Below are 144,179 nucleotides of genomic sequence, written 5' to 3'. Positions count from 1 at the left end.
CACTCTCGTAAGATTCGTAGTTTTTTTGTTTTTTTTTTAGCTACATGGTAATGTTATATTGATAGCATATATTTGATCATATCTTATTTCTGTATTATAACCACAACAAAAAAATGAAGAGTCCGTGTGTTGTTTTCAAGATATAAGCCATTGAAAATTTGGCGGGAAATAACTCTCTCTAGATTTTTCGTACTTTTAATATTGGCACCTTTTTTCTTTCAAAAACTATGAAAAAATAATATGGATTTTATAAGAGTTTCAAATATGGATTATTAATCTATATGTAATGAAATAATTAAAAGAAAAGTAGGGGTTAGCGGGCAAAACTTTTAATGGCACCTCACGGATAAAACCAGATGATTCCGAGTATCTGTCAAAATTAAAAAAAAACAAGTGGAGCGAACATCCTTTAGACACAGATATACCGTATCGGTTCTAACTTTGCAAAAAATAAATCGTTATGATTACCGTAAAACTTGAAGTATTTTTTGTGTTTGCAATATAGCCCTTTTAATGAACCCCGTATGTACGAGCGTAACGTATCATATGAAATATGTAAACGCTATACAATGAAGCACATGGTATATTATTGGTGAGAAACGAAAAGCTGACAATCGAGAGTTAAAATCATCACGTGTGGTGTAGATTGTAATTTTAAGTCGTCTATCTCTGTCACTATCGTGCAACAGATCCTGATATGAAGCAGACATTCTAGTTAGGGTAGTATCCTTAACCTCAAGTTCACTGGGATATATCATACAACACCGATGACAAATTGCTAAACTGCATACTTAGGCGGTGTTCAAAAACGGAGCGGAGGTACATAGTGGTTAATTTAACATGACAGACAACAATAAAAAAACATATTACACAGAATAAAACAAAGGTCTAAAAAATTAGTTCTAAAAGTCACATTATGGAGATTTCAAAATTGAAGCCTACTAGTATTCAAATCAAACTTTGAAATAGGTCTCTCTCACTCTCGTAAGATTCGTAGTTATTTTTTGTTTTGTTTTTTAGCTACATGGTAATGTTATATTGATAGCATATATTTGATCATATCTTATTTCTGTATTATATTTATTCAAAAATTGGTTATACTGAATGTATAACCTAGAATGCTAAGTGTTTATTGGGATATGGGTGTTTCCATGTCAGTTGTCCTTCCTGGATATATTTTTATATTCAGTTGCGTGTAGCGTTAAAAATTTACTCCCATGAGCTTCTTTTTATATTCAAAATCTAATACTGGCAACAGTAGTTTATCAGAATGTTTCTATCGTATAATCCACTAGGAAGTACACCCCAGAGTGTATTTACATTTCTACGATAGAAACCATCCCAATTAATGTTCTCCATCTTGAAGCCTAAAATAGTAATTACATCAACTGCAACGTAAAGTCTTACATTTATGTTAATATCAACTGTTCATATGTAAAATGGTCAATATTGTCTTAAAGAGGGGCGAAAGATACCAGAGGGACAGTCAAACTCATAGATCAAAAACAAACTGACAACGCCATGACTAAAAATAAAAAGACAAACAGACAAACAATAGTACACAAGACACAACATAGAAAACTAAAGACTAAGCAACACGAACCCCACCAAAAACCGGGGGTGATCTCAGATGCTCCGGAAGGGTAAGCAGATCGTGCTCCACATGTTGCACCCGTCGTCTAAGATGATATAGACATTTTTATTATGACACTGTGTAATTTATAAGACACGTTTAATGTTTTTAACATGAAATTCTTGGAAAATTTATTTACTTTATATTGCATTTCGTTTTATACATACCTGTGTCAAAGGAGGTCATATGTGCAAGACTTTACCTTTATCTGGTATTCACTTTATTTAGAATCAAAATCCGTAGAAAATATCAATTTTGGTTAAAGACCTGGTTTTGTCATTTGTGCTTTAACTGATAATTTAAAACTAAAATGTACCATCCAAATGTCGCCCATAAAAAGTATGTTAAATTTATCTATTATACTGAGTATGATCAAAGTTAATATATATATATATTTACATATGCCTGGTGGACAGGATATTCCTTGTCTTAGAATACAGTAGTTTCTTCCTGGCCAATGTTGAGTTCCGGTTATATCATGTTTGTCTTTGCTACAATAATGAAAAACTATATGTAGTCCAAAGGAACCTGTTAGTCAAAACATTTTAAACTGTTAAATAAATCAAACATCTCGACATGTCGCAGTAATCAGGTAATTCCAAAGCTATATTTAGATATTGCATTTTTTCAGTATCTTTTTTTTTCACTGAAACAATGTTTTAAATTTAAGTTGAAAATAATCTGCATATTCCTGATAATATTCAATAGCTAATACCGTAGAAATCATGTCCATGTGTAATAAAGTAAGCATTTCTTCTGTCTTCATTATCTTGCTCTCTTCATCCTCCTTTCCAACCAGGCGGGAATCCTGTTTTCGGTTTGACTAGTGTACACGTTCCTTTTGGCCATTAAACTAATTAATGCACAAAACTATGTAAATATTGATACCTTATCGACGTCCTATAATTTGGATAAAAAAAAATAAAACATAACTTTTTTTGTTTTAGATTGAATTAATTCATAATGTGCAATTCAACAAGACTCCTTTACAAAATTAAAACTTGATAATACATGTTAATTCTGTATGATTGTGGTTATCGGTGTTTGTATAAGTTTTAATTCTTAGAGCATCTTTTTTATATTTTACATTTACTAAAAACACATATGATAAATTATTAGACAAAACCATTTATTTTCATTTTTGCACAAGTATTTGACTAATTTCTAGATTACATGTTGTTCTTCAAATACAATAGAAAAATACTTTGTATTTATTGAATTTATTTCCATGAAGTAGGTTTCGGTATATTTTATTTTAAACAAAGATGATGATCAATGTCAGTGTAGACATAATACTTTAGCAATGAATACTATGGTCGAGGGGCTGAAATGATTAAAGACAAACTATCTATTACTACTACAACAGTCGAGATTCATTTTAGCTATTCAACAAACATAGATACGCTAGATAGACTTGCAAAAAAATATCATTTATTTGCTTGCCGTATTAAAGATGAAATACTAAATCAAGCCGCTGACATTTTATTGTTTCCATCTTATTTCTGCCTTGAATTTTCGAATTGCAAAATATAGATCATGACATTACTATGTAATAGCAACAATAGTTTGTTTACATTAAGACAACATAGTCTCTTTAAATTATCAAGACTGTTATAAATATACATGTGTCCATGCATTTACCCTATTTAACACTTATCAAACTCAACATACTTATTTTGAACAGTGAATGCTATTCAATTTGCCCGAGAACTTTTTCATATACTGTAATTAATGACCACCGAAAAAGTGTTATGTTTTCCTTCATCATTATTGTTTTTATTATTTACAATTTAAGAAATGATATAAGCAGGAAGACATACATATAGGGGGAAATAAAGGCAACAGTAGTATACCGCTGTTCGAAATTCATTAATCGATTGAGAAAAAAACAAATCCGGGTTACAAACTAAAACTGAGGGAAACACATCAAATATAAGAGGAGAACAATGGCATAACAGAAACACAACACTAAAATGTAACACACACAGAAACAAACTATAATATAACAATGGCCATTTTCCTGACTTGGTACAGGACATTTGAAGAAAAAATGGTGGGTTGAACCTGGTTTTGTGGCTAGCCAAACCTTCCGCTTTTATGGCAATGTTAAATATAACATTAAAATGACAAGATTACATGACAGGACTACAGTACAAATAAATAGGAGAACATACAGGACAGAGACACACACAAATAATAGCTATCAAAAGGTACCAGGCTTATAATTTAATACGCCAGACGCGCGTTTCGTCTACATAAGACCCATCAGTGACGCTCAGATCAAAAAGTTAGAAAGCCAAAACAAGTACAAAGTTGAAGAGCATTGAGAACCAAAAGTTCCAAAAAATTGTGCCAAATGCGGCTAAGGCTATATGCCTGGGATAAGAAAATCTTTAGTATTTAGAATAATTCATACTTTTGCAAACAGTAATTTAAAAAAATGACTATATAATAGATATACATGTTAACACCGAAGTGGTGACTAACTACAAAATAAAAACGAATACGTAAAACAACCTAAATCAACACATAAAAAAGGCACAGCCGAACAACGTATTATATGTTAGCCGAAGAGATCGACGCACAATGTGACGTCACATATAAATTTCTATAAATTTCCCAAAAATAGGATAAAATTTCAAAATAAGTTTGTAATACTGATATAACATGTATTAATAACAATAAAAATTACAATACTTATTAATATACAATTGTGGTAGTAATTAGATAATTAATTGTATTATCAAGCTATGTCGGTATTTCTTCTAAATCAAACTGTAAACCAAATACATCGTATGAATTTAGTTGACCCAAACTAAATTCTTATAAATGAACTGGGTGGTTAATTATCTTTACCGTAACACACGAATAGAACAGAAAAAATAAGATTTACAACTACAAACGATAAGACATTTGACAAAATCCGATGAGAATAACAAATATAACATCAAAACTAAATACATGGATATTGGATAGAAAAATACCATAAAACGTCTTATAGCAATGCGAATTCACACTCGGCAAAACAGTCACAATCGGGAATAAGTCACGTTCGGTACTTAAAAGATCAGACGTCGTAATGGCAAACCACAATCTAACACGTGGTAAAAATGTCCATTGTTAGTTTGGACAAAGACACATCGTATGAATCAACTAATTCGTGATGGTGTCCATAAAATTTACGGAGTCTCATTTTTTATTTGTCCTCCTCATAACTTTGTTGGAGCAGTTTCTGCGTTAGGAGCACACTCCTGTATATGAAGTCCGTATAGTGTGAACATGCACGAGCATAACGTATCAACTGAGATATGTAAACACCATACGAAGGGGCAGCGGGTATGTTACTGCTGAGAAATGGGAAGTTGAAATCGTCCCGTTTATCATAGATTTTTGTGTGAGGTCGTCCATCTGTGTCAATATTGAGGAAAAGATCAAGATATGAAGCAGTCCTTCTAGTATCAGTAGTATCCTTAATTTCAAGTTCTCTGGGATATATGAGATGTAAGTATTGGCTGAAATATGGGTTATTCAATGATAGAACATCATCAATATATCTGAAAGTAAATTTAAAGAATTTCGCAAGGTGCTTTTTCTTTTTGTCTTTTAGAAGGTTCTGAATGATTTTCTTCATACGAGTACAAAAACAAATCTGCCAGTAGTGGTGCACAATTAGTACCCATTGGAATACCGACTGTCTGTTGAAATATCAATCCTCCAAACTCGACAAATATATTGTCGGCCAAAAAGTCCAGCATTTTGATAATATCATCTTCAGTATATTTTCTGGTAGATTCAGTTTGGTTCTTCACAAAATATGAATTATTGTAACCCAAAACAAGAAACTTGTATCTACGTTTCCCATTTTTATAGAACAAGCTCTGTTTAATGAGATGGTGAAGTCGATCTTTCAACTGAGCATGGGCAATAGTAGTGTAAAGCGTAGAAAAATCAAAAGTCTTTATGTTGCTGCAAATTTGCAAAGATTGTGATCGAAGATTAAGCAGTAGATCTTTCCAATTTTTGAAAACCCACATCTGGTTAACACCACTGGTAGAATATATCTCATCACAATTTTTTTGAAGCCCATCTTTAACTGTAGAAAGAATAGTAGTAAACAGACTTAATTCGGAAAAAAGTTTTATAAGAATCAAGCCAACCAAAAAAATTAATATCATGAAGTTCAACTCTTCTTACTTTTATCCAAGTTTATTTGACAAAACAAAAATGTGGGTAAAAGAATTCTCACTCATTTGCAGTTGTACAATTTCTCTCTGCAAAAATGAAAACGATTTTTGATATCACTCTTGTGTATTCTATTCTGGTATAGACTTTTAAAAATCGAATATAATACAAAATCAACATTTAACTAAAATTCATTAACATTAATATTCATTGATACAATATATACATTTTTATACAATGATATCTTGTATAAATTATAAAAATCATTGTGACCTACCGAATTAGACTATTTATCCCTATTTGTGACATTTTTACATATATATTGTTGTTTGTTTTGTTCACACATCGTTGTCAATATAATGGAATTTGATGCGACTGTCATACAAGTGAGAGGTTTAGCTAGCTTTAAAACCAGGTTCAATCCACCATTTTCTACATAAGAAAATGCTTGTACCAAGTCAGGAATATGACAGTTGGTATCCATTCGTTTGATGTGTTTGAACTTTTGATTTTGCCATTTGATTGGGGACTTTCCTTTTTGAATTTTCCTCGGAGTTCAGTATTTTTGTGATTTTACTTTTTGATCCTATAATTATCATGTAAATTGTTTCCGTGAAAATAAATTCATTGTGAATGAAAAATGATATGAAAACAAAAAATGTACGTCTTACTTGAACTATACAGGTATCAAACTGCCGACTGTGATGTCATTATAATATCTTTATCCAATAAAAGTCAAGTATCACTCAGACTTCCTGCTTTTTACATGCATTAAGCAGTCTGTTTACCAAATGCATATTACTATTTTTTTCATTTTCTAATGACATTAAATCGCTTATCTTTATTGCTTGAAGCAAGACATCAATTTCATTTTTATTTTTCTGCATTGCTATTCTAGAAATGTGTTCTGCGCATTGCATATGCTCGTGTCTTGCTTTTAGATGAAATCTTATATAAAGTACAACTAACGGTAATAGAGTTAAGGAAAGAATGATTTCATATCAGCAGGTTATGAACTTGGAGACTGCTTTCGGTATTTGTGAACATCCTTCTTGTTTTTGTTCTCTATTTTTTTCTCATTATTAGGGTTAAGGATTTCCTGTTCTAATTTATTGTGTTTTCATTTACGAAAATATATTAGTCAAATGATCGCGAGGTGAGGGTTAATATCCTTAAAAGTCAGTGAACGTTTTTGTTGTATGGTTATTTTAGTTTTGGCGGCTGATATTTGGTAGTTATTTTTTGTATTAATTCACAACTTTATAGCTATGAATTTGAGCAGTTGAAATATATCTTATTAATTTGTTGTTGGGTAGTTACGGTATTGAAAATTATGCTACCTACATTGTTATATAGCAAATAGAATGTACAATAACTCTTTTTTTTAAATAATCCCAAAAATTGACAATTGCAAAAAAAAACATTTTAGTTAAACAGTTTTGTAACTTTATTTCAAATTGAATAAAAATATTGACCATCCAAGGCAAGTGTGAAGAACAGTTTTGTTTTTATTTGGTCTTGTTTAAATTTGATGTTTAAGTAAACGTTGTTCTCCGTTTTGTATTTACATTTAACATTTTAAAAAAGTTATTCTTAACTTGTTTATTACATGATCATTAAAACTACAGTCCCAATGATGATAGTACATGAATCAGTAATACTCTATGCAAAGCACAAAAATGTCGTCATCCACCTCAAAAGCTAACCAAACCTTTAAATAGACTTATTCAGATAAAGTTACGATACTGTTGTCAGGTCATTAAAGATGGCAGTTTTGGAATTAATATTGATTCACTCATAGGGTCTTTGCCTTGGAAATAAACACATTTATTCTAAAACCCGTTGATGTCATGATACGGGTTATGATCTTCTCGTATATTTTATGATGGTATGATACTAAACCCCTTACGGAAGGGATTGTGCTTGATTTTCATATGATGCAGACATAATCTTTCTATCAGTGTAATTGAGGTCTGGAGCTGGCATGTCAATAACTGCTAGTAGTCCTTTGTTAATTTATGTTGATTATTGTCATTTTGCTAAGTTTCTTCTGTTACCTATTCTAACATCGGACTCTGACTTCTTTTGAACTGAATTTACTGCGCGTATTACTATGTAAAATTGAGAATGGAAATGGGGAATGTGTCAAAGAGACAACAACCCGACCACAGAACAGACAACAGCAGAAGGCCACCAACAGGTCTTCAATGCAGCGAGAAATTCCCGCACCCGGAGGCGTCCTTCAGCTGGCCCCTAAACAAATATATATACTAGTTCAGTGATAATGAACGCCATACTAAACTCCAAATTGTACACAAGAAACTAAAATTAAAAATAATACAAGACTAACAAAGGCTAGAGGCTCCTGACTTGGGACAGGCGCAAAAATGCGGCGGGGTTAAACATGTTTATGAGATCTCAACCCTCCCCCTATACCTCTAGCCAATGTAGAAAAGTAAACGCATAACAATACGCACATTAAAATTCAGTTCAAGAGAAGTCCGAGTCTGATGTCAGAAGATGTAACCAAAGAAAATAAACAAAATGACATTAATACATAAATAACAACAGACTACTAGCAGTTAACTGACATGCCAGCTCCAGACTTCAATTAAACTGATTGAAAGATTATGTCTTCATCATATGAATATCAGGCACAATCCTTCCCGTTAGGGGTTTAGTATCATACCATCATAACATATATGAGAAGAACATAACCCGTGTCATGCCAACAACTGGTTTTTAAATAAATGTGTTTAGTGCCGATGCAAAGACCTTATAAGTGAATCAATATTAACGCCAAAATATGCAATCTTTAATGACCTGACAACAGTATCGTAACTATATCCCTTCTTAATAAGTCTATTTAAAGGTTTTGTTAGTTTCAGAGGTGAATACTGACATTTTGTTTATTCTACATTGGCTAGAGGTATAGGGGGAGGGTTGCGATCTCACAAAACATGTTTAACCCGGCCTTTGTTAGTATTGTATTATTTTTTTTTAATTTTGGTTCATTTATATGTTTTGGAGTTTAGTGTGACGTCCATTTTCGCTGAACTTGTATAGATTATTGTTGAGGGGCAAGCTGAAGCCCGCTTCCAGGTGCGTGATTTTCTCGCTCTGTCGAAGACCTATTTGTGGCCATGGGCTGTTTTCTGCATTTTGTTCGGGATGCTATCTCTTTGAAGCATTCCCCGTTTCAATTCTCAATTTTAAAAACAAGTTGCAACAAATTTCAATATTTGATAATACTGAATACTAGCTATATAGTATACATGTATGTTTCGAACTTTAAAAAGTTCAATGTTTAATTACATTTTTGCGATGTATTAAAACATGATCAGACAATTTATGTCGCTACAATATCATCCATCTGGAGAAATTACGACGGACTATACGGATATTTCCGTTTATTTGAAGATGTAAATGTTTTGATTAATATGTTGTACATTCATACGATGAGTGAAATTAACGGGGTGTATTTATCGAAATGTTGTTATTTTAGTTTGACAACACAACATGCCAACGTGACTGGCAAATATTCCGTTCTTTCATTTAGTAGACATTGTTATAGTGGCTTTTATGATTTGGCAGATTGTTATGAATCATAACATATTGAACACGTAGTTACATATTAATGACGACCATAACACGATATCTTCATGGTTTTACTGTGTTGTTTCTATATAAGGAAATGCATGTTCCAAAACAGGAATATGACAGTTGTTTTCCATTCGTTTGATGTATTTGAGCTTTTGATTTTGCCATTTGATAAAGGACTTTCCGTTTTGAATTTTCCTTGGAGTTCGGTATTTTTATTATTATACTTTTTTCAATGCTGTTTCATTAGCATATATCCTGCATCGCCATATCGTCTTGGTACATTTTTGGCTTGCGTTTTATTCGTTTTCAGATTTTTTGGTTAGATATACAAGACATTAAACACAATAATGGGTAATATGACTGTTTTAAACAAACATTTTGACACCCTTTTAAGTACTTTGCTATACAACTATGTTTATAATAAAACTTTATTTTTTGGTCTCCGAACGCGTTATTTATATGTAAAAAACAGAATATCAGTAGTTTTTTTAGCAAAAATTAGAACATGAAATAAGTTTGCATCTTATGGCCATACTCTATTTTTATTCACACCATATAAACTAACTACAACTGTATGCATGTTATGTTATGTAACAAAGATAAAAATTGAAGCCTTAATGCCATATGGATAACTTTCGAAAAACCTATCCCAGTTGCCAACTACAGTTACAATGAACATGTGAAGTGATGGGAAAGCATCCAGGTAGACCCTAAATGCATGAGTGATCATATATTCACCAACTGGTCAATGTTTTGTCAATTTTACAATCTGGTTGGACAATAGGTAAAGGTAAACAGCAACACCTATTATCAAGTCACAGTAAGAAGAGACGAATTAAGTTAAAAAAACAAAAGCTGATGGAATCGCATGATCTGCAATAGGAGCGAGAAAGCATCTCCTGTTTCACATGCATCACCGCCATGGAAATCCATACTCAGTGAAAATATCACAATCGACAATAGGACAAATAAGTAAAAGTTCAGATCAAACGACTTACAAATGTAACGGGTATCTGAATTAAGACGGCACAAAAAAATGTCGCTAGTGAGTTCAGACACCGAGATATCGTATCGGTCGACCAAATGGTGATGGTGACCGTAAATTTTAAGTAGAGCTTGTTTCAGTCTTTCTTCCTCATATGCTGCTTCGACATATTTTTTTTTTTGTACAAGCACACCCCTGTTAATGAAGTTTGTATATTGTGAACTTATACGACCGTTACATATTAACTGATATATGTATACACCATACAATGGAGCACAATATACGTTATTTTGGTAAAATGTGAATTTAACATTTAGAAAATTAGATTATAGTGTGAAGTTGTCTATCTGTGCTAATATCGAGGAAAAGATCAAGATATGAAACAGACCTTTTACTTTGGGAAATAACCTTAATCTCAAGTCCAATAAGTTATACTATACCCAAAAACAACATAAAAAAATATCAGCTCATTTATTTCATAATGATTCTAGTTATATAAAAACAAATAGTTATTTCTTATAAAGTTAAACAGCTGTCTTGTTAAAAGGAATTCTTACTTAAGTTAGTTAGAGACAACATGAATATTTTTATTTAAAAGTCTGTTTACAAAAAAAATTAAAGAAAAATTATATCGTAAATTATTTGCTCTAGTTTACTCGTGTCAATTGGTTGCCTTTCTACGACTTTTATTTTCTTTTCATTTATATGATTCACATCCTCCGTTTAATCTGCGCAGAAGTCAATGCTTAGAAATTGGACAAATTGTTAACAGCAAATTTCTTGAAAACTTTTGTAAAATTTTTTTTTTTCAAAGATTAACCTTCAATGCATTGGTTATATTTTGGGGGTGCGTCTGTCCTTTCTACAAACAAAAACAAAACCAAAATTCAAAACAAGAATGACAAGTGTTTTAAATGCACTGAACATAATAAAAATATTAAAAAAGGGTATTATAAAAGATATAAGTATATAATATTTTATACTGTATAAAGAGTTACATATCAGTGATAATAACAGTAGTAGAGCCTGTTGTTTCTTCCTCCATCATTCAGTGGGTGACTTCCACTGACGCTGTTTTTGTTATTTTTGTCCTCGTCATCTGATTTGACGATCTCCTCTCTAACAACCATCCCCTGTACCTGTTGGCATGGTGATTTGAAGCGTAATAAATAGAACGGTTTACTTCTTGGAAGAATAACCTCAGTTCTGTATGATTCGTCAGATCTGTAAATAATGTAAACAATGGAATAAGTCAGGATAACCATATTACATTTTAGAGATTTCAGAATTGAAACAATACACAAGTCAAAACTCTCTCTCTCTCTCTCTCTCTCTCTCTCTCTCTCTCTCTCTCTCTCTCTCGATCAATGTGGGGGCTAGAATATTAAGTGTGCGCTAATTGGGGTATGCGTATTTCTATGTGAATTGTCCGTCCTGGATATATCTTTTTATCGGCATGTGTAGCGTTAAACGTTTACTCTTAGGTGCTTTAATTTATATTCAAAATGTAATACCTGCAACAGTAGTTTATGAGAGTGTTTCTCCCATAGATTCCACTTGGAAGTACACCCCCGAATCCATTTTTATTTCTACTATCTTCATCATCCCAATGAATACTTCCCATCTTGAAGCCTAAAATAGTAATTACATCAACAGCAACATAAAGTCTTATAACTATGTTAATAATGATCATAACTTGACATTAAAGGTCCATTTACTATATATCGCATGGCTTTTTTTGCATCACAGGAGACCACTTGTTTAAGAAGTTACTTTATTTATGGTATTCCCTTTATTGAAAATCAAATTATATAGATGTTTCGGAGATTCAAATAATAAAGAATCACAATAACAGAAATTCCAAAACAATCATATATAAACTTTGGTGAAAGATAATTTGATAATTATGATATACAAGGTATAATTCAAAGACGTATGAAACAAATTTCTTGTAATTCTAATGTTATCGAAATATTTGAACTAATGCATGCATATATACTGAACTAAGTCCTGTAGGCCCGTTTTTTTAAATATGTATTATGAATCAAATAATATTTCATTCCTTGATTGTTGAACGCAAGCTAATTAACATTCGAGTTTGTTGCCGAAGTGAACTGGATCGTGACATCAACACAGAGCATATGAAGCACGTGACAAATAAGTGAATTGATAGAGTCATGATATTTTTTTATATTTTCCATGCGTTCCAATTTGTTAAATAAACTTCTGCTAACATTTGTTAAATAATTTGTTGTATCAAATTTGTTCTTTAAGAATCAGTTATTACTATTTACGTTCCAGTGCGTGTTTTTTTCCCTCAAGCTTGCGCTGTGCGCCAGCCAAAGTTATTACGAGAGGTCTCGTAGTTAAGGTCACAGCATATAGACAATTTTCGGTGAATTAGTGTATGGGAAGACAATAATTCAATAGCAGTACATTTATGAAAAAATTTTGATAATAAAAGGATTTTCTTTTACAAGAGAGTTCACGTACGTTTGTTTTATAGTATATATATCATATTAAACTTCTCTTTCAAATTTGAAGTTTGATATAGCTTTAGATGTTGCCCGTTAAAATGCATATGTTTATACATATCTATTTTTACTCAGTATGCTCACGGTAAATATATACATATACCTGGTGGACAGGATATTCCTTGTCTTAGAATACAGTAGTTTCCTCTTGGCCAATGTTGAGTTCCAGATATAGCATGTTCGTCTTTGGTGCAATAATGAAAAACCATATTTCGTCCAAAGGATCCTTTTGTTTGGGAAAACAAGTTTTATTTATTAGTTGTAATAGGCTTTGCACTAGCTTTCAGTAACTACGTGTAATATTATTTCGGTGCTGTTAGTCTTGTATGTTTTATGATTTAAGTTCATTTGTATGTTTTGGAGTTTAGTGTGACATCCATTTTCATTGAACTAGTACACATTTTTGTTGAAGGGCAAGCTGAAGCCCGTCTCCGGGTGCGGGATTTTCTCACTGTGTTAAAGACCAATTGGTGGCCTTGGGCTGTTTTCTGCTCTTTGGTCGGGTTGGTGTCTCTTTGACACATTCCCTATTTCAATTCTCAATTTTATTTGTGTCTATTGCTTTAATGTTTTTATGATTGTTGTTTTTAGCCTCGTACCAATCCTTAGAGTTAAACCAATTTCAACTGATTTTGACAGTTTGTTCTTATGTTGTGCTGTAACACCATTGTTCCAGGTTAGGGGTAGGGTTGAGCGCTCAAAAAAATGTTTAACCACGCTTAATTATTTATGTGGATGTCACAGGTCAGGAACATGTAGTTCAGTGGTTGTCGTTTGTTCACGTCTATCATATTTGTGTTTCGTAAATTGTTTTGTTGTAAACTAGCCCGTTTTTCAATTAAATTGTTTCACATTCATGTCGAGGCTTCTGATGGCCGAGTATACCGCATGAGCTTTTCATTGTTGAAGGCCGTACGGTTGCCTATAATTGATTACATCCACTTCATTTAAACTTTTGTAGAGAGTTGTCTCATTGGCAATCATCGCATATATTCTCATTTTTATACTGTTGATTAAAACATTTATTTTGTTGAATAAATTAAATATGTCGACATGTTGCAGTTATGGACTACTTTTAAAGCTGTAGTTAGGTGTATACCGATTGCATTTTATTTTATTGTAATTTGTTTTTATACTGAAACACTGTTTTTAATTTAAGTTCATATTCATAATAAGATGTTATAGCTATTACCAAAGAAATGATGTCCATATGTAATGAAGTTAGCATTTCTACTGTCTTCGTTATCTTGTTTACGCCATCCTTCCTTCCAACCAGCCGGGCATCCTGCTTTTGGTTTGACTAGTGTATAGGTACCTTTTGGCCATTGTACTAAATGATTAACAAAATTAAGTTAGTATTTGGTACCTTATTGATATCCTCTAATATTGATTAAAAAAATTAACGTTTTTTTTAACTAAATCATATTATTCAATTCAACAAGATTCCTTTACAAAAAATCGAATTTGAAAAGGCATTTAAATTCTATAAAACTATGGTGTTCAGTGTTTGTACGAGTTTCAAACTTTCTTTGTGCATCTTTTATTATATTTTACATTTTCTATAAACATATATAGCACATTAATAGATAAAACCTTTTATGTTCATTTTGCACAAGCATTTGACTTAATTTTAGGACAAACATTGTTGTTTAGGTACAATAGAAAAATATTTTAACTAATTTCCATAAATTAGGTTTTGGTATATTTTAATATAGTTACCAGCGTATGTAGATGAAACGATGAAGATCAACGTCAAGATGGACAGCATCTTTTAGCAATGAATACTTGTGTCGAGGAGCTGTATTGATTAAAAACAAGCTAACTATTACTACTACAACTATCGAGATTCCTTTTAGCAATTAAAAACGTTTTGGCATCAGCAAACATTCTGTATGTGCCAGTTCCCATTCAGGAGCATGTAATTCGTTTGTTGATGTTTATCGTATTTTTTTTACGTTTATTGTTTTGTACATGAATCAGGCCGTTGGATTTTTGTTTTCGTTTGAATTGTTTTACATCTGTCATTTGTGGGGCCTCATATACCCTGTTATGCGGTATCGGTTTTGCTCATTTTGAAGGTCATACTGTGACCTATAGTTGTTTTTTTCTATGTTATTTGGTCTCTGTTGGAGAGTTGTCTCTTGGCAATCATGCCACTTCTTCTTATTTTTTTATATTAACATAAATACGCTAGGTAAACGTGCAAAACATACAATGTAATTCATAAATTGCTTGCTTGATTATACGTCTTCTATTGATGATACAACATAAAATCAAGCCAATGGAATTGTCGTTATTTCCATCTTATTTGCTTGATTGTTTTAATTGCAAGATATGGCTCATACCAGAACCACATAATTGTAAAACTCGTTGTTCACATTAAGACAACATGGTCTCTTTAAATTATCAAGACTGTTATAAATAAATATATGTCCATGCATTTACCTGATTAAACACTTATCCGACTCCACATGATCATTGTGAACAGTGAATATGCTATATAAATGACGCGAGAACGTGTTTCTACCTCAAGGTAACAGGTACGTAAATGGATGATCTCGCGGGATTTTGTGAATTTTGAATAAAACTACAGCATGAGGAACTGCACGTGAACATCGAAAAAATTATATTTATAATTTTTATACTTTGTGAGATAAAACAAATAGAATATTCGGAAAATAGTGATACAAATGTATATATAAAGGCAATAGTAGTATACCGCTGTTCAATAGTCATAAATCGATTTTACTGAAACAAATCCGGGTCACAAACCAAATCTGAGGGAAACACATCAACTAACGGAAACAAAACGGAACAACAGAAACACTGAACTGCTACAAAAACAAACGCCAACATACATGAAAACGGACTATGTGATAACAATTGCCATATTCCTGACCTGGTACAGGAAATTTTAAGACAAAATGGTGGGTTGAACCTGGTTTTATGGCTAGCCATACCTCCCGCTTATATAGCAATGTTAAAAATACCGCTAAAATGATAACATTACGTGACAGGAACAAAGTACAAATAAATGCAAGAACACACGTTAATATCGTAAAAAAGTTAAGCAATTTTGACTTGATATTAACTTTTCTGATTATCCTGTTATACGAATTTTCTTTACAATTGATATGTTATTGCTACTGACATTTCCATTTTTGATATAAAATTCATAGGGGTCACCGAATTTGTTTTATGAGTATGAACAATTGAATCGTATTTACAGCGTGGAAAAAATCGCTGAAGGGCAAACATAATCGTGACAGCGTGGCAAGAAATGTTAGTTTTCGACGTTTTTAGATATTATAGAGACACTTGAATGATTTATGAAGCAAAAACGAATTCGGTGACCCCTTATAACTTTCATATCAATAAAACTGATTTTTAGTGGCAATAACATATAAATTTTAAAGAAAATTCGTAGAAACGTTTTTGAGAAAAGGCAATTTAGAGTCAAATTTTCAATACTGTTTTCGATATTTACGTGCATCCTTTACGTTTGTAATTCTTTCTGTAGAATATTCAATTTGCTATATATCCGAAAGTATAAAAGTTACTTATATATTTTTTCGATATTGATATGCAGTTATACAAATTCAAATTGCTTGAAAAATTTCATAAAAATCTGTGAAATTACCCATCATTGTACCTGCTACTTTGGTTAATAACAACCGAATACGGTTTTTTATTTTCCTTCGTCATTATTTTCATTATTTACAATTTAAGAAATTGTATGAGTAGTAATAGATATATGAAGATGTACAATGAATTAATTCGTGAAAAAGATGATAAAATTCACGTCAAAGAAACAATTGATACCATGAAGTTCTACTAATCTAAATTTTATCCATGTTTATTTGAAATTTTTTTTTTTTTTAAAGTTTTACTCTATAAATATGCGAAAAGAGTCCCATTGTAGATGTAAGCACTATAATATCATATGATCCTGTAATTATTACGTCGACTATTTCCATGAAAATAAATTCATTGTGTATGAAGAATGATATAGAAAAAAAAAGAAAGGTACGTCTTACTTGCAAACAGGTATCAATCTGCCGACTGATATGTCGTTATAATATCTGAAATATATGTTTGATTTCTTTATCCAATAGAATTCAAGTATCACTTTGACTTCCTGCTGTTTACATGAATTAAACAATTTGTTTACCAACTTCATATTATTATTTAATCAGTGTGTCAGCACCGTATAAAAAAAATTAAAAAAAAGATCAAGGATCAACTTTATTTTAATAACACAAAATCGCTTATCTTTATAGCTAGAGGCAAGACAACAATTTCTATCTGTTTTCCTGCAATTATTCTAGAATTAGTTCTGCATGTTGTAAATCATAATGTCTACATATACTGTTGCTTTAAGATAATATGTTGTACAACTAACATTAATTGAGTGAAGGACAGCATGATTTCATATCAGCAGGTTATGCCTTTTGAGCTTGCTTTCGATATTTGTGAACATTCTACTTGTCTATTTGTTCTCTAATTTATCTTTATTAAGGTAAAGTATTTTCTGTTCTGATTTCTATTGTGTTTTCTTTTACGGAAATGTATTGGTCAAATGATGACGATTAACAGGTGAGGAATAAGATCCTTCTTATTTGGTTTATGTTTTTGTTATGTAATGATTTGAGTTTTGGCAGCTAATAATTGATAGTTTTATTTTTCATTTATTCACCACTACATAGCTTTACAACAGAGCAGTTAAGATTTCTTTTATTTATTTGTGCCGTTAGGTAGTTATATATAGTAGCGATATTGAAAATTATGCTACATTTTTATATAACAAATAGCATGTACATGTACTACTTTCAAACATTATCCTAAAAATTGACGATACCAAAAACTCCATTGTAATTAAAAAGCTATGTTATTTGATCTGAAATCAAATAAAAATATTTAGTATCTAAGGCTCTGTTTTTATTAGGCTTTGTTTACGTTTGGTGTTAAAGATACGGTGTTTACCGTTTTTTTATAATGTATTAAACATATTCAAGTCCAATAAGTTAATGTATTTATTAACAATTAGAAGCAGAAGGGTTAACTTTGTTGTTATACGGGAAACATATGTTCATGTGTACTATAAAATTGTTATAATTTTTGCATTACAATAAGTTCCCTTAGTAAAGTAAAGATTTAATAGTTTCTTTTTATGATAGCACGGACTGGTCATTCGCAGTAACAGTTTACATTGAAAATAAGTTTTCATATTTTGACTATTCGAAGCTCAGTCTTAATGCAGTGATGTTTCTTTGTGAAATTTTCGTATTACTTTTTAAATTATTGTAACGCATAACGTTTTTTTTTCTGTAGATCTTAACAGAACATTATAAAAATTTTATTTTATAGATAGATATGAATTCTATTTATTTTATTGTTTCTTTGTAGATATCTTTGTAAGACATGTATGATGCAACGGTTTCAGTCTGTGTTTGCAAAGTGATTTTAAGACAGTTTTGTTTGTTAGATTAAAATAAAACTTTGCTGCACTCGCTTCAGCGAGCAGTTTCCAATAGATATGTGTTTTAGTGTTTGTTCATAAATACTTTATTCTAGGCAACTAATAAGAAAATTAAGCTTGTCTTGTATATTACATGATAATTACAGTGCCAACGTTAACTAAAAGATATTATTTTAAAATAAGTTGAAACAAAATTCATTTCAATAACTTATCATACTGAATAATTTTTTAAATTTTAAAAAGTTCAACATACTAATTATACTTTTGCGATGTATAAAAACATAAACCGACAAATGTTGTCGCTACAACATCATCCATCCGGAGAAATTACGGTAGGCGATACGGATATCCGTTCATTTGAAGATGTAAATGTTTTGATTTATTTGTTGATTTTGTTCACGCATGAGATGAGTGTAATTGACGGGTTTTATCTATCAAAACGTAATTATTCATCTTTTATCAGTAGAATAATCTGGGTCATAGACGACCTTGGTTTATGTTTCCCTGATCCGTCCTTATATCTACTCCCATTGCATCAATAAATGTATAATTGATTTACAGAATCATTACTTTCAATGGGTAACTACACGTGTGCAACCAGTAGAACATGTCTTCTAGCCCTTCTGGGATACATGTGTTCATTTCTTGTTTTATTTTGCATTATATTTCAGTGCTATTGTCAAACTCTGTGTTGTCTTTATCGGTGATAGTCATATTCTCTTTCATCCTGCAAACAAATCCACTTTCATTTCAATTTTTCACAATCAATCAGTTTTAAGGGGTAAGAAACGTTTACTTAGCTAAACACAGGTTTGTATGGTGTTTGTGTTCATCAGCCTTTGGTTTCCCCCGTAGTATTTTGAGAAACTATTTGTCTTTTCGTCGTTTTCTGTTTGGTCATGGTGTTTCCTGTTTTATTCGACTGATGGTTGTTTATGGTTCCCTTAGTATATTTGCCCTTGATATATTTTCTTCTAAATCTATTAATTTTTAATTGATCTGTGTTGAAGAAGAGCTTGCACATTTAAAGGACACCGTCTAATAGCATGACAGCATGATATATTGAACACACACTTGTTTATTAATGAAGACCATAAGATGGTATCTATATGATTTTACTGTGTTGTTTGAAAGTTATCTCAATAGCATCTATCCTATATTTTCACATCGTTTTGATACCTTTTTTGTTTTGCATTTTATTAATTTTAAATTTTTAGTTAGACGTACAAGACATTATACACAGTAAAAATTAAAAGGCATGTATGAAAACGCATTTTGACACACTTTTATAAACTTATCCATACATCTATGCTACCAAAAAAAAACTCGATTCTTTGGTCTGCCAAAGCGCTACATTTTGTATTTATATTAAGAAAAAGTAATATCCTTCTAGATGTTACGTTTACAAGTATTTTTATTCTATTCTCTATTTGGGTTGTATATAATATTATAAAGTTCCAGATGTTATCATGTACGTTTTGATAAATAGTAAATCATGAGACAGTTTTCGTTTCCCTTTCACTTTAATAAATGACATGGTCTTGAATAGCTGTCCATCCACATCCCCTCAATAAGATAATATTATTGTGTCGATCTATGTATCTTTTTAACATAAAGAGATGTTAAATAATAATATCTTTATTTTCAAAAGTTAATTTTTAGCTTTTTATACCAATTAGAACTTTACACAGGATCGTTTTCTATATAGAAAGATAGACAAGAGGTTGGAAATCTTAGAGGAATATTCAAACTCATAAGTCGAGGACACACTGAAAATGTTATGCCATTAAACTAAAAACGACCAAAAGACAAATAACAGTCTATAAAACACAACATAACAAACAAAAAATTGAGGGAATAGCACTAACACCAATAGAATCGAGACCGGTTGCGTCGACGTCGAAAAGGTAAGCATCTGTTTTTCACACATCACCGTCATGCAAATCCACAATTATTTTAAATGTCACAATCGGCAATAGGACACACTCGGTAAAATTACACATCAGACGACTAAACGAGCATCTAAATGAAGACTGCGAAATCATTTTTCTAGTTAATTGATAGATTGCTTGATTGTTGGTTGCTTAACGTCTAGTGGCAAATATTTCATGCATGTTCAGGATTACGCCAGTAACTTGAGATACTGATATATCGTATCGGTCGACCAATTCGTTATGGGAAAACTTATGCAGTGTAAATTTTAGTCTTTCTGCGTCATAACACTATTGGAGTAGTTATTGTGTAAAGGAGCACTTCCTGTTAATAAAGTTCGAATATTGTGGAAAACTTACACGACCGCAACGTATTAAAACTGAGATATGTAAACGCCAGACGATAGAGTTTAAGGTACGTTCCTACTGAGAAATGTGAAGTTGACATTAAGAAAGTTAGGTTATTGTGTGAAGTCGTGGTATTGTTGAGGAAAAGATCATGATATGAAGCAGACATTCTACTGTTGGTAATATCCTTAATCTCAAGTTCACTTGATTATATGAGATATAATCACTCGTTGGAAATTGGTCTGTTGAGTGTCAGAATTTCATCTATCTACATATATAATAGTTAATATATCTTTTTTTAATTGCAATGCTGCTTTTTTCTGTTTGTCTTTAGAACGTTTTGTTGACCTTCTGCTTCATATGAGTACAAAATAAAGTCGACTAGTAGTGGGGCACAACTGGTACAAAATTGAATACCGACTATCTGGGATCTATTGTGGTTCTTCACAGAGTAAGATTTCATTCATGATCTAAAACAAGGAATTTGTTTCTATGATTCCTGTTTTTGTAGAAATAACTATAACGAGATGATGAAGTCAAAATTTCAATTTAGCATGAATAATAGTAGTGTAAAGCGTAGAAAAATCACAGGTTTTGATATAATGAGAATTTTAACTGTACTATTTACATTTGTTCTAATTTATTAAAGAAAAGAACTGTTTAATACAAAACACCCAAAACTTTTCTATAATACGCTTGCAGAAAACTCAAGTACTCAATCTCGGTTTTTCTTCCGAAAAAAAAAACATTTTAAAAAGGAAGACAATTGTAAAATGTTTAAGTATTAATCCCTTTTCAGTTATTTCTACGGAGAAGAATTTTAGATATAAACATTTTATTTGAATCATTTTAATCAGTATAAAAACTATTGAAATCAAGACTAACAACTATCAAGGTTCCTTTGTTTTTGACGGAATCTTTCAATGTTCTATTTTTTTTTAGCAAAAACTTTCTTTGCATTTTGCATTCGAGAGGTAAACAAATATTCAACCCAATTGAATAATAATATTTATCGTTTTAGAAAAGTTAGATTTCATTTACTGTCAGTGTCGGATATATGATGAAAGAAGTTATGTCTTGAACAATTTACGTCTTAAACAACGTAATAAACAAATAGATGGTCTACAGTCCTTTTTTTATGTCAAAACATTGTGGCCTAGGGAAATTCTATTTACTCAATATAAACTCGTACTATGCGAATTTCCATTTTGATTAGTCACATGCTACATGAACTGTAGCACAAAGATGTGTTTCGTCTGTGTGTAACTTTGATAGTAGAAAAAAATATTGAAAATTTAATTGACAATTCTTAATCCCGAATATTATCAGTCGTTATATTTCGCCGATCTCCGACTGATCTATGATTGCTACATTAACGCCTGCATGCTTACATAGTCAGAACGCGACAGAGCCACAAGGATAATAGTTAGGCTGAAAGGTAACCAGAGTTATCTCAAACAGAAGCGGTACAAAATATGTTTCTACGCGACAAAATACTGCATAATCTTGGAAGTGAAAGTAATCCATGATTAGTTCAATCAGGGCAAACAGCTTGCTATTGCTAGTATATGATATATGAATTGAGTTGTCTGTAAGGTGCATGATTCAACTGTCTACGATTCGCTCAAAACTTCAAACGTAATTGATTTCAATTAAAATATACCATACAATATATCAATTTCTTATTATAGTACTTTAAAGACCTAAAATGACATTGTCATGACGCTTATACATGTATGACTGTCCCCTGTGGTAACGTTATCGTTCGCTACCTCTGGACACTTGTTATAAATAAAGGCAACAGTAGTATACCGCTATTCGAAATTCATAAATCGATTGAGAAAAAAACAAAACCGGGATACAAACTAAATCTGAGGTAAACACATCAAATATAAGAGGTAAACAACGACACAACAGAAACACAACAATTAAATGCAACATACACAGAAACGAACTATAATATAACAATTGCCATTTTCCTGACTTGATACAGGACATTTTAAGAAAAAATGGTGGGTTGAACCTGGTTTTGTGGCTAAAATTTAGTCCCTTATGTAACTTCCAGTCACTTTATTTAAATCTGGTACCTTGGGTTACCCATGTCCCTATATTGAAGTCTGGTCTGTTGGGCTGCCTCTTGTTAATTTATTGAAACATGCTCAATTGAGTTGCCTCTTGTGACAATTTTGAAACTTGCATATTTAGGGAAACCTTTTATCATTTAATTGAGATCCGCTCTTTGGGTTGCATCTGATAACTTTGATGATAGCTTCACATAGAGTTTCTTGGGTTACCGCTTGTTACTCTATGGTAACCATTGTTTAACTGTGGTCCCCTCAATAAAATATGTTCAATTTTGGATATTTTTTGGTCCATTTTATTGAAATCTGCTCTCTGGGCTTGTCTGTCTTTAATCTAATGAAGTATTGTCCTTTTTTAAGATGTTTTAGTCATTGATGAATTATCATTTTCTGACTTGATGGATTCCTAATGTTTTAATTCCATCAATTAAATTATAAACAGATACTGATTTTGGTTACCTTTATTCAACATATACAGATACTGACTGGTTACTTCTTCTCATCTTACACAAATGCTGACTTTAATTATATGTTCTACTTAGCCAAACTAAACCGAACATCAAATAGTTATCAAGTCAAACACTTGTTTAAAGGAATAGCTCACAAGTATATATGCAGCAAAGTTTTATTTTATTGAATAAACAAAAATTATTAAATGTCCATCAAAAAACATTTGGACTTAGAATATCTACAAAAACAGAAAAAATTATCATGTAAGAACATGTAATTATTAAATAGGTATGAAAAACAAATATGGGTCGATGCCACTGCTGGTGGACGTTTCCTCCCCGAGGGTATCACCAGCCCAGTAGTCAGCACTTCTGTGTTGACATGAATATCAATTATATGGTCATTTTTATAAACTTCCTGTTACAAAACTTTGAATTTTTCGAAAACCTAAGGATTTTCTTATCCCAGGATAGATTACCTTAGCCGTATTTGGCACAACATTTTGGAATTTTGGGTCCTCAATGCTCTTCAACTTTGTACTTGTTTGGCTTTATAACTATTTTGATCTGAGCGTCACTGATGAGTCTTATGTAGACGAAATTTCTATGGTGTGCACATCCCTTCGAATTTCGGTAATGCATAACATGAATACACTTAGATTTTTATATTCTTAATTGTTTTAAAATTCGATAAACAACTGTTGCCTGTCCCTGATTTAGCTGTTTCATATTCTATGTACATCTTGAAATGGATAGTAAAGGTTGTTAAAGATATAAGTATTAAGGATGTTCACCTCTGAGGAGCCAAAAATTTCTAGAATTAAACTTTTTTTCTTAACCTGATTTTTGGGTTTATATGACTGTAAAAAAGTAATTGGTGAAGAAAAAATCATATGGTGGTGCACTTCTTTTTTTTTGCTACGGCCCTTTGAAAGTACCCAATTTTGATGATTATCCCATTTTTCACCAGTTTTTGCCTATTTTTAGGCTATTATCGTGAAAAAAATCACAGTTCTACAATTAAACTTTTTTTCATACTTTCAATAAAGATGAAGTGGACCAATCTGAATAAATTAAACTTAAAAAAAACTATAGGTAGGTGTTAATATAAGAAAGTTTTATCATATTTTGATGCTTTTTCGTGTCAAATTTACCATGCTGTCAATTTTGTAAATTCATGATTTTTCTCTTTTTTAAGAACAAAATGCATATTATTTCAACTTCTTTGTTATAAATGATTGAAAAAATACATATCTTAGAAATTTGAAAAGAAAAAAGTGATATGGGATGTACAAGTTTCTGGTAAAATCATTTCTTGTACCTCTCACCCATTTTCTCAAAAAATTGGCTAAAAAGAGTGACTTGATTGGTAATAAAATTTTTAAAAAAGTTTATTACTCAGAAACTACTTATTGTAAATACACAATTTTTTCACAAAGTTCAGTTTGATTATGATATTTATTAAATTCATTGCTATTTTTCACTTGTATCACATGTTTTGGAAATAATTCCAGAACGAGATTTCAACGAGACTGAAACGTCAGAAGAATACATCCTTAAGACAATTAAGTTGACTTTAATTTACATAATTGTGGAATTTCAGTTTTCAAGTTTCAAAACCCCCAGCTGCATCTGCATATGGATTATATATTTTTCTATGTTGTAATACAATATTCTGGGCCTCAGTTTCAAACCATAATTTCAGTGACAGAAGGAGCCACAGAGCAGGCATTGAAGGAAAGGTTATTAACTGTCCAGTAAAAATAATATCGTCTTAAATTTACAGACGTAATGATAATTATGGAATAATTCTGCATAAACTTATCATAGATACCAGGATTACAATTTTGTACACCAGAAGCGCGTTTCATCTACAAAAGACTCATCAGTCACGCTCGAATCAAAAACGTTCAAAGATGACATTTTTTTGAGTCGTAGCTACAATTTCTATCTGATTTACCTTTTCATAACATCATCAAATGTAAATGATATACGGACATGATTCTTGCTAAGGGCAATAAGTTGGTGCCACTTTTGTAAAAGGAACTGCTCATCATTTGGTGAAGCCTCAGATAATCCCACATTTTTGAAAGGTTCGTTTTACTTCATTTTAATTTTCTGTAAATTGTTTTGTGAACTGCCTTAATTGTTTTTTGTTTTGTTTTTTTTTTTTGTTTTTTTTTTTGTCCGTTTGTTTCTTTTGCCGAGGAATGGGCCACGGTGGCGGATTGGTTTAAGTAATTCAACAATTATATCACTAGCCTGTTAACACTGAGGTTGTGAGTTTCAACCACGTACGTGGTATGTGCGTTCTGTCAAAGGTCAGTTGTTCTCTCCGGGCACTCCGGCTTTTTCAAACAATAACAGCTGACCGATATAGCCAGTAGGACTGAAAGTGGCGTTAAACACCAATCAAGCAATCAATCAATCAATTATTTTGCCAAGGATGTTTCTGTCTTCTGTACCCCTATTTTTTGACATTTTTTAACTATTATGTATGTTTGTTTTTCTCACACATTGTTGTCCATATAATGCAATTGTATGCGCCTGTCATATAAGTGAGAGGTTTAGCTAGCGAAAAAAACCAGGTTTAATCCATCATTTGCTACGTAAGGAAATGCCTGTACCAAGTTAGGAATATTCCTTGGTGTTCGGTATTTTTGTTATTTTACTTTTTTCTTCGACTTACTTTTGTTTTTTTTCTTCTTTCTTTTAAAGGCAGAGTAATCAAATATTAAAAAGAAATGTTTACTGATTTGCCGCTCTCAAAGTTTATTTTCAAGGTAAGGTTTATTTTTAGATATTACTAGACTAACAATTTTCTGTTGATAAAAAATAAAGAGATGTGAAAATAACTGCCAATGCAACAAGTATCACCTGAGGACAGATGACGTGACTGTAAGCATATATAGGTAACTGTGCGGCTTGATTAATGAACTAAAATCCTTATCATGATATAGTCACCTATAATGAGAGGCAACAGATACCAAAGAAACATTCAAACTCATGAGTTGAAAATTAACTGACAACGACAATTTGGGAAAAGGAGGACAGGATTGTGGTAACGACAATTGGAACATATAAAAGAGGGACGAAAGATAGCAGAGGGACAGTCAAACTCATAGATCGAAAACAAACTGACAATGCCATGGCCAAAAATAAAAAGACAAACAGACAAATAATAGTACAGATGACACAACATAGAAAACCAAAGACTAAGCAACACGAACCCAACCAAAAATTTGGGGTGATCTCAAGTGCTCCGTAAGGGTAAGCAGATCCTGCTCCACATGTGGCACCCGTCGTGTTGCTTATGTTATTACAAGTCCGGTAAATAGTTTAATTCGGTAAGTCACATTCGTGAAAAGGGAGGGTATTGTAGTTACAACATAAGGAACATATCCGATATCATATCCGTCGTCATCTGTGAAACAAATATTCCATGACGGTCAACCAAGTCGTGATGGCGTCCGTAAAAATTTACAAAGAGATGATTTCAATTTCACTACTAAAAACTCTTAATTCAATTGCTTCCTTGTGAGCAGCAACCCTCTATCACGGAAATCATGATAGAAAACGCAAGTCGTGGCCCTGGAATATCGTATCAACTGGGAGATATATACTCCGTATGCAGGCGCTGCTGGAATGTTGTTACATAGAAATTGAAAGGTAACAATTGGAAAGCTGAAATCATCTCTTGTCGGAAGTTTTGTTCTCAATCGACTTTCATAGACAACTGTCTGATGTAAGTCAATATATGAGGTAGACTTATTTGTATCTGTAGTATCCTTTATATCATAACGTTCGATTGGATAGGTGCGATTAACAAAGTATCTAAACTTGGAATAACGTAGTGAGAGGACATCATCTTTGAAGTGAAGTTTAAGGATATGAAAGGCTTCAACATGACAAAATCTAATTCAAACGAGAAAACCGACAGCCTGATTTGTTTTAAGACAATTTTACAAAACATATATATATATAACAGATACAAACGACAGCCAATTAATCAAATGCTTCCTACTTCAAACAGGCACATGCAGAATGTTGCTGGGTTGACACGTTTTTTAGAGCGTATTCATTTCCTAAACATCAGACACTTGTATAGCATCACAAAAAAAGAACAAACTGTGAATGGCTTAACACAACATATTGGTTCAAAACACAAAACCAACTAACAATAAAAACAAAAGACAAAAGGTACAAATCTAAGAGAACTTGCAATAAATAAATACTATTGTTAAAGTCAATTAATAACTACAGGATAAAACATTACGTCCCAGAATGTATCAATAAATGCATAAACAACGGATTTGGCGTACATAAACAGTCTTGGAAAAACATGCCAGTGTGCAATGCCAAAGTATAACAAGAGGCATTACTTCGAATAATCTGTTTTTATTTTGGATTATATTAATGTTATGTAAATCAGAACTTAGGAGGGAAAAACTTTATTGATATTTGGTACGGTACCTAGAGTGAACTACGTTAATTTATATATTATTCTATCATAGTCTAGACACAAAAAATTAATAACAGCATTTTTATTTCATAAGAATATCATTTATGTAAAAATCAATATAAATTATTCTTGTATCATTTTCAAACAGAATGAACTATGTAAAACATTATAAAACGCAATCGTTGTTGTACTTAAAATAAGTCAAAGATACCAAGTAAAAATAAGTCTCCAAAAGTCATAAAAACAGATAGAACACAAAATTACTAAATGACAAAAAGATAGCCAACAGAAAATAAAATACAATACAAAACGTAAAGTTTGGAAACATTAACCTTACAAAAACCTAGATAAATTAATATGTCTCAGTACTAGCACCAATCTCGTTTTGCATTTAATATTAGCATCCAGTCATTTGTGGCATCCGGTTTAAGTCATGGATCACGACATGGAACTGAAAATAATCATGGTAGTATGCGATACATATATTCCATAATATGGAAATAGCGACCGCAAAACTTTAAAAGAACATCTGGACATTTGCTACAAAAACAGATACTTGGTTCTTAAGCTTTTTTGTTTAAAGTACAGATACCATAAACGTTTTTATAGGGGAAATGGTTGATAAGATTATGATAACATTTATTGTACATTATTTATTGTACATTATTCAGATGTCAATGTTGTGTCATCTGTACTATTATTTGTCTGTTTGTCTTTTTATTTTTGGCCATGGCGTTGTCAGTTTGTTTTCGATATATGAGTTTGACTGTCCCTCTGGTATCTTTCGTCCCTCTTTTGCCTTAGTTTTACGTGCAAACGGGTTGTCATTTTACTAACGTTTATTTACTTTTTATATACTAGTATATATATCTTGCCCAATGTATCGCCGAGATGTCAATGTTGGAAAATTTAAAATTGAGAATAATCAAATATGTACATTTTGACTGATTTTTATCGGCAGACTGCTTATTCAACCTTGAATGTTAAGGTTATTCTTTTGCAACTTAATCATGTTTATTTGTTTCTCATTATTGAAAATTAAAAAGAACATTTAATAAATTATATGCGTCCGAAGCCTCAACAGTCCATGTCAACGTAAATTCCGAAAACCGAATAAGACCAGTGAACTGCCTTGTAGTAAATAACAAAAAATTTAAACAAAATACAGGAAGACACAGTCCAGAGTGTTCAATCTAAATGCAATGAAAATAAAAAAAGAAATACTCTAAATAGATAAACTAGAAGTAAATAAAGACTAAATTCTAAAAAATGTTATACTATGTTCAGTGATATAAATCAGTAATAATAGCAGTAGAAGAGCTTGTTGTTTCTGTTTCCACCATTTAGTGGGTGACTTCCACTGTTACTGTTTTTGTTGTTATTATCCTCGTCATCTGATTTGACGGTCTCCTGTCTAACAACCATCCCCTTTACCTGTTGGCATGGTGATGATGTAAAGCGTAATAAATAGAATGGTGTACCAGTTGGAAGAAGAATCTTAGTGCTGTATGGTCCATCAGATCTGTAAATAATGGAATAGGTCATAATGATTATATAAAACTTTGCAGATATAAGAATTTCATAATGACACATGTAAAATAATTAAACATCCCTTTCTTCCTCTCGTGAGACTTCGCAGCTGTTACCTTATCTTTATTTTGAAACATATGATTCTTTTGTGTTTGGTAATCTCTATTGGTTTTATTCACAAAATGGATAGACTCTGTCGATATAAAAGACTTGAATATTTAGCGCTTTCCGCATATTAAGTGTCGTATGCTGGTATTCTTACAAGTTTTCCGCCCTGGTTATATTGATTTATCGCTTTCATGTAAAGTTGAAAAAGTATTTAAAAAAATACCGAACTCCAAGGTAAATTCAAAAAAAGGATAAGTCCATAAAAACTGACAAAATCAAACATTATCAACTAACAGAACGAATGAAAAACAACCGTCATATTGCACGTTAATTTACATTTTTACCCAATCAGATTTATTTAATTTTCAAAATATAATACCTGCAACAGTAGTTTATGAGAGTATCTTTGTCATAGGTTCCACTAGGTAGTACACCGTCCTTGTCGTTGCTATTATTCTTATCTTCGTCATCCCAATAAATACTTCCTGTCTGAAAACCTAATAAAAGTAATTTCCACACATAATCTTCCAACTTTCTTACATGCAACTGGTCTTTTTGATCTTAGATAACATTAACAGTGTTATCATACTGTTATTATGTCATGAAAAATAAAAATTAATGAAAATAATCAGCACTTTTAATTATCTGTAATAATAGGTCCTCGAAAATTCATTGACTGCATGTCATATTTTCGATTTTTCGATTTTTTTATGACTGAGTCAAATAAGAACATGTTTCACAAAATTTATCTTTATCGGTATTCACATTTTTTAATTCAATTACATAGAATGTTTTGGATATTCAAAAGAAAAAGACATTGAAAATAAGTCAACAACAAATCTAGGTCTTCCTACCTTGAAATAGCTGCAATTGTTGATCTTAATTAATTATAAATTATACTTTATCATTTTTCGATCTTTGGTGTCTTATTGATAATTTGCAATCAAAATATAACATTAAAATGTTGCACATACAAATTAAAAGTATTTTTATTTTTATCAACTTTTACTGAGTATTCTTAAGGTTTAATATATACCTGGTGGACAGGATATTCCTTGTCTTAGAATACAGTAATCTCCACTTGGCCAACCTTGAGTTCCGGATATTGTTTGTTGGTCTTTGGTACAATAATAAAATTCCATGTTCGATCCAAAGGTACCTGTTAGTCAAACACATTGTTTTGTTAGACATAAATCAAACATGTAAAAATGTTGCAGTAATCGGGTAATTACGGAGTTATATTTAAAGTTATACTGATTGAATGGTTTTTAATTATAAGTATCTTGTTTTTAAACACTGATACAATGATCTGAATTTAATTCGAAAATAATCTGGAGTGCATAAGTTTAATAACTAATACCGTAGAAATGATGTCCATTTGTAATTTCGTTACTATTGTTTTTGTCTTCATTATCTTGTTTTCTCCATCCTTCATGCCACCCAGAGGGACATCCTGCTTTCGATTTGACTAGTGTATAGCTCCCTGCTGGCCATTGTACTGAATAATTTAAAAAAAACTAATTAAGCTTTGATAACTGATTGGTCCTCAAAAATTGTTTAAAAAATTAAACAAACATGTTTGAGATAGCTTGACAATACCGGTGTATCTTTAATACGATTGTTGTTTTATGAGTTTATTTAAGGATAAAACCTGTTTTGAGTATTTTCCATAATATTTTACATTTACTACAAAAAGATATAATGAAATTATAGATAATACGTTTAATATTCATTATGCAAAAGTATCGTACATTTTAAAAAGACGTTGTTGTTTACGATCCTGAAAATGATAATAATAATTTGCAAAAAGTATGTGCTTTCTATTTCATTTAAGTTACCAGCATATGCAGATGAAACTATGAGGATCGTTGTCAATATGGCCAGCATGTTTACGCAATGCATACCAGTATCGAGGAGCTGTAATGATTAAAGACACATTAAATATTTCTGTTATTGCAAAATATCTACAGCTGTAGCAATAAAACTTAATAAATTGCATAGCAACATTACCACATATTTGCAACAATAACTGCTTCCATTTGGACCACGGGATTTTTTCGCTGTGTTGAAGACCAATTGGTGGCCTTCGGCTGTTTTCTGGTCTTTGGTCGGGTTGTTGTCTTTTTGACACATTCCCCGTTTCCATTCTCATTTGTATTCCATTTGGACAATGTTTTCTTTAAATAATAATACATTTTGTTCTATCTATACCGTCCCTACCTGATTTAACCCTTACCTAATGAGAGAATGTGTCCATGTCTTCATTAATGACAAACAAAATGGTTCTTCATTTCCTTCTAGATTATTTTCTTTCTTACTTTTTTTCAATCTTAGAAATGATATCAGTAATAACAGGCATATGTAAGCAACAAGTACTTAATTCAAGAAATGTGTTATAAAATGGAATTGAAAAAAGAAATAATATCCTGTATCCCAAAAATTCTCATGCTAAACCGATTTTATTTAGTGAAAACAACATTCAGGGTAAACAAATTTCACTTACTAACAAATTGGAAAATTCATCAAAAAGTCCCAATGCAAACGTAGTTTCTATTTTTTCATCCTCTACGAATGCTGAAACATTTTTTTCTGAAATTTTTCAGTAATGATCTAATCTGGCATCAGCTTACATCGAATATTACTCTCAGTTACTAATTAACTACCACTCGTTGCAAAAACAAGGATATTTTATTTTGCAAAATATTTTTAAAATTTTCGACTTATAGTATAATATAATGATCCTATAAAAATCATATTAACTGTTTCTATAAACTTCTAAAAAAATACTATTATGAGGAAAAGAAAATACGTATTTCAAAGCCATTAAATTTAAAAGTAACATAGTCTTACTTACTACTTACGGTTATCAATCTGTCGACTGTGATGTGATTATCAAAACTGTTGAAATATATACGAGCTTTATCCAATAGAATTTAAGTACCCCAAGGCCTTAAACGTCCTACTTTTTAAAGGCATTTAACAATTTTTATTTTTAAGGACATAACACGATTTTTGTGATTATTATTAGCAAAATAACAAAACATTAAAAGATGACGAGTGATCAAATCTATTTAAATACACAAATTAAAATATCAATAAAGCGAGACGAAAATTCATTTTTGTTTTTTCTGCGTTGAAATACTAGATTTTGTTCTCGAAATTGCACATGACCATGTCTTCTTATCACATTGCTTTCAGATGAAATCTTATATGAGGTACAGCTAATGATAAAAAAAAATAAAGGACAGTTTGCGGTCAAATCAGCAGGTAATGAACCATCATATTGCTTTCAGTATTTAAGAACATTTTACCTGTCTTTATTTCGTGATTAACAGGTGAGGATTGAAATTCCAATGACTTAGTTTAACGCCTTCAACTTGAATGATGTAAAAATCCAAACCTCATACTCATACATATAAACTGTACATTTATAAATTTTTGCGATTTCTTTATAATTTGCGAAAATTCAACGGAAACGGTTCCAAAAAACAAACTCGTATATCAATTTTCATATAATGTTTTGTATTCTGCATTTCCTGAAATTGCAAAATATATCATTAACGGTATCATTTGTATTGACCAGATGCGCACTTCGACAACAAATGTCTATTCAGTGATGCACAAGGCTTAAATATTTGAAAATCGAAAATCTATGGAAAAGAGCAGACAAACCAAAAAGACCAAAAGTAAAGCCACACCCGTACAAAGAATTAGAACTATGAAATAGGGAGATACATTACTTAATTTAAATGATTTCGAACTTTTGTAACAGCTAATTTAAATAGAAAAATATTCGTATTTTCATGCCAGTATCGAAGAACCGGCAACTGAGCTGGTGAGTCCTGAGGGGACTTGCAGTCCCCCACCAGAGGTTTCGACCCAATTGGTACTAATAGTTAATAAGTGTTCGGTCACAAAGCTAAGTCTATGCACAAATTTCTGAAGTTACAGTAGTCCCATCATATACTCCACGGAAGAGGAGGTTTTATAAACAACAAGTATTTCCTTGTCTTTTTTCGGTATTAACATAAAAAAAAGCACGATTGAAATATCCCGTCTTAATATTGTATACCCACACTTCACACAAATACTTATAAATAACGAAAAATACACGGGTCCTCTAGATGTTCGACTAAACATGTTATTAAGTTCTTACTACCTTTCTTTAAACAGTAAAAGATGGCCTTCAGAAATATTGTGTCAATCAGATGTGGATTCTTATAAATTTTAAAGATCTACTCCAAATTTTTACAGTTTTGTTGTAATATCAAAACTTTTGATATTTCTACTCTCTACATGACTATTTCCCGTGCACAATGGCAAGTTCGACTAAGTCGTCTCATAAAATAGTCTTTCTATAAAGAGGTTAATCGTAGATACCAATATTTTGATTTCTACCATGAAAAAACTTCTTTGGAAAAATATACACTGATTCAAACAACAGATACACCGAAAATTATATGAAAAAAGAGAGGCGAAAGATACCAAAGGGACATTCAAACTCATAAGTCGAAAATAAACTGACAGCGTCATGGCTAAAAAAAGAAAAAGACCAACAGGCAAACAGACAAACAGACAAACAGACAAACAATAGTACACAAAACACAACACAGAAAACTAAAGACTGAGCATCACGAACCCCACCTAAACTGGGGGTGATCTCAGGTGCTCCGGAAGGGTAAGTAGATCCTGCTCCACATGTGTCACCTGTCGCGAAAATGCTTGACTTTTTGAACGACAACATATTTGTTGAGCTTGGTGCATTCATCTTTTAACAGGCATGGGTATTCAAAACTAGAAGGTCTGTTTGATATGATGATCTTTTCCACGATAATGAAACAAAAGAAAAATTCAAATTTGAATTTATTCACCAGGTGATGATTTCAATTTTCCAATTACCTCCATTGAAGGTGAAAACTTAAAATAAATAGAACTCTTTTCTAGATCATCCTATGCGAGTTTTTTTTTTTTTTTTGTATATTTTATAAAAGTACAATTTGATGGTGAATTATCAAGGTAACTTAAAGTATATTCAATAGTATACTAAAATTGGAGAAAGGCAAGTACCAGGGACGATTCTGTTTTCATATGACCTTCTTTACGTTAGATATCAGAGTAACATTATAATCTTTTAGTATTTAAATTTATCCTATATTTTCAATTAGTTATTCCTTTAATGTATAAAACATGTCATAACATCTATAAAAAAAACATTAAGATAACACTGAAAGGTGTACCTAATGGAATACGTGAGACAAAAAATTCAAATACAAAACGATGAAAATGTTACTTTAACATGAAACGTAAACAAGGCTTTCTCTAAACAGAATCGTCCTTTGCACTTGCATTTCGACAATTATAGTATAATGTTGAAATTAATGATTTGATAGTTTACAAACAAATTTACAATGTACCTGGTTTATAAAATTACAAAACACACACTTTCTTCTCGTATAGGATGAGCTAGTAAATAGTTTTATCCAACTTTAGAAAAATCACATGCCTTCACTTTCGATGGAGATAACCGATTTTGTATTTTTATATCTCAAGGACTCTTGGTTTGTTTGGGTTTTTTTTTATTTGTTTTTGTAATGAAACAGTGTTTTAAATAAAGCAACTATCAAATGACACAAATAACTAAACGACAACTTCAATGGCCCGATCTCCAAATCATGAATCAATTTAAATAGAAACTAATTATATGTTCCCCAAAAAATTTAAATCACCACACAACAAACATTTCTAGATACATCATAAAACAACGACTGGCTAGATCTTTACATTAAACAAGTGCTTTAACATGTAGACTAAAATTAGAAACAAAGCTAGTTTACCTATGTCCATATCTCGTATTCCAATAAGGAGATACAAATTAAGGTAACAATAAAACTGCGGGCCTAGATGATGTATCTAGGATGAAAAATTTTGTCCTGCATTTTTTTTTATTGGTAATCTCTGTCCTGCCTTTTTATTTTTCACTATATTCAGTCCTGCCTTTGTTTTTTATTATTTTATCCTGATTTTTTTTTCAAAAATTGTCATCCTGCCTTTTTTTTTTGCTAAGTTGCTCATCCTGCCTTTTTTTTTACTCAAAACTCATGCCCTGCCTTTTTTCAAATTTCATCCTAGCCCCCCCATAAAAATCAAATGGTAGCTCCCTTACATTTCTGCGATGTGATGTACAAAACCTAAACAAACACGGTGTGTTATCATCCAGTAAATACGACAGTCCATACACATATTTCTGTAAGTTTGATGATGTATTTGTTAAGAATAATGTAATAAAACTACACATGCAGAAGTACAGTGAAATTAAAACAAAAAATATCGAAACGTCAAAAGTTATAAAACAAAAATACTGGGGATTCATTTATTTACTTGGATACCAATTTTCAATGGATTGAGGATAAATGTTTTTTCGCGGATGTTTGATTTCGTGGTTTTGCTTAAGTCTCCTTACAGACCTATAAAAAATGTGAACTTCTTTGAACATTTAAATTTGTAATTGACCTATTCCCACGAAATCAACAAAAACATTGTGTTAATATACTATTGAAAGTGAATCCACAGTTCTTTAACCCGCAAAACGCTTATCACGGGTGTCATTCGGTATATCGAGAAAAATAATCGTGAAAGAATAACTAACGGTGGTCAAGCATTGTGATCGGATCGTGAATGCAATATTAAGTGTTATTCTACTTCAAAATGTGTGAACAGTCTGCTGTATTTTCAAAGGTTGGAACAAATCAGAAAAAAAATTATGTCTGTCAAAATGATTCAACTTCCTTAATAATACTGTGCACTAAGTTTAAGAAAAAATGCAGTACTTTTTAAGAAAACACATAAGGCGACACACAATCCTATGAGAATCATTAAAAAAATCACGTTTTGTATCTATAATGGTCACATTCCAATATATCATAATATACTTGAAACTTAATCCTTATTGTATCAGATAGTCAAGTAAAATAAAAATATGTTATTACTTCAAAAAGCTCATATTATTTTTGAAAAAGTTAATTTTGTTGGTTTTTAATAAAAATTGATCGTGAAAGATCAGGCAACGCATTATTTTGATCGTGAAAGACAAGGCGTGATCAGACTTAATGATCACAAAACAACTTTTTTTTTTACCAATTGATATACTTCTAATTGGTTGAAGCGTGTAATTACTTACTAAGAACGTAAATTAATGCTTTCATGTTTTTTGGTGTATATATATATATATCAATCCCATATTTATACCTGTTTTCATTTAAGAAACAATGCTACATGTATCTAGGCATCCAAGATTGAAAAAAAGATCCAGGAGCTTAAATTGTCGAAAAGTAAATATCTTTGTATATATAATGCTTATTACATCCGCGAATGAGTGAAACGAGAGAGAGGTCTGGTGGTCTTCCCCTGGAAATATCTTTATGTGTTCGTTTTTGTTTTCGTAAGGGTTAGATCAAAGAAGCTATATTATTAAATTTTACACACAGGTGTACTGAAGATTTTTTTTTCATTAACAATACACTCTTTTCTTATTGGGTCCCATTAATAATCATGAACTAGAGTTTACAGACACCAGATATACAGCTTCCTCGGCCTCATTTTTAGATATACACCCCGCATTTGACTACAGCGGTCATCTCAATACCAGAGTAAATGACAAACAAGGAGATTTCAATTTTGATATTATAGAAATTTTGCTCACCTTAGCAGCGATTTACCAACTTCATTCGCGTATGGAGTATACATTCCTCAACTTATACGATTTTCAGGAGCTTGCAGGTGCTATTCAGAGTTTGTAAAACGTTATCAGTGCCTGGGCAAAAAATTGATGAGCCAAGATTTTGTGAAAGAACGTCTCGTCCTTTTTTTTTAAAGTTCATTGGAAGGTACCAAGACCGAAAAGATAAATATTCAGTGTCTACTTAACAAATGATTCATGATGGTCTTGGGTTATAGATTCTAGGTGCTGACGCTGTGTAGCATTTTTTCAACTTCACAGTTTTACCTTTATTTGTCTTTGTACTATAATGTTCTATTTGACTCTTGACGTGGTTCTGTATATGTGCATCCAGCTTTCAGGTGTTTAGCTTTTGGCGTTCCTTATGCGGATGGGTCCAGAGATGCGATTCAGACAAATTAAGTTTTTATAGTGTTGTTTTCACTTTGTATACCCTTCTATTTATATTCAACTTATTTTGTATTTTATCGGGAAAGTGTATATCATTATGTCAGGAGTCCCTTACGGAGCCCCACAAGTGCCATGTAAAAATAAATATTTTCGCTTGCCAGAGATTTAATCTGGTGCGCACTAGTTTTAACAATCATGTGCATGACTTTGAAACTCGTCCGCACGACTATTGATCTCGTGCGCAAGACATTTAAAAACTGGTGCACACCATTTTGAAAGTCGTGCGCACCATTTTGAAAATTGTACGCGCCAGTTTGAAAGTCATGCGTACCAGTTTGAAAGTCATGCGCGCATGTTTGAAAGTCGTGCGCATGAGCTGAAAAGTCATGCGCACGAGTTTCAATGTCGTGCGCAGTTTTGGTCGCTGGATCCCAGATATGGCCACGTTAATCAATTATGTCTGTTTGAGTTGCTCACCCAATGTTGTAATATTACGGAACATTAAACAACTGTCATACAAGTGGGCGTATTAGCTAGCGTTTCCAATTTTTACAACAAGGATCTTCGTTTTAAAGATATGACTTATGCAGGACAGACAGACGAACTTACATTTTTGTATTGTTATAAGAAAACTAGTCGGTGTGGTATTATCAAATAAGCAATAGAATTGAACCACCACAGTCATATTTACAAACAAAAGTGAAGCGGAATAAATCATGCAAATCCAATCTTTTGTTTAACATTTGTTTAAAGAAAGATTTGATTGTTTTCGTGGAATTTTGCAATAGAAAATAAGCTGCAACAGATCTTTCACGATCATCAAAATACGTTACCCGATCTTTCACGATCCGAAATATCATTTTTTTAACAATAATATTTCCATTTTTGCAAAGTTTCTGAATAAACTAAATCAAAATAACTTTAAGAACTATTTTAAACAGTAATATTGAACGATATTTTTAAGAGCAAAATAGTTAATGCTTTAAGAATTAGAAAAAGAAATCATGTTTGTTTGCATTTTTATTTCTCTGAAATTCCGAAGAGTGATCTGCCTTTTTTCAGTTTGTAAAAACAGTGAACTTTTAAGCCTTAATTTTTCTATGATGCTGATCATAATGTTGAACCATTGTCATTATAATTGATTAAATTAGATTATTTTTTCTGACGTTGCATGTGTTTTCTCGATAAGATTTCCTTCTCGATCCTATACCAGACCTTTCACGATCCAATCGTAATACTTGAACACCGCTACTTAATTATTCTTTCCCGATCATTTTTCTCGATATACCAAATGACACCCGTGCTTATGTGGCTGTCTTCATTCGGTAAATTGTTATGTTGATAGTTTATCTGATTGTTTTTCTCTTTGAAGAATTCTGTATTATGGGAAATCTTTCCTCCCCTAATCCTATAGAGGGTTTTACTGACGCTATCATAGTTTAGTTTATTGTAATGAAATATATGTGTAACAGATGACCACGGATATGTTTCATTGTTTGGGAAAACCAATCCCGTCCTCGTTTATCAGATTGCGGAATCAACGAAGGTGTTTTCTTATCGATTGTTTACTTGCAATGCATAACACGATGGGTTAAACCACTGAAACAGTACTGCTTTCCCTTTTTTTTTTTGTGGTTTCATAAGAATATTTTCTCTTTTTTATTGTCTTTGTCAAGTCTACATTTTATTCTAGACTGGGGCTAAATTAGAGCTTATCACATTGTACAGACAATAGTCTATTAATAAAGACCATGAGTTAATATCTAAATGATTTTTTTTTGTGTCGTTTTAATGCTTTCTCATTAGTATTAACCCTGCATCTCCATATTTTCTTTATATATTTTGTCTGCATTATATAAATTTTAATATTTTTTTGGTTAGATGTACAAGAAAAAACCGCAATAACAGTAAATAGGCATTTATCTCATAAGTCGGAATTAGTTTTGCTGTTCCCGATCTCGACTGAGAGTGCATCTCTGATTTTATGCATTCATTTTTATCCTTTGAGTTAATTTTGATCCTAATACTAACTGAATATTAAATTTTGACATACCTTTAAGTACTCTACTTTATTACTATACCACTGAAAATATAAATCGATTCTTAATTTGGTTTGCGAACGCGATATTTATATCCCAAATAGATATTATACCCTTATATTGCCTGAGTATTTTTATTTTCTGATCTCTTTTGCGTTGTTTCTTATCATATATAGTTTCTTGTGTAACTAACCCTCATGTCATTTATGTATCCCCTTAACAAAACAGGATTTTTACAGTAAATATTCTCATTTGCAATATCTATATTTCAGCTCTGTATACCTAGTTGAACTTTTCACATGTTGTTTTTTTCCAGCGACCAGTTCGAATTTCTTCTATGCAAATCTTTCAAATCACCCCATATGTATAAAATAGGCATCAATGACATCATAATTGTCTTATTAACAATCTACAATCTGTAACAGTCTACACCAATGTTTCATACACATACCATCAAAAGGTCAAATGTGTGGCCCTACCTCACAAAATGTAATAAAATTTTAATATTTCGATCTTTGACTGTTTTATTTTATCGTAACATGTTATTGTTTTATTTATATTTGTTCAAAATTTAGAAACATCTAATAGTTTTCATCCGTGAATCAAAATAAATGTGCAACTTCTATATTTTATTTTATCAGTTTGAAAATCGACATCATTTTTCCCTTTTTTTCTAAAAAAAATAACTCTTTCCATCCAAAGGAGAAGGGCTAATTTCGGCCTTAAATTCGAAGTACATCTGATGAAAAGTTTTTGACATTTTTTAAACACCCAAGTGTCCACTTAGGTCGATTCATTTAGTTTATGTTAAAGATTTGAACTGATTTGGTCATTAAAGACGCTCAATTTCAAGATTAAATATGAAAAATCTATCAAATATGCCATAAAACGCCAATTTTTTGATGGTTTTCGTCCAATATGAAAGTGGCCCTATTCGTGTTCAGTCTCAACATTTATATATGTTATGCATAATCATTAAATACAACATGTCTTCAAATATTAAGACTAAACACAAGTGCAGCCACTTCTATTTTGACAAAAACCGTCCTTAAATTAGCACAAATGCTAAAATGTGAAAATTTCAGTATTTTTGAAAGAAATAATGATGCTAGCTACGAAAGCCGAGAAGGATAATTCAAAATTCAAAATTCAAAATTCAAAATTCAAAGTTCAAAATTCAAAATTCAAAACTCAAAAACTCTACATTAATCTATAATGTTTCCACGCGCTTACAAAAGCCAGCAAATATCGCACTTTAATATAATACTGAAAGCTAATTTATAAAGTTTGTTTAGAGCACGAACCCATTAAAACAAGGCAAAGGATCCGTAAAACCTTCATAGGGTTGCATCCAGCTTTACCTGTGGTATCGTTATTTCAGATTCATTATTATAGATTTTATTAATCGACGAGCGCTGAGTTATTCATCTATGTAGCGAATCAGAAGTAAAGTTTAGATAAATTCCAGTTATTATCATTTTGATTGAGAAGCTCTTGTTTAAAGTCTGTCTCATAATGAATTATAGGTACGTCTCTTTTTTTTCTTTTTTTTTTTCATTTTGACGGGTGTATAGAAATAAAAAATTCGCAGTCACGTCCGGTCATATTGGGAACGTTTAATCTGATGATTCGTGTAGAGAGAATACCATGATCTCTGCACGCTAAGAACCTTGCAACAACTTTTGAAGGGTCTTGTTGCAAGGCCAAATTTCTGTCCTACCCGATATATCCTTATTTCCAGCGGAATTTCAAATTTTTCGCCCTTCATCCCGATCGACCGCCTATTTCAGGACCTGTCTTTTGTATTATTTATTTTTCTCTCGTCATAAATATGCATGAAATATTTCCCACTGGAAGTTAAGCAAACAACAACCAATCTCTTATTATAACCCGGTTTTCCAAAGGAAGGATCTAGTTATTAAAATAGGTATGCATATATATACAACAGACAGATTTTGTGTATCCTTTATCAAATTTTGATAATTTTTATTGTTATATCAACAAAATTCGAGTCAAGTTTTTGACGATTTTCATTTATGTTGTTTAGGATCGAGTCTCGGTCTATGATTGAACAAAAGATGACACTTATGTCATTAACTTATGTAATTCAATTGATATATATACATTATTTGTCATGATGTATATGTCATGTATGTTGTACATTTGGATTACGCAATATCATATTTATCATATGTGCTTTATCCGGAGACATATATGTCTCTGCTTTATCGAATAAAATGTTTGAAATTGAATATAAATATATAATTATATAAAATCGAATGAAGTCTTGGGATCGTCCAGAATCGATGAATATTATATAAAAGTCGAAACAAAGCACAAAATTCATTTATAACAAACTGTCAGAAGTATAAACTTTTCTAAAAATAGATGCAAACAATAAACTGTAAATATACACATTCTACAGTTGAACTCGACAATATGATAGTTGAGAAACCAGTCTGAAGTGGCAATGTTATAAATAAACCATGATAATGCAGAAAATACTTGAACCAAATCAGGAATATTAAAGTTGCTTACCAGTCGTTCCGTTGTTTGATATTGTCAGATTTCAGAGACATCACCCTTTTATACTTGAACTTTAAGTTTGGTATTTTTTGGAGATTAAAGTAAAGCAAAGTAAGTAAAAGCTTTTTTTCAAAACTGATACAGCATTTTGTCAATGAACGATGTAGATATTTTTTTAATATAAAAACAAGTGTGGACACAGATCAGTGTGGATAGTATATATGTTTGGATGTTTGACAGTGTTTTCTGACAAAAAGAGTTCTCTGGGTTCTATGTTGAACTGATGTGCACAGTGACAGCCAACCTGTACCAAACACTGAAAATAGCAGTGTCTTTTATTTAATATTGAGTTTCAATGTTCAAGACTGTCATGGAGGAGACACTAATTTAAATGAGTGCCGACTGTTAATAGATTTTATTTAGCTAGACATTGCTTTTAATATCAAATCTACATATTGGCCAACATACATATGAGTGCTTTGTGTATATAATATGTACATTCCTGTAAATAGATTTTGTGCATGTGCAACGTTCCATTGGAGGATTTCCTTTTAACATTTTAACTTTGAAATAACTTCTATGTGAATACATGAACATTTTTAAAAATGATCCGTTAAGGGAACACAGCTAGCTGAATGTGCTCCAACGCTGGAGAGATTTACGTAAAGAAGCAGGAGATTGCAAGGATTGCCAAATGATTTCGATAAAATATGTTTCACAATTTTGATTTTGGATAGCAGCAAAAACCCAAAATCAGAAGAGGACCATATTAGGTGCATTTCTGCATGATATGATTTTAGTATGCGAGATGGTGTCCGAGAACCTGCATGCATGTAATATTTGTATGGTTCTATTTATGTTCCTTTGAGGTGGTCATTTCTTACTTGGGTTTGTCCACATAAAACTGAAAATTTGTTCAGGATCTTCACAATATCATTAGTAAAAGATTTTGTTTAAATGTGGAAATTGTTTCTGTAAAGATATATTGTGGTTTTAAGATAAAGATTGTTTCTATAAAGATATATTATGGTTTTAAGATAAAGAATATATATATTATGGTTTTAAGTAACAACAAAATATGCCAGATATGGCAGATACCGATACAGATGCTCATAACTCCTACAAACTGATTAAAATTCTTTTAGATATGAACAGGACTGACGGACAAAAGGATCAAAATAAATGGGGAATGTGTCCATGAGACACAGATGATGCCCCCCCCCCCCCCTCCTTTTGCATATCATATAAAGTTATAAAGGGACATAACTGACAAACGGTTAAAGTGCCGCTACCCAAACTTGAACTTGATCTGAGTTTTGTGGTAATAAGTATTGTATATAAGTTTCATAACATTTGGTTGAGGCAAACTTAAGAAAGAGAACGGAAACGAAAAATTCAGCATTTTTTCCATTTGTAAAGGGACATAACTCTAGAACAGTAAAAGTGACACCACTTAAATTCAAACTTGTTAATATAAAAATAAATATATAATATCTAACACACTTCATGATTTCTGAGTACATGTTTGTCAAAATAAAGCTGACCTATTTTTAGATGAAAAGTACAGTGTGATTTTAGTGGGTTTCTTTAAACGTTATCTTTTTTTTTATCTTTTTTACGGTTTACAAACAAATAAATATTTTCACTTTATAAAACGTACATGTATATATTATTATATGATTTATATGTCTTTTCTATTTTATGTTTGTGCTTGTTTGGAAGCCATATTTGTTGATCTGTATGGTCAAAAAAGGCTTTTGAATGAAGCTTTCTTTATTCTTATGAGGGTCTGGATGGAAGGTCCTTCATTTCTGTTTTCTTTAAATTTGCCAATTCGCCGGGATTCGAACTCTTGCTATTGAGATATCGAGACAACACCGCCTGCAGTGTGTCCAATGCTCTAGACCACTCGGCCACCTACACTGAACTAAAAATTCAGCTTTTGGTGGCCTAGTGTTACCTTTCCTCGTCAGTACAATCTAGAGTTGTAACACAGTACATGATATATTAGGCATGAAGATGGAATTGATTGCAGATTAGCTAAATGATCTATCGTGAAGGATCGTAAGATGCAGTCACAGAAATAATTATTTTGATAAGTACGTCTAAACAAGTGACAACTCTACGACAGATTGTTCATTAGATTTTACACTTCAAGATTTCAATATTTTATTAATCAATCTGACAGCCAGCATACGCTGTAACAAGAGGCAAATACAACATGTATACAATATTACAATGACAAACAGGACAGAATGGGATTATACGAACATAAATTATCTTAAAGTGCAGCTAATTGTAATGTTTTTTTTTATACCAGTACAACTGACTTATATAATTATGTTAACGTAAACAAAAACATACTATATAGTTGAAGTTCAAACATGTTTCGTACAATTTTCAGTTCTTTTCTATTTCAGTCACGACAAACCATTTGTAAAATAGATGAAAATTTGATAAAGGTGTTATCTGTCAGCAAATAAAATTTCATGACATCATTATTGATTTAAGTGTGCTTATTTGATTGATCTTACGACATCTTTTTATTTTATTTTGTAAATGTTCTATCGCAAGGATACCAATGGCTCCGAATCTCAATAAAACGCATGACCGACCATTCATAATGATACATTTGTTTTATGCTTCCTTTCAAATAAAACTGGTGTATCAAAATAACTAAATTTGTCTACGGTTCATTGACTAAAGGGGCCTCTGTGGCCGAGTGGTCTAAGAAGTGGAACTACTATATCACTAGCCTCTCACGCGGCATAAAGGAGTAAGAGCGAAGACTGGTCGGCTCGGAGTCAGAATATAGTGTCTGGGTAGGGTAGCATGTCTTCCTATGGACTGTTGCCTTGTGAACGAACTAGCAAGTTAAAATCTGACTCAGCGTTCATCTCGTTTGAACTGTTTTACATTTATCATTTCGGGCCCTTTCACAGATGACTATGCGGTATGGGCTTTGGTCATTGTTGAAGGCCGTAGGGTGACATATAGTTGTTAATTTCTATGTCATTTGGTCTCTTGTGAAGATTTGTTTCATTGGCAATCATACCACATCTTCTTTTTTATATATAGGCATTAAATTTGGCACAGGACGAGCCTTCCATTCATACATCAATCCGTTTATAACAACCCTAATATTGTATGCAGGGAGTTAAGGTCTTTAGTGTATTTAACGATTCTTATCATTCGTTTAAATAACACGAACTTTTTTGACACATTTACTAGAGATTCTGTCGTTATCTTAAACTATATTTGATTATCTAATAGTATATTTCATGTTGGCATGTTTGGAGTTTTGGACTGACATATGACACACTCTGACTTTTTCTACAAAGAGTAAATAAAAGACTATTGCTTTTATTACCCCTACAATGCTAGACGTGAAAACAAAGACTTTGAAGCGCAAATGATATAAAGAATCTTTAAATGAAATATACAACAAACTGTATTTTATTGGATCATGCTTGCCGGATCGCGCCCTTTATCAGCCAAATCTTAGTAAATATCGATATGTCTACTGAGTATTACTGAAAGTGAAAACAATATGCATTTCGAGTGGACTAAATCAAATATAGGGATGAGTTCCGAAAAAGGCCGGAAAAGATTATTTCTCTTTTAGAAATGCTCGGGGGGAAAAGTAGTGTCCCTTGTATTAACAAAACTTCCGGACAGATAAATGAAAGTTTAAAACAAAATGGCTTCGAGTTGTATCTGTTATTCTTTTAAAATATGAATAAAAATAAGAGATTGTATCAGAGTTGATAAATTCACGCAAAACAAGATAAGACAAGCATAGCAATGTTAAGTTTGTGGTATAAATATATACAATAAAATATTTAGGGCAAAAATGAAAAAAAAATATAATCCGAATCTAATACTCAAGCGCCTGTGTATTCAACTTTCTATTTCTTATGATTACATGAAGTCAGTATCATGATCTAAAATTTGTTTTTACCTTGGTTGAAAAAAAAACATATCACGTCTTTACACGTCTTTCTCTTTTGAAAATACTCGGGAAAAAATAGTGTCCCTTGGATTAACAAAACTTCCGGACAAATTTTGTACATCCAATATTCATGTATCTATTTTTGATGTTTCTGTTATGGTTTCGGTTGGATAATGTGTTATGTCTTATCGTTTGTAGTCTGATAATTATTAAATTGCCTTTCAATACCATCATTGTCATTAAATTTTTTGGACTGGTATTGTGAAAATAATTGTATAAAGTTCGAGATTGCATGTTCGTTACGTAAGTACTTCACTGTTTTTGATGTCCTGTGGTGTCTGTCGTTGATGGAAGATGTTCGTTGTAGTTCTTCGGTTTGCATGTTGTGTCGACTATTATATTATTTGTGCGTTTCTCTGTGATGAGTGTTCTTGCGTGTGTTTGTGCTGTATTTCTGTCACGTAGTGTTGTTATTTTAGCGATATTTTTTAATATTGTCATATAAGCGGGAGGTTTGGCTAGCCATAAAACCAGGTTCAGCCCACCATTATTTTTAAAATGTCCTGTACCAAGTCAGAAATATGGCAGTTGTTATCAAAAAGTTCGTTTCTATGTATGTTGGCGTTTGTTTTTGTTGCACTTCAGTGTTGTTCCTGTGTTTTCCTCTTATAGTTGATGTGTTTCCCTCGGTTTTAGTTCGTAACCCGGATTTGTTTTCTCTCAATAGATGTATGACTTTTGAACACCGGTATACTGCTGTTGCCTTTATACACACACACTAAATAGACATTAATTGAAACGAAATTCAAATATCATTTCTGTTTTCAGTAAATTGACCAACAGTCTTAACATCACAGAGCAAATTCATTCCACAAACACATATCGAGTAGAAGTTGAAGAAGGTGTATATGCTTTATGAAAACAAAAACAAAACAATTATAAGTACACTCATCATAGATACATTGTACGTACCAGGCTTAGCCTTTTGTACGCCAGATGCGCATTTCGTCTACAAAAGGCCAAAATAAAAATAAAACATGTACTAAAAATGCATTGCGGACCAAAAATCTGAAAGGTGTTTCCAAATACAGCTAAGGTAATCTCTTCCTGCGGTAGAAAATCCTTATTGTTTCGAAAAATTCAAAGTTTGTTAACAGCTGGTTTATAGTTATGACCATATTTATAATAATTCTTGTCAACACAGAAGTGATGACATTCTTTTTGAAATTGAAGGAAATTATGGTCGTTTTCAAAATTTTCATGTAATATTTTTCAATATTGTCTAAGTAATGTGAGGAAAACGACTTGAACTAGTGGGAGATATTTTGTAAATAATTGTGCAAATCGTGATACAAGCATGAAATTTGGTATAAAGGTTGACTGAATGTGGATTTAAAAAAAAAAGCTGCTGGCCATAAAAATTTATCATTTTTTCAAGATGGCCACCATTCATTTTGCAAATGGCGTCATTTCCAATTGGCTACATTTCGTAAATCCTTTGAAAGCTGTGTTGAAGGTATAATCCAATGTAAGTTTTGATAAAAAGTAAATTACAGTTCCTAAAGTACGATAAGACAATACATTAATAAAGAAAAAAGTGACTTTCGGATCCAAAATGGTGACAAAAGCGTCGAAAATGTCAATTTTTATCATTTCCATCAACTTAATAAGAGCTATCACTTACTTTGTTCAGTTCAAATGCCTAGTTTGGTAAGAAAGACAGTTTGCTTTATCTAATAATTATCTAACTGACAGTTGTATGTACACAAACCCGTACAAGGAAGGCCAGAACGGTACCATTTTCAGTTATCAACACAGCTGGATTTCTTGCATCCGCATTTCAAAAGTTTCTGACACGAGGATGCAACGGCAGGTAAAGAAGTTCATTTTGGTTTCCAACTGTCATTGTCTTTTTCTTTCATCCAACCCCAGTGTTCAGGACTTGGTACCTGTTGAATGCATAAATCCGTTTGAGCCCAAACATGTCCGCCTTGATATGCTGCTCTTTTAGTGTGTTCCAGAAGAGCACCTCCGGTAGGCGGAATAACATCATAAGGCCGCTGCTCCCTGGCAAACAATTCAAATCGTGCCTCGTTAACAGCAATTGTTGCTGTTGTTCTGTCATACATGATGCAAACAAAAATGATTCTTTGATGTCCATATTTGTGTCTTCAATAGAGTTTGGGCTCATACTCAAGCGGGCAAAAACGTCCGTTACATCTGGAAATACTTTTCATGTCTGCCAAGCTGACTTCTTCCCTTTCCCACGAAAAGCCGACACAGTGTCAAATCCACTGAATGCATGGAAGAAAGGAAGAGCAACTACATGAGGACCTAACGCATTTGATATGTCATGTACTGGAAGCCATCGAAAGTCTTTATTCCTTCCAAAACCTATCCACATTTTGTCCACACCTAATCTTGCAAATGCTGCAATTCCTAATACTACTACATCCGTGTCAGTACTAATTAAAATTACTTTTTTACAACCATTTTCTGCAGCATGCTTAACATGGACAAACATTCATGTATCTGCTTCTTCATGGCTACAAGGGGATATCTCTAAAGTATCCGTATGGAAATTGCAAAGAACATTTTTACCTTGAGTAACGTAAATAGTTTTATCAGTCTCTAAAGAAGCAATTCTGTCGGCAAGAAACTTGAACAATTCCGTTTTGTTGTCATCTTCACGGAGAAAACTACTCCAAACCCTTGGCGTTCTACCAGAACCAACAACTTTCCGTCTAGTACCAGCACCTCGCTTTCTTCTCTTCCCAGCCTTTAAATTATTCTTTAAGTTAACGTCAAATACAATGTCTACTCATGAATATTTATCGGTGCAAGATTTTATGTAAGGCAGTATGACATCATTTGCATAATTATCAAATGTATTTGCCCCACGTGGTGGCCTGGAATTAACCATTGCTGCCCCATCAATGATAAATGCGTCAGAATGTGGATCAGTTGATGGCAAATCGCAGAATGATTCAAGTATATCCATTAGCTGCGATTTAATACCACTGTTTAAAGTGCCATCCTGAGGCAAAGACGGTGGAGCAGTTTGATTTTCATTGCTAAAGAAATCTTCTAAGTCACGCTGTCTACTGTGACGTGATATGAAAAGTCTAGAAAAGAGATCGCAATCACTTTTAAGGTTCGTTAGCTTTGTTTTTGACAAAGACGTTTCCGGTTTCGTTTTACGGCTAAATAATGGGAAAATTTTCTTTTTCAACGGGTCATAAAAAGCAGATTCTCCTTCGTTCTGCATTTGTTTCAAAATATCTTCGTATTGTTTGGACCCAATATCTTGGAGTTTACATATCTTACCTGCTTCCGAATCGACAATTTCCTTAGAGTCAATTTTGTACCAATCTGATGACTCCTCTAGAAATGGATTTCCAAACTCGTTCATCACTTTAGAAAGCCTTTGAATCTTTTCGAAGACATTCTTTTGTGTTTTCGTAGAGTCTTCATGGTGTCGTTCATCTGTTGAAGAATGACTCAAACTACACGATCTTTCAAATTCATCTACCAGTTTACTGACTACGTCCATCGTCTCAAAGCTGAGGGATCTTCGGTTAAACCTTTGGCACCACCATCGCCCTTCACAGTTGCATTATTCTGTTCATGTTCCTGATCAATTGCGATATTAGAAATTAACTTGCTGGTCTAACGTACAGTGGAATTACCATTTGCAAATTCCATTGCCACCTGTGGGTGGTGTTCGTGAAGGGAAGCCATATCTCGGAGATGGATCGGTAACGATCGAGCATAGTTTACACGATCAAGACCAAAAAAAATACACTATCATGTTTGATATGGACTGTTTGTAAAGTACGAAATCTGACTCACGAAATGATCGTACTACCGAAAGCACACGATGTTCTAAATTCATAATTGAACGCCAGAAATTAAACTGTGGTCGAGATGACTCTCTTTCTTTACACCAGTCTATCAAATCATCGAACGTCACAGAGTCATTAGCTATATTTTCTGCGTTTATGCTTTCATAAGCCGACATTAACAATTCAAACAAAACTCATGCAGTTATCTGATGCGCGTGTCTAGTCCTATGTACATTTGAACATACAAGAAAAGAATCTGCCATTCCATGTGTTGCAATATCGGCACTTGTCCATCCACTATCACGCAAAAATGTCACCCAGAATTTTGAAACAAGCCATTTCAATGTGCAATCCACCAAACATGACGATAAATTTATCTTCTCCGTACAAATCTTGCCACGCCCACTGAATTTGCTTTGCATAAACAAACGTGGTTGATCTGCAGTTATAATTGGTAGTTATCCAGGATTAAGAAAGTTTACCACCTCTTTCATCTTATCCATCGAATGCTTGATCATTGCAACTGAATGGGCGTGTTCTTCAAACAGTGGCATCAAAGAAGTTACATTTACTTGAACAGAAGGGCCTCGATTTTTAGAGGAATGACGTCCAAGATATGTTTTCGAAATCCAAATTCTCGTCTGTTAGATGAACTAGGTTTAGCCATTCATATTCACACTTGGGGCTTTCTTCAAGATAATCATGATATGGTAGTTTGAGTATAGTATTAGGGTTATTTGGAGGTGTAGGTTTAATCTTTAAGTCTTTTAGTTGATTTTAGTCTCTGATGCATGATTTTTATTATTAATTGTTTTTGGCTTAAAACTAGCTTTCTGTAACTGCGAGTACTCTCAAATCGTACTTTCATGTTAATTTGACCTATTGGTACAATTTGTAATGTATTTTTGTCATTTGATCATTACTTATTCAGTGTTATATCTAGTCTCGCTATTTTTAATATATACCACCAAGTGTTTAGTATGACGATAAATTTTCACTTTTGTTCTCGTACTAGGAACAACAAAATTATTTATTTTGTACAAATTATTTCCGTACTCCATGTACACCTTACGACAAAATTATTTTTATTTACCTGTGTACGTTATTTTGTGTAGCGGCATTTTGTCCAAGGTTATGGTTGTCTTTTTGATATTGTTTTACATCTAACCCCCTTGTTTTATAAATTTTGTATTTACATTGTGTCATAGATCAAATTTATTCGTTCAGTGTATGTTCACTTATTTTTGGTTAATATGTCTTTTGATTGAGTTAAGCCATTTCAATTGATATTTTATAGTGTGTCTTTCTATGTTGTGATGTTACACTATTGTTTCAGGTAGGGTGAAGGTTGGCGCCTTTTAAAACGTTTAAACCCGCTGCATTTGTTTGCACCTGTCCTAAGTCAGGACCTGATGTTCAGTGGTTGTCGTTTGTTGATGTGGTTCATAAGTGTTTCTCGTTTCTCGTTTTTTATATTGATTAGACCGTTGGTTTTCCTGTTTGAATTGTTTTACACTAGTCATTTTGGGGGCCCTTTATAGCCTGCTGTTCGTTGTGAGCCAAGGCTCCGTGTTGAAGGCCGCACTTTGACCTATAATGGTTTACTTTTATAAATTGTGACTTGGATGGAGAGTTGTCTCATTTGCACTCATACCACATCTTCTTATATCTATTTTAGTAGGCAGTTCTTATATTGGCGTATGTATCTACTTGCCTTGAACTTGGTCTATTTCCCAGTATTAAGACTCCAGGTACAATCTCACTATTGTCATCCGATGGGTGCTGAAAAAATAGAAATTCTCGTCCCATGAAATGATGCTTTTGCAGTTGTTGAACTAGGGTTGTGAGCAATATTATCAACAGCAACTGTAGTGAAAAGCCCTTTTTTTTAAACAGGTGGACATATTAAACCTTCGGACAAAAAGCGTTCAACCACAGCCTCTCCTTGTTTAGTTGATATTTCTAATACCCGGTGATATGAAATACATAAACCATATTGAAATAAGGTATCGATCAATTGACGCTTCCTGGTCCTTGCAAAAATTAAAAAGCCGATATAGATACAAAAATTCACGATCTACAACATGCCGCTGTTGTTCTGATACTTTCGGAGTTTTTGCATGATTTGTTGTACATTAGCAGCTGAGCAATTGCTAGATCAGACTTGCATACACTGTTCTCTTATTGAGATTGAATATCTGGGCCATGGTCAATCATGCACATAAGTTCAAGCAGTAATGGGGGGACGCATGATTGGATATCTTCGGCCGAAAATGAACCAGAAAATTTTGCCTTATGTTCCTTAATTTGTGCCCGAATAATTTCTGCAGTTTTTCCGATATGTATGGTGTCGTCGTAATTACATGTCAATGCTATTGCTGGACCAACATCTTTTTCAAAAACCAACAACACCTCCCGACCTTAAGTATATGCTCTTGAGGATCTGGTATCTTTGCAAGTAGCATTTTTTTTGAGTCGTGTCCGGTGTTAATTACTATTAACACAAACAAATGTAACGAAGAAGCACAAAAAGGCATACATCAAATTTAAAATCCTCATTTTGCTTATATTATACGATTTTATTTATCTATGTAAAATACACCCATAAAGGATGGAAGGTTTTCAGTACTGGCGTAAAATTGCGCGTTTGAAATTCGCACAGGTAGACATAAAAAAATTTCGTCGTTCAAAGTATGAGGGGATACATAAATACAGAGTCACGTAAAATGGATATAACTAAAAACAGACTTAACAGTAAATATAATATTAATAAATAACTGTTTGTCCTGGAGAGTTTCAGCACAACTTCTCAATCTATCATTCAGCTTTATTGTCATTGCTTCCCTGAGTGACGAAAGCGGAGCCTCTTTGTCACACAAAAACACTTGACAATATCTTGTTTTAATTTTGTTTTTGAATGATCAACTGAACGGCGAAAGAACTTAGGTGAACAAACAGGTTCACTTTTTGTTGATTTCGTTGACTTGTATCGATGTTAGGCACGTTTCAATTTGGTGTTGTTAAATTTAATTCGGCAACTTGGATGGTAATTTGCCTCATTTATTGTAAATGTGCTTTTAATTCCGGAACCGTTGTTTTACCTTCTAACGTCCAGTGGTATAGTTAAGCTATTCATTTCGTGAAACTTAGAAATGGTTGTAGCCAACATTATATACCCATCGCAGTTGAGTTTAACGTTTCAACTGTGTCTTCCTGACACAAATAACACTTTGACCAGTAAGTTTCCCAATTATCTGTTGAGACTGATGACAGACGAATTCTTTTCGCCATTATGAAAAATTAAACCAAATCAAATATAAACTCTAACAATAACAATAATAATTGCAAAACAGAAAACAAAATTAAACCTTTTCTAAAAAAACACTATAATAATGTTTGGAAAATGGAAAAATACTGTTAACAGGCCGAGGCATTATCCTTTTACCATCTGAAACTGCACTTTATTGCATGGGATTTGACTGGGTTCGTTGATGTTGTACCTACACCAAGCCCAATCGTTCATCCACTGATATTTAACTCCCGTGCGATCTGTACACCATCCATAGGATTAATGCCCATTCCTCCATGGCTCGGCTATCCCGCGTTGGCACATCCTGTCGATTCAGGTATGACTTTATGGCTTTTACAAAGGGGCAAACCATAAAGTATTTGGGAGACTTTAAAATGAAAGCTAACAATGGACCCTATGCCGTGTTTATAAACGGCAGCAATTTTCACCAGTATGCCCTGGTACTGCGTGCAAATCGTTCTTTATATCTATAAATAGTTTGCGCATGCGCGAAATTGTTAAACGCATGTGTATCATAACCTTGAAAAATGTTATAAAACCAATTCATAATATCATTTAAAATCCAAAAGCACAAAGTACATAGTGAATACTTTAAAGGTTTTTGTGTGAATTTTGTAACATTTTCGCGCATGCGCAAACCCTAAACATGTCAAATATTCATTTCTAGTATATACGTCACACCTAAGGAATGTAGCCACCAAACCTGATAATTTTTTACTAAAAAAAGGTCAGAGAAAAACATTTTTCCATAAAAATTAGTATTTTCGAACTGGAAAACAGCCATTTTAAAAAAGGCCCGTGGCTATCTTGAACAAATTATTTCTTTTAATGGCCAGCAGTTGTTTCTTTAAAAGTATATAATAATGATGCTTCGTGCTAATTTTCATGCTTGTATCATGATTTGCACAATTCTCTCGATTTTGCTTGCTAATATCTTCCACTAAACCTTATAAATTTTAAAGGCTAATATTCTTAGCTTAGGTGTGATACCATATTTATATATCTAGCGCTTCGTCCGTGTGACAACACACTTAAACAAAAACATATTTTGATTAAATCCAAAATTATTCAATATGTACAAAAATACGAAGATGTAGCACGATTGCCAAAGAGACAACTCTCCACCAGAGACCATATAACGTAGAAGTTAACAACTAAAAATGACTCAATGAGGACTTCATCAATGAGCAAAGCCCATATCGAAATGACAAATGTAAGACATTTCAAACGAGCTAACTGCTTTAGTTAGGTAAAGAAAAACAAATATGATTTACAGCAACAAACAACAACCACTGTATTACAGGCTCCTGACTAGAGATAGGCACGTAAAGAAAGAGGTGGGGTAAAACATGTTCACAATATGTGTGTATGTGGAGGGGGTGGGGGGGATAAACAGCCCTAAATGTGTTTATTTGAAGGTGCAAATGAGCATAATTATTGATTTTTTTTTCAGCCGACGTACTAATACCTTTTTGAAGCTTATTCTGACCATTGTATTTTTTGCAATGCTGTTAGTAACTTCCTTAATATTTTGCATATGAGAGGTAAAAAATGTTAACTTCAGACAAATCGAAGCAGCCAAATATTATACGTTTCAGATAATTTGGATGATGTTCATTAAGGATGTTTAAGATGACATAAACATTATAACAAATAAGGGAGAAGTTCTGAAAAGTTCTAAGTATTAAGATAAAGTGATATTGTAAATTATTTTCTCTAGTTAAATTGTGCAAATCGGTTGCCTTCTTACTAATGTTTAACAACGTAGCAAATACTGTTATATATTTCTTATCCAATATATGAATCGCCATGATGACAATGTTTGAAAATTGGAAATAATTCAATATGTTCATTTTAAAGGATTCTCAGCGGCAGACTGATTTTTTTAAAGTGTCACCTTCAATGTTGGGGTTATTATTTTGCAATTTTATTTGTTTTCACATTATTAGAAATTAAAATAACATTTCATATATTATATGCGTCCAAAGTTGTCATGGCGATGAAAATTCCGAAAGCAGGATAAGACCACAGAAACCTGCCAATCTTTATATTAGAAGCCCAGCAGTTAATATCAAAAAATTTTTTTTTAATTACATGAAGACACAGTCAAGAGTTATAAATCTAAATACAATGAATACAAAATGATACGCAGAATACGGCAATTAAAAGTATACAAAAACTAAATTCTATAACGCTTTATGTTTTATGTTTTATATTTTATGTTTAAGTTATGTATAATAATAACAGTAGTAGAGCCTGTTGTTTTTGCCTCCATCATTCAGAGGATGACTTCCGCTAACCTTGTTTTCGTTATTTTTGTCCTCGTCATCTGTCTCCACTGACTCCTCTCTAACAAACATACCCTGTACCTGTTGACATTGTGATGTGAAGCGTAATAGATAAAACGATTGACTTGTTGGAAGAATAATCCCGATTTTGTCTGATCCGTCAGATCTGTAAATAATGAAACAATGCATGATGACTATATACCATTTTTGAGATTTGAACATTTCTAAATGGAAAAAGTTCAACATTTAAATAATTCTCTTCCTCTCTCGTAAGTATTCTTGGTTTGTGTTTTATCAATTTTTGTATAGATGCTAATATAATGTGTTGATGATATCAATCTTAAGTCATCTCTGTTGGATTTATTTACGAAATGGATAGACTCTGTCGATATGAAAACACGGCTTGAATGCTAAGCGCTTTTCGTCTATTGAGTGTCCTATGCTGGTGTGCAGATAAATTGTCCGTCCTTGCTATATCGTTTTATCGCTTTCATGTAAAGTTAAACTTAAGCCCCAATTAGTGATACCTTTTTTTAATTTTCAAAGTTTATACCTGCAACAATAGTCTATAAACGTGTTTCTATCATAGGATCCACTTGGAAGTACTCCGTCTAGTGTGTTTCCGTTGTCATCATCTTCATCATCCCAGTAAATACTTCCGGTCTCGAAACCTACTAAAAGTAATACCATCAACTGCAATGGTCATTATTATCTTAGATAACCTCGACAATATTATCATATTGATACTATGTCCTGAATAGGCATGTCGTTTAATGATCTTCACTTTTATGTCTTGGCCAATCCATTGATTGCATGTCGTATTTTACATGACAGGGTAAAAGGGGAACATGTGTGACAAAATATACTTTTCACAATATTGAAATTCAAATCCAAAGAACGTTTCGGAGATTCAAATATAAACGACATAGATATAAGTAGTGAAAACATATATGGGTTATTTTTCCTTCAAGAAGCTGTTATTGTTGATTTAGAACAATTATAATTTTTAAACTGATAATTCGAAATTAAAAAGTGCCATTATCACATTGCCAATACAGAACATGTTCATTTGTACCTATTTTACTGAGTATTTTTATGGTAAATATATAAATACCTGATGGACAGGATAGTCCTTGTCTTAGAATACAGTAATTTCCCTTTGGCCAAGTTTCATTTCCTAGTATGGTATTTTCGTCTTTGGTACAATAATGAAATTCCATATTTACCCCAAAGGAACCTGTCAGTCATAACAATTTTTTTTTTATTAGATATAAATCAAACATGCAGACATCTTTCGGTGATCGAGTAATTCTCAAGTTATATTTAACGTACTACTTATTGCGTGATTTGTAATCATAATATTAAGTATCATGCTTTTAAACTGGAACAATAAACTTAAATTAAGTTGAAAATATTCTGCATACTAGCTTCTTATGAAGAAATAAAAGAAGTAAGCATTATCCTTTAACTTCACTTTCCGTTTGTTGACTATGGTGAACGCATCTATCACGTCCAACTTGGGTTAAAATACACCTGTGACGTAAATCTTTTATTCAAATTCTCCATTATTTTTCAGGAATGGAGAGTTATTTTCTATTGTCCATCTTCATTCATCCGGACGTTTTGCCCTTTGGGTATTTCCATGGGCATTTTCTTAAAAAGTGTTCACCCATGGAAATAATTCTAAAGGACGTAACGCGATATTGAATGAAGATGAAAACTTACTAAAACGGCTGATATTAAATGGATTTGCTTTTTTAATTGGGATGACCTCGTAGTAATACAATGAACAGCAAATATCTCATTATTAATAAACAGCTTTTATTTGCGAGTCGTAATTCCATTATATAATTTATAGTTTCGTTTTCACTAAACTTCCACAACATTATCCACAATTTGTTTTCCGATGCAGGCAAATCTTTGCTTAATTTCTGTCACGGATAGTATCCAACTGAAGCGGATAAAAACGCATATTTTCCATTGAGTGCCATTCCTCTTCTGTGCATCTACAAAATATCAAATGTGTTAACTCAGTTAGATTCTTTTGTAATATTGAACACAATAACATTATACAAAAGGGAAAATTAGAGAAACATATATTTCACTTACAGATTTGCTTTTAATGTTTAAGATATCATTTGCTTGAAATTTTAAGTGTTGTATTTTGAATTTGTACAGCAAAAATCGTTTGTTCCATTTTAATATGTACATTAAAAAAAGAAATATTACTCAGTTTCTACAATAATATTGTGGTTAAATAGGATTAATGGTTCAAGAAACTGAAATGGTCAAAATGCCGTATTCGGGATATTATTTGATTTTTCGTTGTTATAATTTGAATATTGTACTAATGAATAGAATTTGAGGGGTATGGATAACATTTGAATAAGGATTGTGTTAAATATTGGGCGGGATGTTTATTCAATTTTCAACAGAAACGCGTAACACAATCGAATTCCTTCACTGTTATTATATGTCCAGTGGCAAATATAACAGTTATATCGACAGTGCAAATGACGGCGTTAATCTTGAAATGTTTAAATGAAATCAAAAAGTAGTTCTCCACTCAATAAAGTTAAAGACATACAAAACGCAATCTAGAAATGTTTTTAATCACGCGGGTTTTTTTTCTAAAATTGTTTTCTTCTTTTCTGATAATAGGGAAGAATGAAAAAATATTTTCAGTTTGCTTGTATTGCTATTTAAGACTCTAAAACATGCATAACATTTTTTTTTTTCGTTTTTATGAGCAAAGGGAGCGAAAAAACAAATGTTGGATAATGCATGAAACATGAAACAGTGTTTTCTTGTTTAATTTTATTTGATCTAATAGAATGGTTTGAAATATAGAATCATATTTTGTTTCGGATATGACTCCAAATCGACCACACCCTTATTAGTTAAATAACCTATACTAGAGTGTTACATACCTGGAAATTTATTCTATTTGTACCATGTCATTTTTCTCGGACGATTCTACATCCAAGATTTATCAAACGAAAAATACACATAATCCATTAACATATATGAATAAATATTAGTTTTCTCTCTCTCCCGAAATACCACTTAAAGACACACGTAAATATCCTTTCAATCCCACCACAAGAAAGACGTGCGTATCCAATGACTTAAAACATGAATCTGGATGAACTTATTCAAGATCTTTTTATAGTAATTATTCAACTGTTCATAAATACTTCGTTAAGTGAGTATATGGTCAGCTTGATCTTAAATTTTGCCTGTGGATTATTGGTTACACCACGGGGATAATGAAAAGAAAACCATTACAATATGAAATAAAATTCTTTAAAATGTTATAATCTAAAGATTCGTTCTAATATTTAAGGTGTATTTTAAGTTAGCGAAAGTCCAAATAACTGTCCATTCCTTGAAAATAATGGGCGATATTCCAGGGCTTTTATTTCCTATCATGATTTCCTTGATAGAGGGCTGCTGATCACAAGGAAGTTATAAAAACAGGAGTTCCAAGTGATGAAGGTCCCTTTGTAAATAGGACGGACTCAATCACGAGTTTTTGGCCGTTATGGAATATCTGTGTCACAGATGACGAAGAATCGCGTTCTATTGTCTTAACCACACTCCTGTTCTCTTTTCCCCGATTGTGACCTACCGAATTAGACTTATCAACATGAATATACTTACACGAGCAATTCTACGGATGCCACATGTGGAGTAAGATCTGTTTACCCTTCCGGAGCACCTGAAATTACCTGGTTTCGGCTTAGGAGTTTGAATGTCCGTTTTGTATCTTTCCCCTCTCTAGCTTATAAGACGTCAATTTTTTACGCCTGTCCAAAGTCTAGGAGCCTTTGGCCTTTGTTCGCCTTGTATGTTTTTTAATTCTAGTTCATTAATATGTTTCGGAGTTCGGTATGACGTCCATTTTCACTGAACTAGTACACATTGTTGCTTAGGGACCAGCTGATGCCCGCCTCCGGGTTCATATTTACTCGCTGTGTTGAAGACCCATTGGTGGCTTTTGGTTGTTTTCTGGTCTTTGGTCTGTTTGTTGTCTCTTTGACACATTCCCCATTTCCATTCTCAATTTTAAATATAATACCGTAAAAATGATGATCATATGTAATGAAGTTATCATTTTTTTTGTCTTCATTATCCTGGTATCGCCATCCTTCCGCCCACCCAGACGGGCATCCTGCATTCGATTTGACTAGTGTAAAGGTCCCTTTTGGCCATTGTTCTGAAAAATTAAGAAAACTGAGTATGTGTACATAACTTTTGAGGTCCTCTTTTATTGATTAATGAAAATGAAAGAAACATGTTTGAGATAGTTTTGCAAAAAAAAAACTTTTATTTTTGAATTCATAGTTAAAACCTTTTATTTTATTTTAATTATGCACAAGTATTTTACTAAATTCAAATACAAACGGTATTGTTTACAATAACAGAAATGGCGAATAATAATTTGCAAACAAGAGGTTTTGTCTGTTTAATTATAGTTACCAGCGTATGTAGATGGAACGATGAGGATCAATGTCAATATGGACAGCATCTTTAAGCAATGGATACTAGTATCTAGGAGCTGTAATGATAAAAATCACACTAAACATTTATTATATTGCAAAATATCTACAGCTTAAGCAATAAAACTAACGTAAATACGCCATATAAACTTGCAAAAATGGCATTCGTTATATATCTGCTCGATAATATCCTTCTTGTTGTATTAAAAACAAAGTCAAAATTAGGCCACTCATCAAGAAATCTCGTATTGAATAAACTGTAACCATCTTATTTGTGCGTTGCCATCTGTCTGATGAACAAATATGTAGTAAAGAACACTTTCATTTTGAAAATTACTTTAGATTTTATATACTTTGAAATAACGATCCAATATATGATCCTATGAATATCAAACTAACTGTTTCGATACACTTCTGAAAAAAACAAGTATGACCAAAAATTAATTCAACATTTAAGAAGATTGAAATTAAAAAGAAACGTAAGTCTTACTTGCTCACGAATATCAATATGTCGACTGTGATGTAATTATCATAGTTATATTAGAGAATTTATCCAATATAATTTAAGTATCTTAAGGCCTTAGACTTCCTTTTTTTAATTTCATTTAGTAATTTGATTTCCAAATGCATATTATTATTTTGATCATTATGTAACCACCGTAACAAAACTTAAAAAGAAGAAAGTTTATCAATGTATTATAAATACATAAATTCGCATATCTGTATAGTGTTTCTGCATTAAAATTTCAATTTTGTACTGGGCATAGCACATCACCGAGTCTTCCTATAGTCTTGCTTTCAGATAAAATTTCATATGACTTAAAGCTAACGATAACAAAGTGACTGATATCATAGTTTCCTATCAATAGGTTATTATTCATAGGCCTTACCTTGCCTTCTGTACATATGTCACCCGTCTATTTGTTCACTGTTTTACCGTAAATTCAAGGTAAAGTGTCTCATGTTCTGATTTTATTATGTATTCCTTTATGAAACATTTACTGGTCTAATAATCGCGATTAATAGTTAAATGTTGTAATCCTCATAACCTAGTTTAGCTCTTGACCTTCATCCACGTACATTTATACGAAACTTTCAAAATTGTTGCCATGTTTTTATTATTGCGAAAATTGCGACGAAATAGGTTTCACATTAAAAAAAAAACGCATTAAAATTTTTTTGAATGTTTTTCTATAAACGTGATGCTTAATATTGTATTTGTGTCCATTGTTTAACAATCACAGAAATAAATGCATGCAAAAATTAAGACTAGTCCCGCTGGTCATGTTATAACCGCCGAGGAACCTGACGTCGTAATCATTTTTGGTATCTTAATACAAAAAAAAATATAATAAAACAAAAGAGAATTACAAAAGTTGAATTCAAACTTTCTTTTCATCTCTGAGATTTTGTGATTTATAAGGGACCTTTTTTGCCTAATTTCCTATTTTTTTGTGTGGATCATGTAATTTATCCAATTTTTAAGATCCAGTTTCAATACAATATTCATAAATGCAGAATTTGTAAACATATAGGAAAATTTATACTACAGCCCATACTGCGGCCAATGTATATTTTGTATATAAAGTTGCACATTGACTGCTTTCAAAAGAATGATGTAAAATGATATGCTCATTAAATATGAATTGTTTTATGTGTTTTATTTGACCAGTATTACATCAAAGAACTTAAGTTTTGATGTACTTTTAGTTAAATTTTGCCTTATATGGAAGTTTTTGAACATATACCCTGAAAATACCCCCAAAAGGCTTTTCAAAGGCTTTTTAAGCAGTTTCATACCTCAAAAAACAACAATAAAGTTTCATTTTACTAAATCTGTGTTTTAATTACATGTAAAGTTCAAAATCTGTCAATGACAAACATTTGGCAGAAATTCCTGTTAACCCAACATCAGGATTGTTTCTTTGCCAAAACTGTACAGGCAAAACAGAAACAGTGACAAATATGAAAAATAAGACAGGGTATGACCAAATTTTGCATTTGAAAGATTAAAGTAACATTTCAGAATATTAAAAAGCAATCATTTAACATAGAAATCCAAAAACAAACATTTCAACATAAGTTTCATAGATGAAGGGTATCTAATTCTGCAAAGCTGTCCAGAATTTTTTTTAATTTAAGAAACGCAATGAATTATTTAAAAAAAAATTAATATCTTCAATCGGTCAGATTATTCGAGTGTTAAAATACTTGAAAAAGTGCTTAGCAACAACTTAATCTGCAACTTTACATGGGGAACACTGCTAAAAAATACACTTTGTCAAAGGGAGGTAATTCTGATTTTGCATATGATTTTACACATAATTAGAAGAAATATGTGCAAAATTTGATGTAAATGGAGAGAATATTTATGTCTTTCATAAATTTTATAACTCTGAAGTGTTATTTCTATTGTTCCTTTCAATTTGGACACAAAACTGATTTTTCCAATTAAACCCATGCTTCCTCCCACAGTATACTCAGTGCATCCTTGCCAGCCGCAGTTAAACATAGAATTTTGTATGAAAAACAACTTTAACTGGTTCCTAAAAGCTTCCATTGCATTAACATTTACAGGAAATGAGCTTTGTTATTATTGTGAGGCCTTGAAAAAGTACAGTGACAAAGTGCATATTTTCCTATATATAGGGGTAAATTCAGTAAAAAAATATCCCATTGACTTTAATGCAAATTTATGTCTTGAATTAAATTTATACCAGATTTACCTTTAGAAATCAGAAGCTTTCATATATCATTCATTAAAGTACAAATGTAGCCCCATCTTTTGCAACAATAAAAACATAGGGTCATGCGGCATTTTTGGGCATTCACATGGCCTTATTTACAAACAATGTAGATTCGCACTTAAATCCTAAACTGACCCCATGACTTTTCAACCCTGTAGTAAAACATTTTAATTTTGATTCATCTATCAAAAAATATTTATTACAAACATTATCTACCAATCAGAAGAGTCCAGGACAGAAAGCGATATCGTATACACTTTAATACATTCTTGTATTAGACACACCCAATAGGGCGTTAACCCGATTGGTGTATATAATGTACTCCACGATATTATGGAGAATGCAAAAGGATATACTTTAATAATTTATGAAGGTGTCCCTCAGAAATGTGATTTTTTTAATAGTGAAGCATGATACATCCAGAATTTACAATTACATTTAATGACACCATAGTGTAAGTACTCAAAACAGAAGATTATCTGATAGGGTTTATTCAGCCTGTGGAGCATCGATATCATCACTGATGTCTGATACACAACGGTTATAATTTATTGTTAATAATCATAGAAATTACTTTGATTTACGTAGATGGGATGTCTTTATCAGCAAGAGTTCAGGTTTTTGTGATTAAATCAGAAAAGAAAGGTATTTCAGCGATTCATATTGTCATACAAAAGCAAAAATAAGGTATCAATTTGATAACAGAACAAAGGACGTCAAAATACAATTCTAGACCAGGTGGTCATGTTATTACTGGCGACCTTGGCATCGTTACCAATGAACAACTAAGAGAGGAATCAAAATATAGAATTTCTCAGCCCATCAACTGGAAAAAGAACTTAAGGTAACTGATGGATGCAGTTGATGACTAAGCTAGAAAATGGGTAAAGCGCGAACCAGACGAACCAGAACTGGACACTTTGTCTGAATGGATCAAAGCTATTCGATCATGCATTCAGAAACTACGATGTACTATGAACACAGGGGTTTCTAACCCATTCAAGAAGCCGGAGGTTGTTGATGCTTTATTCTCATTACATGACAAATATGTCGTTGATAAGGCCTTCAATAAAATTGTCTTCGTATGTAAAAACCATTATTTGCAATGTCTCACAAAAAGAGCTTGAAATAAACAGCACAAATGGTAATCCTACATATTCTTTAACATCATTTACAAAGGATGAAATTATACAAAATCACAAATTTGCCAATCTTTCTTTTAGTATTAACATCAAAGAAAACGAAGAAAATCTACCGACATTTTACTGCATACCAAAACTTCACAAAACTCCGTATAAAGAACGATACATAGCTGGATCATCAAGATGTTCGACTAAACATCTTTCTAAAGTGCTGACTACTATTCTTTCTACAGTAAAAGATGGCATTCAAAAATGTTGTGATGAGATATATTCAACCAGTGGTGTCAATCAAATGAGGATTCTCAAAAATTCTAAAGATCTACTTCTAAATCTTAGATCACCATCTCTGCAATTTTGCAGCAACAATATAATGAATCTGATGACAATGATGATGATGATATTGGTGAAAATGAATCAGATGAGGGTGTTGTTCATTTTTCTACGCTTTATTCCCCCTGCTTAGGGACAGGTCATTATTTATCTCCAGGGAGGCCGGCAAAATGTAAATTTGAAATGATAAAAAATAATTGACCCCTTTTCAAAATGTGTTAAAAAATTTAACCCCCCCCCCCCCCTTCTTTCAACTACATAAAAACTTTTGACCCCCCTCTTTTTTTATTATAATTGAAAAATTTTAAATGATTTAATCTTCATTTTTTATTGTTTATATTCCTATTAACAGGTAAAATAGCTCAAAGGGAATGGAATTAAGGTATTTTGATAAACATACACAGAGAAATACATTGAGGACAATAACAACCGATACAAGGAGACCCTGATGTAACTTCACAGTCTTTAACAAGACAAATACCCATTGTTTGAATAAACAGTGTCAAGAATTTTTGCCATAAATACAATGTACTATAATATCAACAATAAGTTTATATTGAAATATTATTCTAAAACAATAGTTCCATAATAATCTCAAGTCAGCATTATGATTGCTATTTTAAATCACAAATTTTGTATATTAAAAATACCCTTTAATATAATAAAATTGCTCTATAATAAAACAAAACCATGAGACAGTATATCATATAGTGCAAATTAAGTTAAACAAAATATTCATTTATAGTGAAGATTCCAACACCAAAGTTTTTTTTTCAAAAACAATTAAATGAATACAGACTTGGACCAAAAGTATTTCAAAAATGTCAAAACTTCCTTTATATTTTATATAAAACCAAATTTCAAAATGTGGCATAATTAGCTCATTCTTCATCCAATGATATGCACCATCTAGTCAAACTCAAAACTATTTGGAGTTTCAGTTGGTTATTTAATTATAATTTTGTCATTTACAGTTTTTAAGAGTAAATACTTTGAACTTTGTTTTGATATCTGAGCATTACTTTTTATTGTATACATACAGAATGTCAGGATGTTAAAAAATGATTTTTTTGTTCTTGAATATAATTTTGAATGTGAAGAAAATATTCTGCGGTCTTCAAAAGTGTTTTAAAAAATGTAAAAAATGAAAGGAAAATTAGATATTCAAATCAAATGAACACGATGAATAGCAATGTGACAAATATCATAATATATTATAATCATTAGTTATGTAAATTAAATCGTGTGGCCCGCCTTCCACTTCTGGTTGTAAAATGAACAACACCCTCATCTGATTCATTTTCACCAATATCATCATCATCATTGTCATCAGATTCATCACCACCTATCTCGGTCAATACAATGTTTTGTACACATAAAACAACACAGTTTGTAATATACATGAGTTCATCTTGAAAAATTCAAATGGTGTCACCTTTGAATGAATAACAACACAATTGTGAAACCCGTTCGACTTTTAAATCTTTTATGAATTATGTTTTATATGGTGGAAGATGTATAATATGTAAAAAAATATTGCATAAAGACTTGAGAGAAAACTGAAAGTCTACTTTTGCTGTGGTGAAGCCAGGATTTTGAAACCAATTGTATAGTCACTTCTCCTAGTTTCTTAGTCCTATAACATCTAAGAAAAACATATGAAAAGTGACTTATTTTGTACATTTCTTGGCAAAATTCATTAGTCACTTGAAAATATAATTAGTCAAAGCGTAAAGCGGCTAGCTCTAGCAAATGTAAAACTAGGAGACATTTTCTTGGGCTGAATATATTTATTTCCATTTATATGCAAATCCAATTTTTATTTTACATGCAAAAGTAGAAATAACATTCAGATGCACCACATCTATGCCTTCAACATGTGGAACCCACAGCAAGCAGCAAGTTAGCTCTAAAGGGCCCAAACAACTGCTTGATCAACCTGGAAAGCAGTGACCCCCCCCCCCCCCCCCCCCCCCCCCCTAGGAGATAATTAATGACCGGTCCCTTAATTAAAAGATCGACTTCACCATCTCATTTATTAGAGCTTTTTCTATAAAAATGGGAACCGTAGATATGAATGTCTTGTATTGGGTCATAATAATTCTTATTTTGTGAAGAACCACACTGATTCTATCAGAAAATACACTAAAGATTATATTATCAAAATGCTGGACTTTTAATCGACAATATATTTGTTGAGTTTAAAGGATTGATATTTCAACAGACAGTCGGTATTCCAATGAGTACTAATTGTGCACCCCTTCTGGCCGACTCGTTTTTGTACTCGTATGAAGCAGAATTCATTCAGAACCTTCTTAAAGACAAAAAGAAAAATCACCTTGCAAAATACTTTAATTTTACTTTCAGCTATATTGATGATGTCCTATCACTGAATAACCCATATTTCTACTGATACTAGAAGGACTGCTTCATACCATGATATTTCTTCAATATTGACATAGATGGACGACTTCACACTAAAATCTATGACAAACGGGATGATTTCAACTTCCCAATTATCAATTTCAATTTGCATTGCCATTCGACGTGTCTCGATATTTATACATCCAACATTCATGTATTTACTTATGATCTTTCTGTTGTGGTTTCGGTTGGATATTGTGTTATGTCTTATCGTTTGTGGTTTGAATTCTATATTTTCGGTACATTTCACATCAGTCTTATTTGTCAGTATAGTCCAGTTAATTTCCATTTTCCATGATAAAGTATTGTGTTAGTCCAAATAATTATGACGTCGTCACAGTATCTATTTAAAATAGTCTTTCAATACCGTCATAATCATGATAATTGTTAAGACTAGTATTGTGAAAATAATTGTATGAAAATCAAAATTATATATTCGTCACAAAAATACGTCGCTGTTTGTGATGTCCTGTGCTGTCGTTAATGGAAGATGTTCGTTGTTATTCTGCGGTTTACATGTTGTAACGAATATTATATTATTTATTTGTGCGTTTCTCTGTGCTGAGTGTTCATGCGTTCGTTTGTGCTGTATTTCTGTCACGTATTTCTGTCATTTTAGCGATATTTTTTAAACATTACCATATAAGCGAGAGGTTTGGCTTGCAAAAAAACCAGGTTTACCCACCATTTTTTCTTAAAATGTCCTGTACCAAGTCAGGAATATGGTAGTTGTTATCAAATAGTTCGCTTCTATGTATGTTGGCGTTTTTATGCCCCACCTACGATAGTAGAGGGGCATTATGTTTTCCAGTCTGTGCGTCCGTTTGTTAGTTCGTCCGTCCGTTCGTTCATTTGTCTGTCCGTTCGTTCGTCCGTCCGTTTGTCCCGCTTCAGATTAAAGTTTTTGGTCAAGGTAGTTTTTGATAAAGTTGAAGTCCAAACAACTTGAAACTTAGTACACATCTTCCCTATGATATGATCTTTGACCCTAATTTCACGGTCCACTGAACATAGAAAATGATAGTGCGAGTGGGGCATCCGTGTACTATGGACACATTCTTAATTTTTGTTGCACTTCAGTGTTTCTGTTGTTCCGTTGTTTTACTCTTATAGTTGATGTGTTTCCCTCGGTTTTAAGTTCGTAACCCGGATTTGTTTTCTCTCAATCGATTTATGACTTTTTGAATAGCGGTATACTATATATTTATATTACACTAAGAATAGACAGTATTGAGATGTAAAAAAATACTAAATTCGCTTTCTGAAACGTTTGATAGAAATTATTACACTATTTTTTGAAGAGCAAAGTAAGCGTTAAAGCATTAAGAAATATATAATGAAACAAAGCAAACATTTAATTTACGAATCCTTTTCTTTTCATTCTATAGTTTTGTACCAAAAAATAGTGTAGTCATTTTATCACTGTTCACATTAAAATGTACATTTTTCTGTAAACAAATGTAACACGTTCATATAATAACCATTTTAATTATATTCTAGTCTCGTAAAACTTGCATTGAAGACGTGTTAAATTTTAATGTGCAATTTAGAAATATTTTGATATATATGATGCAGGCTTAAGTTTTTGTTTGTTTAACATTTCTCTACTACAAAAAAAAAAATAATCAGTACTAGTATATTATGAATTCAAAGCCTCAGGATTACAACTGCATATCACATGAGGACTTACGTTCCTAATCATGCCTTCACTGTAAATATTTAATAAGTATATGATTATTTTAAACCCGTAAGATTACAAATGCAAATAATATCACGACTTGCTTTGGTATTTAGTTTACTACTTTAATTATTTTATTGTATAGCAATTTACAATGCAAATGAACTATGCAACACGTTTTTACAACTCATATTACGTCACCGTCTACCAAATATAATATGAAAAAAGTATATGTGTGGCATACACAAAATTCACTTAGAGGTCAACAAGTGTCTATATAAATGTCAAGGTTTTGCTGATATCTAAAAATAATCAATAAAGATACACAACAAACATTTATGAAAATGAACAAAAGGGGATACCCACCATTTTTTCTTACAATATCCTGTACCAAGTCGGGAATATGTCAGCTGTTATCAAATAGTCCGTTATGTTTGCGTTTGCTTTTGTTGTAGTTCTTTGTTTTGTTTTTTTTTTTTGTTTTTTTTTTGGCGCTACAAAATTTGTATCTCAAAGATTCTGATACAGGTTATATCAGCAACATCTTCGAACGTAGTAAATTTATTTTGTGTTTGACTGTAATCTACATCATATTCTAATGTGATGAAATATTTTGAGTTACCTTAATGAAATTAGGAAGTATAAAGTTTCTCGGTTAGGAAGTCGCCAAATGTTTAAATCCTAAAAATGTTCAGATGACAAATTCTACTTTCACTTTCTTTTGTTAGTAACGTGCGCTAAATACGGCTGTTATACGGAAATGCGTTTACCGAAGTTTTGGTACTGGTTCCAATCCTTGATAAATGAAAAGCAAATGTTTGATATTGAAGTACTATATGCGTGACATTAAAACATAATAGTAATACAGAGCAGATTTATTTCTGTTTAGAGATTATATGCATTTTGGTTGGAGATTATTCCAGTATGTAAATAAGGTTTCGCACAGCATTAATCAGTTCAGTCGTTAGAGCTCATAGAGTAAGGACATACAAAAATTAAAATATAGCGATTTCTAAATGAGAAGTAGTGTTTTACCAAGGATCTTTGGATCAGCTTAAATAATCCAAAGCCAATTGTACAATCTGAATAAGTTGATGATATATTGTTATGTGATATATATCTAAGGTGACAACGTCATACTGTCCTTTGGGCCAGAGATACCTTGACCCTGAATAAGGACCAGGGGAGCACTGATTACTATACTTTCAATTATTACCTTAGAATCAAAGTACTAACGTACTGTAAGTCAAATAGATAATACAGTTATATCTTATTTTGGAGTAAGGCTTAGTCAAGGTTCAAATTATCCGTACCTTGTACTTATAATCTATTGTTAGGTTAAGGGGTCATATATAGTATACTTACCAGAAGTAATCTTTTTCATTTTCATAAGCTAGGCTTGTATATCAGAGTATAAGTTAAGTTAAGGATACAGTCACGTTACCATTTGTTAGGGTTATCCAACGATACACAAAAAATTCAGGGAGGTGATCCTTGTACGGGTCCATGCATGGGTACATAAAGTACCGTCTGGCGTGTACGACCCCCTGCAAATTTGTAGCAGTGATGGGATTTATTCGCTGTATTTAGTTAGTTATTTAGATATATCAGTCAATAGATACTCAGGCATCTGTTTGCTTTATAGATATTGATAAAGTCACAAATTTATCGAACCGATGGTCAAGGCTTAAACATGGGACTTCAGACCACCCTGTCAAGGAGTCGCTACTTACATTCGACACCTATTTCCGAGTTTGCAAGTGACTCAGGAATTATTCCCACTGGGCGTAATGACCGATTATCTGTTGAAAAGACATCCCAAATTCATAGTACCCCATTTGGTCCACATCATATCGGTATTGGCGCAACGTCTTCCAGGCTTCCAGATGTAGGAGCTTCAACACAGTTGAAACCCTAGGATTTTGAATTTGTTAAGGAAGACCTGTCAGCTCTTTCGATAAGAAATCAAAGATGAAGGCACCGGGGGCAGGTGTTGCTAAGCGTAGAGATATTAAATTTGTAACGTACGATTGGTCAGGTGATTGAAAAAACTACAAGTCACATTTTGAGGCACGTTACTCTATGAACGGTTGGGATAATCAAGAAAAGGTTAATACTTATAAGCGACTCATTGACGGGTCAGGCTCAAGGTGTTATTAAGGATTTATGGCATGATAATAAAAGGCATTTTTACAGGTCAGTTCGATATCTAGAAGTGAGGTTTGCTCCATTAAATCAGTCATCAATGTAAAGAATATTATTAAAAGAAAGGAAACCTAGGGCTTCGGGGTCACTACCTGAGTTAGTATAAACAATACGTCGGCTGCTGAATAAGGCGTGTCCCTCTGCCCCAGGAGAAGTAAAGGTAACGTTGGCTAAAAAACACTTCTTAGTACCATTGATTTACACCGAAATGCGGATAAAAATCAAACAATCATGGCCTCCTGACCTTAATTCAACCATTTGTTTAGCAGTATAATTTGAAGTAGGGGAATCCCATTAAAGAGTTGTTGACAGCAGTGACCAGGGGTCCAGAGAGTCGGAGTCTCATGATAGGTTGTCAAATAAAATTAAGAGTATGTTAGTGGCTTTCAACGACCAATTGGCAAGTATGCGTAAAGAGCTCGATGCAGCTTCACATTCAGATCGTAGACAAACAAATATTGTGAAGCACATTATTTACACTGGTGCTACAAGGCCGATAAATCAGCCACCGAAGCACACCCCAATAGATCTAAGTAACGAAGATGATCAACGTATTACCAATATGTAGGAAAGAAAAGAAAGATAAGACCACTAGATTCTGTGTCGAATATAGACATTTAAGCGCATGTACTATCAAAGATGCGTATCCTTTGTCGATGACATTGCTGGTGGAGGATTCTTCCCGCACGAAGGCATCTACAGCCCAGTAGTTAACACTTCTGTATTGACATGAATTATTATTGATTTGGTCATAATTATCAATTAACTGTTAACAAAACTTTAATCCTTTTGAAATACTAAGGATTTTCCACCAAAGGAATAGATAATCTTAGCTGTTAATGACAAAACCTTTCGAAATTTTGGTCCTAAATGCTCTTCAAGTTCGTACTTTATTTTGCCTTTTTAATTTTTTTGTTTCGAGCTCCACTGATGATTCTTTTGTAGACTAAACGCGCGTCTGACGTATAAAATTAAAATCTTGGTATCAATGATGAGTGTATTTTCCCATAATTGATGATTATCTAGAATAGTTGTCATGGAACAAGCGGTTTTTCACATGTATTTATGTTCTGGATATTGGCAGGTATAGGTGGAGCAATCAGATCGCGCTAAAACGGGCTTTGCGACACTCATGTGTCTCTATCAGTTTCGCTATATGTCATTAGGTCTTGCAAATTTCCAAGCCACATTTGAGCGATAAATGGAAATTGTTATGGCTGAGCTCCAATGGGACATTTTTCTCATAGATCTGGACGACATCATAATTATGGCTAAGACTTTTGATGAAATGATACATAATTTACGCAAAGTTTTTGTGATTGTACATGCACGTACAGGTCTTAATCTCAAACCCAAAAGAGTATTTCATTATATATATATTGCTAAGGAGGTTACCTATCGTGAACATGCTATATCAGAATCGGTCGTTGCCACCGACCCTGATACAATCAAGTGTATAAAAGAATGGTCAGTTCCCCAGAACATTACAGAGCTCAGATCCTTTTTAGATTTGTGCGGATATTATCGCAGATACATAAGCATTTTTTTTCAAATACGGCTAAGTGTCATCCCCAAATGCCAGCAAAAGATCGTGAATTTCTATCGAAAAATGAAACCCAAGAGACTTTTGTAAAGCTTAAAGGCATACTGGTCAGTGCCCCCATTTCTTGGTCAGTGCCCCAGTCCTTGGTCATTCTGACTTCTCCCAAACATTCATTCTTGATACGGGTACTAATAACAGAGCAATAGGTAGTGTTTTGTAACAGATTATCAATGGCGAGGAACAGGGTATTGCATATGGGGGTCATACATTTGTACCCTTTCATACATAGAACGCCGGTATTGTGTTACTAGTCAGGAACTACTAGCATTTTGTTAAACATTTTCGGCATTTCTTGAACGGTAGGCTGTTTATAATTCAAACAGATCACAGCTCATTACAATGGCTTATTAGATTTATAATCCCAGATCGAAAACTAGCCCATTGGCTGGAAGTTAAAAGTTCATACTATATGGTTATTACGCATAGAGCTGCGGCTCTTTTCACAAAAAATCCTAAGAGTAAAAATACTCGTAAGTCATACACATTTTAGTATAACTTACGATCAATTTTAATAGTAAGATTGTTTGTGAAAAGAGTCGCAGGTACCCAACATCGCAATGCCGATGCTTTGAGTCGTATTCCTTGTAAGCAGTATGGCTTTGTCGAGAACTGGGAAGCAGTTCATTCAGTGAATATGATAAAATTACAGGGAGGCAAAATTGATGATCTTCAGCTAAATATACGTCAATTGCCAGAGAAAGACAAGGACTTGCAGACTATCATAGGATGGTTGACTATTGGCTCAAAACTGTCATACCAGCAGACCGGCAAACACAATTATGTTGTCCCTTTGGTCACAACGGAATATTTTAAAGTTTCACGATGGTATATTGTGTAGGGAAAACCTGGAAGCAAATTTGAAACAAATTATCATACCAATGAAGAAACGACATAGCAGTTTGCCCATGATAATAGGCCATTATGACGACTTTGGCTAGCATTTAGAAAACATTTTATTAACCGGGTGTTAGAGGTGACACTAGTACTTGTAGTCATATTGGTAGTTGTTCAACTTGTAATATGAAAAGAAACCATTTCCTTAAAGAAAAGCCCCAATGCAAATTAGGGAGTCAGGTTATCACATGGAGATAATTGCTATCGATATCCTTGGGGAACTCCCTGAAAGTGTCAAAAGCAATAAATATACTAGTATATAAGTTATTAGTGACTATTATACTAAGTGAACTGAACGTCACCCATGCTAAACATGGAGGCCACTACAGTTGCAAACATTCTTATGACTGGAGTTTTTCTAGGTTTGTGGTAACAACTGTTATCCATTCCGATGAAGGTGGTCAATTCAAGAGCCAGTTGTTAAAAAAAATGTGCGAATGGCTTTCGATAGAAAAGATCCATATGACTCCTTATCATTCGAAATCAGACGGGATGGTTAAACGATTCAGTGAAGAGAGGTGAAAGATACCAGAGAGAATTTAAAACTCATAAGTCTAAAATAACTTGACAACGCCATGGCTAATAAAGAAAAACCATGACAAAAATGTCGAGGTTTGAACCTGGTAACATGTTTTATGTTTATTTCCCTTTAATAACCCCGGGTTTCTCGCCAATGTTTACCAATCAATGGCGTGGTCCATATAAAGTGTTTAAGATAAGTTCAAGTGTCACATTCACTGTAAGCTGTGGACGCAAGGTGGTGGGTCAAGTCATAAATGTCGATAGAATGCGACCTTCTCCAAAACAGATACTAATGGTTGAAAACCTTGTTGCCCAAAAAGAGTCCTGAGAAAACAGGTAAGTTAGAATCAGATATTCAGAAAGTAAGGAGATGAGTGGAGTGATCCCATAGTGAAATGCTGTGAGGAGAAGAGGGTTTCAATCTCGTTTGTGTGTAAAGAGCACGTATGCAGACCCTTTTGAAAGAGACCTCAGGAGAAACCAGAAGAGGAAGCATCACAAATCCGTGATTACATTGCCAGAGAGTGATTCCGATAGAGAAGAGATTCATTTACACCAGGCATTGCCAGTGACTACTTCTGTGAACGTCACGTCAGCCAACGCAGAGGTGACATCAAGTCCTTTAGTGAGGAAGCCAACCAATCATTTGATAGTATTTGGTTCAGCCAAGAGGCAGTTGATGGAACGACTGGCATAGAGCGTTAGGGCACTAATCCACCGCAGTTCGAAATAACTTAGTAGTTGCTTCCTCTCCGATTACGTCGCCAGTACTTTTCACAAGCCGTCTGGTACACACTCAGGTGACTTCGTCAGTAGGAGCTGGCATCTTTCGTCAGCCGACTTATGGTTTACCTGTTTCTCCCAGGAGACCAAATGAGACACAGACCCCCGATGTCATGTAAATATCCTCAGATATGGAGGTGCATCACCACTTTAAAAGGACTGTCCGATTATGGTATCAAGCACCGAATTGTCGAATATTAGAGTACAAGGGTAAAGGCTGTGGATTTTCTATAAAATGTCCATATGTTTAGCATTGAAACAACAGAAGGGTGCATTATCCTAAACAGTATGAGTCAAATTGAATGTTCCCGCCATGATAAATGAAAATGCATTAAACGCCAAACAGTTACTTAAATGTTGACTGTACTGGGTGAGTATTATTTTTTATCCACATACATAGATTTCAAATTTTGATCTTTCAGACAATAAAAACATCATAGATACCAGGCATAATATTGTGTAGCTCCTATCAAAAAGGTTTGAAATAGCCAAATAAAATACAATATAGACCTGAATCAATTAAATTTTACTGTATTTGTTTGTTTTAATATTTGTAAATGTTTAAAATAGTTGGTTTTCCAAAACTTTAAGTCGCCATAGTACCTTCGTCAGTACCTGTACTTTAGTGTTACGATTAAGGTAGATGTTTAAAAGTGAGGCAGAAGATGTTTCATCAGTTTTTGTTTCTTTCATCTCTTGCTTGCCAAAATTTTTACGGTAAGATGTATGTACACAATAAAAAAGGCAGATTGTTTATGGAAAGTACAATATATCTAAATGTTAAACTCAAATCTTTCTGGCTTTTTCTATCTCCTATATCAGATTCAAGTGCCTCAATTAACAAGGATGATTAATCAATTTGAAAAAAAATGTTTAATTCAATTACTCCTCACCTCATATAATAAGGTACATTTACAAAGTGCGAATGGGATGCTGGTATGATCAGTGGTTTAACATTTAGCAGTCAAAATTTCAAAACCTTCATCGCAGTCACTTTTCTACTTTGTAGAATCTACCAATTAAATAACTCGTCAATAAAAAAAAATGAAATTAACACGTTATAAATTCCATGCGTCCGAAGCGCTTTTTCTAGATCTACCTTCATCAGAAACGAATATTTGAAAGCCAATGATGTATAAGAAACAGTTGAATAGCTATATGACCAAAAAGAACCTACATAAAAGGTGAACTTTGCCTGAGTGAATTGAAGGCTTAGTTTCTTTATAATTACAAAATTAAAAACGGACAATTTTAGAAGGTTATTATAAATCATGTCAGTACCGAAGTCTGACTACTTAGCTGATATTACCCTCAATCTGTTCTCGTCCTGAATACGCAGGAGATATTTGCCGCTGGATTGCAGGCATCCTAACGTGTCTTTTAAGTTCAATGTGGGTCCTGTGCAATCAAAACAAAACAAGACCGTAAAAAACAGGTTATTACATTAGATGTGTATATGTTTATTATTAAAAACGGCTTATCTCGCTTTTCTAAATGATCTTTTTACCTCAAAAAAATAATGTACCCACTTAGATGAATATTTGTAGGATAAGCGTGATAATTCGACATCGTAACACAGAAATATTAATTCGTTGGTAATTGATTGATTTACGTAGCGGTAGCAAAATATGTACCATCACTGTATTTGCTTTGACCAAAGAAAAGTAAGATATAAAGAAATCCATAAACAACAAAAAGAAAAGAGGAAAAGGATTTATGAGCCAAGATTCATTAATACAGAGGAATTAATACAAACATGATTTTTTAAATAAGTTCGTACTGTGCAAGTGTATGAGAGGGATATCACAGCCATTTGGTACAAAAATAGCACGACTAGACTCTGAACTCTTATTATTGCTAGAAAATGACAAATTTATTTTATTGTGATTAATATGAATGGGATCCTGTGATTTGAATGGCAGTCTACCTAAAATAATTAAGATATTTATATCCGTCAACGATGTAATTTTCTATCAATTACCAACCGGACTGTGATTTTCTTCCACTAATAATAATAAAGTGGCCTTTTGGAACTAAATGAATTGATATCTGAATTTAATATTACCGGGACACACTTCAGATTTGTATGAGAAATATATCTACGGACATTATTTCTATAAATAGACTTGTAAACTATATTCGCCAGAGTCTAATTTAACACGATATGTAATATCACAGCAGATTAATTTAAGTGATGAGTATTAAATCGCTAATAAATAGATCTTTTTGTACGGATTTACTTTCAATTTGCACGTGATTTTATATGTCAATGTATACATTAAACGATAATCTTATCAAAAAGTACAACTACCAATATTACAGTACTATGAAATATGCTTTCATGAACAATAGCTAGCATTCATTTATTTCAAGTATTCTGTTTGGTTTGGTTTTTCTTTCTTTCACCTATGCCGAATTAGAATTAGAATTCTCTAAAATGAAATGTCTTTGAGATTTGCCTTTTGGTTGCGTTTCCTGTTCTGCGGATAATGAACAGCATCGTTCAATCGACCCTTTGTTTTTATAACCTATTTATTATGCCAACATGTATTCCCGACATTATGTTTTTAAGTAATTATCTACTTACTCCTCACTTTTCTGAAAGATATACGTAAAAATGGCAATCAATTATACCTTTGGTATCTTCCGCATCTCTTTAATTATTTTCTAGTAATTTTAGTTATGCATTTTCTCATGTTTTACCACTCAACATCACTCTTTTCCGACCAATTTTATACAGAAATAATTGTGTACACATCTATTCTTTTCCTTTTCATGTCATGTTTGTATTTTTACTTCAATCTGCAGGATTCAACCTGCATTCCCAGTACATGAAAAAATAATAAAATACTCCAAAACACGCGATTCTTTTGTTTAGGATTTTGTCAAGTGCGTGACGGATTTTTCTGTTGTGAATTAAAACACCATATTTTTCTTCAACATTACCAAAACTGGTAAGAAATATGGAGCAATAATCGATACATCAATTAAAGGAATAAATAGTATGATATACACTTGTTTATCTCCCTTTTCGAACGTGATACTAAAGCAATTCGTGTGTTTTACTAAACAAGTGAAACTGTTTGCATGAACTCATCTGTATCTAAGGACTTTGTTCAATTTTTTTTATATACTGGTATACTTGTTAACTCTAGGTTTCCCAATCTGCATACTTTAATTTAAACTACGTTTTATGGTTTTATCCAAGCTGTATACTACTCAATAAAAACGTGAGTTTTCCAAGTAAACATGTGTTGCATGCCGTTTCTTAATAAAATAAGCAGAAATTGCAAGATACATGTCACACACACAGAGTTTTGTAAAGGAAATCTCAAACATCAATCGGAACAAATATCAAAATAGCAGCCGAACAACTTCAAGTTCTACAGAGAATCTGTGCACGTTTGGTGATATTCTGTCAAACCGTTTCCAGGTAATCAATATAAATAAAAGAAGATGTGGTATGATTGCAAATGAGACAAATATCCAGCATAGTTCAAATGAAGTGGATGTAAGCCATTATCAGACTGCTATAGTTATTAAAAACCTCGTCCTTTGGTCCCTTTTGGAAAGTTGTCTCACTGGCAACCAAACCATATCATCCTTTGTTTTTATTGATATAAGCGGAAATGGAACATTATGTCCAATTGTAATATTTGTCCTAGTTAAGAATTATTTGACAATCTAAAAATATCCATTTTAAAGATAAGAAATGTGAAGGTAAATATATTTTTGTACTGTTTTAAAAGTGACAAAAACGAAACTAAAAGTATAGTAAAATGTTTAGTGTAATTTTAAATTGTGTAGATACCATCATAGTTTTATTGACCGTTATTGAATATCTGTGTTACAGAAAACCACGGATAAAATTACATACAATGTATAGATGGACTTTCTTTAGTTGTTGATATTTGATAACGAATGCTACTTCTAGAAAAACAAAGGATATGGGATATCCGTCATTGACACAAAATCAGAACATGCACAGTAAAAAAACACACAAAAAGCAAAGGAACAGCGCTTTTATTGTAGTTCTTCATCTTAAAGTCTTGTGCCCGTTTTATTACATGACAGGAGCAACATGACGAGTGGCATTACTTCAGGGGAAGCACTTACCCCTCCATACTAACTAAGTTAGATTCCGGTTTATAATTTGGTTCCTTTGCTCAACTTGTTGTTGTCAGGTTTTTGTTAATTGTAGTAAGTCTTATCGTCTCTATATGTTCTTTAGACTATGTGTTGTCTGTAATTCTTAGACTTGTTATTTGTGACTGCATCCCTCCCCCTTTTTTTGTATATTTTAGCATATTCAGTTTTGCCTTTCCAAATAGTCTTTTATTTATAGCATATTACTATAAAATTAATAAAATCTGAACAGTGTTTGTTCAATTTCTTCATCTATTTAATTTTATTTCTTCTCTCTTGTTTGCCGTCCCCGATGATTAATGCTTTGGTGTATGTAATTATCATATTTCGTTCATTCCAGAAGGTTTTTGCTTCATCAAATTTAAATGAGTGCCATTTCGACGTGTTTTATATGTCGCTTCGAACGAAAAAAACAGCCTAAATGTTCCTGTTAGAATCGAAATAATGCTGTTATGCCATGTTCTATTCTCATTTTAACTGGAAATTGATCTATTTTACTACGACGTTGCTTATACGTGCGTCTGGCGTATTAAATTATAATTCTGGTACCTTTGATAACTATTTACACCACTGGGTCGATGCCACTGCTGGAGGACGTTTCGTCCCCGAGGGTATCACCAGCCCAGTAGTCAGCACTTCGGTGTTGACATGAATATCAATTATATGGTCATTTTTAAAATTTCCTGTAACAAAACTTTGAATTTTTCGAAAAACTAAGGATTTTCTTATCCCAGGAATAGATTACCTTATCCGTATTTGGCACAACTTTTTGGAATTTTAGGTCCTCAATGCTCTTCAACTTTGTACTTGTTTGGCTTTATAACTATTTTGATCTGAGCGTCACTGATGAGTCTTATGTAGACGAAACGCGCGTCTGGCGTATTAAATTATAATCCTGGTACCTTTGATAACTATTTACACCACTGGGTCGATGCCACTGCTGGTGGACGTTTCGTCCCCGAGGGTATCACCAGCCCAGTAGTCAGCACTTCGGTGTTGACATGAATATCAATTCTTTGGTCATTTTTTTTAAATTTCCTCTAACAAAACTTTGAATTTTTCGAAAAACTAAGGATTTTCTTATCCCAGGAATAGATTACCTTATCCGTATTTGGCACAACTTTTTGGAATTTTGGGTCCTCAATGCTCTTCAACTTTGTACTTATTTGGCTTTATAACTATTTTGATCTGAGCGTCACTGATGAGTCTTATGTAGACGAAACGCGCGTCGGGCGTATTAAATTATAATCCTGGTACCTTTAATAACTATTTACACCACTGGGTCGATGCCACTGCTGGTGGACGTTTTCATTTTATAAATGCAATAACTATAGAACGAAATTATTTTGCATAACCTGTTGCAGGAAAGCAAGCATTGTGACAAATTGTTTTTATAAGACTTTTTGAAAACGCTTGATAAAACTGCTGTCTCCTGTTACTCGTGCATATCTAAAGAAAATAATTTCCCATTCTATCATGATAACTTAAGGCAAACTCAAAAAGATAGGGCCCTGAAATTTTATCACACAATGCCATTTTCAAAAAGTCTTTCAATCTTTACTGAAATTTGCAGTAGCATAGCTCCACGTTAAGATTCTAACAATATCATGGCTTATTGCAAATGACTAATAAAGACAACAGTAGTAAACAGCTGGTCAATAGTCATAAATCGATAAAGCGGAAACAAATCCGGGGCACCAACCAAAACCGAGGGAAAAACATGAACTATAAGAGGAAAACAACGGAACAACAGAAACACTAAACTGCTACAAAAACAAACGCCAACATGCATAGAAACGGACCATTTGATAACAACTGCCATATTCCTGAATTGGTACAGGACATTTTAAGACAAGAGTGCACACGCTGAAATGTCTCGCCTTCTTTATTAATCACTGATATTATGTTGTTAGTCCTAAATATAAAGCTTTATTACAACTGTCACATAAACTTAACATTAACCAAAAAACTAAACATTGACCAATGAACCATGAAAATGAGGTCAAGGTCAGATGAACCATGCCAGGCAGACATGTACAGCTAACAATTCTTCCATACAACAAATATAGTTGACCTATTGCTTATAGTTTAAGAAAAACAGACCATAACACAAAAACTTAACAAATAAAACCTGTGCGACCGACATATAGATCATAAAATATTTCCATATACCAAATATAGTTGACTTATTGCATATAGTATTAGAAAAAAAGACCAAAACTCAAAAACTTAACTTTGACCACTGAACCATGAAAATGAGGTCAAGGTCAGATGAAACCTGCCAGCTAGACATGTACACCTTACAATCATTCCATACACCAAATATAGTAGACCTATTGCATACAGTATAAGAAACATAGACCAAAACACAAAAACTTAACTATAACCACTGAACCATGGAAATGAGGTCAAGGTCAGATGACACCTGCCAGTTGGACATGTACACCTTACAGTCCTTCCATACACCGAATATACTAGACCTATTGCTTATAGTATCTGAGATATGGACTTGACCACAAAAACTTAATTTTGTTCACTGATCCATGAAATGAGGTCGAGGTCAAGTGAAAACTGTCTGACGGGCATGAGGACCTTGTAAGGTACGCACATACCAAATATAGTTATCCTATTACTTATAATAAGAGAGAATTTAACATTACAAAAAACCTTAACTTTTTTTCAAGTAGTCACTGAACCATGAAAATGAGGTCAAGGATATTGGATTTGTGACTGACGGAAACTTCGTAACATGAGGCATCTATATACAAAGTATGGAGCATCCAGGTCTTCCACCTTCTAAATTATAAAGCTTCTAAAAAGTTAGCTAACGCCGCCGCCGCCGCCGGCGGATCACTATCCCTATGTCGAGCTTTCTGCGACAAAAGTCGCAGGCTCGACAAAAAAATTGTGGGTTGAAAAGCTATAAATACATGAAGTAACCACAAACCGCAATTTTAACAGATGTTTTCAAATTTTGAGCATTTATCTAATAAAGCTGTGAACTAAAACCCAAATTTTGTTGAAAACAAAGGAATATAATGCTTTTCTGAAACAAATTCTTTTATTGTGGTTAATCACATCCGTCGATGCAAATTTTACAAAAACATGTAAAATTTGTAACTTTGTGTCGAAATGCCTTCAACGGCCTTATGTATCGCTGAACTACATTTTGGTTTTATGGAAGTTTTGTAATTTTTTGGAAAAATGTTTGAAGAGCATGACATTCTAATGTAGGAATTGACTTTTTTTTTAAATTGACCCTGTCAGAAAAACAAAATACAGGGGAAATTGACCATACCTCCTTTTTTTTAACTTGTGTTGATAATGAAATCAAGGTTTGAATATACTTTTAAACACATTTCATGTAGCAACGTTATCACAAGTAAAGTGCATTCCACAAAGTAAATTTGTGCAAATTCAAATATGGTAAAGCACCACAATAGTTGCAAGTAGTAAAGTGTTAAGTTCGTTAGGTTCTTCAATTCCATAATATCACTCAGACTCATGATTTAATAGCTAAGTCGTTGTTTTGCAGTCTAAATGGATTTTCATAAGGTCAAGTAGTTACAAAAATATTTTGGAAATACACTTAAAAACATTTACAGTCAATGTTATAATATAAATGTCACAGACAATAAAAACTTGACAAAATACGTCATATGATTCTGATACACAGACAAATACTTCTTTTGACATTAAATTAAAAGCAAGATTAAACATTTTTAGCAGTATATATTTTCGATGTCTCAAGTTTAATTTATAATGTAACATAAAACATAACATTTACAAATATAAAAAAACTGCTTTCGGGTCAAAAAGATCATATCTAACTGAATTTGTGATTAATTTGTTTTTTCACTGTTAATGATAGTAACTATATAGCTTATTTGTTATATAATTAATTTGAATTTGATAGTCTTTCGCGTCTGTTCTGTCGTCTCTCGTTTCTCTTATTTTTCCATTCCTTCCTTCTGTGGTTCTTTGATTTCTTCTTATCTTGTCTTTTTTGTTTCCATCTCATGAGTTTCTCGTGAAGTTCACACGAATAAGCGATAGATTCTGGCTGACATGTTGCTGGATCTCCTCTAGTAACAGTGAATGTCTTGGTTACCATGTTTGTTTCTTGGTTACATTCACTTACAGACACATCGAATCTGCAGCCCACTGTAAATAAACAACATACCAATAAAGATCTTTCCGGGTAATACTAGTATGTTCTTCAATGGAAAAAATATTTAATAGTGCACTTGTATATGACATCCATTATTTTTATTAAGTAACCACCATGTACAATGAACACCTTTTATTTAAAAGGTATAGAACCCATAATAAGAGTTTCATTGCTAAAACTAGTAAAAGAAAGACAACTCTTACTGCAATTTTCTATCCAATACGAACATACGTTGTTGTTACAAAAAAACAGTGTTAAATTACGAAAATACCTGAACAGATAGCGTTTACTAGACTATAATAATGTCCACCTTTCCTGTTGGTTTTATTTTATTCTTCTTTTCATATGTTGTAAGTATGTGATGAAATATTGTTCACTTACTTCCGAATTTCTCCTTCAAACCCTTCTTGTGTTTCTTCCACCTGTTTTTGTGTTCCCTGTGTTCAGCAAATTTTGCTTTTCTTTCAAACTTCTTTGCTTTCCATGCTTTGATTTGTTCCAGATGTTCACATGGGATGGACTTTGTTTGAGTTGGTACACAATCCGAAGGTGACCCCTGTTTCAAGGTCAGTGTCATAGATACAGTGTTTGACGTTAAGTCACAGTCTCCCCAGTCTCCACGCTCGTATCGGCATCCTACATAATAAAGTTCATCTCATACAGTTTAACAAAATTATATATTATACATATACATATACGAATAGTACGATTGGAATATGAAACATAGATCTAAATATAATTAATATTTAAACCCAAGTAAATAGATATACCCAGACCATTTGTTCAATTTGTTATCAAGTGGGTAGTACATGCCGTATAAGTTGTTTCAGTCTGTAAGAAAGTTATGCAAGATAAGGTCGTATATTGATACAAGAGATGTATTTTTTACTGTTCTCGACAAATGGAAATGTCTGCATGTTCTTTTTTGGGTGTATGTTTTTAAATTCGCACTTGGCAAATATGACCATTAATTTTTCTTCAGTGCGCAATGAAAATAAAAATAAGAAAATGTGTTGTGATTGCCAATGAGACAACTCTCCACCAAAGACCAAATGATATAGAAGTTAACCATTCTAGGTCACCATACGGCCTTCAAAATGAACGAAACCCATACCGTATAGTCGGCTATAAAAGGCCTCGACATGAAAAATATGAAACAAATCAATGCACTGCACCAGTATATAAGAAAGAGGAAATACTATCAAATGTACTCAGCTTCAACCCATGTATATATGAAAGCGGCATGAAAAGTCTCTTTCAATTGACTGTGATTGAACAATCGGTGATTGACAGTGTCTGTTATATTCCTTACTTCCTATATGAAAGCATTAGGTTAAACCAGATATGAAGTACGGCACACAAAGCCTCCTTGTTCTTACATGACATCATATTCAGCTCAAATTAACAATGAATCTCGAAATTAATGTGATGTGAGAGTGTGTGGTAATTGGTTTACTTACTCAGCTTGTCTTTTCCCCGTCTATTTCTTTTTGCGGAGGCAAGCGCTATGAAGACAAAACATAAAACAGCAATTTGTAGCTTCATCCTGCAAGTAATAAAAACAAGCTTAAAGTTATAAATACCGAAAACCTTTGGCGCTGTCCTCATATGGTAAAATGCATAATCCATACTAACATGATCAGGCCATAATTTTCTCGTTTGAATTGTTTTACATTTGTCATTTCGTGGCCTTTTAAAAACTGACTGTGCAGTATGGTTTTTGTTCATTGTTGAAGGCCGCGAATTCAATTAGAGAGAGTTAGTGCTTGAGCCCATATCACCCTACTCGGTCGTTCTTTACGTTATTCTCGTATCGCGGATTTGAGGGATGAATATTTGTGAGAAAAATCAACTTACTTCAAGCGTTTAACTGTCTGTAAGATGAGCAAAAGGACCAGATTTAGTACGATAAACAGATTATCAGGTTTTCTGTATATTGATATCGTAAAATATTAGCCGCTCGACATAAAGTGAAGTTGTTTTGCCCGTTCGCTGCGCTTACTCACCCAAAAAGCTTCACCTGGTGGCTTGCAGCTAATATTTTTAGATACCAATGCACAGAAAACACGATAATTAAAGATCAATTTTTTTTTAGAAAGTAGCGATAATCTATACATGACGTTGCATCTTGATGCGCAAATATTTAACAAAAGAATCCTTCATAATTATCAAACTTTGAATAATTCATTGAAAGGACATCATGAAAGGTTGGAAAGAGATATAATCGTTTACTTTGGTGGAAAAGTTTTTATCATTTTTATATTATTGCATCCGAGTAATTTGATTGTATTAACTCAACCACCAAACATATTTTAAATTGTGTTACCCCTTGAAAGGAGATAGCTTCATAGTATTTAGTACGTCAAGATCTTTTTCTTCTATACATATTCAAAAATTAATCATTAACAAGAGTGTACACACTGAAATGTCTCGCCTGCTTTACTGACCATTGATAACCCAAACCAGAAATACATGTACACCTTGCTACCATTCCATACACCAAATATAGTTGACCTATTGCTTATAGTTTCGTAGAAACGAACTTAACCAGGACAACTTAACATTGATCGATGAACCATGAAAATGAGGTCAAGGTCAGTTGATACCTGCTAGATAGACATATACACATTACAATCATTCCATACACCAAAGATAGTTGACCTATTGCTTATAGTTTAAGAAAAACATACCAAAACATAAACACTTAACATTGAGCAATGAACCGTGAAAATGAGGTCAAGGTTAAATAAAACCTACCAGACTGACATGTACATCATAAAATATTTTCATACACCAAATATATATGACCTATTGCATATAGTATTAGAAAAAAAGACCAAAACACAAAAACTTAACTTTAACCACTGAACCATGAAAATGAGGTCAAGGTAAGATGACACCTATCAGTTGGACATGCACACCATAGAATTATTCAATACACCAAATATAGTAGACCTATTGCTTATAGTATCTGAGATATGGACTTGACCACAAAAACTTAACCTTGTTCACAGATCCATGAAATGAGGTCGAGGTCAGATGAAAACTGTCTGACAGACACGAGGACCTTGTAAGGTACGCACAAAAAGTCATACTAAATATAGTTATCCTATTAATCATAATAAGAGAGAAACATTACAAAAAATCTTATCTTTTTTTCAAGTAGTCACTGAACCATGAAAATGAAGGCAAGGACAATAAACATATGACATACGGAAACTTCATAACATAAGGCATCTATATACAAAGTATGAAGCATCCAGGTCTTCCACCTTCTAAAATATAAAGCTTTTAAGTCGTTAGTTAAAACTGCCGCCGCCGGATCACTATCCCTACATGTGTCGAGCCTTCTGCGACAGAAGTCGCAGGCTCGACAAAAATCATTTGTTTACATCGGATGTGACCTTGAGAGGTCATACCGGTGTTATGTTGCCGCAGAAATTTCCTTACGCTTTTGACTGATAACTGAACGTATTTCGTATAATTACGCGGATATTATCGAGTGCAAAATAACATTCCTTATCGCTTGTTATATATTAATTTCATCAATAAATATTCATGAAAATAATTTTTAAGAACATAGATAAATGATATGAAAATGTTTTGTCGTGAGAAATATATATATCAGTAACTAATCATGAATACCGAAAATTTGTGTTATTGCATGAGGAAGAATATCTCGAGAACTTTTTGCAACAAAAGCGGGAAAATATGAATGCCTACTCAGATCCAATCTATTAGAAAAACGAATCATTACAGAAGAGTGTCCACCATGCACTTGCACTGCACTATAATTAGAATAGTAGAATAGAATGATATATAAATGGATGAAAATGTGCCGGTAGAGTTATTAAGATGATCTGCTATATATATATATAACTGTTATACAAATATTTATTTAGTATAATATATAACAACAAACCAGAGTATACTGATAGAAAATGATTATATCACTACAATATAATAATTATTACGGCGAGGTTGAATTCCCTGTCATTTATTCATCATCCACACAGGAACTTGTCTCAGAAAAAAATATATCTATTTACCATAACCTAACTTTCAGGTATAGAGATAGATTTTATTATGATGTTAGCTTGTTTTGCAGTGTATTATACATTATTATTTATTTCAGATTTTATGCTTTAGTACTAGCAGTTAAAAATTTGTTCAGATTAAAGGTTGTTAAAAAATTTCAAACAAGGTAGAGGGATAAAATGACCGTGATAGCAACAGGTCAGATGTTCTCTAGTAAACAACATACTTAATTTAAATATGAATTTGGTCAGGGTCTTTTATTTGTAGTTGAATGAATGGTACTGGTAGTGACCATTAAATTACTATTGTTGTCGTAGTCATAAACTGTACTGCCCTTTGTATAGGTTGGATTGTTAAATATTTATTGAAGATACCAAATGGAAAACTTTATTATTCATTGATAATAAATTCTAGTAAGAAATGTCAGAGCTCGTATAATAATGAGAAATGAGAAAAAGCTGGGGAAGATTCAGTTATCACATATGAAATTTGTATCATTGAAAATTTATAAAACCCAAACGGACTATAATAACAAGGTACATGGTACACGGTCAAAGATCACATTGTGTGAAAGCTTTACTTTTCAAGGAGTGTGTAAATACATATTTGGATAAGTCGACTGAAAAATTTAAAGAAAATTAAAAAAAATACAAGTTTATTAAAGTTATCTTATGGAAAATTTTATTATTCATTGATAATAAATTCTAGCAAGATATGTCAGGGTTCGTATAACTAGTAGAAAATGGTAGGAAAACTTCAAATACCCCACACGAAATTTGGATAATTGAATAAAATTGAGAATGGAAATGAGGAATGTGTCGAATAGACAACAACCCGTCCAATGAGCAGAAAACAGCTCAAGGCCACAAATATTTGTTTATGGAACCCAAACGGACAATAACAAGGTCCGATGTACACGGACAAAGATTACACTATTCTATTGTGAAAGCTTGACCTTTCAAGGAGTGTGTATATATTGAATATTAGTCAACAAATTGTAAAAATAAATTAAAGTAAAGCCTTTAATCTTCTTATTGAATTAACTTAATATTGTACCATTGTTTTGCACTTATTTTTTTAAACGATTTTGGATTATATAATTTCACCTTATCATAAATTAGTCAGGTGACTAAGAATAAACCCGATCATTTTCAGAATATGACGTAACACTATGTTTATCTGTAAAGATTTAGGGTCAGTCACTGCCGGTATTTGAAAGTTTAATCGTAAATATGTATATTGATAAATATGAACAACTGTTTACATACGGTCAAAGAAAGTTCCAAATTATCACCTGTGTACAAATACCAATCCTTGTGCAGGTTTTAATATGGACTTTCGGTATACATATCATCGAGTGTGTGGTCGTTAATAAAATTTTAGATTATTATGTCATATTTGTTTGCAATATGGCAATAAAAAGACTATTTTAGGTGAAACAATAGAGATTATCAAGTCAAGTACATGTATTATTATCTGTACTTCGATACTTTAAGAGCGTTCGACTTTATTGAATTAGTCTTCATTTTGATTTGTTGATTAAGTAATTAACATATACTATGTTTTGTTGTAGATGCTATACTGCTAAAAATACAGAGGGACCTATAGGTAAAATGATAATAATACATATGGACATAACTATACTGCTGCAAATACAGAGGGCTTGCCTTGACCTTAGTCAAAACACGAAATGTCATCATAATTCTAAAGTTCATAAACAGGTCTAACCATAATGCTTCAGTTTCTGATTATAAACCTCTGAAATAGGTAAATAATTCAAGGTTCATAATATATGATAAGATTGAGAAATTTTGATTAAATATATGATAAGGTTGATTGTTATTCATTAGAATCTGAAATATTTAGTATTTGTAATAAATGCAACTTAATTCATAGTCATAAATGCGTCAGTTTATTTACTAAACTATCTTTACTTTCCATGGTAGGGTATGATTTTTTTAATATAAGAATAGGTGGGATATTGAATGTCTCAGTTGCTCACCCCTACCACAAAATAATTAACAATGAATGCAAATACTTCATTCTTAATTAATACATAAAAACAAGACATTCCAATGCTGTATCACTACTCATCTCTTTCAAACAAATAGAAATTGAAAAGTTTTAAGGCAGAGATAATAATAAATAAAATATTCTGTTAGAATTTGTATATTTATGTATATATAAATTCAATTTCACCATTTATACAAGACAAGACACTCACCTGTCGCTTCGTCTGTAAAGTCGGGTATGTACCGTACCCTTTCACTTCTATCGAGGTTTTAACTATGACGTGTTCCATGGTGTTTATTTTCGTTCAAAGCGCATGATTCAAATCAAACAAAAGGTATTTACCTGGGCATTCATGAACTGTTGATCGAAAGACTATCTGGAGATTTACTTTTGAAGAAATACGAGTTAGAGATATCTATTTTCATAATACAAAATATCACATGTACGACACATTAAAACACTTTTAATCATTGTACAGTTACAAAGTAAATCAAGGATTAAAAGGTTTCAATTTATTTCTCAATTACATTCACGTTTTTATGATAAAATATGAAGAAATAACATAAAAAATGTGGTGCACACTGAATAAACCGCGTAGCGAGTTATTTAAAAGTGTGCACCACATGTTTGAGGTTATTTCGAATAGACAGAAAAAATATTACAGTCAGTCCTTATAATTTTTCTAAATTCCATTTTTAAGGAGTAAATCATGAAAAAACGTTGATGACGTCACGGCCACAAGACAAAATTATGTCTATGAACTGATAGACAAAACACTTTCAGCCAATCAGAAGAAGTGTTACATCCAAAATTAATCATTCGAATTATACAGCACGATATCCTGGCTTGAATATCAGAATGTGTTATTGGATAATTATCATTTTTTCGCTTATTCCTTGATGTCAACTACTATACCGTTACAAAAATTTTAAGAACAACATCTCTGATTTTGCTTTGTCATAAGTTATGGAAACCAGGTTATAGTAGCAAATGATGTTGTCGTATTTTGTATTTCGACCGTTTTTTTATACAGTTTGTATAATAATTATCTACACAATTTTATCCCTCCCTTACTGACAGTTATTAGTTGATTTATTCTTATATTAACATAATATTATCCCATTATTATTAGTTGGTTTATTCGTATATCCAAACAACATTATCCCTTCCTAACTGACAGTTATTAGCTAATTTTTTCGTATATCCAAACAACCATATCCCTTCCTTACTGACAGTTATTAGCTAATTTATTCGTATATCCATTCCTTTCTGACAGTTATTTATTTTTTTGATTTATTCGTATACCCACACAATATTATCTCCTTATCATTAGTTGGTTTATTTGTATATCCACACAATATTATTGCTTCCTTACTGACAGTTATTTATTTAGTTGATTTATTCTGATATCCACAAATCCACAAAATATTACCCCACCCTTACTGACAGTTATAAGTTGATTTATTCGTATATCCACACAATATTGTCTATATAGGCAAAAGGGGGCAAAAGTGGGGGGATGGGATAGAAGTTTCACTTTGAGTCCTTTTAATCTAAGTATGATATATGCTTATTATTTATCCATTTTTAAGTTAGATTTTGGAACTACCGGTACATTGTTTATTTCGAAGTGAACCTTTATGAATGTAAGACAATTTCAATTTAATTCTGACTCTTTGCTCAAGTTATTTAAAAGTTCATCAGGTCAGACATTAAACAATTTTACCGTGATGTTAATAAAAGGTAATGGAGTGAATAAATTGACCGTGACAGCCTCGGGTATTCTCTTCACAATTCTATACAAATATATATTTAATGACAAAGTAGTTTATCTTGATCAAGTGTTTATCATTTGTATTTCAGTGAAGGCAAAGACATATATATATACTAAATATACATATGTCTCTGGTGAAGGATACAGAAAGAGACAATATCATTAAATAGTATAATTATGCATCTCTTGTATAAAACAGAACTGGTTATGCATATTACGTAGGATTAACGGGTTAAATTCTCTTAACGATTGACAAAGCAATCTAGCAACAAAATATCAGAGTTTATATTCTTGTAAGAATAGAAAAGATATCAATTAGCTGTCACATATGAAACTTGAATTGGTAATAGTTATTCTTTAAAGTTTCATAAAACTCAAACGGCTTATTCACGGGATTATTTCTTTAGTGTAAACAATATTTTATTATTATGAATTATACAAATTACAATATATATTCACATTCACAAATAGGATTCAGAAACAAGCAACAAGTGCTTATGTTAATCAACAAGTTCTTTACAAGGACCATCTTCGCTAGCCAAGGGTTACGATCCAGTACCCTCCTCTCCACCCTTGGTGGATTAAGATAGAATTTCGGATCCGCGAGGTAAATAAATGATTTCCATTGGTCGTAGTTATAACTGGCTGCATCTAATCAAATAGCGCCTTTAAGAGCATCACATGTAAATGAAGAAAATGTAAACAAGCAATTGCCAAGTGCTGATTTGGCAACAAGTCTTGACCCCCGAAACATGAGACGATATTTATTGACAATTTTAAAGTTCTTAATCAACTAATTGAAGTTCCTAGGTATGCTTTAGTGGAAATTTTGGAATGTCAATATTTTCGGTTCCTGCTTCACGAAATTTGTAAACACTAGACACAAACATTTTACACCTCCACACTGAAGAGAGTTGAAGTGCTGCAATTTGGTCAAGAATGATGTAGTCGGAATGGGCATGACTTTTATCTACCGTTAGATGGCGCAGCATTGTAATCACAAATATTGGCTTTATCTACCAAGGGTGGAGAGGAGGGGACTGGATCGTAACCCTTGGATAGCGAAGATGTACAAGAACGTTCAGCAAGTAGCAATCAATCATTATCATTATTCGATCTTTTTTTCCATTTCGGCTATAATTTTAAAACATCTTATTCTTTTTATATTCATCTGACCGATTGAGGGATTGAGGATCGGTTGAACTATAAACTTTACAAAAAAAAGATTGATTCGAATTTCCAATTGTGAATTCTTTTCTCTTTTCTGTGTAGCAAGATTCCATCGTGCATTTGGTGTAAATATCTTCAAGTTGATACGACATTCCAAGGCTTGCGTATACTTTCACGATTTTCTTGATAGAGGGTTTCTGCTTAGGAAGAAGCTATTAAAACGAAGAGTTCCTTATGGTAATGGTGAAGTCACCTTTCAAATTCTTACAGACGCCATCATAATTAGGTTGTCCATTGTGGAACATTGGTGTTACAGTTAACGACGAAAATGTTCCACTTGTCGTAATCACAATCATCTCTCCTCTTTCACCCGATTGGGACCTCGCGGAAAGCGACTTACTTAATAAAATATTAGAATAATGAGATCATAGATAAAGCCTACTTGTCTCACGTGGAGCAGGAAATGGTTACCCTTCCGAAGCACGTGGGTTCACTCCTAGGTCTGTTTACGGGTGTTTGTGTAACATAAGCTTTATTTTTCAGTGTTACATTTTTATGCGACTTTATTTTTAATATCTGTGTTGAATCTACTGGGATCTGTTTTGTGTGTTATTAGATGCACAGCACCAAATAGTCTGCAAATTATAAAAAGAAATAACAAAGACCATGCTACAGTTCCGCACCTAATCTGTCCTCTGTCCTTAAAACCATTATTAGCATTCTACATGAGTTTGATGATGTCTTAGATAAGAAAAGATACTTTCACCAATCCGCCACTTATGATACATTATCGATGACTCATGAACCAAGCTTTACCATGAGCTACATGGCGGAGGCCACAAGTGGAGCAGGAACTGCTGACCATTCTGGTATACCTGGGTTCACCCACGATTTTGGTGGGGTTCTTTCTTGTTCATTCTTTAGTTTTCTGTGTGGTGTTTTGTGAATTGCTGTTTTCCTTTGGACATGCTGTAGTCAATTTTTCTTCTTTTTATAGTTTTTGACTGTCCCCTTGGTATTTTCTATCTCTTTTTTTCTCTCTATTGAACTAAGTTATAGTTTTAACATACAATAGTTACTAACAATTAAATTATCGTCAGTAAGGAAACAGACGGAACAACAAATGATTTAATACGCTTACATCATCCAAATTGTTCTTTAAGGCATTGAAGCCAAGGTAAAACATTTGAGTCCACGTCCGACATATTTGTCACGTTTGAAACGCTATTACTTCTTACCTCTACTTACTAATCTACTTCGCGTGCAAGTTAAATTAACAAAAGATACATGTAGTATGAGTATCCCTTCGAGACCCTTACTGATTATTTAAATCTCAATTATTAACACTAATATTATGAAAGTTAACAAAAAAAAGCGATCAATGTATAGTGGAGTTTATTTTCTAATAAACCTGTTCTCTTGTGTACCTTCAGTTAGTTTTCTTATCGAGATTAAAATGGGTAGGAGTGTGATCTAAAGAAACTAGTTTAACCCGTTTAGTAGCCCAGAAGTCAGCACTTCTCTTTTGACATGATTTATCATTGATATGGTCATAATTATAAATTAACTGATTATAAAACTTTGAATTTTTGAAATACTAAGGCTTTTCTACCTCAGGAATGGATTACCTTAGCTGTATTTGGCAAAAACTTTTAGGAATTTTTGGTCCTCAATGCTCTTCAACTTCGTACTTTATTTGGCCTTTTCAACTTTTTTTGATTCGAGCGTCACTGATGAGTCTTTTGTAGACGAAACGCGCGTCTGGCGCAATTTTAATCCTGGTATCTATGATGAGTTTATTCTTAATTCATGTGCCTGCCCCGATTCAAGAACCTCGTTATTCGATGTCTTATGTCATATCTTAATATGTTTGTTACATGGAGAATAAGATGTTGATGGCAGATTTTGCTTAGTCTCATTCATCCTTTTTTTCGACCTGGGGCGATTAAGTGCTTGTCGTGTTGTATAGGTACCGGTCAAACACATCAAACGAATGGAAACCAACTAAAAATTAAGGATGCTCTGTTAGGTAAGGATGTCTTCGATTTTAAACATTACCCTTTCTGATTTGTTTGTTTTGAGCGCACATGGTAAAACATGTGTAGTGTTAATAACAAACTACTCAACAACACAATTTTAGTTACTGTAATTCAACTGTCTTCTTCGATCTTTGTTAATTTGCATCATCACCTGAAAACATAAAAGAAACACGACAAAATGATCAGGGCTAAATTTATTAAGTATCAACATCTTGAAAAAGAAAACAAATAGATGCAAGGCGGTACACAATGTTAAGAAATGAATGTACGACGATATTTGTAATAATTCTAACTGTTACACTGAATGCTACATTCATTGTTTGAGAACACAATAGGGAACATGAAAGTCTCACTCACTCGTGTTTCCAAATAAGTAAACGGTCTTGATTGCTTTCAGTTTTACTTCTTTTTTAGATCGTCTACTAGGCATTATCAAAACATCATAGCTTTTTGTAGTAGTTTTTTCAAAATATGTCAAACTACGATACATGCATGTATCAGCGTCATGTTAAGATTTCACGAGCGAAGAAAAATAAAAATTTTAACAGGGAAGACACACTGGCAACGGAATTTATCAATTTAACCAGAATTCTGTTATGGAATAAACTCAGCAGACAAGATAAATTATATATAGCTTTGCTGTAAATTTAAAAATGCGTAAGAAATTACATGTACTCTAATTCACAATGTTGTTAATCAACAGGAAACAAAAGATCTTAAGAATGGGCCCTAATGTCAGTACTGGTACATGTATCTATATGAGATTAAATTACTTACAGGTCCTGCTTTGACAAACAAATCCATATTTATCTGTAGCTGGATAATCAAACCATCCAGAACTCCAACCCCATGCTACAACGTCTGATCTGTCTGGCGACCCCTTCGCTGTGCCATAGGCTGACGCCCAGTTTGAAAATGTAAGGGAAGTATTATCGACGGTCCATCTGAATTGTCCTTCATTTGTCATGTCTGTTAGTCCAATCCAGTAATACGATTGGGCTGTAAAATAAATTTCAGTTGAAAACGATATAAATAACGAAAAATACTGTGTTGCAACCTTTACTTTTTAAACCGACGAGGAAAGACATTTCTCGACTAACGAACGCTTTATTTTCATATAAACTAGTCCTGTGGTCTAAAACACTTAACACAGTACATGGTGTGTTGCCATAATGTCAGAAAACAGGAGTTCGGATCCCACTGAGAGAAGAACAAAAATTTGCTGAAAAAAACAAGATGAAGTATATATGAAAAGAATAGTTTTGGCTATCCAAAATTTTTGTTTCAAGTGGCGCACCTGACGATGTTTTTTTTTTTTTAAATAAATGACATGCGCACTGAAATAGGTCTTCTTCTTGTTTTTCATTCATAGCGATCGACTTTTTTTTATTCATCTTTCGGTTATTGTTTATAACTTTTGAAAGAGGTTTCTTTAACTTCTTTGTCTTTATACCTGATGGTTTTTTCGTCATCAGCCATTCATCTAATGTATTGTTGTACATCTTTGCTAAATGACTTCCCCTTTGTCTGCAATCATCCTGTCGAAGAAAAAACATTACATTTACTTGTTGCATTGTGCTTAAGGACTACTGATTTCTAGCGGGATAACGCTGGGTAAAACAATGTTATTTTTATCTATTTCCGTTATTTTAACCCAGTTGTTTGCCTCCTTAGCAATCTCGCAGAATATCTTTTTCTCGTGTTTTTTTTTGGTGGTGTATACCACATGTGCTTGGGTTTGGGTACACAATAATTTTCATGAATTTGAACTTAATTTTACTATCAATATCTAAAACAACAATACAATTGACTCGAATCATTTCTGTTTTAAACTTGCATTTACGTTCCCGAAAGTTTAAAACAATGCAGGACAGGCTACTTGTTCACGAACTTTTACCTAAGAAAAATAATCTTTTCCCGGTTTTTTTTTTTCGGAACTCATCCATACATTTATATACCTCAGACGAACTGGAAGAGTTAATTGGGAAAAATTATATATCTTAAAGTCGAAATTCCAGGCACGTAAATGCAAGTTTAAAAGAAAACAGCTTCGAATTAGTTCCTCAGTTGTTTTTGAGTATGGAATAGTAAAATTAGGGATTTTATCCGAGTTGAAAAATTCACACAAAACATGGTAAGACAAGTATAGTGTTGTTAAGTATGTGGTAGAAGAATAGAAAATTTAATATTCTGAGTCAAATCAAACTATGAAAAAACATATACAAATCCTGTACCCAAGCGCGTGTGGAGGACATAAGGAATTTGTATCGGTCTGTTCGTTTAACGCGCGACGTTCGTTACAAAGTTGAATCAGACGGGTCTTTTTGCTAAGTGAAACATTGGTATTATTGTTCCACTTTGTTTATGAAATTCCGACACAGGGGGGAAATTTACTGTTCAAAACCAATAACAATGAAATATCCAAGAAAAATTCAACATTTAAAAAAAAAAACTAAACAGATATTGCTTTAGACCAACAATTAGCTTCTTTTTTAAGCTTATAACATCAAACTATCAACATTTATTAGAGACAGACGCCAACGAAATTCACTGAACTAAGAGTTGTAATTTTCAAACGAAGTCTTATAACAATAGATATAAGAAGATTTTGTATGAGTGCCAATGAGACAACTCTCCATCCAAGTCACAATTTATAAAAGTAAACCATTATGGTCAAAGTACGGTCTTCAGCACGGAGCCTTGGCCCACACCGCACAGCAAGCTATAAAGAGCCCCAAAAATTACTAGTGTAAAACCATTCAGACGGGAAAACCAACGGTCTAATCTATATAAAAAATCGAGAAACGAGAAACACTTATGAACCACATCAACAAACGACAACTACTGAACATCAGATTCCTGACTGAGGACAGGTGCAAACAATTGCAGCGGGTTTAAACGTTTTAATGTTACCAAACCTTTACCCTTATCTGAAACAATAGTGTAACATCACAAAATAGAAAGACACACTATAAAATATCAATTGAAATGGCTTAACTCAATCAAAAGACATATTAACACAAGTGAACATACACTGAACGAATAAATTTGATCTATGATACAATGTAAGTACAAAATCAATAAAATAAGGGATGAATAATTAGTGTAACAGTATTATACCGCTGTGAAATGTTAAAGACTTTCAGAAAAACAACAATAACCTTAAACAAAAGTCCGCCATTTAGAATAATATTATACACAGGTAAATGAAAATAATTTTGTTGCTAGGTATACAGTTTAAAAGGAGAAAGGACATATTTTTACAAAATAAATAATTTTGATGTTCATAGTTCGAAGAAGTGAAAATTTATAGTAATACCAAACACTTATCAAAGCTGGTATATAAACCAGATATAACCCTGAATAAGTAAACATTAAATAACAAAAAAGCATTACAAATAGTATCAACAGGACAAATTAACAAGAAAGCACGATTTGAGTACTCGCAGTTACTGACAGCTAGTTAAAAGCCAAAAACAATTAATAATAAAAAATCATGCATCAGAGACTAAAATCAACTAAAACACATCCTAGGGATTTGGTATTTTAACGACATGGACAGTCAAAGAAGACATGACTTGTGCAATGCCAAAAATAAATGTATCGACAAGCAGTAGGATAGTTAGGAGTTAACCTCTTAATAGACAAAAATAAATGTGGGTGTGTCTTTATACATCCCGTTTGGAAAGAATACAAATTTAGTTATGTTTTAATTTGCTGATGACAAAATCGATATTAATGCCAATGTAAACTATATTCAAAGATCTAATTACAATATTGGTAAGATAACCTTTACTACAAAATGTAATAAGTTTGTTTAGAGGTTCGATGAGTTTACACAGATCACATAGTGATTTCCGAGCTTTTAGTATTATATTACTGTAAAATTTAGGATGTGAAATACCGTTTTTAGTAAGTTTTCTACAGGTACAGCCAAATTTACTAATCAAATCTTTGTATCCAAGAAAGAATTTAGTAAATGTTTTTAGTAATTTATGGTAACGAAATCCCTGACTTAATGATTTACCTGTAATGCATTGATTACGTTCGTTAAAATCTATGACATCACTACACACACGGGCATAACGAACGAGTTGGGATACATAAACACCGTATGATGGAGCCAAAGGAACATTGCCGTCTAAAAAAGGAAAATTTACAATAGGGAATGAAAAATCTCTTTTGTCGTAAATTTTAGTATGGAGTTTCCCTTTAGAAATTGAGATGTCTAAATATAGAAAAGGACAACTACTGCTGTTTATGTTAGATTTAGTTAAAGTAAGTTCTTTTGGGTAAATTTCGGTAGTATATTTAGATAACTCTGGATTATGTAACGAAAAAATATCATCCAGATAACGGTAGGTATTGTTGAATGTATCAACCACATGTAACAATGACGTGTCTTTACTGAGTTTGGTCATAAAATGAGATTCATAGCAATACAGGAAAAAATCTGCTATTAAAGTGGCGCAGTTAGTGCCCATAGAAATACCTACTACTTGTCGATACACTTTATCGCCGAAACGTACATATATGTTGTCCAGGAGAAAATTTAAAGCTTCAATCATATTTTCACATTTCCAGTAAGTGTCCTTTTTCGTTACAGAAAAAGGCTTTAAACGAGTTACAGCAAATAAATTTGCAACGAGATTTCTCAAAAGACCATTCAATCAAATATGATAACTTTTTCTTGATAAGAATGTACATTTGCTTGAGTGAATCCAAAAGTCTTGCATTTAAATGTAAAAATTGTATAGATTTATTTCGTCTTCAAGCCATTATTCCACTTCTAAACTGTCTACTCTACTTACTAGTACACTTGGTACAATAAACAACATGGTAATAAATTGTTCAAATAAGGCCTTTGAAATAGTGGAATTAATTACTTTTGGAGTGTCAAAAATTCGTTGGAAGTACTAGATAAATTGCATGCTTATATTGGTGATTTCGAATCTGTTAATTCAAAGAGTTGATTTTTCTACCCTATATACCACTTAGCCTCATAATCTTATAAAGAAAACATTCACACACCTATCTAAATTAGCATTAAAAAGTCAGAATGCGAATATATATGTTCAAACTCTTTTAGGTCATTTTTTGTAACAACAAACAAAAGAACTATGTAAATTGGACCTGCTTTGATACGATAACTGCCCTTGAATTTTTACTCGATAATATTCTTGTTCGCTATGGAGATTCCGTATATCGTCAAGTTATCGGAATTCCAATGGGGACTAACTGTGCACCACTTATTGCGGACCTGTTTCTGTATTGTTATGAGTTACAATTTATGACTAAAATCAGCAAAGACCAATCGAAACAACATCTGATACATACATTTAATAACACTTTTAGATATTTGGATGATATATTGGCTCTCAATAATGACGACTTCAGTATGTACACTAAAGAGATTTATCCTGATGAACTGACTTTAAATAAAGCTAATACTAACAGTGAACACTGCCTTTTCCTGGATCTTTTTATCTATATCTTTAACGGAAAGCTTAATACCAAAATTTATGATGAAAGAGATGATTTTTCATTTCCTATTGTTAATTATCCATTTTTAGATGATGACGTTCCCTTGTCACCATCTTATGGTGTTTATATATCTCAACTTGTTCGATTTGTTCGTGTATATAACAACGTATTTGGTTTTAGAAATCTCTGTATTACTAAAAAATTATGACACCAGGGTTTTCGATATCACAAACTAGTCAAAACATTTACTAAATTTTATCATCGGTACAAGGACATCATTCGTAAATATAAATCAACATGCAGACATCTTATACGTTCAGGTATTTCATATGCAATCTTTTATGGTAATATTCTATATAAAGCACAAAAATGTCGACATTCACCTCAAAAGCTAACCAAACCTTTAAACAGACTTATTTAGAAGGGAAATAGTTATGATACTGTTGTCAGGTCATTAAAGACGGCATATTTTGGTATTAATATTGATTCACTCATAGGGTCTTTGCATCGAAAATAAACACATTTATTCTTAAACCAGTCGTTGGCATGATACGGGTTATGTTCTTCTCATATATTTTATGATGGTATGATACTAAACCCCTAACGGACCAGACTCAAGCTAGAGACCAATTCCAGCGACCAATCAAGCTAGCGGCCAATTCTATCGACCATTAATGTTAGCAATGAAAATCAACCTGTCAAAGAATCACATTGCGGTATTTGCGAAAACCACAAAACCCCATAATGAAAAAAAAACGTTCTGTTAAAAAGAAATTGTGCTTGATTTTCATATGATGAAGACATAATCTTTCAATCAGTTTGATTGAGGTCTGGAGATGGCATGTCGGTAACTGCTAGTAGTCCTTTGTTAATTCATGCGGACTTCTTTTAAACTGAGTTTTACTGTGTGTATTGCTATGTGTTTCTTTATTCTACATTGGCTAGAGGTATAGGCGGAGGGTTGAGATCTCACAAAACATGTTTAACCCCGCCGCATTTTTTGCGCCTGCCCCAAGTCAGGAGCCTCTGGCCTTTGTTAGTCTTATATGTTTTTTTTAATTTTAGTTCATTTATAAGTTTTGAAGTTTAGTATGTCGTCCATTTTCATTGAACTAGTACACATTTTTGTTTAGGGGCCAGCTGAAGCCCGCCTCTGGGTGCGAGATTTTCTCGCTGTGTTAAAGACCACTTGGTGGTCTTCGGCTGTTTTCTGCTCTTTGGTCGGGTTGTTGTCTCTCTGACACATTCTCCATTTCCATTCTCAATTTTATCAATATGAGATATTGAGCAAGGCCGTACCCTCAAACAGATATTTTCTAAGTCTTTGAAATATATTTTTCGATAAAGATTTGGCTCATAAATTATCTAATTTTGCCTACGTTTAAAATGACAATTAATGGCTACATATGTGAACATGTCGACACCAGAAATCACATTTCTTTTTTAAAGTGTCGATATTAAATCATCCTATTTATAAACTATAAGAACTGACATAATTTTGAAAAAAAAAATGATTTTTTCTTTTCCATTTTTGGAAATTTAGGGGCCAGATAATGACTCATACTTCTCCTTTTACATATCAAGGAAATGAATATCAATCAAAGGTTTCATAGACTTACGTCAGCCGTAAACCAGTCTACTCCATTTGTTCCAAAGAAATAACATTCATTGCCAAATCTCAACCAGCCGGTTCCTGCAATAAAGAAACAAGAAAATGTTTAACACCGGAAATAGAAAATAAATGCCTTTTTTGTTTAAATTTTATTGTAAATAGTTTGTTCTAACACTAATAAATATGGTTGGGAGGATTGAGACTCAGTGTTAACAAAAAATAAAGCAAACCTCGCCCTAATGTTCATGGATTTGTCCCAAAATTGAGAATTTCGTCAGTGCTTATAACTGTAAATCTGGGATTCCCACATAAACCTCTATATCTTTCACGAAAGAGATTTAAGAAAATCACAAATCCGTCCTTCTCTCCTTCGGTATTGACATAAAAAGGACGATGAAAGTCTCCGTCATTATACTGGATACCTAAACTTCACAAAAAATCACTATAAAGAAAGAAAAATAAACAGATCGTCCATATCTTTGATTAAACATCGTTCTTAAGTTCTTACTACCATTCTTTCTATAGTAAAAGTTGGCCTTCAAAAATATAGTGATGAGGTATATTCACCTAGTGGTGTCAATCCAATATGGATTCTTTAAAATTCTAACGATCTTCTATAAAATCCTTAATCATATTTTTTTCAAATTTTGCAATATTGTCAAAACTTTTGATTGTTATACGCTCCGCCCTTCTATTCTCCATACTCAAGTAAAAGATCGACTAAATCGTCTCATAAGACAGAGCTTTGGCTTCAAAAATGGGAATCGTAGATATACAAATTACTAGTTTTAGGTCACTCAAAATCTTTTTTCATGAATAACCACACCGATTCTAATAAAAAAAAAATACACCAAAGACGATTTCATAAAAAAAAAATCTTTTTAATCGACAACATATTTGTTGATTTCGGTTAATTTATATTTCAATGGGTACTAATTGTGCACCTCTACTGACCGACTAGTATTTGTACATATGTGAATGGCGGGTGATGCTTGTATACAGCAGGAGTCTCGCTCCTTCGGAGTTCATGCGATTTCTTTCGATTTCGTTTGTTACCGTGATTTGTTTCTTTTTTTCCGATGCATGAGATTTGAACATCAGTAAAATTTAACTACATTTCTTACAAGTATCTAAAATAATATTTTTGGTTAAAATCCTATGCTATATAATGGCCCTTAACATAAGAACAGATCAGACCCAACAGACCGCAATGATCGTGTTCAAATAAAGACGACTAGAAAATATTAGGAACCAATACACTGAGAAAGGGATAAACTCATTATACAGGAAATGCTGGAATGCTGATACACAAAAATTGAAAGTTCAACATGGGAAAGTTTAAATCCTCGCCTTTGTGGTAAAGTGTAGGAATACAAAAAGTTACTTTAGGGTGACTTTTTTCAATAGATATAAGAAGATATGGTATGAGTGCCAATGAGACAACTCTCCATCCAAGTCAAAATTTACAAAAGTAAACCATTATATAAGGTCATATATCTCTCAACCTAATGCAAAAAGCTCAAAGAATCAATATGAAAAGATAAAACAAACAAGTCACAAATCTAAACTTTCAAGGGGCAATAACTCTTATAAATATCATCGGATTATTTTTATGGCACCGCCACAAAATGGTCGGGGCCATATATGTTAACCCTTATCCGTCATTCCGTCATTCCGTCACTTTGAAAATTTCGTGAAAATAACAGTTATACGGACTTCTATTCTCATATTTCCACTTTTAAGCATGGCTGCAAAATTCTTTGCGAGCGGGGCCAATCGTGTCGTTCAGACACATCTAGTTTACTGAATGAAACAGAGTTTCGACATAAGGTCGAAACACCTCCGGATGTGGGATGTTCTCGCTGTGTTGAAGACCCATTGGTGGCCTTGAGTTGTTTTCTGCTCTTTGGTCGAGTTGTTGTCTCTTTGACACATTCCCCGTTTCGATTCTCAATTTTATTTTGTTCCTTTCTTTCTTTGTCTATCTCTTACAGTTTTAAAGAGATCCGAAAATCGCAAAGGTCGAAATCTAGAATGTCAAATTGACTTTTGACTCGGACCTCTATTTCAAGGTATACTTTATGGTTTTCAAATTAAAATACCTCAGGCCTCTAATATGCATGGTTTATGAGTAATATAGCATAACAGGTTATTTCAAATGATAAAGTAGAGACTCCAAATTAGAAAATCCCTAGAGCACCGAACCAAATGTATTGAAGTTTCGTCGTATAGCAATTAGAAATTTGACAAAAAGCTTCCATCGTTAACTGGTTCGGTGTCTGTACAGTAGCGATAACAAGTAAAATTAAGAACATATCCTTGACCTTTGATCTTTACATCATTTTCATGTTGATGACTAAGGACCGTATTATATGAAAATAGATTACGGTTTTGAAGGAGTATCGATAACAAAAAAAAACAGTGTACAATTTCAATAGGGATAACTGTTCGGTTACACCGGGGCACCGTAATCACTGTACAATATCAAAAATCTTTTCGGTATGTCGCGAAACAAAAACAAAAACATCTAAGAAGCATTAAACAGCAGACGAAAAATCAAAACAATGCAAAATTTCTTCCAGGGAATTTCAAAGGGTTGATTGTGATATAGAAATATGGTCATCTATTGACCTCTCGAGTATGGCATTAAAACCATAGCTACATGTAAAGTTGAGTGTATGCTTAAAAATGTGTGGGATGTATAAATACGCAGCCTCGTATAGGTTGATTTATATCGCTCCCGCTCCAGTTAAAGAACCATTGTAAAATTAACAACTATTTGAGGCAATAAAATGTGACATATTGGAAGTAAAATGTCTGCCCTATCCAACATAGCCACATTTACAATGCCAATGGCAATCAAAATTCCCCTCCCTTCATTCAATTGAACCTACTATCCAGTATTTAAAATTGTTAATTTCTTCTCGTCCTGAATATGCATGAAATATTTGCCTTGATAAGCAAGCAACAATCAATCATGTTATACATGGACAGTTGGAAATGTCTTTTTTAAAGCTTGAAAAATAAGATCAGGAATCGAATATCTTTGAATACAAAAAACTTTCTTGTTGTGGGACAGTTTGTAATTATTTAATACAAAAGCCTAACATCATGAAATCTCTACTTCGCAATGGCTGTGAAATATCTAAAAACAATTTTAGTAAATGAAACACTGTAAAACAAAATATTTGATGGAAAAGTATTTAAAAATATCAAGAATTTTATATATACATATTGTTAAGCATGATACCGGTATATGATTAACACGAGAGAAAAAAATCTTGGTGAAGGAATATCCAAAAAAGTGCTTCGAACTCACGAAATTCATAAAGTGTTTTATTTTCATTCACTTTAATATAGAAAATGAAAGAAAGAGTTATTTATAAACTTTCGTGCAGAGATGCTACATACGAATTTCTAAACAGAGTTTTGAAATGGACGTGAATCTTCTACTTTTTAGACAGCAAAATTTGTTTGAATCAACATACAAATTAATATCAGTATTAATTATTCACATATAAACAACTACATACTGCTGGTAATGACGTTGTTGTCTTGATTTTTTCTCTGACCTGAAAAGAAAATGATTTTGGTATAGCCACTGTTTTATAAATGAATTATGAAAATCATCTAGAGGCTGTAAAGAGCCTGTGTCGCTCACCTTGGTCGATGTGCATATCAAACAAAGGACACTCTCCAACATTGTAGTCGAGAATAAACTTCATGACAAAAAAATCTCTATTTTTGTTGATCTTGTATAACTGATCTTTATTCTGTTTAGTTTCTCTCTATCTTCTTTAGTTTTTGCCCAAAACACAAAAGAGGGTAAAAAAATTGCTCATTTAAGGGCAATCACTCCTATGAAGAGTGACAGTCTACTAACTATATCGGCAAAATTTGAATTTTTTAATAGATCTTGCCTTGCTGATCATTTTTGTTATTTAAAGTGTTTATTATCTATTATAATTTAAATCATATAAGGCATAACGGGAAAAAAATGTTTCTCTCTAAATATCAATAGTTTTTATGATAATAGGCAAAAAAGGAAAAAAATGATAAAATTTGTCATTTGGGCAATAACTCCTATAAGAATTTGTCTAACAGTTTTGACGTATATGGACAATTGGTAGAGCTAATTATTCTGAATATTTTTGCTTTTTTCAGATTTTCTCTTTTTATAACGGTTTAAAAAATAATAAACAAAACTTGCATGTTATCCCCTATGTTCTATTTTAGCCATGTCGTCCATGTTGGTTAGTAGGCGGGGTCATCGGACACATTTCTTAAACTAGATACCCTAATGATGATTGTGGCCAAGTTTGGTTAAATTTGTCTCAGTAGTTTCAGAGGAGAAGATTTTTGTAAAAGATTACAAAAATTTACAAAAAATTGTTTAAAATTGACTTTAAAGGGCAGTAACTCCTTAAGGGTTCATTTGACCTTTTTGGTCAAGTGACTTATTTGTAGATCTTACTTTGCTGTACATTATTGATGTTTACAGTTTATCTCTATCTATAATAATATTCAAGATAATAACCAAAAACTGCAAAATTTTCTTAAAATTACCAATTCAGGGGCAGCAACCCAACAACGGGTTGTCTGAATCGTCTGAAAATTTCAGGGCAGATAGATTTTGACCTGATGAACAATTTTACCTATGTCAGATTTGCCCTAGATATTATGATTTCAGAGATATAAGCCAAAATCTACATTTTACCCTATGATCTCTTTTTAGCCATGGCAGCTATTTTGGTTGGCGGGCCGGGTCATCGGACACATAAACTAGATTCCCTAATGATGATTGTGGCCAAGTTTGGTTAAATTTGGCCAAGAAGTTTCAGAGGAGAAGATTTCTGTAAAAGTTAACGACGGACGACGGACGCCAAGTGATGAGAAAAGCTCACTTGGCCCTCTGGGCCGGGTGAGCTAAAAAGGTATTGTCTCAAATAGTTCACTGAATCAACAACCGTAAACCAACTCATCCATGAAAGAAAATATTTATTTATAACCATGTACAATTGTAAAAGGTTTTGATTAGAGCTCTGAATAACAATTTCGTAAATATCATATGAATTTATCGCATGTGTTGGTGAGAGCAACTATTGAAAGTGGAATAGTAAAGGGTGTTGCTAATGGGTTAAATTCAAGTGACATCTCAGAACCTAATTTATAGGTTTCATTTGAAAACTATAGAAAGTATTCCAGATTTAGAAAGAATAGAAAAATGTTCTTGTAGATACTTATCTGAACTAACAACTTAATTTGAATATGTGCATATCAATTACATTGGTACAATTACAAAGGCAAATTCTTCTATAGTTCGTCTGGCCGAAAGAATGGATGCATGAATATGGTGTGTACAATTTTTAGTTTTGTACAAATCTTTATTCTAGTTATCAGTTCTTTGACAAACACCTTCTTTCATCTAGGTTATACAAATTTATCTTAAATACTCAGCCAGCTTGACGTATTACTCAAACATATTTATAAGATATTTCAACTTAATATTAGACATTCTCCTACATAACATAAAGCTGCAAATAAGGACACCAGATTGGATGTCTATCTGCTTAGTGTATAATTCTTTCCTTTATACCAGATTTCCGGTTCCAAAAGTTTCTTTATCTAAATTGAATGCCCATACGCAAATTTTGAATATGTTTTATGTTGTCATGAAAATATGACAGATATAATATAAGCTAAATCTGGGAACAGTATATCTATGTTACTGGCTAAATCAAAGACGGTGTGCTTGTTTTATCCAATTATGTTAAGAAGTTAGCAAAGTACTGTACAATGTTTTTAACCACACATACAACATACAATAATTTCTTTGGCATATATATCCTTATTTGTACGACGGGGGATAATCGAACCATCCATCTTTCCATCCCCAGGCTACTACATCATAAGTTTCTGCAATTTTGCCATATCCTGAGGCCCATTGTGTGTAACTTGCAACAGTATTGTCGATGTTCCAGGTAAAGTTTCCTTCATTCTCTATGTCTGTTAAACCTATCCAGTAATAATTTTGTGCTGAAAAAAAAGATAATAAGATTTTGTCCACTTAAATGCACAATGTATCTTTGTGTATGTGTTGTATTTGCAATAATTGAAACACTGTCTTAGATACCTCAGAGATTAAAGCGTATCGAAATGACCGAGTTACAATGGACTAGTATATCAAATTATCGGTCGTGTAACTATAACGCATTGTATCACCATATGAAATCCACACGATCTTTCTAAATCTAAGTTTATAAATTATGTAATTAGACTTTTATAAAAACAAAACACAATTTGCTGGGGTTTCTCTTGTTTTTGTATTATTTTGATTTGCGTTTTTACTTTTTCTGCGTCTGGTCGGAATCTGGACGTTAAATCCGTTGTCTCGTTTAGTGCTCTTTTGGACATTAAAAAACTCTTGCAGCCACACTTTAAATAGATCGTAGAACTTGGCCTGTTGCAAACCAGATTTCTCTATTCGGGTACCTTTTTGATACAGTGGTAGTTGAAAATCACTGTCCATAAACCTGGTTGCCATTTAGACTTGTTGACCAATTTGTATCACGAGCCTATTGAATTTTTTTTTGTTGTCCAGCTAGATATGCACAAAATATTATCGACTTTCAGCAAACAATAAATCATTCTATTCTTTTGTTTTTTGTGTTTGTTTTTGTACTCCTTTAGAATATTATTTCTACCTTTTTCCTGTTTTTTCGTATTTGTCGTATATAAAAAAAAAAGATGTTTGGGGCACGCCATTGTAACAAAATCTCAACGACAGGAAAAATTATAAGACCACTAGACTAGGGGTCAAAATACGATTTCCAACAATAGCAAAATGTAGATACAATACTTACGCATACAAGTTATGAATAGATTTAAAAGAGACTATTACAGTATGACATCAATATCATTTAGATGTTTTTAACTTTATACAACAATGGACGAGGAACTTTTAACAGGTACATGAATATGTGACGAGGTTAAACCTTTACCTGTTTTTACTGTTTTGTTTAAAATGAATATAAGGAAGTGTTTCTTAAGTCACGTGATGGGGCAAGTTTGTTTTTCCTGTACTTTACGTAAAATGCTCCGAAGCTTTATCTGTTGTTTGGTTTTTGTCTATTATGTATGTGTGTCTTGTTTTGTGTATGTGTATGTGTTTTGTCTTGTAATTTTTGTCAGGTTTTTTTGGTTCTTTTTTTTTTATTATTATTCTTGGTGCACAAATGGTACACTAGGAGAAGAATTTTCCATTAGCTTCAATAGTGAAAAAAGGAACGTTTAGTACTGATTTGCACAATGTCTTAGATTTTGCACGACGATATACTTTGTGACACATCTTATAAAGATCATCTAGGAACTATTTGAAACTATTCTTTGACAAGTCTTTGCAAAGAGAACCCTTCAACTGATAGTCATAAATAAAGAAAGCAGGTATTTAAGGTTTATTACTTCAACAAAGTTGGTATATTGCCTATAAGGAAGATAGTTACAGCGGTGCAAGATGGTCATTAATAGACAGAAAATCTGATAGTAGTTTTTGTCAAATTTGAATATCGAAAACAATGACCTGATTATGATATTACAAAAGAAAACCATGAAACACATTCGTTAATCTGCCCTATGCAGAATTTTTAATTTTGTAGCAATGAAGAGGAGAGTGCTCTAATATAACCACATCGAGGTTGGGGACAGAAACAAAAACCGTATACATATAGCAGTATGTTAATGGATACCATCAACTAGCAATTATACCGTACACACATACAAAAATGTGCAACCATTTAATACCTGATGGCCGTTTTGTCCATAACCAATTGTCTATCCATTTGTTTTCAATTTTCACTAAATGGCTTTCCATTCCCATGCAGGTTGCCTAAACAATGCAATTACTATAATCTCTTACGACTAATGTCAAGAAGTTATATATACTCATGCTCAATATTTTGAATTTAATCACAATAAAACGTAAACATATTTTTTTCATTTCTAAATGTGTTATTTGTAATCATGAACTCTGCAAGGGAATATTGAAACGCTCCTTTTCTGCAATTGGTAAAACATTTCAGAACTTGTAAAATCACTTTGAATAGACATAGACATAGAAACTTATTTTGAATTCGTCATGTACAAACATGATATTTTTATAATGATGAACACGAAAGCTTTGGTGAGATGTTTACCGAATATGATAAAAAGTGCCCATAAACAAACAAAACAAAATATCATGCACATATGAAACAGAAATATTTGCAGAAATACTTTTTATTATTTACATTGGAACTGTCTGACAATCTCAAACATCAGTTCATGGGCAAGCTCGTTTATGGGTAGCTACATGTACATGTAGATCAACAACGATGAAAAATCAAAATTAAAAATATTCACTGTTATTATTATCATATGAATAAAAAGAACATTTTGTCGCAGTTACACCGAGAAATGATATACATAGCAGCGTTTACAAGAAGAGAATAATGTCATTATATCTCACTACTTACTTAAATGTGTGCGCAGAAAATCGTAAAACAAGCACATTGTTGAAGGCCGTACTGAGATCTGAAGTTGTCTAGTACATCTTTGGTCTTTGGTAAAGTTTAGTCTCACTGACAATCACACCACATCTCCTTACCTTGATAACTATACATTGTTTGTCGTTAGCAGTATCCATTCATCCTGAACAAGCACAAGACTGGTCCATTTTGTTTCGTGGTAATGAAGACACAAACATTTGATATAATATGAAAGATATAAAATTCATAAAGAAAAACACTAGTATTAAGATACATTTTAAGCCACAAAACTGTGTCAATTTTGGTTACCTTCTGTTTTTCGTGTTTTCGCTTATAATCAGACCTTCCTTTTGTTTCAAATTATTTGTTTACTTACATCCGCGTCAAACCATGTTGCTCCATTTAGCCCAAAGAAATAACATTGGTCTCCGTATTGTAACCATCCTACAGTATTACAATTCAAAATTGATGCATAAGGACCATATTTCGACAAAAAATATCTGTTTGTTGATAACAAATTCCAAGGAATTTTAGAATAAGACAACAGAAAAGGTAAAAATTAAAACATACCGAAACTCCTGACCCCAAGTAGATGATACTATATTCAAAAGAAATTTTTTCAATGTTCACTACCTTTATTCAAACTGAAACAAACCGCATATGTGGTCTTGTGGTAGCGTGTTCGCCTCGAATGTGGTATGTCGTGGGTTCGAATGCTGGTCGGTTAAACCAAAGACTTTAAAAATGGTATTTGCTGCTTCTCTGCTAAGCTTAATGATTAAGAGCAAATACTGGTCGGCTCTTGGTAGGGTGACATGTCTTCCTGCGGTCTATATACTTGTGAACTAGCACGTTAAGAACCGGCTTTAGTTAGCGTAATACAGGTATTGTCCTTTTTCTGCTTCGTACTACTATGAAGAAGTTTATGATGTTTAAAGTTATATGAACAGTCCGCTAAAGAGTTATCGACCACTCAGTAATAGGAAACGGTTACAATGACAATTTCTTTGATCGACCCCGGGAATACTTTAGGTTAATTCTCAGTTAGACTGGCCCAGTTTCTGAATTCTCAATCTAAATGTTTAACCTGTTATAGATCCAATTTGTCAAAAACGATTACAGGTTTTGTCATGTTCCTGGTTTTACCCTTTCTATCTACTGCTATTTTTGGAATCCTCTGACGGGTATTTACAATTCATACGTTTGTTTTTCTTCTTTGTGTCTGGTTTATTATCACAGGAAAAGGTTGCCTTAGCCAAATTTGGCACAACTTTTTGGAACTTTAGGTTTTCAATGCATTTCAGCCACTGATGAGTTTTCTACATTAGAAAATGCATGTACGAAGTCAGGAATATGACAGTTGTTTCCATTCCATTCGTTTGATGTTTTTGATTTTGCCATTTTTAAAAAATTCCCTTGGAGTTCGGTATTTTTGTTATTTTACTTTTTTTGCTCGTCTAGTTTTGTATCTATGATGAGTTTTTTGGTGTGGCCTTAAAGATATTAACTCAACTTTGGTGTTCCACCGTAATACTTATTGAGGGTCTCACTAATTAGCGACAAGAAGCGAGAAGAAGCGACAAGAAGATTAATTTAGCGACAAGAAGACTATTTAGCGACAAGAAAACATTTTTTTATTAAGATTATTTATTCCAAATAAATATTAAAAAATATGCATTTATTTTTTTTTAACATATGGGCAGAAATAATTTTAATAAAAAAATAGTCTTCTTGTCGCTTCTTGACGCTTCTTGTCGCTAAAATTCTTCTTGTCGCTAATTATTGAGACCGCTTATTGAAATGATACCAATTATACTATTGATTTTATTCGAACTCAATACTACTGTAGTAAATGTGTACGACTTAAACCAGAAGAGCAAGCTTCAAATCAAATGATATTTTCGTTCGATAATTTAAGAATACAATTTATGGATGTCCACTTCTAACGTTTTCAACTTTCCTATATATTCTGTAACATTATAAGGGGCACCAATTTCACTGCCCCAGATGCGTATTTCAACAAGTAATATCTCTTCAGTGATGATCGAGGCTAAACATTTTAAAATCCAAAACCTAATACAAACGACGAAGAGCTAATAAAATCAAAAAGGACCAAAAGTACAGCTAACCTAGATAAGGAATCAGAGCTATGCACGAGGGAGGACTATTCCTTTGTTCAAAATGATTTTGAAATTTTATAACAGCAAATTTAAATAAAACAATATCCGTATTTTCAAGCCAGTACCGAAGTACAGGCTACTGGACTAATGATACCCTCGAAGACAGTCCACCAGCTGATAATCAACCCAGATGTAGTAATGATTTTAACGGTATCAATTTTACTGCACAAGATATGAATTTCGGCAAGTAATATCCATTCAGTGATGCTCGAGGCCAAAATGTTTAAAATCCAAAACCTATTTGTATACATTTCTGACCAAATTCTTGCCTATTCACCAAACATCCGTCTTGAATAATAAAATCCTAAATTTACCCCATTATCCTTAATTAACCTCACTCCTTTTCAGTAATTTTGATGTAAGGAACATGAAATTCTTGTGATATTAGCACTTTGTCTGCGACAAAGGTTTTAGAAACTTGATGGTTTCCCTGTTGGATGCATGAATGATATTGTATGGATGCACATGTATTTTGGATTATTCAGTAACAGTTACAATTGACATCTTAATAAATACTTAAGATGGGAAAAATTAAAATGATAGTCACAAATCCAATTATAAATGCATACTCATGCGGCCCCTTGATGCACGATTCTCAGAGGTTTAGAAATAGGAAAATAAATTAGAGTCATTAAATCACACTATTGGATGACAAAAAATAATAAAAATTGTTGTGAAATAACACCATAAGAGATTGTCTGTACCGGAGGTTTGGAAATTTGATATTTGCGCCGACAAGAATTATGGCGGAAAATTTATTTTGAGTAATCCATTAATTGAAAATAACACTTTATAAATAGAAACATTAAGGCCCAGTTCTGACCCAAGAAAAAACGTTGTTGTGAACTTATTCAAAATTGCACATAATGTTTGGAAATGCATAAAATCAAGAAATATAAATTCATTACAGAAGATTTTTGATGTTATGACGTCACAATTACGTCATAATATGTACAATTTTCATGAAAATGAAAAAAAACGGCAGAATTTGTGCAGTTTTCAGTTATTATTTCCATTGTGGAAAAATCGTGCGCAGCCGAGAATCAACAAAATAATTTAAGAGAAACTTTATTATAACTGTTGACATAATCCTACCAAATATAAAGTTGTTTCTTGGGTACGCACATACTTTTCCAAAATAGTAAAATTGAGAATGAAAATGGGGAATGTGTCAAAGAGACAACAACCCGACCATAGAACAGACAACAGCAGAAGGTCACCAACAGGTCTTCAATGCAGCGAGAAATTCCTATAAACTTATATACTTAAAAGGGGGTGTAAAACAAGGGAAATACAAAATATCTACATATTAATCAAATTTCGTGATAGTTTGTTTCCATGGTTACTCTTAAAATGTGAAATTTGTCTTTATTTTCCGAACACCTTGTACCTTAGTGTAGTTATGACAAATTAAGGAATATCCATGGAAACTTTTTAATTTGCCCTTATATTTGGGCCAAATAAAGGCCTTATTGGCCCTACTCCAAATTTGGTGAGTCCGAAGCGCTTACCTGGATTTGCGTCATCAGGAACACTCAAACCATGAAATTTGAAAACATTAGATGCTGGAGGAACTTTATGAACAAAATGGTCTTAAAAATAATAGAAAAATCCATCTATAAAGTTCAACTTTGCTGTGTGACTAGTGATATGTTGTATTTGGTTTAAGAAAATGTTACTTGAATTACAGATTTCAATATGCATATAATATCAGTATGTTTTAGAATTGAATTGTTACTCACCATCGTCAGCTGCAAGTCTGCTTTTCACGTTTGACCCATCAGCAGTTAGTACAAAAACTATAGCAATTAGTGTAAACATATCGACCAAAAACTAACAAAATATTCACATTCTACAATAACCAAATAGTATCAACGTAACTATTGTGTGTGTTCACATGTATGTAAATCTTATCTTAGATTGTACTCCATTAGATCCCTGCCAAGTTTGTACAACCTTATTTCACGTAAAATTTACTTTCCAACAAAATGTGGGTGAAGTACATTCTTCCTACTTGAAACCATGTTAAACCAGATTAACAACATTTTTAGATATATTTATATAACATATTTTATAGTTATTTTGATGTCGACTATTTGTCCGATTCAAATTTATAGTAGTGACTTTTCAGATTGCATTGAATTGTGTTTTAAGGCATAAAGTTTGTATATCAGACATTTTTTTAAAACAAGTAGGGCCAATTTCTCATGTATTTCTTGCATTCTCTGCTTTAAGTTCAATTTCAATATTAAAAAGTCGATAACAATTCTTAAAACATTTTCAACCGCTTTAGATATTTCCATCAAATCAAACTGCTATTGTACGCTATATGTTCCTGTTGAAGATATTTTGATACAGAAATTGCAAATTTAGCATGTTTTTTCAGTATAAGCAATCATATGGTTAAAATGTTATAAGATGCCGGACATTCCAGATGTAATTTTTGTCTGCAAGTAACGAGAATAAATCCCGCAATATCATATTTTTTTATTCGAAGGATAGCATTCATCTGGTAACTGGTTAAAATGTAGAATTTTGCTTAAGAATCCGTTATTTTTTATATATTCAGGCTATATCTTGATATAAGAAAAAGAGAGGCGAAAGGTACCAAAGGGACATTCAAACTCATTAGTCGAAAATAAACTGACAACGCCATGGCAAAAAACAAAAAAACAACAGACAGTACACAAAACACAAAATAAAAATATATAGACTGAGCAACACGAACCCAACCAACAACTGGTGGTGATCTCATGTGCTCCGGAAGTGTAAGCAAATTCTGCTCCACATGTGGCACAGTCGTGTTGCTCATATAAGTACAAACCCGGTGATAAGTCTAATTCGGTAGGTCTCATTCGGGGAAATGGGGACGGGATTGTAGTTTCGACAATTGGAACATATCTATGTGTAACAGATATTCAATAACGGTCAACCAATTCGAGATGGCGTCCGTAACTTTTAAGGGACGATTTCAACTTCACCACTTGGAACCCTTGGTTTAATAGCTTCCTTGTGAGCAGCAACCCTCTATCAAGGAAATCATGATATGAAATACAAGCCCTAGAATATCGTATCAACAGGGAGATACATACTCCGTATGCAGGCGCTGCTGGAATGTTGCTACATAGAAATGAAAAGTTCACAGTTGGAAAGCTGAAATCATCTCTTATGTCGTAAAGTTATGTTTCCAACCGACCCTCATTGCTAATGTCTAGATGTAAGTCGATAATAGATTTTTGTATTTGAATGCAATCTTTAATTTTTCTAAGCAGACTTCATACAGTAACTCCTCAGAAAGAAAGAAAGAAATAAGCTGGCATTATCCTTTAACTTCACATTTCACTTTATATATAGATGATGTCATTTCACTAAACAATTAAAAGTTTGGGGACTATGTTAAACGCATCTATCTCATCGAACTTAGAATAAAGGATATAATAGATACAGTTAAGACGCCTCATATCTTGACCTACATCTAAACATTGAAATCAGGATAGATTGAGAACAAACTATACGACAGAAGAGATGATTTCAGCTTCCCAATTGGGAATATCCCATTTCTATGAAGCAAATATCCGGCAGCGCTTGCTGCGATATGGAGTACATCTCTCCTAGTTGATACAATATTCCAGAGCTTGTATTTCCTATCATGATTTCCTTGATAGAAGGTTAATGTTTACAAGGAAGCTGTTGAACCAATGGTTCTTAGTGTTGCCTTCGAATATTTTACAGACACTATGACGAGTTGGTTGACCGTTATCGCATATTTGTTTCACAGATGACGATAGATATGTTCCAATTGTCGTAACTAAAATCCCGTCCTCTTTTCGCTTATCACCCAATGTGTACTGACATAAGCAAAACGACGGGTGCCACATGTGTAGCAATATCTGCTTACTCTTCCGGAGCACTGGAGATTACAGTCGTTGTGTTTAAAAGGGTTCTTTTTCTTCTTGGTTTAGTTTTAAGTGATGTATTCGTGATTTTTTTTTAATTTTTCAATGTCCGTGGTGTTCATTCTTGTCATAAACATGTGTTTTCATTTCAAAATTTCACATTAAGTTAGGGTTAGAAAATTTATATGACCGATTATTTGCGAAGTTATGGGTGTCGTAGGGGTCATCATAGATAAAGAGTCAATTTCTTATACGCTTTTACGTGATGCATAATCATTTGATATAACATATCAACATATTTTAGAAGAGTAACACGACGGATGTCATATGTTGAGCTGGATCGTCTTTCCATTTCGGAGCCTCTGAGACAACCCCTGGTTTTCGTTAGGTTCTTGTTGCTCAGTCTTGTGATTTCTGTGTTGTTTTTTGTAGACTGTTGTTTGTCTTTGGTCGTTTTTTTTTTTCGTTGCCATGGTATTGTCAGTTTGTCTTCGACTTGATACTTTGAATATCCCATTGGTAACTTACGCCTCTCATTTTTCTTATTTCAATAACATAAAATCTTGATGGCGATATTCTGTTTATTACACAATCTTAATCATCTGGATAACCCGTCAAATCACAAGTGGTGGACATACGGGCTGTCTACAACATATGCCTGGTCTTGGATCAACCCAGATGGTAAAAGCCATTTTTGACACCTGCAAACATACAATGTAACAATGTAGCATTTTCAACACACATAGTTTTGATAGTTTTGATTCATTTTTTATACGAAGGTTGTATAATATCTTCCAGCAATATCGAATAATTTGTTTTTGTCAGTAGTAAAGTATAATCAAATTCGTCGTATCATTGAGCCAGCCAATCTATCATGTAAACTTTTAAATTAACTGTTTTCTTTTCAATTGTTTTATTTGAAGCAGTAATTGTTGAAAGATCTTTTTGAAGTACTGCAAGGTATATAAATGCGCCTTGGTTGATATGTCTTTTACAAGCAGAATTTTGTTATTTAAATGAGGCATAATCAACATTTCAGTGTCCTATTTACGATCATACCATCCCTCGTTATCTTTAATCGGTAAAATTTCAACTTCACTTCATTTTTGATAACTGAGATAGAGTTATCACCCCTCAGGGGGCCCGTCATTTTTTTTAGCTGGTTAAACATTTCTCTGATCTGGATCTTAAATATTTTTTTCATTATACAAACACCCGCAAGACATTCAAGACAGTCATCAAGACTCGGGGTTAGTGATTATGGTCGAAGATGGTCCCAATTAACTCATATCACAAGGACTGAAACATAGAAAGTCAACAATACTAACTTGAGGTCATTTTCATCATTAAATCACTAAAATAATACCCTAATTTTTTTTTTTCATTTTAAAAAAACCTTTTAGCCAGCTCACTTCTGAGAACAAAAAAAAAAGTGTATGTCTTTTGGTGTACTTCCGACAAAACAGGATTCAAAATTACAGTGACAGTGAATTGTCTTTTGAAAGTGAAACCTGGAAACATAGCAGTGGAACATCAATACAATTCCATTGGGTATTTTGTTTATATTTATAATTCATGAATTGGAAACTCGAGGTAAATTGAATCATGGAAATGAACAATATATTTGCCTTACTATATACCCCGAGAAATAAAAGATACCAAGAAAAAGAATATTTTTAGGAGTTGATAGCGAATTTTTTGCTTTTGTGCTTATTGTTCATTTGTCAGTTGAGAACTACATGTATACAGTGGAAAATCTAAGAACAAAAAACAAAATACCTCATCTGCAAACACTGAGAAATTCAACTGTTTTGCAGTTTCTCTGAGTGGAAGTTACAGATAATAAGTTCACAAGAAAACCTTTTTCAATCCTTTTGTGATCTGGGTAAGCAGCTAAAACATCCATAACCCAACCCTTTCCAAATATTAGAAAATTGAAGATACATTTAATCTATGTTTTGTTAGAAAAAATAGATCAAAGCTACTTACACTATTTCAAGGAGTTAAAATAGATTTGACAAATAGAATATCATTTACAACATTACTGCAGTTTTAATTACGTCTTACATAAATATTAACATCTGTTTCAGTAGTTTCAGATTGCTTATACTTATGATAGAATAAGCAACGTTTTCATATATCATGTATATTTAATCTAAATTTCTCGTCCTTATTATATACCATGAAGCTTGAAATAGAGATATATTCCAGCGGCACCACATATTACATGACAAGTAGAGTTTTCAACTGTCTCATTTTCTTTAGAATTGTATGTAATGACAGGGCCTAGTTACACAAACAAGGGCATGACTGTTGGGTTGATTCATTGACGACAATTTATTTACAGTATAATACCACGCTGGTGTCTCTCGTTGTGCCTTCTTTGAAAGTTTTCTGATATAGGATAGTTTACTGAACTAAATGAAACATCGTGCGAACCACATTAAAAATCTCGAGAGTATGACTTTCAAAAATGTTTGCGCACAACTTAAAAATCTGGTGCACACAACTTTTAAACCCTATTGTATGAGTGTGACTTGCTATCGAGTTAAAGTTAGGGTTGAAGAAAGAGGCCGGGTTAATGTTCGATTTCGATTTTAGGTTCGAGTGATATGTCGAGTTCGAGTTTAAAGTCATATGAAACGAGTTTCTGGTAATTATTATGTTGAGTAAAATATTGAACCAATGCATGCATATATATCAAAACAAGTCTTCTATGCCCGTTTTTTTTCTCACTCACACGTCGAGTAAGAGTTCGAGGTAAAAAGAATGTGTCAAAAGTTTCTATGTTTTTACGGATTAATTAAATTTTCAATAGAAAAATAATCAAAACACAATTGAAACAATCGTGATTTCTGGAACAAAGTAAATAAGATTAAGATTAAAAAGAAAAATAAAGTAAAATGACAAGGTGAAAATCAACAATCGAGATGGAGTTGACCATCTCTGAGACAAACAAAGTACTTGATATACTTTCATGTAGTTGATTTTTTTTTTTAAATAGAAACATTATAATGTAAGACAGCAAAGTTCTTAAACATTCACATTTTGAAGGTATCAAACGTTATATATAAAACTCTCCAGCCAGAGCTAAAACTAGATGAACAAAGAAAAGATGGAAATGTCGAAGAAAAAACTGTTCGCCAATGAAAAGTTTTGCCTACTAAGTGGTGAACATAAGTGAGAAAGAGAACAAATTATTCTGATTATACTGCAAGTGTAGGCGATTACTTGTACGTGTATCAAGCTTGTGAAACGCACAGACATGGAAAAATTTAAGCTCAACGAATAATACTGATCATTGTAATTCAAAGAAAATTTTCTAGGCTTTCGAGAATTATGAATCCGTGGGAATCTGACTATGTCAAAAAACCCTAAAAATATGTTACTTACTACCTAGAAGATTTGTTATGAATGCCATTGATACATCAGCTGTGACAATGATGAAACTAACAACAAAAATAAGATTTTCTATAGTTTTGCCATATCACAATACCAATTGCTTAAACAAATTCCCTAATTCCATTTTGAAATATCTCTACAAACTGATCAACTAGTAAACATATTTTGACTAATTGCTTTAGTGAAAGGTTGTTAGTATGAAGTGAACGCTGTGAAATTATATTAATGCTTACCACCAAATCAAGCTTTTTAATATCTGTGCCATGAAATTGCCTCTACATTGTATACTATTATAGTGTTTTAAAAGGTTTGACTTGGATATATACTGAATACACTAACTCTTATATATTTTTTTGAACTTGTCTCGTACTTGTGCTATCAAGGTTCATATTGACATTTTAAAGTAATTTTGTTTTAATCAAAATTTCCTGTAATATCAATTTATCATCATGTGTACATTTATTCGTTAGATAAGTGGAATTTTGGAAAAAAAACTGTCAAAAACATAATATTAAAGGGCCATAATCAGAGTTGTATAAATCATAAAGAGTCTTCTGTAAATTATATACAATTCCTAAATATAAATTATTTCCTTTTAATGCTAGCAGATCAGTAATTGCTTTAGAAAAAATATCAAAAATAGAATTACACAATAACTTCCTGCAAAAAAAAAAACAAAGCAATAAATTATTGACCAATAAATTAATGACCAATAAAACAATGTTAAAAACTAATTATTTATAGAATGTACTGATTCTAATTGTCGTCCATTTTAAAGAGTCCCTTTACCTATAAATCTTCATACAACAGGAAAGAAAACTGGGTGTTTAAATTGATACCGTTTGTTATTTTAAGAGTAATTCTCTATTGTTACACATAACTTGTAATTTTGTATGTGCGTTTTAAAAAGGTGTATTAGGCTGGGCCTTGAAACCTTATAAAGTTGATTAATCCTAGGAAAAGGAGAAAATTTTAAGAGTGACTTATTTTAATCAGGTCCTTAAAAATGATGTTATCGGAATGAATATTGTTAGAGATTGCACTTCTATAAATATAAACTTCTTTTACCGCTAAAACTGTGCACTTTTCCTATAAAGTTTCGTAAAATATTATATCCTGGAATGGCAATATCACATGCAAGTACTTTTTTTTTGCGAAGGTCAAAACATAGGGTTGTGCGGTATATTTTCTACATTTACATGCCTAGAGCTTCTAACAGTTTAAAATTACATTAAAATTCTGAACTGCCCTTCCCTCTACTTTGAGTCTTTTAGTTATTTTCATTTACTAGCACTGGGTCGATATCTCTGCTGGCGGACTGTTAGTTCCCAAAGGTATCATCAACTTAGAATTCAGTGTACTGACATGATTCATAACAAAAGTTCCCAGTTGATAAATTAAGAAATTATTAAAAAACTAAGGTTTCAACTCCATCAAGCAAAGTTGACCTAAGATGAATATTGCTATTCTTTTTAAGGTGACTCGGGTGTCCTACTCCATCTTGGATGTTGAAGTAGCAGATAACAATTGGTCTAGATCTTTGATGAAATGTGCAAATTTTGAGAGTAGTATGTAATTCATGTGTAAGACTTTTAATGTTGATATAGAAAATTATGTGCTTTATCATATTTACGGCTGTATTTTCTAAAAAAAAACATAATAATTTTGTTTGATTCATTTTTTTCAACTTTATCAAATAAGGGGAGATAACTCAGATAGAAGGGGAGATAACTCAGATAAAATTATTTTATAATAGAAAGTGTTGTGAATTTACCTATTTTAATATGTAGAAAGAAAACAAGTCCGATTTCCCCATTTTTTCTTTTTCTTATCTGAAAGCATGTTATAAGAGCTATCTTCTCACATTTTATCTTAAAATTCTATGGTGTATTTTTTTTTTATCACACAAAATTGGATTTTCCATGCATAATCTATACAAAATCTGACAATTTTGCACAACCTGTAGCGTGAAAAAAAGTCCGGTGACCCATACTTTTTATTATTTTTTTTGGAAAAAAGCATGATAAAAACTTCATTTTGACAAATTATTAAAAAATTCTATGGATTTTAATTAAGACCCCCAGCCACCTTAAGTCTCTTCGGTCATAACACTTCTAAGGTGGCTACATACTTTTACATCCTTAGCTTGCAAATGTTTATGTTTTGACGTTCCTAAAGAAGGAATATACACAAAAGCACTTCGGACTCATCAAATGAGTGACATTTTGATTTAAACGTACAATACCTGACCATTCGTGTTGAATTAACTCAAAAATGAATTGACAATGGCAAACTTGTCTTGCTTTCTTTTCCAAATCAAATTGAAGGAGGCAATACAGTTTGATACTTTATTGGTTAAGATTCAACCCCATCACTTCACAAGATATATAAACGGACCAAATGGTCATTCAAACTGTTAAGTGTCCTGGATAAATGAAATTTATTTCTTCCGTATAAGTGATAACATCACGTGACACTCAAAGATTTAGAACTAGTCTCTAAACGAATCTGTAAACGAAAATTACAAAATAAAGATATTATTCATATTAAAGGTAAGACGTTATCAATTTTCTTTCAACCTCAAAGCAATCATAATACATTAAAAATCCATCTGATAAAATTATAGGGATGCATCGATTTTCAGTGCCCTATACGAAGTAACTCAATTATAAGAAGTAGAACTGATAGCTATTTTCAAATGAGACCTGATAATAAATTTCAGGACACTCTTATTTGTAGTCCACTAAAATAATGCGATATTTGTTTTATTCTTGACCATCGCGTGTTAAAACATATAAGTATTCGGCAAACAGGTAGTTAATGGGAAATGAATCTGGCCTTGTGTTAATTTGCTCTCATGGAGCGAATTTTAGTTTTAGCTCTGGCTGGAGAGTTTTATATATAACGTTTGATACCTTCAAAATGTGAATGTTTAAGAACTTTGCTGTCTTACATTATAATCGTTCAATTATGTCGAAATGTCGGTTAGTGTGCTTTACTTTAATATAACAGTCTTCCTTGAATGGAATAAAAGCTATGGAGTATGGTATATCATGGATAGAAAAATAAACACGTGTTTTCACTGATGAGTCTTTAGAAGACGAAACGCACGTCTGGCTTACAGAATGTTAAGGGCAAACGATACAGTTTTGATCCCAAGGTGATTTTTTACGAAAATTTGCATACAAGCTATTTTTCACCTGGTAAGTTCAAATATGTAATAAAAAATATATCTTCATGTGGTATTTTAAGAGATAAATGGGGTCGAAATTTTAGACATTTCCTCAAAATTTCGGTTTTTTGGACATTTCTATCCTTTGGATAGACATACCTATCTGTTTTGTTTCAAAAGAAAAACACTAGCGGATTTTTGTAAAAGCATATGGAATATCTTCTTTACATATGTATGCTGTAAATAAAATTTGTATAACAATTCTTTGGAAATAATTAATTTTTTTCAAAGTTTTATGATTTTAGAAAAGAAACGGCATTTTTTGCTGTATATTTATCTGATTTAAAAAAAATCATCGATGACTTTTTCATAAAAGTTGGTACAAATAATCTTCATACGTAATCAAATCTTATGTCATTTTAAAAAGAGGGGTCCATGTATTCGTTTTCAAGTTAAATTAGTCTGAATGATAAAAATCAGTCGAAAAATGCATCTTTTCCCGATATGTCACAGTTTGACGTCGGGAAAACAATATTTTATGTTAGCAACGTCATTACCTCCCCTGTAACTGTATCGTATGCCCTTAAGCCTGCTATCTGTAATGAATTTATTCTTATTTTTTACATTCATATCGTCTGACAAGTGAGCAATTTTATTTAACATTTACTAGGCTTCCTCGTTATTAAATTCTATCCATTTATCACCCCATCTCCGCCGTAAAATGCATTATAAATTATGTATTTCAAATGCGGAAATAGATCAAATTACCGTCCTTGTTTAGTAAAACACATTTCAGACTAGGCCGTAAGTATTTCTCTCGTTTGAATTGTTTTATAATTGTGATTTTGATGCCTCAAATAGCTTACTATGTGGTATGGGTTTTTCTCAGTGCTGAAGACCGAATGACCTATAACTGTTAACTTCTATGTCATTTGGTATCTGGTGGAGAGTTGTTTCATTGGCATTCATACCACATTTTATTTTATAGATCCCATTATTTTAACCTTTTTACCTCATTATAAAACTATTGTCACATTATATTGTATGAACTATATCGTGATGTCAATAAACCGGTATGTCAAATACCAAAGATAGCAATAACAGAAGGATCTGGTATGTTATTTTTCATTTATGTTCATTAATTGATTGAGTTTTTTCTTTATTTTTAATTTCTACATCAATTTTATTAATAAATTTGAGAGTAGAGCCTTAAGTCCAAACAAATCGAAATATATTCATTTTGACTATCATTATCGATTTCTTGATTTTGACATTGGCTTTAGGTGGCAATCATTTGATATTCTGTTCTGGGAATTGGGGTGCAGTAGGGTTTTTTAACTCAATATAATGGTCTAGAAAGAACTGAAAATGATAAGCTGTCCAAAGATTGGATGAAGGTGAATACAAAATGCAGGATATAGTTAAAATGTGAAAATAAATTTTTAGATAGCTGTGCTATGCGAAATAAATAAGCCAGCCTAGCATCAGGTGAAAAGGAAAATTTCGTCCCCGATCCCCTCCAGGAAACCAAATGATCAATTATGCAATTATACAATATGTGTCATATTTGAACAAACATTTACCTTTCCAAAACTCCAAGAGGTTTAACGTTTCATGCGAAGCTTTCTCGTATACCTTTTCCGGGGGATGACTTTATAAATTTGATTAACGTGTGTCTCATGCCTTTTGAATATTTAAGCAAATAAAATATGTTTAAACTAAAACTACCCTTTCGTAAGATCTGCTGTTTTTTCAATATAGATACATTAAGATATTTCTATATAAAGTACAGTTATTCTTGAGGTACAAACATGATAAAAGATAATGAAGGTTTGGCAGACTTTGGCCACAATTGTTTTAATTTAATCAATATCAGACATTAATTTGATGTATTTAATTGTCAAATTTGATCTGAAATAGATTTTAAATGTCTGAACGTTTTAAGAAATGTGAGTTGTAATTTAGCTTCCTCAAACTATAGCAGACCACTATTATACATATATACATAATTTTTGAATAACGCCCAAATTTGTTTTATTTTTCCTTAAGAATATGCTTATGCTTTTGTGATAGCCATGCCAATTCTAATTGAATGCGATTTATAACCATCATGTTATATACCAATCATCGTCTGAGACTATTGTAACAACTTTTCGGAATTGTTATTTTCAATGCTCATCAATTTCGTATTTTCAAATTTTGATCCTGGTATCTTTGATGAGTTTAAACTAGGGATGTCAACTCGGTGAAGATTTACTAATCGAGTACTCGTTGGATTTACCGAGCGATACTCGAGTACTCGCTCGGAAAAACATCTACAAAATTGAAACACAAAATTATACCCATTTTACGTATTGTGGGACGTTGTCTTATGGTCGTAAAACCCTCAACATTATAACCTAAGACTAGATAAAAGTCCAAGGAATTTTATACCATAATTAATAGCTCAGTTACCACATGTACTAATTATGTAAACTGGCAATGATCTAATCAATTAATAAATAAACATCTATAAAAAAATGATAACTCAAACAATAGTATTTGGGAATCGTAAAAAAAAACATTTAATGATCAACAAAGGAGTGATGATGAGAAGAGAGGGACGAAAGATACCAGAGGGACAGTCAAACTCATAGATCGAAAACAAACTGACAACGCCATGGCCAAAAATAAAAAGACAAACAGACAAATAATAGTAAAGATGACACAACATAGAAAACCAAAGACTAAGCAACACGAACCCCACCAAAAACTGGGGGTGATCTCAGGTGCTCCGGAAGGGTAAGCAGATCCTGCTCCACATGTGGCACCCGTCGTGTTGCTTATGTTATTACAAATCCGGTAAATAGTCTAATTCGGTAAGTCACATTCGTGAAAAGGGAAGGGTATTGTAGTTACGACATAAGGAACATATCCGATATCATCCGTGAAACGGTTATTCCATAACGGTCAACCAACTCGTGATGGCGTCCGTAAAATTTTCGAAGGGATGATTTCAACTTCACCATTTGGAACTCTTGGCTTAATAGCTTCCTTGTGAGCAGCAATCCTCTATCAAGGAAATCATGATAGGAAACACAAGCCCGGGAATATCGTATCAATTGGGAGATATATACTCCGTATGCAGGCGCTGCTGGAATGTTGCTACATAGAAATGGAAAGTTCACAATTGGGAAGCTGAAATCATCTCTTTTGTCGTAAAGTTTTGTTTTCAACCGACCCTCATTGTCAATTTCTAGATGTAAGTCAAGATATGAGGCAGACTTAACTGTATCTGTAGTATCCTTTATCTCTAGTTCGATGGGATAGATTCGTTCAACATAGTCACCAAATTTTGTATTATTTAGTGAGAGAACATCATCTATATAGCGGAACGTAGAGTTAAAGGATATTGCTAACTTCTTATCTTTCTTCCTAAGAAGTTCCTGTATGAAGTCAACCTCATAATAATAAAGAAACAAGTCGGCAAGAAGAGGGGCACAATTGGTTCCCATTGGAATTCCGAGTCTGTTGAAAAATACGTCCTCCAAACGTAACAAATATGTTGTCAATCAAGAAATCAAGCATCTTGATAATGTCAGTTTCAGAGAATTTTTTGTTTGAGTCAGAGTGATTCTTTACAAAGTAAGATTTATCCCTCCCCAAGACAAGATACTTGTATCTACGTTCGCCATTCTTTTTAATGAAACAAAGTAATACCAACTCTTTCAATTTGTCTTTTAGTTTGGAATGGGGAATACTAGTATAAAGTGTAGAAAAGTCAAATGTTTTAATACTATTGCAAGATGAGAGAGTCTTAGATTGTATGTACTCTAAAAGATCTTTGGAATTTTTTAGTATCCACATCTGATTAACGCCACCTCTAGAATAGAACTTACTGATGCCTTTTACCATTACTGAGGGTCGACACAGGCTGCAACGAATTTGTTCTTGTTTAGAAGTATTATCTTCTCAACTTTTTCTGTGACGAGTCGATTTCTCAACTTTGTTACATAACTAACCGTCCTGCTGATGAAAATATTTGCTCTGACGGTACAGAGGGGGTGGAATGTCTAAGACACGATTAGCTAAAAGTGTAAGCTTTGGAAAGGTGCTCTTGTTCATATTGTACCTATGTTTGGAGGAATTTTAAATGACAATTAAACGCAAGCATTCTTATTTTGATCAATTTTGATTAATATTTAATTTCTCGGGGGGCGCTCTTAATAAAAATATTATTTCTTTAGGAAGGCAACAACATTCTAACAGGAAACCGAATAGTCGAGTATAATTTTGGTATTCGATACTCGGTACTACCGAGCGATGATACTCGAGTACTCGAGTATTCGTTGACATCCCTAGTTTAAATCTTTCTTAAAACAGGTTTCTAGTAATGGGGTTTCGATTACAGAGAAAACAAAATAACCTTGATAATCACATTTAAATTTTTTCTATAAATAAACTTATCATAGTTATCAGGATTAAATTGTGTGCGCCAGTCGTACGTTTCGTCTACAAAATACTCACCATTGACGCTCGAATCAAAAAAGTCAAATAGGCCAAATAAGTACGAAGTCGAGGAGCGTAAAGGACTCAAAATTCCGAAAGGTTTTGACAAATACTACTCAGGTAATCTATTCCTGGTGTTGAAAATCCTTGGAGTATTTCTAAAAAATAAAATGTTTGTTAATAGAATGAAAATTCATGTCAACACAGAAGTGCTGAATACTGGGCTGGTGAATCCTCGTAGATGAAACCTCCATTATCAATGGCATCGATCCAGAGGTTGTAAATTAACTCATCAAAGATACCATGATGACAATTGTGTAAGCCAGACGCGCGTTTCGTCTACAAAATACTCACAAGTGACGCTCGAATCAAAAAAGTTGAATCGTAGATAATGCCCCTTTAAATACTATTTGAGGAACTTCAATACAATTTTTAGTACTATATATGATGTTAACTTTTTTTTATCTTTTTATCTTGAATAAACCTGTTTTAACTATTGTATCACATAGTCAAACGAAAATATTGTATGTCAACATGATACAAAATACTGATAAGAGTAGAAAAAGCTGTGATGCTGATCCAACGAATGACTTCATTGTGTATATATTGATTAAAGCTATATAATACTTGTTTGTAGAAGAGAAGCTATCAATATGGCAGATATTGATGAGAAGAAAAAGGAATACTACACTCGGCTATTGACTTTTTTTACTTGGACCTGCCACAAAGGCACTTCATCTTTACTTTGAAATGAAAATTTTGAAATCCTTAGAACTTTTCATGTTCTTGGACAATCATAGGCATATTTTGTTTCACGAGTTATACCCGACTGTTCCATGCTGTGAGTGCAAGAATAATCATATTGCATCCCAAAAGAAACGAGGTCATCTTAATCGTACTCAGTTTAATCTATTATTCGAAGTCATCAACGGACAGGAAGTACAAGAACATAAACAGAATCGCGGAGAACGGATAACACATCACTGTGTATGTAGTTTTGCAGCCAAGCAATCAGTTACAGAGGACGATATGGATATCACTCTCTTGTTCACTTTGATGAAGACATGCTGCCCACCAGGAACAGTATCCGGTAATCCAAGATGGATTGAAGAAATTAAAGATACACGAAACTATCTTGCTCATTGTCCTAGCCCAGACATTTCGGAGTTTGAATTCGAGCAAAGATTCGATAACACTGAACAATGTGTTTTGAATATAGCCAGTGTAGTGGGTCGTCAAGCCTTGAAAATGATAAAAGCTCAAATAACTTTTTTCAAAACAAGTGATTTATCGAGCATTCGACAGTTCGTTCAAAGCAGCAACACTACTATTCAACAGGTAATACATATGTAGAACAATAATCTTTGGGCTTTTCTGCAAATATTGTCGACTTTTATCAATTTTGTTCATAGATTGATTATTCATACGCCAAAAGATATAGCAGGAATAATCAAGCATATCGTACAGAACAACAGATCAAATCAACCAACAGCACTCACCCCCTCTGAAATAAACAGACATACAAACAATGAGAAACAAACAACACATGGTCCAGACACAACAATTGATGAAGTCCGATAAGATATACTTATGGTTGACACATCTGCTTGGGTGGCCTGTTAGTCCCCGAAGGTATAACTATCCCATAAGCCAGTATTTCGATACTGGCATGAAAATACGAATAAAATCATATTGTAATTATCTGTCATAAAATTTTATAAATCATTGTAAGTTAAAACATATATCTTCGTTATGCAAAGTTTTTATAGTTTTCTTATAAAAGAAATCCTTTATCTTATCAAAATTTTGAGAATTACACTGCTATTGAATTATTGTCTTCCCGTACTCTCATTAGCCGATATTTTTCCGTATGCAGTGATCTTAAATACGAGATCTCTCGCGGACACAGCACAGCGCAATTGCGAGGGAAAAAATTAAATCACAAAAATACTGAACTCCGAGGAAAATTCAAAACGGAAAGTCCCTAATCAAATGGCAAAATCAAAAGCACAAACACATCAAACGTGCTTGACTTGGTACAGGCATTTTCTTAGGTAGAAAATGGTGGATTGAACCTGGTTTTATAACGCTAAACCTCTCACTTGTATGACAGTCGCATCAAATTCCATTATATTGACAACGATGCGTTAATAAAACAAACAGACATAATAGGTAAAAGTGTCAAAATAGGGGTACAGCAGTCAACACTGTGTCACAATCTTAATCACAACAAAAACAAACAAAAATTTAACAAAGAAGCACAAAAAAGCACATATCACATTTAACAACCTCGTTCATTGAAAATCCGTGATGAAAGAATGGAAACAAACATGCACTGTAAGGTAAGTGGTAATATGATTCTAAAAGAACAAATTGCATACACTAAATCATTTAACAACTGTTATGGAAAAATTTAATTAACAAATTGGAATGCATGGAAAACAATTTAAAACTATCAACATATCTCTATCAATTCACTTATTGTTCACTTGCTCCATGATTTTATGTTGATTGTTTATCAATAATACAATCCGGTAAACTTCGGCAACAAACGTTAATTAGCTTTCGATCAACAATCACTGAATGAAATATCATTTGTCGATAATTCGTTACAGATTCGTAATAAATGTAAAAAAAAATCGTGCATAGAGTACTTAGTTTAGTGTGTATATGCATGCATTGGTTCAATGATTTCCATAACGTTCTAAATACAAGTAACTTGTTTCATGTGACTTTACTAGGAATATCAAAAGCACAATAAAAAAGCATCGGTCTTATAAAGTTTGTTTTAAAAAGTAGAAATATTTCATTATAATATGGAATTGCTTAAAAGCTGATTTGAGGCTTTTTTTCAAAATTTGTTTCTTTTTCATAGAATGCCTTTTTTGCATGATGTATTCAACAAATTAACGATACAAGTATATAAGTGGTTACTTCATATCCCGTTATCAAAGTTATTCTAGCAGTGATTACTTTGCAGTGATTTAGGAAAGTATAATGAAATAAAACGTACTCATTGTAGGCATCATGTTATACGATGTTAGAGCTATTACCGAGATTTTATTAAGAATTGTCAGTATAAGTCTTGTTCATAATTCTCTTTCTCAGACTAAAACTATAATCAAAAAGTGGTATTCAGAATAAAAGAGTCTGGCCTATGAACCGGACTTAAAATTTATAACCAGTTATTTGCATAAAGGATCACTAAAATGGCATTTTTAGTTAAACTTAAAAAGAGAAATGAAAGATACCAAAGAGATATTTAAACTCATTATCGAAAGCAAACCGGCAATGCTATGGCATAAAACGAAAAGCAACGAAAAGACAAACTATAGTTCACGAAACATAACATGATATTCTTATGTTGTGCTGTTTCAGCGCTGTCCCAGGTTAGGGGGAGGGTTGAACACTCACAAAGATGTTTAACCCCGTCTAATTCTTTATGTTCCTGTCCCAAGTCAGGAGCCTGTAGTGCAGTGGTTGTCGTTGGTTCATGTCGGTCATATTTGTTTTTCGTAAATTGTTTTGTTATAAATTTGCCCGTTAGTTTTCTCAATTGAATTGTTTCATATTTCTTATGTCAGGGCCTTTTATAGCCGACTATACGGTATGCGTTTTTCTCATTGTTGAAGGCCATACGGTTGCCTATAACTGCTTACATCCATATCATTTAAATTTTGGTGGATAGTTGTCTCATTGGTAATCATACCTCGTCTCCTTTTTTTATATAGAAAACTAAAGAATGAGCAACATGAATCCCACCAAACAGCGGAGGTGATCTCATGCGCCCCGTAAGGGTAATCAGATCGTGCTGCACATGTGGCACCTGTCGTGTTGCTCATTTAAGTACAAGCCCGGTAATAAGTCTAGTTTCGTAGGTCACATTCGAGAAACGGAAAACGGGATTTTGGTTACAGCAATTATAATATAAGCTTTACACAGAAATACACAATCTTATCCCTATGCTTTATATATAATAATCCCACAGATGCTTATGTTTCTTTATACCACTTGCTCAAATCTGGCAAGATTAAATCCAAGATAATCAAATTAGAATTTAGCAACGGTTCCGTTGATCCAACCTTGCCCTATTGGTTTGGAGAAAAAAGATGGCAACTGCCAATTGTAAGTTATGCTGCTAAAACATTTTTCAAATGTTATTTGCACCTCAAAATAAGTAAATATCTGTTTAAGGTTTCCTTTTAAAACGCAAATTAAGCGGTAGTTTTACCGGACTACTTTACTTTACCGTCACTTTAAGAGTTCAAATTATATAATTCTTTTCATTTACCAATACAATTAACATAATTTTGAAAGACTTGAAAACATTGACTATCTTGGATTATTGGGAGTGTTCATCACTATAATATGAAAGAGCAAAGTCCCTGGTTTTAATTGGGAAACCTCAGAAATAGTTCTGATCAAAGAGTTAAACATGAGGTCACAATGATATTATATCAAGAAAGATTCGTGAAAGTTTGTTTGAAATACATTCACCACTTGTTACGTAGGAGATAACCTCATGTGCACTGGAAGGGTAAGCAGATCCCGTTCGACTAGTGATGATGTATATATTAATTCAATCTTTTACAATATCATTCTTTGGTCATGATCATATGTTATATCACGACTTCTTACTAATGTGCTAACATAAGCAGGTTTTGTGATACAAAAGGAAATAATGCAAACATCATTTGTTCAAATATTGAATCAATATATTTTGTATACGTTATTAAACAGGAACAACCGTGACATTATTTTTGTTTAAGCATTAAACAACTTAGAAAAACATTTTTTCATGTATTAACCTTGTATATTGCTTGGCCTTCTACACTTAATGGAAATTGATGTCTTTCTGTAAATAATAAAAATTTCTCAACATACAAAAGCTAAAAATCAGCAGATGGCAGTATTTTTGTCAATTGTAAAAGCTTCAATAGATAGCTATTTCCATGACAATGTACAATGGTTACGAATCATGGCACAAACCTTATCAATTTATGAAACGAAATATAATTATAGGAAAATAGATATTAGTAACACCAAGAAATAAATAAATATTATCAGTTTGAGCATTTCAATGTTTGGTAAAAGTTTGGTAATTGGCCACTCAATTTGCGGTTGATTGGGAATTATCATCTAAACTATAAGCATATGCTGTTCTGAGTCAAAAAAATGAAATATATATGATTGACCTTTGTTATTGGATCTAAATCGTCTATTGCAATTTATAGCTAACGAGAAATAATGCTACTACTCTTCTTGTTAAATAACGTCCGACGTTTTATTTAATTTGATATACGAAAAATAACTCCGATTGAGTACTTTCATCCCAAGAAAAGTTCGACTTAAAAGTAATCAGGGTTTTCTTTCACTTACTTGTTTGTGAACAACTACATATTTATACTGCCACAAAATCAAAGCAACTACGGTAAATATTCCTAAATTTTTAAATGAATACACAAGAAAACCTGAAAGTGTTATAGACGGTAACACACTTAGTTCATGTTTACATCTGACACTTATTTTTTGCGAACGGCTGTGGGATATATACGTACAGAAATGAATGGTAATATATCATACATCAATCAGCTAAAAAAAAAATCAGTTTCCCAGCTTCGTTTGGTAGATTTAATGTGAAGAAAAAATTATTTCCGGCCACCATGATTTGTACATCAGGAGATTATTATTCAATAAGGGCACTATTAGAAAAGAAATGAATAATTAAAAAAATGTGTTGACTAGTTGTTTAGCATGTTCAAAATAGTTAATTAAAAAGTCGCTTTAACCTAATAAACAAACAGAAGTAGAACAAGAGATACTTTTTGTGAAAATGTGAAGTGTATGCCTCTTTTATTCTATTGAGCGGTTTTATTCTCGAGGATGGTGTCCATTTCTTATAGTTTATCTTTGAATATGTCTGTTTGTTAATGTCAAGAGAGAAAAATATATATCTATATTTTGAATAAAGACGAATAAAAACTTTCTTATAGATTCTTTAAAATTTCATGAAGGAACAAACACAAAACTTCGAAACCATAGCAGAAAATACAGGCGCAATGAAAAATGAGATTGTGGATGAACTTAGAAGATATAGAGGTAATTTCAATTGTTCAAGCAAATTCATTTGTTACATTCCATAAATAATATATTTTTAATGATATTTGCATAAGTACAAAATGTCAATTGACCCAGTGTTTGATGTTTTATTATGATCCTTGATCTTATTTTCATTCGTATTATCTATTATTCTCATTCTTATTATCATTATTATAGCCAAACGTACTATGACAACACATATACATGTACTATACAGATGTATTCAATTTTTTCTTTCAAAGGTATAATTCATTGCAAGAAAATACTACACGTCCAGTTTTAGGAAAATTTTTAATAAACCAAAACAAGAAAAAAACTTACAACAAATCCTTTTTCTCTTTTCACTTTATAAAATATAAGTGAAAAGTTTAATTTTGTGTGTGTGTGTGTGTGTGTGTGAATATGTAGTTGTTATAAAATAATTGTTTCTTCATTGTTTTATATTAGGGATGGACATATTAACGTTTGTTTAGAAAACACGTTATTAATTTTCTGTATTATAAAGAGAAAGAAGATATCATAGGGGCAATAAAAAGTCATTAGTCCAAACGAAATAGAACAAAACCCTAAACACAAAACTAAAGATTAAGCAACGTGAGACCCACTAAAATATCAGGGGAACTCAGATACTCAGGTTCTCTTTAGGGCCCTCTGTTCCTTTACACGCAGTCAAAATGTTTCAATAGGGGAGACAGCACAATCGGTAAAATTATAAATTTGATTACTATTCTGGTACCTAAAATTCAAAACTGCGAAAACATGTCGCTAGTGAGAAGAGACACAGATACGTCGTATTGGTCAACCAATTACTTCTCGTCGACCGTAACACTAATGTAGTGATGATTTCAGGCGTCATTACTCTGTTGTCAGCAGCACAACCCTGTAAATGAAGTTTAATATATAGATACTCTAAACCATGAAAGCAGAAAAAAAACTTGAACTGAAATTAAGCGTGAGATTTTTTACATTAACAAAACAAATGAAACTTCCACAAGGTGAGGTATATCAAGGCATACCGTTGAGTTATTTCAAATATCCTTTTAATGCGATATTTATTACTGAATTTTATTATCATCTTATGTCTATTTTGAAGAAGACTATCGTATTCACATGCGGAATATCATATTTGAGGTAAAAACTGTAGTGCAGAGTGACTTGGCATCACCTACAAATTCGACATTCGAAGAAAGACAATGTCTTCAAAGTAAGTATACCCATAAGCTGTAATCTAATTTTGTCCGCATACGAACTCAATTCATACTCGTATTATCACGAAATGGAAATTTTCAATGTGTTGATTTGTCAGAATTGCATAACAACTTTAATAAAACATTAGAATCATACATGGCTGCCATATTGGCAAAAATGTCAGATATACAATTGAATTCTAAGGCATAGACAATAATTTAACAATTTTTACATCTTTTTATAAATCAATACCATATATCCCATCCCTCTTGAAGTAAAAGAATAATGCTATATATGAAGTGTGCCTAAAATAAACACAAAGAAAAAATCCAGAAGATTAGGACAATTTGTTCCCATTGGAACCGTGACTGTCTGTTCACAGGCACCCAACCGTAAGAATATGTTGTGAATAAACAAATCGAGCATCTTGATAATTTTTTTTTCAATTTTTCAGATGATAATATATGTTATGTAGAATGGAAATTGGCAACACCAAGCAACTGGAACATTGATGACATCAAAAAAACCTTAGAAAATGTGGCATCTTTGATAGGACAATGGTTCCGTATAGTGTTTGTCTATAAAGGATCATTGGTAATTTATACCTCAGTTCCAGTGCATAAAGTGAAGGATGACAAAGATTTCCAACTTGCTGTACACTTATTCTTGAAAGATGTCGTTGAGAGGTGTGACCTTGACACAGTAACCAAAACAATCATCATATTAGAACTTGTCGTATCAAATGAAATACTTTCACGGCGTAAATATTTAAAACAACCATAAAACAAATTACTTGAAAATATTGTAATAACATACTAAATGAAAATACCACTTATAAATGATGGTGCTTTCATAGCGCTTTTTTCAGATTAGCCTAAACAGGAACGCGTAGACTGTGCATAAATATAGAGAAGAATTAAGAATGTATCGGACAGTATAAAAAGGTGAAATTATGTCTACATCAATTAAACAACAATCAAACTATACCAAAGAAGAAATGCAACATTGACACTCATATGGGACTAGGCTCATTTAATTTTTATATGAGAATAATACGCGTTGTATTAATGTCATAACAACAAATCTTCTCCGATATATATAGCTTAAGGGAGTTGCAAACTTGATTTAAGTACATATATACATTATTAATAACCTAGTGGTATACTTACATGAACGGTCTACATTTTGCCAGTCGTAGAACTAGAAGTCTAGGAGTTTCCGTACTGAACCAGTTGTTATTAAGAATGTAAGATATCGATTGCAATTTGAATAATCATCATCGGTTCAAATGATTACTGGAAGCGGAATCTTAAGAGTGCATGAAATTCACAAGCTAAACATAATGGAAAATAAAGGTGAATTAGATAAAACACGATATAGACAATGTATCGTACTTTAATAAAGTGAGAAATTGTAGTAATTGCAATAATACAGAATCAAGTGTGAAAAAAAAGACAACGCGGGAAATAACAGATAATTGAAAGTGGCACAAATCACGTTTGGGTTATAAAAGTAGCTCCGAAACTGTGGATGAACTCGTGTGCTCTGGGGAAGTAATCTGTTCCTGCTCCAGTGAATACGATATTCTTTAAATTTTTTGCTTTAATTAATTTCCCCTTTAACTGATACTCAAATATATTTTTTATTCTTTTACTAGAGAACATAGATAAACCAACCGTTTCATGCGACTGTTGTAACAGTAAGAACAGTTCAACAAGAGCAATCCATCACTGCATTGAGTGTCAAGAGAATCTTTGTCACAAATGCACCAGTGTCCTGACTGGATCACTTTCAGAACATAATTTAACACATCCAAAAGTATCACGCAAAGAAACTTTCCAAACCACATGTTTTAAACACCGCGACTGTGCTTTCGATTTCTTTTGTGTTGATCACGATTGTTTATGCTGTTGCTATTGCACGGACCAAGAGCATACATCATGTCAGAAATCAATTCCATTAGAAGTGGCAGCAAAAGATGTAAAACATTCACCAATGCTTGAGGACTTTTCTGATGCTTTATCCAACCTAAAAACCGCATTTGGTAAAGCAATTACAAGTCAGAATGAAAATATCAACAATATTGATGATGATGCTGCAATTATTGTAAAGCAGGTTAAACTGAACAAAGCTGAAATCATTACAAGATTGGATGAACTCCAAAACGAAATTAAAGAGGATATATACGCCATAAGAAAGAAAGAAAAAGCTGAATCCGAATCCAAAAAGAGTAGATTAATACAGATAGCGAGTCGAATACAAAACATGTCTGCTCAATGGTACCAAACCTTCAAACATGGTTCAGAGAATGAAATATTTGTCCTGCTGAATATATGTAAATGGAAATTTATGGAACATGAAGCCAGCCTACGAGATGTCATACCAACACTGAAGAAAAAACTAATCACATTCATGCCACAAAAGGCCGTTCCAAAACCAGTTAGATTGCTAGGATCTATCGAGCTACAATCATCTCAATACAATTTTAATTATAAGCCAACCAATATTCAACAAGTTCAAGTTCCAGTAACAGTTTATAAAATGCCAACGAAGTTTACCTTAGATTATAAGGTAGAAATCAAACAATTTGGCGGTGTGTCTGTCACCGGTTTATGTGTTACAGATGATAACCGCCGTATCCTACTCTGTAATCACCAAAGTACCAAACTACTAGTATACAGTGACATTGGTGATTACCTACAGGATTGTGAGTTATCTGGTGACCTCTGGGATATCGCTGTTATACCAGATGAAGACAAAGCTGTCGTTACCCTACCTAAGGAAAATTCTGTACAATTTATTGACATTAAAACGATGACAGCTGGTTCAAAACATTCTGTACCTGATCATTGTTACAGTGTTACTATTGTCAATCAGAAGATTTCTGTTTGTGGTATATATAGTAGAAACCTACATATCCTTGATAAGCACGGGAACCATATAATTACAGTGAAGATACCAGGTACTGGTTATATACATTATCTACACCCAGGTCCTGATGATAGTGTATACTATACAGACTCTACTTATAATGGTGTAAGTTGTGTTACCCTGAATGGAGAAGAAGTATTCAGATACACTTCACAACATATCATAGAGCCTCGGAATGTGATAACCGACAAGAAAGGTAACCTGTACGTGGCTTGTATAGGTTCAAATGATATTCAACGACTCTCATCAAACGGAGAGTTCATTGACGTCATCCTGGACGTAAAAAACGGTATAAATCATCCGTGTGGAATGACTTTTAGGAATGATTTTCGAAAGTTATTTGTACTGAATGAATGCGAAAACCTATATTCTTTATTAGTTTTTACATGTTCATAAAACAATTCGAAATAAATTGTATCATAACAACAATCGTGTTCACATTTTGTATTGCAAAAATCAAGGATATTTGGTCATAACAAGACAAGCCATCAAGTGAATATTTATAGAACAGTTAATTGACAAGCATATACATAACTCAATAATTTAGCATCATGTTTAAAATCCTCTACGTATCTATTACATTCGTCTCAATAGAAAGATAGATATACGTAAAATTGGCGGAACATACCAAGAGGACATTCAAAACTCATAAATCGAAGAGAACCTGACAACGCGATGACCAAAACAAATGATGAAAAGACAAAATATCCACTTTACACTACATAGACTAGGCAATCACAATTTAGCAACACGAATCGCGTCATAACCGAGGTGGATCTCAGGTGCTCCAGAAAGATTAGCAACTTCTTCTCTACCTATTGCCTCCGTCGTTTTGCTCGTGGTAAGTACAAACTTGTTAATCTTTCTTATTCGGTGATGTCACAATCTAGTAACATAGGAAGATATTTTGGTTACGACAATTGGGACATATCCATGACCATCTGTTATACAGATGTTCTGTAACAGTCAACGAACTCGTGATTCCATTCGTTAATCTTTCAAATAGATGATCTCAACTTAACCACTTGGAAATCTTTGTTCAACAGCTTCCTATTTGTAGCACTTTATATCAAAGAAATTCAAACATTAAATGCAAGCACTGGAATATTGTATCAACTGGGAGATATTTACTCCATATGCATGTCCTTCTTGAATATGGTAACATAGAAATTGAGATGATATCATTCCTCTTGTCGTTAGGTTTTGTTTTCAAAGGATCCACATTGTCAATTTATACCTGAACTACCAGATAGGAGGCAACTTGATTGTTTCTGTGGTGTCCTTAGTTTCATGTTCGATTGAATAAATACGTTCAACACAGTCAAAAAAGTTTGCATTATTTAGGGAGAGGACATTCAATATATACTAGACGTTAAAGGATAATGCTACTTTCTTTTTTATATTTCTTCATGTGAAGCTCTTGTTTGAAGTCTGCCTCGTATGAATAAAGAAATACGTCCTCTAAACGAAACAAATATCTTATCAATACAAAAATCAAGCATTTTGATGATGTCAGTTTTGTTTGAATCGGATTTGGTTTTTGTTTTCAAAATATAATTTGTCCTTTCCTAATACAGGCACTACACTTTTCCGAAATTGACACCCGATAGCCATACGAATATCAAATTTCGAATTTTGCGCGAAGATGGCCCCAAACTTGGTCAACACACAATCATCAGCCGAAGCAAGTACAATGCCTACAGAAGGTCACACGATGGCACCCAAAGCACACACGAAGGCTGCACAAAGATGTAAATTTTTATTCAGATGTTTACCCACAGGACACACGAAAGCCACACGATTGCTACACAGCGTCGTATTTAGAATACGATGCTGTTTTACTAGGTCACGAAGGCGTCACGAGACTTCCCGATGGCATAAAACCTGCGGCTAACTGTGGGAAATATATTATATTTTCAATTTTGAAGTCAAAAATCCTGTCCTGTCATGGCACAGAACCAGCCCTTGATGTAAAGTAGTGACCCAGTTATCTTCTAATTTGCCTCCCCTCCTGGTCCATAGGTTTTAGTGTTCTTGCCTTCTCATGCTATAAATCCAGAAGTACTCCATCACTTGGCAGACCAATCAATATTACGCTCTTCGTGAGGACACATGTGTAATTTCAATATCCAGTAGAGTGTAGGAAGATCTTCGTCTTTTGGTGTAATTTCAGTTGCCTGAAAGGTCGTAACCCGTTCACTTTTTTTTCTATTGTAATTTGTATCTACAACCCCAAAGCCTAAATCGATTCGGAAAGTGTATCCACGTCTTCTTTTTGTAGTTCTAATACTAATGGGATAAGTTTGATGCAGGTTTTCCTTAAAATTCCTATGGAAATCTTTTTTAAACCCACCTGCCACAGATGGCCATGTTTCTCTTGCCATCACTTGGCGTCATCGTTGTCATCTGTCGTCCATCATCGTCGGTTAACTTTTACAAAAGTCTTTGACCCTAACACTACCTGGAAAATTTGAACCAACCTTGGGCACAAAATCCTGGGTGTATGTAGTTAAATGACGGGTCCAATGATCATGTTGGCCAACCGACTTGGCCGCAAAAAGCTGACAGGGCAAAAATGTATAGAATGCAAAGATGTACATATTGTCTATTTTGAACAATATTGTCAGATAATATCTTTTAGTAGTCATTGTCCTAAAAGGGCTATCTTTACCAATTTTGTTTCGCTTTTGCTGATTATCTTCAAAAATATGATAGTTATATGAAACTTTAAAACAGCAAAATGATCTGCAAGACAAGATATACAAATAAGTCAAATGGCAGATATCGTCAGTCAACTCCTTATAAGAGTGATGGTCCTGAAACGACGATTTTTAATCTTTGACCATACAGAGGACGGGTTGGTTGTCGTGGTTATTTTATTTCGTGATATATTTAGCTAAACAACAGATCAAATTAATTCAAAATGTTTTGTTTTTTACTTTTTTAATTGACAATGTTTTTATAATACACATACTCATAAAAATTAATTCAAAACCAATTATGATGCACTTTTATTATTTAATCTTTTTTTTCTGTGTAAGTAAGTGTTCACATAATTGAACGTATACGAACATGCAGATGGTGTAGTTACAAGATTGAATTCTGATTAAATACCATTTTGTGTTATTTGTTTAAATATGATGTGCCTGCAACCAAATAGCAAAAGGAAGCAAAAAGAGGAAAACGGGTTACTGTTTTCAATGTTACTAGTAGATATGCCTTAGAACAAAACAAATTACAAAACGGGAGCGTTGTAAAGGTAATTGCCGTCTTCTCAAGGATTTTGTGACTTCCAGATTTCATCCTAATGGAAAAGAAGGAAAAGAATTACACCCCCAACAGGACACTATGTTGGTAAAGTTCATTAGACAATTGATTTTAACTTCTAATTCAATGAATAAAAAAAGACTTTCAAACAAGTCAAACGTTTGCTTTTAGTTGCTACAATATATGAATGGGTGGTAGACGCCCACCTTTTTTTGGAACAAGTACAAATTAAGACCATTTATCACAATTTATGAAATGATATCACATCAAATAACATCAGAAAAACGATAATCAGTCAAATAATAAACCTTATAAAAACAAGGACATGTCCATCATATTTCAAAGGACCATGATGAAAGATCGAATACAAATTGGAATCGTAGAGAAATTTCATGTTTTTGGACATGAAAAATCTTACTTTATGAAGAACCTCACTGATTCCAAAAACAAATACACCGAAGATGACATAATCCAAATGCTAGACATTTTGATTGACAACATATTTGTTGACCTTGGTAGATTGATATTTCAACTGACCAACACGTTTTTGTACTCGTATGATGCAGAATTCATACAAAACCTTCTCAAAGACAAACAGAAAAAAAACTCTTGCAACGTTCTCTAATTTCAAATTAAGATATATATTGATGATCTCCTGCCAATCAATAACGCACATTTTAGCTAGTTCGTGCACCTCATAATTTGCAATGAACTTGAGATTTAGGAAACTACTTAAACTAGAAGGTCTGCTTCATGTCTTGATATCTTCCTCGATATTGACACTATGGTACGAAATCAATCTAGAATCTATGGCAAACGATTTCAATTTTCCAATTGTCAACTTCATTTTCCTTAGTAGGAACATACTTTCTACCTTATGGGATGACGTTTACCTATCTCAATTGAAACGTTACACTTGTGCATGATCGCACTATGTGGACTCCTTTCGCAAAATATAATCCAATAGAGTTTCCAGAAAGAATAACTGAAATCGACACTCCATCAATTACAGAATCATCTTTACCAATTGGTTGACCGATATGATTTACCTTTGTCTCAACTCACTAGCGACGTTTTTTTTGCAGTCAATTTTTTAGATACCCGAATAGTCGCCTTATCTGTAATTTTACCGATAATTTCCTATTTCCGATTGTAATATTTGGACTGCGTGTGAATTAGTACGGCGGTCGATGCATGTGATTCTTTCGTTTTTTGTTTGTTACCTTGATTGGTCTTTTTGATCGATTTATGAGATTTGTACATCGGTAAACTACTGTTATCTAACTTTATGCCTATCAAGAATAAAGTTGAACCATGACTAAATTGTAAAGTGGGCTTTAAAAAGACAGACGAATTAAACAAAAATGTATATCTATGATAAAAAAAAACAATAACAGCAACCTATTAGTGAATAAAATATGTAACGATTTCCAATATTAATTCTAAAGCAGCCAAGAAATACAGGTTTCGGTCATGCGTTTTTTATTAAAGTTTAGAGAATGGAACCTCCGTTTGAAGACCTACTTATTCGTTCGGAATATAGTAAAGTGCATAATTCAAAGCAACAGTAGTTAACCGATGTTCGAATGTCACACATTTTTAAATAAAGAAGATCCAAACAAAACTGGGATTCGATTCGCATGAACAGCGAAATGAGCGATACAGGGTGTGTTGACAGTGTGGGCGTCATGAAAATCCAAGCACAGTAAAAATATAACAATCGGGAATTGGACACAATCGGTAAATGTACAGATCACACTACTTTCTGGCATATAAAGATCTAACAACTCGAGAAAAAAAAAATTTTTATGAAATGAGGTCATCTTAGGTATCTTATATAGTAATTGTCCGTTGAATATCAGTGAAAACTGCACTGAAAGTTTGTAAAGTTTGTTTAAACGGACGCCTGATTTGAACTTCGGTTAAATGGGGAAAAATACTAATATTTTTAGAATAATAACTATTTTTTTCTGCCTCCTCCAAATACAATATTTTTTCACATACATGCGTAGAGAATTCTAGCAAGTTGAACATTAAACATATATAACTTATATAATCGGGTTGCTTAAGATTCGTTGAAAATAACGAGTCTATTAGGGATTATTTAGAGCATTGGTCGATCCAATTCTTGCTAACACTGCGGAGCAAACTTCAGCCAAAATTGTTATCAAAAATAATATATCCTATATAATGTTGATGTCACTGTTTTTCTGTCGACAATAGTGTAACCCTGGTATGTATCTTACTGAAATATCACAACCATGTAATCCATGCCACTAACATCATTGATACGGTCATCATCTGTAAATTTACTGTTCATAAATATTTAAATCATTTCAAATACTAAGGTTGATAGATTAGAATGTTAGGTTCTCACTGCTCGTAAACTTTTTTATTGATTTTGCTTTCAAACTGGTTTTTTTTTGTTCCAGCATCTGCGTTCTTAATTATAAGCATAGTATTTATTAAGAGCTTTTTTTATCGTTAATGCTTAAATAACAGAACGTTTGGACTTTAAAAGTTAAGAGAAATTAATTATACTCAAAACTACACTATTATCACACATTTTAGTAAACTAATTATACATAGGAGCAAATACAAATAATTTCTAGATACAGAGTAAACGCTGCCCTTCCTGGTGAAATATATGATGTTGCAAAAATGTCCGGCATGCTTAACCCTTTGCAAACAACGTCGAATTCCCTTACAAAATGAAATAACCAACTACGAAACAATTAACCTGTAAAACACACCATTAAATAGCAATCATAACATATATATTTTGTTGATTAACCGGATCGGGTATGTTATTTTTTACATGAAGTTTCCAATTACTGTTTACATGTTGTGCTGTAGTTTTTAAAAGTATTACTTGCTAATAAATTTTTTTTAGAATATCCATTTTTAAATTTAAACTGAAGCCCATTAGTCTGAACTAATCTGAAATACTAGTATATTTATGGTTACTATCGTTTTTGATTCAATGTTTTTAAATATTAGTCCAGTGGTACTGTCTCCATATGAGACAACGTGATAATACCCTTTCTAAATTTTATTTTTATAGGAAAAAGTATTTGTGCTTAGATAAATCATTTACTTTTTTGTCCTGTATAATTACAGTATTTATATTCATATTTAGGTTTATATGAATTAAACAATTAAAACAACACTTTATAATTTCATACGTCCGAAGCTCGTTTCTGTATTTACCGTCACCAGGAACGCTCAAATCTGCATATTTAAAAGCCAAGGATGTATAAAAACCGAAACAGTTGAACATTCCAGCAGCGCCTGCATACGGAGTATATATCTCCCAATTGATACGATATTCCCGGGCTTGTATTTCATATCATGATAGAGGATTGCTGCTCACAAGGAAGCTATTAAAACAAGAGTTCAAAATGGTGAAGTTGAAATCATCCCTTCGTAAATTTTACGGACGCCATCACGAGTTGGTTGACCGTTATGGAATAACCGTTTCACAGATGATATCGGATATGTTCCTTATGTCGTAACTACAATACCCTTCCCTTTTCACGAATGTGACCTACCGAATTAGACTATTTACCGGATTTGTAATAACATAATCAACACGACGGGTGCCACATGTGGAGCAGGATCTGCTTACCCTTCCGGAGCACATGAGATCACCCCCAGTTTTTGGTGGGGTTCGTGTTGCTTAGTTTTTGGTTTTCTATGTTTAGTCATCTGTACTATTGTTTGTCTGTTTGTCGTTTTGTTTTTGGCCATGGCGTTTTCAGTTTGTTTTCGGTCTGTGAGTTTGACTGTCCCTCTGGTATCTTTCGTCCCACTTTTTTGAAGGATTATGTGACCAAAAGGACTTAAAAATAATACCTAAATAGATCTAAGGTCAACTTCACCTGAGTTGTTGAAACTTTAGTTTCTTAGATATTTGCAAACGGACAATTGAAGAAAAAGATTGCAATCAGTTGACTGTTAAGCTAATGGTCCCCTCGGGCAGTAGAAGTCCAAAAGCAGCGGTATCGACCCAGTGCAGTGAATAAATGAAAACTAAATTATGGTGCCCTCTTTATGTGGTAGACAAAACATCACCAATAGTTTATTTTGTTGAAGCAATACCTTAAAGTATCAAATTTACATATTGTCGGCGTGTACAAAGGTCTTCTAGTTAATGAACTTTGAATAGATTAGAAATTATCTATGTCAACAATTTTTATGTTCACTACTTTTGTATTAGACCATTTCGAAAGTTTAAAATCAAAACAGTACTTTGAAATATAACATTTTCATTATTCATTTTTACCTTTACAAACACACTTAATATCATATGCCCATACGATTATTGTATACACACACATTTCAATA

At 32.7% G+C, this 144,179-nt stretch overlaps 5 protein-coding genes and 2 long non-coding RNA genes across 9 annotated transcripts; 1 reads left to right on the top strand and 6 right to left on the bottom strand.

The window, feature by feature from the left end:
• Positions 1–10,857: 10,857 nt before the first annotated feature.
• LOC127702282 (uncharacterized) lies at positions 10,858–17,029 on the bottom strand. Its single transcript, XM_052206416.1, has 6 exons — positions 16,975–17,029; positions 14,657–14,735; positions 14,130–14,267; positions 13,041–13,163; positions 11,918–12,035; positions 10,858–11,627 (listed from the first exon to the last, which is right to left on the bottom strand). The coding sequence occupies exons 2-6, from the start codon at positions 14,703–14,705 to the stop codon at positions 11,405–11,407; spliced, it is 651 nt and encodes a 216-aa protein (XP_052062376.1). The 5' UTR covers positions 14,706–14,735; positions 16,975–17,029; the 3' UTR covers positions 10,858–11,404.
• Positions 17,030–27,672: 10,643 nt separating this feature from the next.
• LOC127702281 (uncharacterized) lies at positions 27,673–32,249 on the bottom strand. Of its 3 annotated transcripts, none has more exons than XM_052206414.1 (6): positions 32,187–32,249; positions 31,164–31,242; positions 30,686–30,823; positions 30,362–30,484; positions 29,705–29,822; positions 27,673–29,209 (listed from the first exon to the last, which is right to left on the bottom strand). In XM_052206414.1, the coding sequence occupies exons 2-6, from the start codon at positions 31,225–31,227 to the stop codon at positions 28,984–28,986; spliced, it is 669 nt and encodes a 222-aa protein (XP_052062374.1). In that variant the 5' UTR covers positions 31,228–31,242; positions 32,187–32,249; the 3' UTR covers positions 27,673–28,983. The 3 variants fall into 3 exon arrangements, with proteins under 3 accessions (XP_052062374.1, XP_052062373.1, XP_052062375.1); XM_052206413.1 differs by having other exon boundaries at positions 32,180–32,199; XM_052206415.1 differs by having other exon boundaries at positions 32,183–32,199.
• Positions 32,250–55,323: 23,074 nt separating this feature from the next.
• Positions 55,324–60,247, bottom strand: LOC127702280 (uncharacterized). Its single transcript, XM_052206412.1, has 6 exons — positions 60,177–60,247; positions 59,893–59,971; positions 59,492–59,629; positions 56,525–56,647; positions 55,964–56,084; positions 55,324–55,576 (listed from the first exon to the last, which is right to left on the bottom strand). The coding sequence occupies exons 1-6, from the start codon at positions 60,177–60,179 to the stop codon at positions 55,351–55,353; spliced, it is 690 nt and encodes a 229-aa protein (XP_052062372.1). The 5' UTR covers positions 60,180–60,247; the 3' UTR covers positions 55,324–55,350.
• LOC127702285 (uncharacterized) lies at positions 57,323–59,482 on the bottom strand. The gene is made up of 2 exons (XR_007982354.1): positions 58,341–59,482; positions 57,323–57,416 (listed from the first exon to the last, which is right to left on the bottom strand). It is a non-coding gene; the product is annotated as an uncharacterized LOC127702285 (long non-coding RNA).
• A 21,629-nt stretch (positions 60,248–81,876) lies between the features above and the next one.
• Positions 81,877–88,927, bottom strand: LOC127702283 (uncharacterized). Its single transcript, XM_052206417.1, has 4 exons — positions 88,820–88,927; positions 84,018–84,103; positions 82,939–83,193; positions 81,877–82,550 (listed from the first exon to the last, which is right to left on the bottom strand). The coding sequence occupies exons 2-4, from the start codon at positions 84,100–84,102 to the stop codon at positions 82,285–82,287; spliced, it is 606 nt and encodes a 201-aa protein (XP_052062377.1). The 5' UTR covers position 84,103; positions 88,820–88,927; the 3' UTR covers positions 81,877–82,284.
• A 4,043-nt stretch (positions 88,928–92,970) lies between these two features.
• LOC127702284 (uncharacterized) lies at positions 92,971–108,578 on the bottom strand. Its single transcript, XR_007982353.1, has 7 exons — positions 108,488–108,578; positions 106,511–106,723; positions 104,221–104,259; positions 100,695–100,768; positions 95,045–95,129; positions 94,369–94,590; positions 92,971–93,742 (listed from the first exon to the last, which is right to left on the bottom strand). It is a non-coding gene; the product is annotated as an uncharacterized LOC127702284 (long non-coding RNA).
• A 14,063-nt stretch (positions 108,579–122,641) lies between these two features.
• Positions 122,642–136,983, top strand: LOC127702278 (uncharacterized). The gene is made up of 6 exons (XM_052206409.1): positions 122,642–122,663; positions 126,985–127,685; positions 132,341–132,446; positions 133,540–133,650; positions 134,089–134,394; positions 135,292–136,983. Exons 3-6 carry the CDS (start codon positions 132,356–132,358, stop codon positions 136,959–136,961), a joined length of 2,178 nt encoding a protein of 725 aa, XP_052062369.1. The 5' UTR covers positions 122,642–122,663; positions 126,985–127,685; positions 132,341–132,355; the 3' UTR covers positions 136,962–136,983.
• Positions 136,984–144,179: the final 7,196 nt, after the last annotated feature.

Source organism: Mytilus californianus, unplaced genomic scaffold, assembly GCF_021869535.1.
Source record: "Mytilus californianus isolate M0D057914Y unplaced genomic scaffold, xbMytCali1.0.p SCAF_5, whole genome shotgun sequence".
Taxonomy (NCBI): domain Eukaryota; kingdom Metazoa; phylum Mollusca; class Bivalvia; order Mytilida; family Mytilidae; genus Mytilus; species Mytilus californianus.
Note: the sequence above shows the minus strand (reverse complement) of the source record. Positions and strands in the feature narration are given on the sequence as shown.

Coding starts and splice junctions, on each gene's coding strand:
- LOC127702282 (XM_052206416.1), bottom strand. CDS start 14,705: ATGCTGTCCATCTTGACGTTGATCTTCATCGTTTCATCTACATACGCT. Junction 14,268..14,656: donor CGTTTCATCTACATACGCTG/GTAACTATATTA, acceptor TTAATCATTTAG/TACAATGGCCAAAAGGTACC. Junction 11,628..11,917: donor CTCATAAACTACTGTTGCAG/GTATTACATTTT, acceptor CATTATTTACAG/ATCTGACGAATCATACAGAA.
- LOC127702281 (XM_052206414.1), bottom strand. CDS start 31,227: ATGCATTGCGTAAACATGCTGGCCATATTGACAACGATCCTCATAGTT. Junction 30,824..31,163: donor AGTTTCATCTGCATATGCTG/GTAACTTAAATG, acceptor TAAATTATTCAG/TACAATGGCCAGCAGGGAGC. Junction 30,485..30,685: donor AAATGGACATCATTTCTACG/GTATTAGTTATT, acceptor TTTGACTAACAG/GTACCTTTGGATCGAACATG.
- LOC127702280 (XM_052206412.1), bottom strand. Junction 56,648..59,491: donor ATATGATCATCATTTTTACG/GTATTATATTTA, acceptor TATGACTGACAG/GTTCCTTTGGGGTAAATATG. Junction 56,085..56,524: donor AGGACTATCCTGTCCATCAG/GTATTTATATAT, acceptor TATTACTTTTAG/TAGGTTTCGAGACCGGAAGT.
- LOC127702283 (XM_052206417.1), bottom strand. CDS start 84,102: ATGAAGCTACAAATTGCTGTTTTATGTTTTGTCTTCATAGCGCTTGCC. Junction 83,194..84,017: donor ACGGGGAAAAGACAAGCTGA/GTAAGTAAACCA, acceptor TTTATTATGTAG/GATGCCGATACGAGCGTGGA. Junction 82,551..82,938: donor TTTGAAGGAGAAATTCGGAA/GTAAGTGAACAA, acceptor GTTTATTTACAG/TGGGCTGCAGATTCGATGTG.
- LOC127702278 (XM_052206409.1), top strand. CDS start 132,356: ATGAAGGAACAAACACAAAACTTCGAAACCATAGCAGAAAATACAGGC. Junction 133,651..134,088: donor AGAAAGACAATGTCTTCAAA/GTAAGTATACCC, acceptor TCAATTTTTCAG/ATGATAATATATGTTATGTA. Junction 134,395..135,291: donor AAATGAAATACTTTCACGGC/GTAAATATTTAA, acceptor TTCTTTTACTAG/AGAACATAGATAAACCAACC.